Here is a 144,179-nt window from a genome sequence, read left to right as displayed (position 1 = left end):
AAAACAAACAAACAAAAATGCCCCCAAACCAAAATGTCTTAACCTACAGATAGGCATGAGCTTAATCATGAGACCTTGAGCAATCTCATAAAGGAGTTAGATATGAGGGCACCAAGAGAGCTGAAGCTGCATTTTGGAAGCTGCATCTCCTGAAGGTCAGAATGCCCTTTTATGGCCTACTGTTCTTGAGGCTGCAGATTGCTGGCTCCTGCTGTAACTGCCATGGCAGGAATGAAGGTATTATGTAGAGAGATGTTTGCGGCTCTCCCCTTTGTCTATCAGACTATTGAAACAACAGATCCCAAAGAATGAAAATTTCCCCAAGAATCTCATGCTGGAAGGGAAATACTGGAACCCTAGTGCCAGCCTGGGGAGGTCCTTGTCTACTAGGAAGAGGCTTTATATAGTTCTGACAATATGTATATTTCCTGGCTTTCGGAAAGCCACCTGTCCTATAAAATTATAAGGCTGCTGTAGAACAAGCAGAGAAAAATTAAGAGTCTTTTTCTCCCATGTTTGGCCAAGTTGTAAATAAATCCATTTTTTTTTATCAGTTTGCTTCCTAATTTATCCCCGACACACTGTAATAATCTTTATTTTAAACTTAGTATTAGCTTACAAAATAACAGATTTACTTATGGCATTTTCATACATAGTTTTAGTTGATTCTCCCCTTCTCCCCACTTCTCTCCTTCATCGATTTCCCCTGCCCCACTATACCCTTCCATTCCCAGTGTTTTTTTTTTTTTTTTTTCCGAGACAGGGTTTCTCTTGTAGCTTTGTGCCTTTCCTGGATCTTGCTCTGTAGACCAGGCTGGCCTCGAACTCACAAAGATCCACCTGCCTCTGCCTCCCGAGTGCTGGGATTAAAGGCGTGCGCCACCACTGCCCAGCCATTCCCAGTGTTTAAGAAGTGGTATATCTGTGCATCTAAGTGCCCACCCCCAATAACACCTCTCTATCAAAAACCATGGTGCCAGGGCATTTCCCCACACATATTCACTAATGAAGGGTCAGTATCCTCAAAAGCCCTTGGTTTCTGGCTGGTGAGATGATGGCTCAGTGGGTAAAGGAATTTGCTATCAATTCTGACAACTTTTGTTTGGTTCCTGGGACCCATATAGATGAGAGAAAGAACAGTGTTCTCTGGCTTCCACAGATGGACCTTGGTGAGGGAGCCCAGTAACATGCATAACATGCATACACACACACACACACACACACACACACACACACACACACACACACACACACACACAGTGAATGCTAAAAAAAAATGCCTTGGTTTTATTGTAATATTATTGACATTGTGACTTTAACCCCCTCTTGTGGCTTTTTCTAGAAGATCATAGGAAGTAATACCCTTAAAAGGCAATCCAGTCAGCTATGATTTGGGAGGAAAGGGTCACCTTATTTTCATGAATATGCCACACACATCATAAATATTCATAAGGACACTCTTGTACTCCACAATGAACTGTTCTATTACCCACTTTGGGACACCCAATTCCCACCTCTGGAGTTCAGACTTTGCTTTTCTAAGTAAAGTTGGGCTTAAACTATCTGTGTCTTTTGATTAATTTCTTTCCTTTGAGAAGACAAGAACTTGGAAATCCCTTAACACAAGTGGGTCTTGAACTGATAATCCTCCTGCTTTAGCCTCATGGGCTTCTAGAACTACAATCCTGTGCTACCAGGCCCCGCTGAGGCTTCTGAGAAGTTCTTTTTCCTTTCTTTTGAATTTTTGAGTCAGGATCTTTCTATATAGCCCTATCCGGCCTGGTATTTGCTATGTAGCCCAGGTGTTATCAAAGGGGTTTCAGGATAGCCCAGGGTACAATGTCCAGGTTTATTGTATCATAAGGATTGGACAAGATATGGTATAGCAATAGTGAAAGTATAGGTTAAAAAACATGGAAAAAAACCCCATAGATTTACTATAAGCAAGAGTAAGATGCTGGGCATGGTCGCTCACATGACGCTGAGGCAGGTGTATCACCAGGAGGTCTAAGACTAGCCTAGATTCCTGAGTTTCAGAATTGCCTGGGCTACTGAGTAAGAGACTGTTTCAAAACAAAGCAAAATTAAACAACAACAAACAAAAAACTCATGTAGACTATAATATATGGGGGGTGGCTTTCCACAAGCACATGGCTTGAGAGCCTTGAGTTCCTTCCCAGCGGAACCTCACAGGTAGGAATGGTGTGGATCCTTATCCTGACTAACAGATGCATGGTTACATGATTTATGGGTGATATATTTCATATTCTAAGCATATGTATGCCCAGTCATGCATCTGTGAAACGGTTAGCGGGGGTTTTCCTGACAGGTCATTTCAGGAACAGGCCTTCACAGTACTCATGCTAACTTCTGGCTTAAACTTCACTCATCTTTCTTTCTTTACCAGGAACTGTCTGACCTCAAATTACCCACAGGAAGGAGGTACTGGGTGTGGTCCTAGAATGGAGAAGTGCTTCAAGTTGCTGGGCTGTGCCCACGCTTGCCTATCTTACAGGCAAGCATTCATCTAGAGGCAGTCCTTTTGCCTCAACCTCCTGAGTGCTGGATAGGATTACAGGTATGTGCTACCATACACAGCTAGGCTTGCTTTCTTTTCTTTGTTCTTTTTTTTGTTGTTGATTTTCGAGACAGAGTTTCTCTGTGTAAGTTTTGGTACCTGTCCTGGATCTCGCTCTGTAGACCAGGTTGGCCTTGAACTCACAGAGATCCACCTGGCTCTGCCTCCCAAGTGCTGGGATTAAAGGCATGTGCCACCATCACCCGGCTAGGTTTTCTTAAAAATATCAACTTCTTCAGAGTTTGAGACCATCTTGGACTACATAGTCAGCTTCAGGCTAGCCTAGGTTACATAGCCAGAACCTGTCTAAAAAAATAATGCTGGTATAGTGGTGTATACCTGTAATTCCACACTTGGAAGGCCAAAGCAAGGAGATTGCCACAAATTCAATATCAGTTTCTACATAGTGAGTTCCAGGCTAGCTAAATCTACACAGTGGGACTCTGTCTCAACAAAGCCCCAAACAAAGCAAAGACAAATGCTGCAGAATATCACTTTAACGGTGTAAAACTGTGTTATATTTGTTTATGCTGCATTTGTTTAATTATGTAAAGATACATTGCATTTGTTTCATCTTGCCTGCCTAAGGCACCTGATTGATCTAATGAAGAGCTGAATGGACAATAGCTAGGCAGAGAAAGGGATAGGCAGGGCCAGCAGTCAGAAAGAATAAATAGGAGGAGAAATCTAGGCTTGAGAGAGAAGAAGGAAAATAGAATGAGAGAGAAAGAGAGAGAGATACCCAGGGCCAGCTAGCCAGGCAGCTGCCAGCCAGCTAGATGGAGTAGGACATACAGAATGAAAGAAGGTAAAAAGCCCAGAGGCAAAACATAAAGAGAAACATGTCAGGTTATAAGAGCTAGCAAGAAATGAACATAAGGTCAAGCATTCATAACTAATATTAAGTCTCCCTGTCATGATTTGGAAGCTGGTTGGTGGCCCAAAAGAAAAAGCCTGCTACAAAAGTCCTCAAAACAAAATGTCCCAGGCCTTAGAGCTCACCAACAATAAGATGCCTGCTGATTATAATAGCAATCCTCTGCTGAAGCCCTGGTTTTAGGACTTTTTTTTAAAAGAAGGTCTTACTATGTAACTATGGCTGTCCTGGAACTCATTATGTAGACCAGGCTGTCCTTGAACTCACAGAGATCTGCCTGACTCTGCCTCCCAAGTGCTGGGATTAAGATGTGTGACACTACACCCAGCTTAGAGAATTTCTTAAATTTTTTTTTAGATTTATTTATTGGTATGACTGTTTTGCCTGCATGTATATCTGTGCACTGAGTGCCTGCTGGTGCCTGTAGAGGTTAGAATAGGCCACTGGATCTCTTGGACCTGCAGTTACAGGTGGTTATGAGCCACCATCTGGGTGCTGAGAACGGAATCCAGGTCCTCTGAAAGAAGAATTGTACCAAGTCTTTTTCTGTCCCTGGAAGCTAGCTCCCACATAACTACATGGAGACTTCTTATTAATGATAAATGCTCAGCCTGTAGCTTAGGCTGGTTCCTAACTAGCTCTTACAACTTAAATTAACCTATTAATCTACATTCTACCACATGACTTTTACCTCTATCCCATTCTGTCTGTTCAACTTGTTTCTCGTCTGGTTGGCTTCTCTGTCTCTCTTCTTCCCAGAGTCCTCTCTATGTCTGGAAGTCCTGCTTATTCCTCCTGCCTAGCTATTGGCCATTTAGCTCTTTATTAAATCAATCAGAAGGTGCCTTGGCAAAGACACATCTTCACAGTGTACAAAAAGATTATTCCACAACAATAATAAATACTCTTAACTGCTTAGCAATCTCTCTATCCCCTTTAGAGGAGATTAAAAAAAAACCCAGATATGTGCATTTCTCCCTTTTGCTGTTCACTACTATCTTTTATCACTTGCAAAATTAGTGTGTTTAATAGGCATACAGGAGTATAAGTTTGAGGCAGATCTCAAAGAAAAGACACAAAAGGCTTTGCTCTCTCTATAGGTGTCATTTACAGGCCTAGAAATGAAGCTCAGTAGTAGAGCACTTGCCTAGCATGCACAAGACCCTGGCTGAAAGTCCATTGTAAGCACTGAAAAAAATAAAGTTTTGTGTGGTGGTTTATACATATAATTCCAGCACTTGTGATACTGAGGCAGGATAATTGCCACAGATTTGTGGCCAGGGCCATCCTGGGATACATAAGGAGTTCTAGGACAGTCTGGGCTACAGAATGAGACCCTGGCTCAAAGAAAACATGACATTTCCTACAAGGAGACAAGCTCGAAGATCTAATTTTTACTGAGCATAGTGCTGTGTGTGGTGTCGATAAATGTTCCTAGAAGACAGACCAGTTTGACTGCTCTGCAAAGGATGACAAGAACTTCAGAGATTGTGGAGAGGTTGGAATGTTGTGGGGGGCCCAGGGCCTACTCACAAGTTATCTTGGCTCCTTGAACAGCTCTTGTCCTCTTTGTGTAACCTAGTATCCTGTGGCTAGCACATGAAACCTTTGGGGAATGCATTAACTTAACATACCCCTAGCTTCTACCAACCCAAAAGCTAGAAATGTCATTAGATGTCACTTGAGGCCTCTAGCAGAGTTCTCCCCAGTTTGCTGTGACCGGTCTACCCATTGGACCCACCATTGTATTTGAAAATGTGATGATAATTTACTACATCAGACTGTGTCTCAATAACAATTATGGGTGGTGAGATGGTTTAGTAGGTAAAGGCACTTGCCACACAAGCCTGAGGACCTGAGTTTGCCACCTTGACTCATGTAAATTGGAAGGAGAGAATCACCCCCACAAAGTTGTCCTCTTGCCTCAAATGTGCTCCATGGCATGCACATGTCATACAAACACACACACACCAATAACGAATAAAATGAAATTTACAAAATTTGAAAAAGTGTCTCTGAAACAGAAAAATGAAACAACCTGGGGTCCAGGTCCCCCTTTCCCCATCAAAGAACCAGGTAACCTATCTCACAGCTAAATTAATACATATCTATTTCCTGGTCTTTGTTTCATCTTTTCTATAAAACTGTAACACTGACAGAGAGAAGACAGAGAAATTAAACATCTTTCTCTCATTTGGCCAAACTGTAAATAAACTTTTTTTAAAACCAGTTTCTTTTTCCAAATTTCTTTGGAACATACGGAAATTGAGGCAGTGAGTTTATGAGCCTCAGTGGTGCCTGGTATGTGCTATAAATGTAAAATGCATGTTCAGATTCACAAAATAAATGCTAGCTGTCTCATTAAATATTTTGAAAGGATAGATTGGATGTCCACTCCACAGGAGAGAATTCACATCTGATACTGTAAAACTTTGCTAGCCAGGCATGGTGGTGCACCCCCAGGGTAAAGGCAGATGGATCTTTGAGTTCAAGGCCATATCTACTTTCAGGCCAGGTAAAGCTTTTATTGAGACATGGACCTTGTTGTGAAGGTCTTGGATCCTCATGTGGAAGTTACTGCTGTTGTTTGGCTAAATGGACATGATGTGCCTGTCAGATTTGCCTTATTAGTAACCATATTTATGCCCATAGAGTAGTGTTGCTGTCTACTCTCATCAGCCAAACTTGTTTTTGCAGTGGTCAGCAGTGACTACAGATACTCATGACGGGTCAAAGTACTTAGAATAAATGACTATTGAGTGCTCATCCCTAAATGCGACATCTATATCACACTCTCCAAAGCTCAGGGTACATTATGAAGGGATAGACAAAAAGAATGCAAGAGTAGAAGAAATGAGGCAATGGTGTGGAACATTGACTTCCTGGCAGGACATAGCAGTTGCACTTTTGAACTCACAGCAGCTGTTATTACCTGCACAGGATCCCCACAAGACTGTGCTCATCAACACCCTGCCACAACAAGAGGAGGGGCTCATGGGGCCCACCCCTCTCTGAAGATCTGTAGGCAGATAACATTTTTTCCAGTGGTGTAAGCACTGCTAAAGTGTCCTGTGGCAACGCATTACGACAAAAGTACCTCTTACATTCCAAGAGAACTTTGGATGAACCTCACAGCCAGAGTTAATAGTAAACCTTGAGGTTACTTAAGACTTAAGACTGGCCAAGTGGTGGCAGCTCATGTCTTTAATTCCAGCACTTGGGAGGCAGAGGCAGAGAGGCAGAGAGGCAGAGAGAGGCAGAGAGAGGCAGAGAAAGGCAGAGAGGCAGAGAGGCAGAGAGGCAGATCTCAGTGAGTTTGAGGCCAGCCTGGTCTACAAAGTGAGTTCCAGAACAGCCAGGACTACTATTGCAGAGAAAACCCTCTCTTGAAAAACAAAACAAAACAAAAACAAACAAACAAACAACAAAACAACAAATAAAGAAGACTTAAGACTGATCCACTACTGTGTATTCAGCCTGTTTGCTCAACCTACCTTTAAGAGAACAATAGTTGGGTGTGGTGGTATACACCTTTGAGTCCAGCACTTGGGAGGCAGGAGCAGGTGGATCTCTGTGAGTTCAAGGCCAGCCTGGTCTACATAGAGACTTCCAAGATAGCCAGGGCTACATAGAGAGACCTTGTCTCAAAAAAAAAAAGATGTTTGCATCCAGTGCAAACATCATTCCCTTACTCTAGACTTGTGCCATGATGTCTGTGCCCCTTTAGGCTATGTTCTGCCCCCTGCCTACATTGGACCACAGTGACATCTCTGATATACAGATCAGACAACTTCATATTTGTTAGGGAGTCTAGAATCTGATTCCTACACAGACATTAGTGAGCTACAGCATTTGCTCTGCAGTCTTTCATGCTTTGTTCTTGCTTCCTGGCCTCACATGGTGACAGGGATTAGTTGCTACCTAGTAATAGCTCACCATTACCTATCATAGGCTGAAGAAACTAGAACCAGCCTCTTGCAGTCATTGGCTGTTTGTATCAACTGCCTTTTCACTTTGCATAGCAACAGGAGCTTCTTACTAGCAACAGCCTGCTACTTCCTCTCATGGGCAGTCACAGATCCTACTTCCTCCTTCCTCCTCTGGTTTTTCAAGACCAAGTTTCTCGGTATAGCCAAGGCTGTCCCCTCTGCCTCCCTAGTACTGGGATTAAAGGTGTGTGCCACCATGCCCAGCTCAGATTCCTCCTCCTCCTCCTCCTTCTCCTCCTCTTCTTCTTCTAGTTTTTTTGAGACAGAATTTCTCTGTGTAATAACTCTGGCAGTCGTGGATCTAGCTCTATAGACCAGGCTGGCCTTGAACTCTTGAACTCACAGAGATCCTCCTACATCTTCCCAAGTGCTGGGATTAAAGGCATGTGCCACAACTGTCTGGCCAAGATCTCACTTCTTATTTGTAGCTTTTGACCAGCTGACTCATCTGTTGGACAATCTCTTAGGGCTCAATATCTCTCCTTTTTTTTTTTTTTTTTTTTTTTTTTTTTTTTTTTTTTTTTTTTTTTTTTTTTTGGTTTTTCGAGACAGGGTTTCTCTGTGTAGTTTTGGTGGCTGTCTTGGATCTCACTCTGTAGACCAGGCTGGCCTCAAACTCACAGAGATCCACCTGGCTCTGCCTCCCGAGTGCTGGGTTTAAAGGCACGAGCCACCACCACTTGGCTCTCTCCTTTTAAGAAAGGATTTCATGTAGCTGGGCAAGGCTGGCCTCATGTAGTCACTGTATAATTCTGGCTAACCTTGAACTTCTTTTCATCATACCTTAGCCTCCCAAAAGCTAAGATTACAGATATGATGCAACAGGCTTAGCTAAAATGTTGCTTAAAAAATATTATGGGGCCTGGAGAGATGGCTCATTGGTTTAGAACATTGGCTGCTCTTCCAGAGGATCTGAGTTAAGATTTCTAGTTCCCACATAGCAGCTTACAACCATCTGGGGTCTGGTCACTGGGGATTTTGCACCCTCTTCTGGCCCCTGAGAGCATTGCATGCACGTGGTGCACTGTCCCGTGCAGGCAAGGCACCCATACCCGTAAAATAAAAAGAAAAGAAAAAAGTTATTGGGGTAACAAGTTCTGGAGAGATGGCTCAGAGGTTAAGAGTGGTTGCTGGTCTCTCAGAGGACCAGAGTTCAGTTCCCAGCACCCATATTAAAGTACTCACAACTGCCTGTAACTAGCTCCAGGAGATTTGATTCCCTCTTCTAGCCTCCTCACACACTCACAAGCACAAGCACGCACTAACATGAACTCTCTCTCTCTCTCCCCCCCCCCTCCCCCCCGCCAGTGAGCTGGCTCAAGAGGTAAGGGCACTTGCTACAAATCGTGATGACTTGAATTCGACAGGACCCACATAGTGGAAGAAGAGAATTGCCACAAGTTCTCTGACCATCACACATATGTCATGGCATACACACACAATGTAATAAAATATTATTTATCTTATTCCTTAATTACCTGACGAAAGAGGAAAATGAAGCAACACCACCAGTGTAACTGTACTTATTTCCATCTCAGAATTACTTTAGATTGTAGTACCAGTATTTGGGAAGTAGAGGTGGGAGTTCAAGGCCAGCCTTAGATGTATAGCAAATTAAAGGATAGCTTTGCTAAGCAAGACCTTTACCACTGACCTTCACCTTTTGGAGAGGCCCACGTGCCAAACACCTTTGCTAATAGCTAGTGAGGAGCTGAGACACCTAAAGCTATGTGCATGAAACAGCTTATTGATCCAATGAGTTTATTTGGGTTTGTTTACAGAGCATAGGTAATCCCCAAACAACTATATCATCACAAGGTCCTACCTTATCATAGGTGCTACATCATGGAGTTTCCTTTTCAGTTAACTTTTCATTTTCTATACACTTTAGCATCTCCCAAGATCATTTCTAGCTGAAGGGGAAGGAAGGAGTAATAGTTTGAATCCCAGGTGAGGGTCTTGTAAACCTTCCCTCTTCCATCTACTAGAGCAGCAGTAGTGTCGAATGACCCTTTCACAGGGGTTGCCTAAGACCATTGGAAAACACAGATATTTACATTAGGATTCATAACAGTAGCAAAATCACAGTTATGAAGAAGTAACAAAAATCATTTTATGGTTGGGGTCACCATGCATGAGGAACTGTATTTAAGGGTTGCAGCATTAGGAAGGCTGAGAACCACTGCACTAGAGAATGTCAGTAGCTCCATGACCATACTGTAGACCTGGCTACCACTATATTGTTTTCCTGATTAGTGAGTGGCCATGGCTAGCTGGTTCAGATAATCTATATTCCAAGATGACAGTGGAGTAAATGTGTATTAGGCTTTTTTTCCCCATTGCTGTGACAGGACACCACGACCAAGGCAACTTATAGAAGGAAAGGTTTATTTAGGCTTATGGTCCAGATGGCTAACAGTCCATCACCATCAAGATAGGGAAGTGTGGCAGCAGGTAGGCATAGCAGCAGAAACAGCTGAGCACTCACCTCTCAAAGTGAGCACTAGGAATGACAGGAGGCTCTGAAACTCTCCAAGCCCACTTCAGTTTTTGTCTAGATGTGGTGGTTTTGAATGAAAAATGTCCCCCATAGGCTCAGGTATTTGAACACTTGGTCCCCATTTGGTGGGCTGTTTGGCGAGGTTTAGGTTGTGCACCCTTGCTGGAAGGAGTCCATCACTGGGGTGGGCTCTAAGATTATACAGTCCTATATCAGTTTGCTTTCTCTGCTTCATGCCTGTGGTTGAGGATGTGAACTCTCTTTCTGCTTCAGCCACCATGCCCACCACTTGCTACCATGCTTCCCTGCCCCAATAGACTCATACATCTGGAACCATAAATCCAAACCAACTGTTTATTTCCATAAGTTGCTTTTGGTCATGGTGTTTTATCATAGCAACAGATGCCTTACATGAATTCTTTCTAAACACGTGGGACTTAAACTCAATCAGAAAGTTCCTGGTTGTACCCAAGACAAACACGTGTTCTTTTATTCTCATCTTAATTACTAATATTGACTTTCAGGTCGCACATTACACATAGTCCATGCCTTTACTGCATCTGTGGCACATCTTGCCCAGCATTTTGATTGTGTAGCACGCAAAGTCTGCAACCCAGTAGGGTTGTTGGGGATAATTCTCTCCCAATAGCCTGTATAGAATTTTTTTGCACAATGAAATCTATCCAGCTAGGAGGGAGTTTTTTTTTTTTAATTAGCACAAACACGTTAAGGAGGGAGTTTTGAGCTCAGTCCTAGACTGATTTCTCTTAGTCCTGCAACCAAGCATGCAGGATCTTTAGCAATCAGGTTTTACTTACTATTTAGTTCTGGTATTGTCATCAGAAACAGATGAACATATTTGTAGCTTTCCACAACTAAATTCACAAGGTATAGTGGTTTCATTGGCAACATTTTGCCAGCTACTTTTGCTTTCCTTGATAGTTTTGGCCAAGATAAACACAGGTTCTTTTATTCTCATATCAATTGCTAGTATTGACTTTCAGTCATACATTACACATAATACAGTAAGTACATCAATAAATATACATATATGTAAGTTATAGAGTGATTATACAGGTATGAAGAGACAAAGCAGCCTGAGAGTCCAAAGGTGAAAGAAGTGCAATGGAAGGCCGGGTGGTGGTGGTGGCGGTGGCTACAGCAGCGGCGGCGGTGGCGGCGGCGCACGCCTTTGATCCCAGCACTCGGGAGGCAGAGCCAGGTGGATCTCTGTGAGTTCGAGGCCAGCCTGGTCTACAGAGCGAGATCCAGGACAGGCACCAAAACAACACAGAGAAACCCTATTTCAAAAAACAAACAAACAAAAAATGCAAAGGAGTCTTTGGGATGAGACAACCAACCAGTTGCAGGTCTCTGGAGAGGCTGCTGCTGCTGCTCTTTCAGGGTCCCAGGTTGTAATGGATCTGCACAGTTGAGTTCAACTGAAGAGGAAATGGGACAGGAGTAGGAACAGATGAATAAAATGGGTGGATGGATGGATGATAGGTCTAGACAGCAGAACAGGAGCTTTTGGAAGATGGCAATTCAAGTATGTCATGTCAACAGCATGGGCCAAGTTGAGATGAAATCCCTGGGATAATTAATTGGTCTTTGACACACATACTGGGTGGTCAGTAAGGGGCTGTTACTACCACACTGCTGAATGTTCATCTCTTTTTGGAATCTTAGGTGAGTGTAAGGTAATTGACTACACAATCCAAAGCACTTCGGCAATGCAAATGTACTCGGACCTTGTTTGATGGTGGCACAGGCCTTTAATCCCAGCACTTGGGAGGCAGAAGCGAGCATATCTCTGTGAGTTCAAGGCCAGCCTGGTCTATGGAGTTACAGGACAGCCAGGGCTACACAGTGAAACTGTGTCTCGAAAACAAAAACAACAAAACAAAACAAAACAAAACAAACGAACAACAAAATCCAACCAAACGACACAACAAAAGAGTCCCACTGGGTGTTTACTTCTAATATAAGAGTGGCCCTATTCTGTATGGTCAGAGCACAGACTCACATTCTTTTTTTGTTTGTTTATTTCTTTGTGTTTTCAGTTATCTTTGTACTCAGTTTGTAGCCCAGGCTGGCATCCTCCGGCCTCTGCCTCCCGAGCGCAGCGATTAAAGGCGTATGCCACCACTGCCTGACTTTCAGGCTCATATATATTCTTATGAGAAATGAAAAAAATGAAACAAAACAAAATAAAATGACAAAAACAAAACCACTATTTAAAGTGATATACTTGATGAGAGAAGTGTAATTTTTAAGAAAAGGATACAATGTTGAACACAGTTTTTTAAATTCACTTCTCCTCTTCCCTTTCCTCCCCTCAACCCCTCCCTCAAATCCCACCCTGTACCCCCTCATCCCTCTTAGCTTGATGGCCTCTTTTTTTGACACACACACACACACACACACACACACACACACACACACACACACACGTATGTATGTATATATATGGTGGCTGTTTGAAAAAAAAATGACTCCCAAAGGGAGCAATACTATTAGGTGTGGCCTTACTGGAGGAAGTGTGTCACTGTGGGGGTGGGCTTTGAGGCCTCTTTTGCTCAAGCTTCCCTCAGTGTGACTGTCAGTCAACTCCAGCACCATGTCTGCCTGCACGCCACCATGCTCCCCACCATGATGATAATGGACTGAATCTCTGAAACTGTAAGTGAGCACCCCAATTAAATGTTTTCTTGATGAGTTGCCATGATCATGGTGTCTTTTCACAGCAATAAAAACTCAAACTAAGACATATATGTGTGTGTGTGTGTGTGTGTGTGTGTGTGTGTGTGTGTGTGTGTGTAATATATATACATGGACTAAATGGACTAAACCTCTAAAACTGTAAGGCAGTCCCAATTAAATTCTTTCCTTTATAAATGTTGTTCTGGCCATAGTGTCTTTTCACAGCAATAGAACACTGACTAAGACAAGTCCAGAATTCACAGTCCCTAGAGCTGACAGTTCCTTGCTGGGAAGAGTAAACCTGAGACAAATGAGATGCATATGGTTGACTACTGAAGCCTCTAACATTTTAAAGGTGAAATTCCCCTTGAGAGAAAATATAGCACATTTCGAGACAAGGGTTCATTGTGTAGCCCTGGCTGTCTTGGAACTGACTATGTAGATCAGGCTGGCATTGAACTCAAAGAAATCCACCTGCCTCTGTCTCCTGAGTGCTGAGATTAAAGATGTGCGGCCACTATGCCTGGCCCTCTAATATGATTTCAATAGGCCCATGCAACCCTACAGTCCCGATTCATCAAATAAATTTATAGAGTGACACTGTACTGGCTAGTTTCATGTCAACTTGACACAAGCTGATGTGATCTGAGAGGAGGGAACCTCAATTGTGAAAATGCTCCCATACGATCAGGCTCTGGGTAAGCCTGTAGAGCATTTTCTTAATTAGTGATAGATGGGGAAGGATCCAGCCTATTATGGGTGGTGCCATTCCTGGGCTGGTGGTTCTGAGTTCTATAAGAAAGCAGACTGAGCAAGCCCTGAGGAACAAGTACTCTTCTATGGCCTCTGCATCAGCTCCTACCTGCAGGTTTCTGCCCTGTTTGAGTTCCTGTCCTGACTTCCTTCAGTGATGGACTATGTGTGGAAGTGTAAGCCAAATAAACCCTTTCCTCCACAACTGCTTTTTTTTTTTTTGGAGGCAGGGTTTCTCTGTGTACCTTTGCACCTTTCCTGGAACTCACTCTGTAGCCCAGGCAGGCCTCAAACTCACAGAGATCTGCCTGGCTCTGCCTCCCGAGTGCTGGGATCAAAGGCGTGTGCCACCACTGCCCAGCCCCAACTGCTTTTGGTCATGGTGTTTCATCATAGCAATAGAAACCCTAAGTAGGACTCTTATTGACATTATACTATTAGAAACAAGTTATGTGCCACATGGGTGGAGATACTAGACAGATGGTGCAATTCATCTATCCATGCAGGTTCACATCAACATTCGTTCTTAAAATAGACTCAGAAACTGCTTGTAAAATGGAGTTTTTCAGGGCAAAGCACTGTTGCTGGAGAGCTTCTCTCCAGGTTCCCCAAGCCCCGCAGTCCCACAATCCACTTATAAAATAATCACTCAGACGCTTATATCACTTATAAACTGTATGGCCGTGGCAGGCTTCTTGTTAACTGTTCTTTTATCTTAAATTAACCCATTTCTATAAATCTATACCTTGCCACGTGGCTGGTGGCTTACCAGGGTCTTCACATGCTGCTTGTCCTGGCGGTGGCTGCAGTATCTCCCTCTCCTTCTTCCTGTTTCCCCAATTCTCCTCTCTCTTTGTCCCGCCTATACTTCCTGCCTGGTCACTGGCCATCAGTGTTTTATTTATATAGAGTGGTATCCACAGCACTTCCCCTTTTCTTTTTTTTTTTTAAAGGAAGGTTTTAACTTTAACATGGTAATATTACATATAATAAAACAATTATTGAGCAAGAATTACAGTTACAATATTAAAGAAGATGTCCTATCTATCTTATATTTGTGAGTTTAAAGTTTTATATCTAACTTATCTTTTATCATAACTGAGGAAATTACAACTATCTAGTCTTTAACCACATCAAAGACCTGAGAAGGAACATAATGGTACCTAAGAAATGGTAGATGGATGCAAGCAACTTTTGGGAATCTTGCAAGAGTAGACCAAGACAGCTGGCAGCCTGGACAGTCACCTAATGTTTCTCAGCATTGTTGGTGCATTTAAATTGGCTACAGGCCTAGAGTATCTGACAGACCACTTTCAGAAGCAGGATTTCTGAAAGACCATCTTACCCTGTCTTGGCAGAGTACAGTGGTCGCTTTCCTTGTGTCCCGCTTGTCCAGAAAGGACAGCATTGCATTTGTACTGTCAGCCATCAAGGCAAGGGCAGTTCTTTTGCCCAGTAGGCCATTTTGTGCCAAAAAGACAAACTTCCAAATGGAAATGTCTTAGAAGCCCAACATTCTCTCGGGATCAATTGGTGCAGCCAGGAGCAATTGTGTCTCACATCAACAGAATTTTAAGTTATTTAAATGCCATATTCTCTAGGTCTATGAAGTGTTTGAAGATTACCTGTCTATCTGAAATATATCTATGTATACCTAGAAGACTTAACTAACATGGCTACAAATATGATTATCATAGATGACTAATTATTAATCTATTTTTTAATTATCCATTACAATTTTAAATGAGCTACATAAACATAATACCTCAAACAAGAATAGAAATATATATATATATATATATATATATATATATATATATAGTATAACAAAATTAACTTCAAGTTTGTATCAATAAACTAAAATTTATACCAATGTAAAACATTTTAAACAAGTTGTTCTTTAAAAGTAGGTTCATTAATCTACCCTTTTATCTTATCATCTCTATATCCTCCTATATATCTAATCATATCCCCTTTTTCTTTTTTAGAAAGAGATCACATTTATAATCAACCTGTTTTAAATAAAAATATTGGTTTTTCTCTGTCCCACACCAGAGGGCTCTTCTGATTTGGGACACAAGAATCTCTTAACCATTTTTTTTAAAGCAATATGTCTGGGTTTAGAGGGGGAGTGAGCCAATTCCACCTCTAAAGACAGCTTGGTATATTTGGGAATTTGGGCGTAGCATCTCTTACTACTTCCTGCTGGAGGGGGGCGCTGTATCTTATGGGGACGCAAAGAAAATTTTAGGCCTATGGGGTAGTCCGTGAGGCTGTATTGTGTGAACCAGTTGCCTTGAAACCGATCTGGATATTGGATCATCTGGGCCATGGTGTCATCGGAGACCTTTCAGGGGGTCTTGGCTGGTGAAACCTGATGTATCTTAATCTGGAACAAATCCACAGCCTCTGGCTTTCTGTGGAAACAAAAGCATAACCTCTTTTCCAAAGCAACATATCCTTAAATCCAAATTTTGAAGTCAAGTTACCTTTAAAATATACATTTTGGCATAACTCAACAGCTTTTGCAATCAAATGTTTTCCTTTAGTTACGAATATCAAAGACAACATAATCCCGATTGTCTGTGTAATATTCATCTTTACGTGGCTTTTTACATTAATTTTTTTGTCTCTTTCAAGCCTACGTATATTTTACACACATTGTAAACGATGTTGTCTGAATCAGTCTTTTTGTGAGCCTATTGCTTTAAACTGCATCCTTCTGAGCCTGAAACAGCGCTGTGGCTGCTGGCTCCGCCCACTTCAGCTTCCCAACATGGCAGTGGTACGTTTTCCGCCAGCTCTGGGAGTCATCAAGTCTCAGAAATAGTGGGTCTAAGCTTTTATCAAAGCAGCATGTAGCCCAGAAACCTTTTTTAAAAAAAATACTAGTAAAGACTAAATCTACTACACAGTATAATGTGCCTCTGGCAGACCCCTCATTCCCGCCATACTGCCGGTCAAACGCACATGCCAGGAACCCGCCAGTGTTCAAACCCGCGTTTTGCGGCGTCTAGCTGCTCATAGGAGACAAGAAGCAGGAACCTGGTTTTGGCTCTGTTTAGAATTGGTTATTAAATATTCTCAGGTTTAAGGTGGAAACTCGAGCCGTTGGGCGCCATTTGTTGCTGGAGAGCTTCTCTCCAGGTTCCCCAAGCCCCGCAGTCCCACAATCCACTTATAAAATAATCACTCAGACGCTTGTATTACTTATAAACTGTATGGCCATGGCAGGCTTCTTGCTAACTGTTCTTTTATCTTAAATTAACCCATTTCTATAAATCTATACCTTGCCACGTGGCTGGTGGCTTACCGGTGTCTTTACAGGTTGCCTCTCCTGGCCGTGGCTGCAGTGTCTCCCCTCCTTCTTCCTGTTTCCCCAATTCTCCTCTCTCTTTGTCCCGCCTATACTTCCTGCCTGGTCACTGGCCATCAGTGTTTTATTTATATAGAGTGGTATCCACAGCAAAGCACTATTTTCAAAAGTAGTATTTTATACAATATGGAGTAACTTAGGGCAGAGTACAGCCTGATTTCAACAGGTCTAGGCAACAGCAATGACAACAGTCTTCATCATTTTGGGGACCTCAGGAGCTTCCCTAGCCAATTCATAAAGAGATAATTTATCCCTGGGATTTTCATTTAACAATGTATGGCTTCTGAGAGTATCTTCTCCCACCCTCATAGGATACCTTCTTTTAAATGCTAACTGCTATTTTTACTGCTTTAAATACTTTCCCAAATCTGTAGACGAATTTCTAAACAATCTTATTAAATAAGAAACCAGAGCCAGATACAGAGGTAATAGCCAAAGAGATCAGAGCAATAGCCACGACTAGCCTTAGCTTACCACCAGCAGTAGCTTCCACAGAGAGAGTTTCTTCCTGTGCAACCTGTGTTGTTTTTTTTTTATTTACTTATTTATTATGTATACAGAAGAGGGCGCCAGATCTCATTACAGATGGTTGTGAGCCACTATGTGGGTGCTGGGAATTGAACTCAGGACCTCTGAAAGAACAGTCGGTGCTCTTAACCTCTGAGCCATCTCTCCAGCCCCGCAACCTGTGTTTTTAATTGCCTTCCTGTTCTGCCTTCTCCTTGGCTCTAAGCTCAGCACATGACTTCTTCGTCACTGCATACAGACCTCCAGGTCTCTATGGTTGGTACTGGGATTAAAGGCTCATGTCACCACAATTTGGCTGTGTCCTTGACAGCACAGAGACTCTGCCTGCCATGTAATCAGATTAAGGGCGTGGGCTACCACCGCCTGACTTCTGTTTATGGCTATTTGGCCTCTGATCTCCAGGCAACTTTATTTATTAACATACAAATAAAATATCACCACACAAATCTGCAAGAGACTCATAGGTTAGCATTAAAACACTTAGGTAATGAAATCTTTTTACAGGAATGAGAAGGACATCTGAGTGCCCAATGGTATCCATTTCAAAAAGTGTCAATTGGTTTCAGGAGTCAGCAGCTAAAGGTATGCTAAGAAAAATGTTAGTAAGGTCTAGTACAGCATGAAAGGATGTCTATTGTTTCCTCAAAAGAATAATGTTCAGTATTGTGCCATGGATAGCAGGAACTACCATGTCTAGCTCTCTATAAGCAGTAGTTTTGCCACAGTATAATATGGCATTATCAAAGGACAATCATTCGTAGCCTCACCTCTGACAGGTTTAGTGGGGCCAACTCAAGCTGCTCAGCCTGCCTGGGAGCCAAAGGGGAATGAGGCCATGCTTTTGCCTGCTACAACATTACTCATTCAGGTTCTAAGGGTCCACAGACATGGGGCTGGCCATTGCCTTTCCCTCAGCCACTCCTGGCTCCTGTGATAGACCCTGGCTAGGAAAGCAGTTTCCATCTTCAGCATATATTTTTTTAAATCAGGAAATAAATGTACATCATTTACTTTGGGGTCATAATTGCCCATCCTTGGGACAAGCTTAGTTTTTTTGTAGAATTATTTTATCATTAATGCCTTCTATGAATTGTTCTTTAGGCTTTAAAACAGTGAGAAATGTTTTCAAAGATGGTAGCCTGCCAAGAGTAAGGATTCCATAAACCTGCCCCATCTTGTGAAACTCGTGTACATGCCTGTTTTCTCAACACCTAGATATCAAATATTTCTGAGATTTAACTCTCTCACACATGCTATGAATTGGCCATTTGGTCAGATTGTGAGGTCAAGCTTCCACCAATAGGGTAAGAAATGGTCACTATCTGTATTCAAATAAGAAAGAAGTGACTGTCTCACCCCAATGTGCTTGTTTACCCAATTTCTCTGTCTCTCTGTACAACACTGGGAATATTCTTTTACAACAAAATCTTCTAAGAGCTAACTAGCATAGAATATTACTTTCTTTTTTTCTTTTCTTTTCTCATTTTTATTAGCATATTGTACACAATGATAGATTTCATAACAACATTTTCATTCAGGCATATCGTGTTTCACTTAACTATCTCCAGATTCATCTATTTTCCTACAAATTGTATGATTTTGTCTTATTTATAGCTGAATAAAATTACATTAGATACATATGCCACATTTTCTTTTTTTTTCCTTTTATTTTATTTTACAATACCATTCAGTTCTACATATCAGCCACGGGTTCCCCTGTTCTCCCCCCTCCTGCCCCCTCCCCTTCCCCCCAGCTCACCCCCCATTCCCACCTCATCCAGGGCAAAGCCTCCCCCAAGGACTGAGATTGACCTGGTAGACTCAGTCCAGGCAGGTCCAGTCCCCTCCTCCCAGATTGAGCCAAGCGTCCCTGCATAAGCCCCAGGTTTCAAATAGCCAACTCATGCAATGAGCCCAGGACCTGGTACCACTGCCTAGATGCCTCCCAAACAGATCAAGCCAATCAACTGTCTCACCTATTCAGAGGGCCTGATCCAGTTGGGGGCCCCTCAGCCTTTGGTTCATAGTTTATGGTTTCCACTAGTTTGGCTATTTGTCCCTGTGCTTTATCCAACCTTGGTTTCAACAATTCTCGCTCATATAAACCCTCCTCTTTCTCACTAACTAGACTCCCGGCGCTCCACCCGGGGCCTAGCCGTGGATCTCTGCATCCAGATTCCTCAGTCCTTGGATGGGATTTCTGGCATGACTGTTAGGGTGTTTGGCCATCCCATCACCAGAGTAGGTCAGTCCCGGCTGTCTCTCGACCATTGCCAGCTGTCTTTTGTGGGGGTATCTTTGTGGATTTCTGTGGGCCTCTCTAGCACTTTGTTTCTTCCTTTTCTCATGTGGTCTTCATTTACCATGGTCTCCTATTCCTTGTTCTTCCTCTCTGTTCTTGATCCAGCTGGGATCTCCCACTCCCACAGGCTCTCTTTCCGTCGACCCTCGCCCTTCATTACTCCCACTCATGTCCAGGTTGTTCATGTAGATCTCAGCCATTTCTCTGTCATTGGGCGATCCTTGACTCTCCTCCACTGCTGGTGGGAATGCAAGCTTGTACAACCACTTTGGAAATCATTATGGCGATTTCTTAGAAATTTGGGAATCAATCTCCCCCAAGATCCAGCTATACCACTCTTGGGCATATACCCAAGAAATGCTCAATCATACCACAAGAGCACTTGCTCAGCTATGTTCATATCAGCATTGTTTGTAATAGCCAGAACCTGGAAACAACCTAGATGCCCTTCAACTGAAGAATGGATAAATAAAATGTGGTACATATACACAATGGAATACTATTCAGCAGAGAAAAACAATGACATCATGAGGTTTGCAGGCAAATGGATGGATCTAGAAAAAATCATCCTGTGTGAGGTATGTACTCACTCATAGGAGGATACCAGAGGTGGAACAAGGATGACTGGACTGCTACTCACATCACCAGGGCGGCTACCTGGAAAACAGGACCCCAAGAATATTACTTTCTTAAGAACTCAACACAAGCCAGGTGGCAGCGGCACATGCCTTTAATCCCAGCACAGGAGGAAGAGGCAGGCAGATCTCTGTGGGTTTGAGGCCAGCTTGGTCTACAAAAGTGAGTTCCAGGATAGCCATGGCTGTTACACAGAGAAACACTGTCTTGAAAAACAAAACAAAACAAAACAAAACAAAACAAAACAAAACAAAACAAAACAAAACAAAACAAAACACACACACACACAAAGAAGGAACTCAACACAAATCTTGCTATATTTGCCTTTGAGAAACCAGATAGAACCCCTTTTCTTTGTTGCCTTTCCTTCATTTCTTCTAGATTCCTTTAGCACTTTACAGAACACATATATATGTCAGAGCCAATATATATGCTGGTCTAGGTCATTCAGATCTACCACATCTCCTACCTCATAAACATTATGTTCCACCAAGGGACTCAGCAAAGCCACTAAATCCCCACACCAGCCTAGAGATCCCTGCTGAAATAAACTTTTTTTTAGATCTCTAGTGAACATTGTCCTATTCGACCTGGTGAAGTGAGCATCAAACCGCCCCTGCTATGGTTAGTGTTGATTGTCTACTTGACAGTATCTGGAATCACCTAGGAGACAAAGTTTCAGGCACACTTATGAGAGATAATCATGCTTAGGCTAACTAAGATTGGGGAAGCAGACAGGTGGAGCAGTGGGCCGCAGAGACATACATGACAGACATAGCCTAAGGTATCAAAATTTATCCTAGGGGCCACTGTCCACTGTTGACTCTGTTACTTGTAAATCTGATGCTCCTATCTGGGTTAAGTAATGACCTTTAAATACTGAGAGAATTGTAATTGCTACCTGTCTGGTGGAGGAAAAACTTAAATATTGGGCATATAAAGCCCCCCACCAGCCTTTAAATCACCCCAATATCTTTTTATTTAGGAAAATCAGGTTTATAGACTGTTACAAGACCTTAAGAAATTAAACACAATTTATTTATTTATTTTTTTTTTTTTTGGTTTTTTGAGACAGGGTTTCTCTGCGTAGCTTTGCGCCTTTCCTGGAGCTCACTTGGTAGCCCAGGCTGGCCTCGAACTCACAGAGATCCGCCTGGCTCTGCCTCCTGAGTGCTGGGATTAAAGGCGTGCGCCACCACCGCCCGGCTTAAACACAATTTATTAAAGCCAAGGGGAACCCCACAGCCTGGCTTCCCATCTCCCACGGCCATCCCCAGAAACCAAAAAATAATTGTCATAGATGTACAAGATTGCTTCTTTACCATGCCTCCTCACCCTAAAGATTGTCAGCATTTCAAATACTTTTAGCTTGCCTACTCACCCTGACATGATGGAGGCCAAAGCCGACATACAGAGCAGGAAATGCGAGTTCTGTTTATCCAGGACTCATTCTTTGAACAGAGTTCCTCATTTTATCCATACAGATTAACTTTCAGAACTAACTGTCAGTTATAGCTTCCTCACAGTCCCCCAACTTAATAATTATATATATATGTTTGTATATTTATATGTATATCTTACAATAATTTTATTGCACAGACGATATTATATTTATGTCAAACTATGAAACTTATGAGTCTATAGAATGGCAAATAACTCTACAGGATATACTGGCACCTTTTCTTATGTCTGTCCAACAATTACAAATTCTTTCCCTATGGAAGCTCACCATGAGGCTTATATCCTTATGATTTCTGTTTATGAAATAAGAAGTAATACACCATTTATTTCAATGCTTTTCAATTTTAGGAATGCCTAGAACTCATATATAGACAACAGCCTTACTCATACTTCAAGAACTCTTAAGAATTGGCGCTTAGATTTTTCATATCTGCCACTACAGGCATTCCTTATTACTCCCAGGCCAAGCCACAAAGTCACACCTAAGCCTCTGTGATCTTCTCACTGGTATTTGAAAAGGTCCTAATGTTTTCATACTGTCAGGAAGCGGATATGCTTACATGTCTTCACAGGACATTGAATCCTGGATCGCCTGGTCACACCATATACTAGGCCACTGCAGGACAAAGGCACTCTAAAGCTGCCAGACTGAATACAGACTGTTATTTACCTCTAGATTCTTAAATATTGAGTGTTAAATATAAATAAATTGATACAATTCCAGATCCTTTTGATGAACTGTTCATCAATGATATAAAACTCATAGAAATATGATTAGAAATAATAATTCTCTTCTACAAAATTTACCACTGTTATATTGCTAACATATCTAAGCTTTTGTCCATTAAGAAGGTTCTTACAAGCTTCAGGAGATCAAAATTTGCCAACGCTCACAAACCAAGAAGGATTGGGAGGAATGCAACCTAACTACAGTTCTTATCTCCCACTTACAAAATTTCTTTTTCTCCTCTGGGTGGGGGAGGAGCCTTCCCTCTCCCTGGCCTGGTATCCCCTTCTCTTATCTGCTAACCATGCATTTAATATCCCATAGGTACGCCTAAGAGAAAAAGTTTCCTCTTTAAAACTCCTCATCTTTAAAACTCTTCAGCTGCATGTTCTACCATTAATACACATATTTGTTTCCAGCAGAAATTCTAACCATTTAAAGAGTTTCAGGTTGTCATCCTCTGGACCATGGACATGCTGTCTAGCTGCAGGTCTGCATCCCACCCTCCAGCCCACACCGATGTGCTGTCCAGCCCAGCCCTGCGTCACACCCTCCAGCCCACGAGACAGAAAACTCTGCTACACTGCCTGTCTCACAGAGCCTGAAACAGCCTGCGCTTCCTGGGTTTCCACTGCATCCCAGGCCTCAAGACCCCCAGCTTCGCCCCCATATCCGCAGGAAGTATCCATGAGAGATTTCTACAGCCCCCTTTGTCATGTACCCCTTTTTCTGAACTGAACTCTCCAGCCCAGGGGCTGGATTGCCCTTAAAAAAATGCTCTATTATTAATTGTATAAGTTCTGCCCATGATCCTGAAATGTATGTACTACCAGATATTCTCCTCATGTAGTTATGACAATTGTTCTGTATGTAAGTCTTGCCATGTATACCCTGACACAGGTTATTACTGTTTTCTCATAGCTAGTGGTTTAACATTGCATCGATTACAAATTTAAACTAGGTAAGCTTCAGCTGCAGCCTTAGTCCCACAGGTGCTCATGACTCAGGTAACTCTTTAACTATGCCTCCTTAAAATACAGGTTAGCCAAATTAATACCACTAACCAAAGAATAATAGATAAAGTTAATGTTCCAAACTAATCATTTCTTTTTGATAAGTCACAATCATAGTATTCAGACACTTTTGACCATATTATGCCATACTAGCTAAGGACAGATTTTTATGATTACTCATCTGCTCCCTTTTGGAGACAGAGATATTCTAACTATATACAGCTATACCTATTAGATGGTTAAACTAATCCTCAGCCTGCCATCTATATAGAGTATTGATTATAAATATATATTATAGGTACAATATTGATTAAATATCAATGTTAATTAATCATTACTTATCATTTTTCAGAAATCTCCAAACTTAACTTTATCTACATATTCACTGTCCTAGAAAAAAAATTTTTTTTTAACTAAACAAAAAAAGGGGAACTGCTGCGGGCCGCAGGAATATATCATAAGAACTCAGCTGGTTATGGCAAAGTCACTACCTGGAGGGATCAGGGAATTCCTCCAGAGGAAGCCAAATCCCAAGGAGTTTTTGGTGTTACTTGGTTTGTTATATATCAGCTGTCTTCTGTCATGAAAATCATGTGTGCCTTCATAGCTTTCCCAATTGACTTTTCCCTAAGAAGGACTAACAGTGTAGACTGAGCACTCTCTGGACATACACATTCCAGGTATTTGGAGAACAGCCTCAGGGAAAGGCTTTCTCTGGAATCAGATATCTCCCTTGGCCACTTTCAAGGACTACAGGAAACACCACCCAGGTGGGTGCCCATTGTTAGTCCCAGGTGGACTAACAATGATAACAGCCCACATGCAAGTCTCCTGATTTACGGTAAATTCCACAAGGAGACACCGCCTAGGAGAGGTGGACGTTAAGTAATAGCTTTACACAATTTAGCTCGGACCCTCCCTTTATATACCGAGACTTCCAGGAGGCAGAGAGGAAGAGAAAAGAGAATGGAAGAACTAGATGGGTAAGAACTTGAGAGGACAAACTGAGACGGGAAGAACTAGATTGAAGAACTAAAAGAGAGGACTAGAGGAACAAGATGGAAGATGAAGAAGAGATAGATGAGGAAGAACAAGATGAGGAAGAGCCAGATGAGAGAGAAGGAGACGGGAGAGGAGTTGATAGGGGAAAGAACTAGATAGATGAGAACCTAGAAGGGACAGAACTAGATGAAGGAATTAAGATAGAACCTAGAGGGGATCACAGACAAGTGTAGAGAGAAATCAGGCTAAAGATGATCTAAGTTTGAGAGCAGAATATAAGCTTATAACTGTCACAGAATAATAAAGTATATGGACTAAGGAGTTTCGTGTACATAGATTCATTTCTTTTCATCAAAGATTAATTATCAGCTGGTTGTAGATTCTTCCCGGACCCTGGGAGGGGACTGTCGAGGGGCTGGACCCCCATAGTCCCCGATAACAGAGAATAACTTTGTGGTGTTGGTTCTCTCATTCCATTAAAAATATTTGTTCTAGTTGGGTGGTGGTGGTGGTGGTGGCGGTGGTGGCGCACGCCTTTAATCCCAGAACTCTGGAGGCAGAGCCAGGCAGATCTCTGTGAGTTTGAGGCCAGCCTGGGCTACAGAGCGAGATCCAGGACAAGCAACAAAAAACTACATGGAGAAAACCTGTCTTGAAAAGCCAAGAAAAAATGCTTTATTTTATTTGTAAATGTGAGTGAGTGCATGTATGTATGTGTACTACTTGCATTGCTGGTACCCACAGTAATCAGAGGTAGGTGTCAAATCCCCTGAATCTGAAGTTACAAATGGTTGGGAGCCACCATGTAGGTCCTGGGAACCAAACCCATGTCCTTTGTATGAACAACCAGTGCTTTTAAACACTGAGCCGTCTCTCCAGCCTCCTTTCACTCCTTAAAAAAATTTTTTTTTATTCATTTTACATAACAACCACAGATCCCCCTCTCATCCCTCCTCCCACTCCCCCCCACCTCACCTGTTTCACTCCTTTTTTTTTTTATTAAAGTCAGGTTACCTGGCTTGCATAGCAAGCACCTTTACTCATTGAACCATCTTGCTGGCCTGGGGCGCTCCATTTCATAAAATAAGCAATAATGAATATAGAAGGTCAAATAGGTATAATAACATAATAACAATGGGTGATTTTAGTCCCCAACTGTCATCTTTAGATAAGTCATCCAAACTAAAAATCACCGAAGACAGCAGGGGCAGCGACGACGACGACGACGACGACGACGACGACGGTGCATGCCTTTAATCCCAGTGCTCAGGAGGCAGAGGCAGGAGGCTCTCTGTGAGTTCGAGGCCAGCCTAGTCTATAGAGTGAGTTCCAGGACAGCCAGGGCTACACAGAGAAACCCTGTCTCAGAAAAAAAAATATCACCAAAAACTCCTTAGATTGAGATACATGCAGCACATACATTTTTCTCAGCAGCTGTGGAACCTCAAAAATAGATCATAGGCTGTGTTGCAGTCAACAGAGCTGAAAGGAGTTGGAGATCTGAGGAGCCCTTTGAGATCAGACATGAAGATGGAGAGTTTGGAGTTTGCTCAGCTGGTTTTCGGTTTTGCAATACATACATGCACTCACTCACACTTACATATAAAATAAAGCATTTTTTTGTTTGTTTTTTTCGAGACAGGGTTTCTCCATGTAGTTTTTTGGTGCTTGTCCTGGATCTTCAGTATTTTCTCATTGTGCTCCCTTTCCTCTATTTTGAAACAGTAATGTATATCCTGTGCCATTATATGTTGGAAGTAAGTGATCTGTTCTTTGATTTTGATTTTATAGGGTATTACAGTTAAGAGATTGTATGATATCAGAAGAGACTTTGAAGTTTGGACTTGTAAATATGTTGAGACTGTGATAGACTATGGGGACTTTTGAAGTTGGACTGAGTGCATTTTTGTATTATGATATGGCTACAAGCCTATGGGGGCCAGGGAGTGGAATGTGGTGGGTGAATGACCCCCACAGGCTCATAGATTTGAATGCTTAGTAACCAGGGAGTGGCACTATTTGAGAAGGATTAGAAAGATTAAGAGATGTGGCCTTGGAGTAAGTATGACTTTGTGTCACTAGGGGTTGGGCTTGGAGGTTTCAAAAGTTTCACACCACGCTCAGCATTTGTCTCTGCCCTACTTCTGTGGATCAGGATGTAAAGCCCTCAACTCCAGGGCTGTGCTTGATCGCATATGACCATGCTCCCCTCTATGATGACAATGGATTGACCCTCTGAAACTGTAAGCAAACCCCAATGAAATGCTTTCTTTTATGAAAGTTGCTGTGGTCATGATGTCTCTTCACAGCAATAGAACAGCGATTAAGAGGCTGCATACCGCCTTTTTGCCAAGATGGCGCCGAAAGCGAAGAGGGAAGCTCCTGCCCCTCCCAAAGCCGAAGCTAAAGCGAAGGCCTTGAAAGCTAAGAAGGCAGTGCTGAAAGGCATCCACAGCCACAAAAAGAAGATCCGCACGTCACCCATGTTCCAGTGGCCCAAGACCCTGCGGCTCCGGAGGCAGCCTAAATACCCTCGAAAGAGCATGCCCAGGAGAAACAAGCTTGATCATTATGACATCATCCAATTCTCCCTGACCACTGAGTCAGCCATGAGGAAGATAGAATCAATGCATTCATTATGGATGTCAAGGCCAACAAGCACCAGATCAAACAGGCTGTGAAGAAACTCTATGACACTGATGTGGCCAAAGTCAACACTCTCATAAGGCCTGATGGAGAGAAGAAGGCGTATGTTCGGTTGGCTCCTGACTACGATGCTCTGGATGTTGCCAACAAAATTGGGACCATCTAAACTGAGTCCAGCTGGCTAATTCTAAATATACTTTTTCACCCTAAAAAAAGAAGAGGCTGCATACCAAGTCTTACTAAATATGAAAGAACAGAAATAGCCTCTTCTTTCTTATCATATCATAATACAATAAAAATTGAAATCAATAGCAAGAGAAAACACAAAAACAACACAAATACATGGAGACTAAGAAATACACTTTTCTTTTTTTTTTTTTTTTTTTTTTTTTTTTTTTTTTTTTGGTTTTTCGAGACAGAGTTTCTCTGTGTAGCTTTGCGCCTTTCCTGGAGCTCACTTGGTAGCCCAGGCTGGCCTCGAACTCACAGAGATCCGCCTGGCTCTGCCTCCCGAGTGCTGGGATTAAAGGCGTGCGCCACCACCGCCCGGCTAAGAAATACACTTTTCATTAACAAATTGGTCATTGAAGAAATCAGTGAGGGAAATTTCAAATTTCTATAAAGAAATTAAAATGAAAGCACAACTTACCAAAACTTTTGAGATGCAGGAAAAACAATTTTAAAGAGGAAAGGCTAAAGTATATATTTACATAAAAAAACCAGAAATATCTGAAATATTCTAATGATGTTTCTCAAGCTCCTAGAAAAGAACAATTCAAAACCAAAGTAGTAGGTAGATGTCCTGAAGTAACAAAAATCAGTGCAGAAATTAATGAAAATGAGACTAATGGGACAACATACAGAACCAGTCAAAGACTTGATTTCTTGAATAAATACAACAGATTGACAAACCCCTAGGCAAACTAACTGTATTAGGTACTTGTTGCTGTGACAAAATACTTAACAAGAAGCAATCCACGGGGAGAAGAGTTTGAGTTTGCAGTTTGTAAGGATAAAGTTCATTACAGTGAAGAAGTCATGGTGAACAGGAGTTTGAGGTGGCTGGTCACATTATGCCCACAATCAGGAAGAGGAGAGTAGTAAGTGCTGATATTAGCTCCTTAAAAAAATTTAAAACATTATTTTGTGTGTACCTATGTTTTGCCTGGACATATGTCTGTGCACCATGTGTGTACACTGCCACCGGAGGCCAGAAGAAGGTTTCGGATCTCCTGGGACTGGAGTTATAGAGGGTTGTGAGCCACATATGGGTCCTGAGGATGGAACCTGGGTCCTCTGGAGGAGCACACAGTGCATCAGTTCAGTCCTCCCTTTTCCTTTTTATTCAGTTCAGGACCCTGGCTTTGGAATAGTGCTGCCCAAAGTTAAGGTGAGTCTTTCTACCTCAATTAAGATAATTTAGATAATCCCTCATAGCCATGCCTAGAGGCTTGGGTCCTGGGTAATTCTAAATCCTGTCAAGTTGAGAATCAATATTAAACATCATAGCTCCACCCCTTGTTCACTTGACACACAAATACATCATTTAATTTTTAGATGTATTTTATCTAATGTTTATGAATATTTTGCATGTATATATGTATGTATATGCACTATATGTGTGTATTGTGTTCATGGAGGTCAAGAGTGGGCATTAGATACCCTGGAACTGAAGTTACTGATGGTTGTAAGCTACTGTGTAGGTTCTGGGAATCAAATCTGGACCCTCTGCAAGAGCAACACATGCTAACCACTGACTTATCTCTCCAGGCCCCACAAACATATCACTTTTATATTTTGGGTTGTGTGCTTAGGTTTTAATGGCTGAACCATCTCTCCAGCCCAAACACATCACTTTTTCTCTTCTTGTCCCTATAGGATCATGACCATTTCATAATGCAAAATGTATTCAATCCAAGTTCAAAAGTCATCATAGTCTTTAATACTTCCAACATATTAACATGCCAAAATCTCTTCTGAGATTCAAGGCAGTCTCTCTCTTTTTTTTTTTTTTTTTGGTTTTTCAAGACAGGGTTTCTCTGTCAAGGCATTCTCTTAACTGTGTCCTATAACACCAAAAAACAAGTTACATGGTTCCCATAAACAAAGGCAGAAAGTAAACATTCATGTTCTAAAAGGGAAGATGTTGCAGAATATTTGTATACTCTATGAAGTTGTGTTGCTGTAACTGATGTAATAAAGAGTTGAATGGCCAATAACTAGGCAGGAGGTATAGGTGGGACTTCCAAGGACAGAGAGGACTCTGGGAAGAAGAAAGGTGGAGATACTAGGAGATGAAGAGTAAGCAGGACATGCAGGAGGAGAGGTAACAGCCACAAACCACATGGCAGAATATAGTTTAATATAAATGGGTAATTTAAGTTATAAGATCAAGTTAGAAACAAGCCTAAGCTATAGACTGAACTTTCATAATTAATAAGAAGTCTTTGTGTCATTTGGGAGCTGGTAGGACAGAGAACGACTTTTTACAGGAAGAATTAGTGTGTAACAAGGGATTGCAGGACAAAACAAAGAATAAAACACAGCAGACAAACATTAAACACCGTAGATCCATGTTTAACATCTTGGAATTATGGTAGAATCATTTGGGCTCCAAAGAGCTTTAGTAGCTCCACCCCTCAAGCTTTGATGTCTGCAGCATTCATAGCCTCTCTTGTGGGCCAGTACCACTCAATGGGTCTCCTGGAACTGGAGTTACAAATGTTTGTGAGCCACTGTGTGGGTGCTGGGAACTGAACGAACATCAGTTATCTGTGAAAGCAACACATGCTCTTAATGGCTGAACCATCTCTTCAGCCCTGCCTTCTAATATATTTTAAAGGTTAACTTATAGCTATTACATTAACATATAAATCTGGGACTCAGTGGGCAAAGGCACCTACTCCCCAGTCAGACAACCTAAGCTTGAGCTCTTGGATCCACATGGTAAAAGGAGAGAACTGATTACTAAAAGTTGTCCACTGACCTTGACACACATGCCATGGCATGCACATATCCACACAAAATAAATAAGTAAAAGTGTACAAATTTTTCTTAAAGATATAACACTATTGCTTGTGCCCTCCTCCTCCAAAAGCAGGGTTATTAAGGTTTTTATCTTGTCCAATTTAAACTAAGAAAATAAAGGCCATCTAACAACTAAATTGTTGCCATCTACTCAGCCTGCTTAAAAACCTTATAATATTCAGGTTAGGGCTGTGTCTTTGAGAGCTAAAATCTCTACTTATATTCACAGTCATGTCTTTAAAAGTGTAGATTGTAGATTTAAAAAACTGCTTAAAGCCAAGAAAAGGCAGATAAACAGTCTAAAAGTGAGTAGTAATGCATCTAAGTAAAAACTATAACATCTTTAGAGTTTCTTTAATCTGTTTTTTAGGGGATGGAGAAAGGGCTCAGTGGTTAACAACATTTGCTACTCTTGCAGAAGAGGTGAGTTAGGAGTTCAGAGTTCAGGTTCACAACTACATGTTACTTCAGCCACAGGAGATATGAGGCCCTTTTCTGATCTCTTCAGGTACCTGCATGCACACACACACACACACACACACACACACACACACACACACACACTACATCTTTTTTTTTTTTTTGAGACAGGGTTTCTCTGTGAAACAATCCTGGCTAGCCTGGAACTCACTCTGTAGACCAGGCTGGCCTCGAACTCACGGAGATCCACCTGCCTCTGCCTCCCGAGTGCTGGGATTCAAGGCATGAGCCACCAATGCCCGGCACATCTTTTTTGTTTTTTGTTTTTAAGATTTTTATTTATTATGTATACAATGTTCTGCCTGCATGTATGCCTGCAGGCTGGAAGAGGACACCAGATCTCATTATGGATGGCTGTGAGCCAGGACCTCTGGAAGAGCAGCTGATGCTCTTAACCATTGAGCCATCTCTCCAGCCCCCATAAAATACATCTTTAAAAATCTATTTTAAACTTTATTTTATTGTTGTTGTATGTATACATAAATAATGTGTATGTATGTGTATGTGTGGGGTTGCATGTACCATAGTGTGCATGTGGAAGACAGAGAACGACTTCAAGGAATTGTTTCTATCCTTGCACCTTCATGTGGCTTCCAGGGATTGTGTCAAGCCTGTTGACAGTCAGCTGGGTGAGGGTGTGCGAATTGTAGAGACAATGAGGAAGACAGAAAAGAATCCAGAGGTCTGCTGGTCAGTGCCAAACAGCCCCGAGTCTATTTCACAGCCAGCTTGTATACAGTCATGAAGGACAGAGGTAGAACAATGCACACAGCACAGGCATTGAACATCTATCCCATCCCTGAGTCAAGGAGCAGACAGTTTCATTTTCTATCTCGATGTATCTCTGGCTGGTATCAGCAGCCTGTGTCTAGCGAGATAGTGTGTTCATTCCCTTGGGCTAATCAGGGACTTTCTCATAGCCCTGGAGCAAGCAAGCTTGAACTCTATTGACTCAGAATAGACTTCAGATTCAAACTGAGAAACTGGGTCAGTTGTGGGCTCCCACAGGATTGAACTCAGGTCATTACATTTTTGAAGCAAATGCCTTTACCTGGTGATCTATCTCATTGGCCCTTAAATCTGTCTTTGTATGTGGGTATATGTATATATTGTTACTTGTGCTTATGTTTTTATATTGTTTACATAGCATCAAACTGGCTTATAAGTAAATGGTCATAATACATTTAAAAAATTAGGTTAGTCCACATGCCTTTTAGTTCATAGCATAAGAAAAATTTTAAAACAGAAAGTATAAATAAATGAATAAATAAATTCTCAGTCAAGATGTTATTTGGTTAGTCATTGCTTTAACTCTGATTCCACTAGTGGTCTAAAATAGTCCATACTGCCTAGATAAACAAACTAGCTCCTAGGACATGATAGGTCTCTGTAAGTCCTGGAATCCAAAGATAAGGACAATGACTTAGCCCCATGCTTTCAGTTTTATTCAATCCATATGCTTCAAAAAAGATTTTATGTTTTATCAAGATAATTGCTTAGTTTCTACTAAGTGTGTCAGGCCTCTAATTTAAAAACATGAGTGTTGAGAGAGTCAAGATTTATTTAAAGTTCTGTCTCTGTCAAGCTTTATGTAAGTGTTATATGGCAATTAAATTTTTATTAATTAATTAATTTGTTTATTTTTTGTTTTTGTTTTTACATCCTGACTGAAGTTTCCATTCCCTCCTCTCTTTCTAGTCCCTCAACAGAGCCCCCCTTCCCCCATCCATTCATTTCTTTTCTGTTTCTCTTCAGAAAGGGGCAGACCTCCCATGGATATCAACCAACCATGACATATCAAGTTGCAGTGAGACTAGGTACCTCCTCTCCTACTAAGGAATTAAATTTATTTTTATCATTTTAAAATTGTGTGTGTGTGTGTGTGTGTGTGTGTGTGTGTGTGTGTGTGTTGGTGTGGTAGGGTGCCTGCAGGGACCATAAGGGTTGGGTTCCCATAGATCTGGAGTAACAGGCAGTTGTAAGCTACTTGGCATGGGCACTGGGAACTAAACTCAGGTCCTCTTTAAAAGCAGTAAGCACTACCAAGTCATCTCTCCAGTCCAGCTAAAATTTAAAATACAATCAATTCTTCAATACTGGTGAAACTGCTGATTTTCTGGGTGCTCAATCAGCATACTTGAAGGTCAAAAGCAATGAAGATATAGGGACTAAAAAAAACCTAGTCAATATTTTGGTCAGTTATATGCCATGGGAATGATAGAGCATCTCTAAAAGTGCTCTGGCAAGTCATCCATCCTCTTGATCAAATAATCCATGGGGCCCCAGAAGTTGCACTTTACCAGTGTACATTCTACATCCTAATGTATTCTGTAAACCATGTTTTTCAACCTATGCTGAACTTGTGACTCCATGATGTATATCCACCCCTTTGCCTTGCTAAACTCCTGAACCTGTAATATATGATTGCCCTTTTGCCTAAGGAAAATGTGTCTTTCCAGATACCTTGGTAACTGCCCTTCCACATGATGTATTTTTGCACTTATCTACCACACAGGCAGCCTTGAGCCCTGAGTCCCTCACTCTTCTGTCCAGGTGCTAACAGCCAATTATCTCGACAGCTGCTTTCTATCAACCCTGTCCCTTCCCCATAAAAGGGACCTCAAAAGCCAGTAAAGGGCTGCTCTTGGAAATTCTCTGAAGAGGCAGACTGACCAGTCTAAATACAGCTTGATTAATAGACAGCTATGGAAACGGTTTCTTCTCAGGTATAGCACTATCTACACAAGAAGGAAGCAATCCTGAAGACACAGTGGAGTGCTCCCATTCCCCCACTTCTGGCCAGGAATGGAGAGAACACCACTCAGAATGTGAGCTTTGCCTTCCTCTCAAGCCATGGTGACTTCTCTAACTTTTACCAAGACTATTTTGAAACTGTGTTATTCTGCAGCCACTCCTCTTGAAGTTCATTGTATTCTTTGCCCTCAATTTTCTCGACAGTGAGGGTAGATTCCCTTTCCTCTTTCTTTATGCTGATATTCGGGTCCTTGTAGAATGTGGTACTGAGGACGGATAGAAAGGCTGGGGAATTATAGTGACAAGGGAAGAGAAGGATTGGAGACAGAAGAACCTATGCTCCCAGGATTTTTTCTGCCTCTTCTGCTGAAAAAAGCAGGAAACTTCAACTCATGAGGCAGAGGCAAGCTAATCTGAGTTCAATGCCAGCCTGGTCTACAGAGTGAGTTCCAGGACAGCCAAGGCTGTTACACCTGTCTCGAAAAAACAAACCAAAAGAAAAAATACAAAAAAAAAAAAAGGAAACTTCATATGTCACCAATAAAGCTCAAATTGCCCATGGAGATAATAGATGTTTTCCAAAAGACATCTTGTCAAGGACAGTAAATAAACTGTTCTTAGGACAAAACAATGTATGATTTTGAATTTCTAGTATTCTCCTCTCTTTTCTAAATCTAAACAATATCCTGCCCTCATTCAACTTACAACTTGGTTTACAGAAAGAAATTCTAAAGCATTTGTGTCTGTGTGGGAGGGTAAGAATGCCAAGGCTAACTGTGTGGAATTGGTTCTCTCCTTTCATGTTGACATGGGTGCTGGAGATTGAATTTGGGTCATCAGGCTTTTGTAACCTTTGCCCAGTGAGCCATCTCACAGATGAGTCCACAAGTTCCACTTTAAAATATCTCCTCTCAAACAGGGCATGGTGGTGCAGGCCTTTAATTCCAGCACTTGGATGCATAGGAAGCCATATCTATGAGTTCAAGGCCAGCCTGGTTTACAGAGCTAACATTCCAGGACAGCCAGGGCTCCACAGAGAAACCCTGTCTCAAAAAATCTTAAAAATTAATAAAAAAAATCTCCTCTTTTGACAGATACCATGCCTAGTTTATTTTCATATAAAAATATTTTTGCTGGGGCTGGAGAGATGGCTCAGCAGTTAAGAACACTGGCTGCTCTTCCAGAGGACCTGGATTCAATTCCCAGCACACTCAGGGCAGCTCACAACCATCTGTAATTCCAGTTCCAAGGGATCTGACGCCCTCTTCTGGCTTCCATAAGCACCAGTCACATACACATGATACATAGGCATATATGCAGTGGAAAAAAAAATAACCTCTCATACATATAACAAGATAATAAAAAGAAATTAAAACGTTTTCTTTCCCTTCTTTCTTTTTTTTTTTGAGACAGGGTTTCTCCATGTTATAGCTGTGGTTGTCTTGGAACTTGCTCTGTAGACCAGGCTGGTCTCAAACTCAGAGATCCACCGTCGTCTGCCTCCCAAGTGCTGGGATTAAAGACATGTATCACCACTACCAAGCTTAACACACACACACACACACACACACACACACACACACGGCCAGGTGGTGGTGGTGGTGCACACCTTTAATCCCAGCACCCAGGAGGCAGAGGCAGGTGGATCTCAGTGAGTTCAAGGCCAGCCTGGTCTACAAAGCAAGTTACAGGACAGCCAAGACTGTTACACAGAGATACCCTGTCTTGAAAAGCCAAATTTTTTTTCTGTTTTTTTATTTGTATGGGTGTGTTGCCTGCACATATGTATGTCTGTGCACTGTGTGCATGTAGTGTCTGCAAAGGCTAGATGAAGGCATCAGATCTCTTGGGACTATAGTTATAGAGGGCTGTGAACTGCCATGTGGATGCTGGGATTCAAACCTGAGTCCTTTGCAAGAGCAGCCAATACTGCTGAGCCATCTCTCCAACCCCATTTCTTGTAATTTTTGAGATTGGGTCTTACTAAGTTGTTCAGCCTGGTCTTTAATTTATTCTGTATCCCAGGCTGATCTCGAAGTTATAATACTCTTCCCTCAGCCTCCTGAGTAGCTGGAATTACTGATGTGTGCAATTCGCGCCAGCCTTTTTTATATGGGAAAAGAAAATGGCCACAAAAACAATTTAGGGACATTCTCCTGAGTGACACCCTCATGTGTAGAATAATTACCAGTACTGTAATAAATTCACATAATAATAATAATAATAATAATAATAATCACACCTATTGTGGGGATTCAACATAACAATGAGACATGTCACACCTGATAGGAGAGGGCGTGCAGGCTCAGATGAACTCTACATCTACATGTGATGGTTCCAAGAACTAGGTCCTTTCTACTTGGGAAAAACTGTAAAATCTTTGTTTCTTTTTCTTTCATTTGAGACAGCCATGGGACATTCTTCTTGATATGCTTTCTCCCTTGAACTGGATCATAAGAATAAAAGGCCTTGTTCCTGTGAACTGTGCCTTTGTCGGATTCTTCTGATAAGAGAGCATAAGAACCCCGAGATATGGTTTGAACTTGAAACCCTGACATCTGCCAAAAGAGGCCTGTGAATATCTAATTAAAAGACTAGCATGGTCGGGCAGTGATGGCGCAGGCCTTTAATACCAGCACTTGGGAGGCAGAGACAGGCAGATCTCTGTGAGTCTGGGGCCAGCCTGGTCTACAGAGCGAGTTCCAGGACAGGCTCCAAAGCTACACAGAGAAACCCTGGGGTGGGTGGGGTAGGGGGGGGGAAAGACTAGCATGATGGCCAATATCTATAATCCCAGCATCAAAGAAAGATGTGAGGATCACAAGATCAAGGCAGGATCAGGTAATTGTCTTAAAAACCAAAAGAAGAAATTTAAGAAAGAACGTAGGAAGGAAAGAAAGAGCATGGTTTGCTGTTCATTTTCATCAAAGTATGTTTATAACTTTTTTTTTTCCTATCAGCAGTGTGCTGGAAAACACAAGTTATTTATACCAGAGGCAGTTTATCACTTTTGGCTATTACCTTTTATGGTGGTTGTGGAGATTGAGGGAGATTCAAGTCTCTTTCCTAGCGGTTCTGGCCCAATTACAGGGTACTTTATCATCTTGACTCCTTCCTCCCGTCTTCTCCAATGGTATCGTCCACTCGGACCAATACTGCCTTCCTTGCCTGACTTTACACCCTCATCCCAGTGGTACCTTTCAAGGAGGGGATTGTACCATCTTGACTCCTACCGGCTCTTGCTCAATTTGTCTCGATATTAGATTAGGATACAACTCGGTGCTCACGGATAAGGGGATTCCTTTTGCTTAGCTAAATTCTTCACATGCACAGACCTACAGAGTGCAGTTCCTAAGACGAGCTTCTTCCGGCTGCTTGCCTTCGAGAGGGACGTGAACGCCCCGTCCCCCGCCCCGCCTTCTGTGAACCTCCAGCTGTACGGAATAGGTGTCAAGATGGCGGCCCTCACAGAGAACTGTCGTGGCGCGGCCATGCTTGTCTCCTGATAACGTCACCCACAGCCTAAGTCTCTGCAGATCCCTAAATGCTCCTTGTTCAGTGTGAGTAGACTGCAATCATTCAGCCCTTATGATTGTGTGCAAAAATCAAAGGCTCTAGAAGGTGCAATAACCGGGCAAGGACAGGAAACGGAAATGCGGTTTAAGTCTCTTGGCGCGCAGCGCTAAAGTGAGTGCTAGAGGGTTTATGGCGTGCAGGTCACTCAGCTGATTTTCAAATGATGTCTTTGTTGCATTTGTATGTGTGTGTGTTGGGAGGTGAGAAACTGCCAATTTTTGATGACATTGGTGGGGAATGAAAGCGAATGGGAATCTGTGTGGATTAGGAACAAGGACCTCTGGGGTGTTCAGGTTAGCTTCAAACATCTTGTCTCGATACTGTGTTTGGATTTTTCTTCATCAGTCTCTACAGAAGCATGCTACTTTGTTGATCCTCTTTTGATGTGCTTTTGTTTTCCCTCCCTCCCTCCCTCCCTCCCTCCCTCCCTCCCTCCCTCCCTCCCTCCCTCCCTCCCTCCCTCCCTCTCTCCCTCTCTTCCTTCCTTTTTGAGACTGATTCTCAGTGCTACCATGTCTGGCAAGCCTCTATTTTCTGTTTCCCTAAATTTTGACTCTTAGCTGTACTATTTTAATCTTTTGCTAACTTATAAATTGAGTGTCAATTATTAATGTTCAGCCTTTATTTTAAAAACAGTAACAACACATACTTCTGCTTGAATCTTTTCTAGCCTACAATACCAGCAATGGGAGGCTGAGACAGGAGGATTGCTGCAAGTTTGAGGCCAACCTAAGGCTACACAGTGAGATAAAACAAAATCAATCTAGCAGTATTTTGTATACATCATCTTATCATTGAGCTTTATGGTCAATCGTATTGACTGATTCTTTTTAAAAATTTTATTACTTCTATAGAGGGGAAGCTCCTGCCAAAGGGCAGATGAGGAGGTCATAAGGCAATGTGGAGGTCAGAGGACAACTTTGTTGAATTGGTTCTCTCCTTCCACGTTTACATGGGTTTCAAGATTGACTCAGGTCGTCAGTCTTTTGTCACACCTCACCTACCCTGGTTGATTTTTTTTGATGTACTTTTGGGAGGGTTTACTATTATTATTATTGGCATGGAGTTTTGCTAGCCTATTGGTTCAAGTAATACTCCTGTATTTCAGCCTTCTATGTAGGTAGGACTCCAGACATGTGCCTTGCTAAGGTTTGACATTTTTTACAGATCGACTAATGCTGTGTCTATGTGACTATTTTGCATTTGTCAATTTTGGTCTTTTTAAATTTGTTTTTTTTTAAATAATTTATTTTTATTTCATGTTCATTCATGTTTTGCCTGCATGTATGTAAGTATGAATGTATTAGATCCCCTGAAACTGGAAATTACAGTTGTGAGCTACCATGTGGGTGCTGGAAATTGAACTCCGGTCCTCTGGAAGAGCAGCTAGTGCTCTTAACTGCTAAACCATCTCTCCCACCTTTTTTTTTTCCAAGACAGAATTTCTCTGGGTAGCCTTGGCTGTCCTGGAACTCAATCTGTAGATCAGTCTGACCTGGAGCTCACAGAGATCTGCCTGCCTCTGCCTGCCAAGTGCTGGGATTGAAGGCATGAGCTACCACTGCCAGCCTTGTTTTTTCCCAGTGTCAGAGCTTTTTAGGAGGATGCGGGGAGGGGGGAAGGGGAGATGGGGGGAAATGGGACAGAAGAGAGTGTGGCCAGGCCTGGGAAGAAACACATGAGGAGGAGAGGGGGAGGGGGAGAGAGCAGAAAGGGGCCTTGTTTGTTTTTAATTTAATTTAATAATAGAAAGGGCCTTTCTGTGTACCCCGGCCTGTTTTGTAGTGCTGGGATACAGATGTGCACACGTGCACTACTATGGTTGTTCTTTCTAGCCTTTTATATGTATGAATGTTTTGCCTGTGGATCATGTGCACCTTTAGTGCCTCAAGAGTCCAGAAGAGGGTGTCAGATCCCCTGGGACTGGAGTTACAGGCAGTTGGGAGCCACCTGTGTGTGCTCCCTGTGGAAGAGCAGCCAGTGCTCTTAACTGCTGAGCCAACTCTCCTGGCCCCAGCTCATTTTTGTTTTTAAAGAATAGACTTCTGTAATTGCATAGGTCCAGGTCCTGTAGCAAGTTTATTCTTTTTTAAGGTCTAAAAAAAGATTTATTTTATTTTTAATTTTGTATATTTGTCTGTGTAAGTGTATGCCATATGTCTGCAGGTGCTCTCAGAGACTAGCTGGATTTACAGGAACTGATTTCTGGGTTATCTAGATGAGCACTGAGTACTCTTAACAGCCATTTTAAGAGCAAGTGCTCTTAACTGCTGAGCCATTTCTCCAGCCCTGCAAATTTATTGCTATTTTATTATTTATAATAATATCATAATATTTAAGTATTATTTATTATATGTATTGCTATTTTATGAATGGATTTTAAAAATCATTTACATTTTCCCATAACTATTATTAAGAAAAAAAATGCTCTTCTAGCCAGGCGATGGTGGTGTATACCTTTAATCCCAGCACTTAGGAGGCAGAGACAGGAGGATTTCTGTGAGTTTGAAGCTAGCCTGATCTACAGAGAGAGTTCTAGGACATCCAGGGCTACATGGAGAAACCCTGTTTGGAAAAACAAAAAAACAAAATAACAACAAAAAAACATGCTCTTCTAATATTATCTTGTATCAGTTCTTTATCAGTATAAATTAGGAGTCCTAGTAGCCTTTCAGCAGAGCCTGCTAGATAATCTCAGCACTAAAAAGGCAAATGCAGGAGGATCACCACAAGTTCCAGGCCTGCTTGGTTTACATTAGTGAGTTCTAGGCCAGCCAGGGCTATGTATTAAAGACCCTGTCCAAAAGGAAGAAGAAAAAAATCATGGAGCTAGAGAGGTTCAGCCATTAAAAGCACTTGATGCTCATGCAGAGGACCTGGGTTTGGTTCCCAGCATCTACATGCAGCTCACAGGGGTTCTGATGCCCTATTCTAGCCTCTGTGGGCACTGTACACATATGTACATGCATACATGTAAATAAATACTCATACACATAAACTAAAAATAAATAAAAGATCATATTGTCAAAGAAAGCTACAATTATAATTCTCAATATTTACTCTGATCATATCATAGAATTTACAAAACAATGTTGAGTTCTAGTGGACATCTCTTTTTTTTTTTTGTAGGTGGGTTTTCTCTGTCCCGCCAGTCAGTTCTGTCCTGCCAGTTGGCTCCCCAAATAACCACACAGAGACTTATTATTAATTATAAATACTTGACCAATAGGTTAGGCTTGTTACTAACTGGGTCTTTCAACTTAAATTAACCCACATTTTCTACCACATGGCAGTACCTTTTTTTTAGGACAGCATATTTATCTCCTGCTTTCTCTGCATCTGAGTTGGCGACCCACATTTCTTCTTCCTAGTGTTCTTCCAGTTTGGCTTTCCTGCCTAATCTCTATCTGCCTAGCTAGATAAAGTTAGCCCTTTATTAAACTAGTGAGAGCAATACACATTCAGAGTGTACAAAAGAATTATTCCACAGCATTTTTTATTTGTTGTTTTTTTGAGACATGGTCTCATTATACAGATCTGATTCACCTAGAATTTGCTATGTGGATCATTTGCTCTCAAACACATGGAAATCTGCCTGTCTCTGCCTCCTGAGAGCTGGGATTAAAGACACGTGTCACCAGCCAGGTGGTGACATGTGTCACCAGCCCTGTCTCAAAAAACAAAAACAAAAACAAAACAAAAACAAAAACAAAAGATATGTGCCACCATTCCTGGCCTGGTCATTAATTCGTCAACTAACTGGTTAATGAATTGCAGTGCTGGGGATAAAACCCAGGGCCGTATGTGTAAATGATAATGCTGTACTATATTGAACTACATTGCAGCTCATTAAATACACAAAATAAAAACTTCTTTAATTGTGTAAGTCCATCCACTTTAGAAGTTTATTCTTTTTTTTAAAGTGTGTGTGTGTGTGTGGGGGGGGGTGGGGGGTGGGTGTGGGTGTGGGTGTGGGTGTATTGTTAGGAATTGAATCCAGGGCCTCATGCTGACTGACCTATACCTTCAACCCTATTTACTAATTTTACTAACAGTAGCTCATCATTCTGCTTTTTGGGCAATGTTTCATAAGTAATTTTTGCTTCATATGAGTTACTTAGCTCTTACCTGATTTTAGTTGAAAATTTTAAAGATTTATTTACTTATTATGTATACAGTGTTTTGCTTGCACACCAGAAGAGGGCACCAGGTCTCATTATAGATGGTTGTGAGCCACCATGTGATTGCAAGGAATTGAACTTAGGACCTCCGGAAGAGCAGCCAGTGCTCTTAACTAATGAGCCATCTCTCCAGCCTTTTGTTTGTTTGGTTTTTTTTTAAGACAGTGTCTCACTATGTAGCTCTGGCTGCTCTGGAACTCACTATGTAGATCAAGTTGACCTTAAATTCACAGAGATCTATCTGCCTGCCTCTCCCACCCTAGTGCTGGGATTAAAGGCAGGCACTACCATGCCCGCCTTAGTTTGAACTTTTATTAGTAGTTATGGTTGCTGAATTGTATAAGATGCTTTATTTTTATTTATGTTTTTTTGAGACAGGGTTTCTCGTGTAGCTTTGTGCCTTTCCTGGAACTCACTCTGTAGACCAGGCTGGCCTCGAACTCACAGAGATCCGTCTGCCTCTGCCTCTCAAGTGCTGGGACTTAAGACGTGCGCCACCACCCCCTGGCTTCTTGCTAGATCTTATAACTTAATTTAACCTGTTTCTCTTCACCTGTATTTTGTCTCAGGGCTTTTTACCTTTCTTTCATTCTGTATGCCCTACTATGTGTCTGTCTGTCTGGCAGCTGCTTGGCTGGCTAACCCCGGCATCTCTCTCTCTTTCTCCCTCATTCTCTCTCCTTTCACTTCTCTTCCTCCTACTACTTATTTTCTCTGCTGCCAGCCCCACTTATCCCTCTACTGCCTAGCTATTGACCAATCACCTTTTTATTAGACCAATCAGGTGCCTTAGGCAGGCAGATAAAACACAACGCATCTTTACATAATTAAACAAATGCAGCATAAACAAAAGTAACACACCTTTACATAATGAAAGTAATATTCCACAACATAAACAAATGTAACACATCTTTACATAGTTAAAGTAATATTCCACATTTCCTCCTTTTGGTCTAAGTAAAAGGGAAGAGTTTTAACTTTAACATAGAGTTTAACTTTAACATTAACTATATACAATGAGAACAATTATCAAGTAAGAATTATATTTACAATATCTAGTTCATTTGCATTTGGCAAATTTAGAGAAAATACTCTGTTATCTGTCCTATCTTGGTGAGTCCTAAGTTTTGTACCTAATTTATCTTCTATCGTAACTAAGGAAAACTGTAGCTATAACTATCTAGTCTTCAACTCCATCAAAAACTCTAAAAAGGATATAATATTACCTGAGTAAACAGAAAACACAGATCAAGCAACTTCCAAAACCATAGAAATGACAGAGACATCTGGCTGCCTGGACACTCTAAGTTTCCTCTGCAACACTGAGGCACCCATCTTCAGCCTACATGCCTAGAATATCTTGTAGACTTTTCTATGAAGAAGGAATTTTGAAGGACTGTCCCTGCCTTGTCTTAGCAACTTTGGCAGTCTTTTTCCTTTGTGTCCTGCAGAATATATGACAGACTTCTCTATGAAGCAGGAATTTTGAAGGACTGTCCTGTCTTGTCTTGGCAGAGTTTGGCAGTCACTTTTCTTTGTGTCCTGCATGTCCAGTTTGGACGGTATACCATTGTAAGTTTTTTTTTTTGTTTACTCTTTGATCTTTGGGGTCTGCCATCCAGCTCCCAAATAAATACATGGAGACTTATTCTTTCTTATGAAGAATAAAAAAAATACCCTCTTAGTCAAGAGTAGTTTGCCTTATCTAGGCCCTTCAATTGGAATGATGGTCTCTTCTTTTTGGGACCCCCTATCTCAGGAAAAAAATACTGGGTTCACATGAGTAAAGTCTCTGAAAAGACACCTGAGTTGCTTCTAGCTGCAGCTGACAGCCTGGCTGGATCAGGGCAGGGGAGTGCAGCTCCTAATGGATGCACCAGAGAATAATGGGCTCAGCTCATTCTGTTGAGTGTGAATATTGTAATCCACCCACAGTAAATCTCAGTTGGTGGTGTTTAGCTCTGTGAGGTCAGTGTGTGAAATGACATGGTGTGGTGGTTTGGGTGAGAATGGCCCCCAGAGGCACATATATTTGAATGTTTGGTCCCCAATTGAGGTGTGGCCTTGCTGGAATAGGTGTGGTCTTGTTGGAGGAGGTTGTGTCACTGGGGGTGGGATTTGAGGTTTCCATACCAGGTCCAACTTCTGGTTCTGTAGGCAACTTTCAGATCAGTGGGAGCTTTCAGCTACTGCTCAAGTACTGTACCAGCCTGCTGCCATGCTCCCCACCAAGATGTTCATGGACTAGCCCTCTGAAACTATAAGCAAGCCTCAGTTAAATGCTTTACTCTATGAGTTGCTTGGGTCATGATGTGTCCTTACAGCAATAGAACAGTAACTAAGACACATGGATGGTGTTGTTTTAGGGTTTCTTTCTTCTGTCTCTGTGGACTCATTGAACTTTACAACTTACTAGAGGCTTGCAGAATCTTCTACACTCTTCAGCTCTTCAGCTTTGGAAGTAGGGGCTGAGGTCCTGGGTGAACATGTCAGCGAATGAGAAATCACCCCAGAGATTTCCTGCCTTGATTTCAGAAGAACCCAGTAGATCAGCTGAGGTAAGATGTCCCCCCCATTTTTTTTATTTTATTCTTTTTCTTCTTTTTCAATGCTGGGGGTGTAGGCAGGTTCTAGAAATGCTCTACAACCCTGCTGCATTCTTGGGCTTGTTGTTTTTTTAGCTGTTTTTTTGTTTTGTTTTGTTTTTCAAGACAGGGTTTCTCTGTGTAACAGTCCTGGCTGTCCTGAAACTTGCCCTATAGACCAGGCTGGCCTCGAACTCACAAAGATCCACCTGCTTCTGCCTTCCAAGTGCTGGTCTTAAAGGCGTGTGCCACCATCACCTGGCTTGTTTTGTTTTCAAGTAGAACTCTGTTGTAGGATATTAGTACACTATGTAAAGATGTATTGCTGTGATTGGTGTAATAAAAAGGTGAATGGCCATAGCTAGGCAGAAGGTGTACGTGGGACTTCCAGGCAGAGAGAGAACTCTGGGAAGAAGAAAGGTAGAGTTGCCAGACAGACACAGAGGAAGCAGGGTGGGAAGTATGGAGATGAGGTAATGAGCCACGAGGAAGAACGTAGATTAAAAAATATGGGTTAGGTTATAAGAACTAGTTAGGAACAGGACTAAGCCAAGGCTGAGCTTTCATAATTAATAAAAAGTCTCCATGTCATTATTTGCGGGATGGCAGTCCCAACAAAAAAGTACCACTACATTTATCACTCCAACATGGGGCATAACCACACAGAGAAGTCATGCCAGCAGGCACCACTGCAGTCGCCACCTGGGCCTCTCTGTGAGCACTCACAACAGTTGGTTGCCACTCATGGGGACTCAGGAAAGTGGGCTTAGCAACTTCCCAGAACTTTGGTGGTAAATGTGACTCCCACTTGCATGAGACTAGGCTCCCAGGGAACTGAGGGGAGTGAAGCCAGCCACCAGAGGTGCACAGTGGAAGCCCTAGCTACCACCTAAGAGTTTAAGATTTGTCTTATGTGGTCAGAAAATGTGTAAGTACTAAAGCTAGGTCCAGACACAGAAATCCTCTAAAAAGGTACAGTATACTTAAAAATGTGCTTAGGTGCTGAAGAAAGAAAAGAAAATGGGTGTAAACAGTCATAAAAAATAAATAGCTTAAAAATAAAAAAATAAAGTCTTTAAAGAGAGAGTAAAATAATATATGTTTAAAAAAAGCCACATAAGGATGGGAAATACCATAACATAGGGCATGTGGATCATATATAGTGCTTTGTTAACTTTAAATATTTTAAATGCTAATAAGCAAAAATGACAGCTACTGAGAGACATTGGATTGTGAAAAGAGCTGCTAAATTAAACCAGCCTGTATATTTTGGGGGATGTTTTAACTTTAAAATGGAAGTCAGAAAATATGTTGTGTTGGGGAAGAGGTTTTGCTTTTGTTTTCATAGGAAACAAAAAGCTATGGATTTCTTCAAAGTTAAAAAAGATCCGATTTGATTAGGAAAGACCTTCTGAGGATCTTAGCTGCAGACATAAGGAAGGAAGGCAGAAAAGACTATAGGACAGGTGACATGTATGCTGATCTCTGCATGGGAATAGCTCTGAGACTGGATGAGATGATAAATCTTGTTAGCTACAGAGTCCTCATGACTTATTACATGCCACCCTTTCAAATGGCATGGATAGAGAGCTATATTACAGTTTGGTTATGTAGTTGAAATGGACTTATGCTCAAACATAGAACAAAAAATCATCTTTAGCTGACTTCTACACACTGCTCATTCTATACTTGTGTTCATACAGATATATATGTTACCTTTAAAAGTTTGTGTATTTTCAGAAAAAGAAATGACCAGACACCAATAAAGACAAATAGCCCAGGTGATCCAGCCCCTTAGAATGCTTCTGTTGAAGTTTCCTCAAAATTCTGCATCTAGAACAACTTCAAAGCTGCTAGCTGGGAGGGTTCAGCCTCACAGACTACTCTAGCTAGGACTTCAGATAAGCCCTGTACTTTTCATTGTACAGAGACTGGACAACAAATGTTACATCTAGTTTTCCCAGGACTTGACCATTATCTCAAATTTCTCAGGTTTCCCTAAAGATGCCAATGCCCCCAGGCAACAGGAAATAATTTAAAGAACATGATGTTCACATTCCCAAGAGGTGGGATAGGTGGTTTTGGTCATTCTGTGGGTTATGGATGTTTGTCATTATTTAGGAGGGTTGGTTGCAAATTGTTACTGGTCATGGTAAGAGAGTAAACTAAGCAAGGAAGGTTAGATTCCTTTTTTTTTCTTTTTGAGACAGGGTTTCTCTGTGTAGCTTTGGAGCCTGTCCTGGAACTTACTCTGTAGATCAGGCTGGCCTCGAACTCACAGAGATCCGCCTGCCTCTGCCTCCCAAATGCTGGGATTAAAGGCATGCACCACCTCTACCCAACGGGGAGGTTAGATTCAATGATCTCTTTCAGAAAAAAATGGGGATATAGAAATTATAGAATTAAAGGTTAGATTATTGAATCTACTTTTAAACTAAAAAATTAATTAATCTGAAATATTTTATATTGGTATGGATTTTTGTGTATTTATGCAAATTTAAGGGTGTTATAACACACTCTATATATGTTTATACTCTTGTTTAAGGTATTGTACCTATACAGCTCATTTAAAAATGTGATGTAAAGTTCTAGTCTTTGGAAGCTATTTAGGATAATAAAGAAACACAGGTTAGTAGTTAGTCATCCATAACAATCAAACTTATAGTTATGTTAGGCATGCTTTCAAGGTCAAACAGATATATTTTACATAGATAGATGGTCTTCAAACCTACAGAATATAGCATTTAAGATGTTTTAATTACATAAGGCTTTTCATGACAATGAGACACTACTCCTGGCAGCACCAATTTACTTCAAAAAATGGATGATGGACATTGAAGAACTTCCATATGGAGTTTGCTTTCTTTGTGACAAAGTTAGCCACTGGGCAAGAATCTGCCCTTGCCTTGACTGCTGACAGTATGCTGTCCAAATTCAACAAGCAAGACACAAAAGAAGGCAACTGCTAAACTTTGCCAAGACAAGGTAGGACAGTTCTTCAAAATTCCTGCTTCATAGAAAAGTCTATCAGATATTCGATGTCTTTAGGTCGAAGATGGATGCCCCAGTGTTGCAGAGGAAACTTCAGTGACTGTCTAGGCAGCCAACTGTTTCTGTCATTTCTTACAATTTTTGGAAGTCATTTGTTTGCACTTCCTGTTTACTCAGGTAATATTATAAACTTCTCAGGTCTCTTATGGTGTTGAAGATGAGATAGTTATTAGTTACAGCTTTCCTTGTTAACCAAAATCAGAAAAAAAAACTCACAAGAGATGTAAAGTGTATAAGATTGAGAGATATGCCAGGCAGTGGTGGCGCACACCTTTAATCCCAGCACATGGGAGGCAGAGCCAGGCAGATCTCTATGAGTTCGAGGCCAGCCTGATCTACAGAGTGAGTTCCAGGAAAGGCGCAAAGCTACACAGAGAAACCCTGTCTCGAAAAACAAAAACAAACAATCAAAAAAAAAAAAAAAGATTTAGAGACATAAAAGCTAAAGTTGTTTAAGAAAATATTATAATGTCTAAAAGGATATTTTAAGGCTGGTAATATAAGATATGATAGAACGTGAATTATGTACAAAACTTTGGACTCACCAAGATAGGATAGATAATGAAGTATTTTCTCTGAATTTGCCAAATGCAAATGGACTGGACATTGTGAATGTAATTCTTACCTGATAATTGTTCTTACTGTATATAGTTTTTCCATGTTAGAGTTAAAATCTTTCCATTTTATTTAGACAAAAGGGGCAATGTTGTGGGATATTTGTACACTGTGTGAAAATGTGTTGTTGTTATTGGTGTAATAAAAAACTGAACAGCTAATAGCTAGGCAGGAGTTATAAGAGGGACTTCCAGGCAGAGAGAGAACTCTGGAAAGAAGAAAGGTGGTATTGCTGGCAGACACAGAGAGGAAACAGGAAGTGCAAGATGAAAGAGAGAGAACACCATGTGATAGAATGAAGATTAATATAAACGGGTTAATTTAAATTGTAAGAGTTAGTTGAGACAAGCCTAAGCTAAAGAGCTTTATTTAAGCTCATAATTAATAAATAAGTTTCTGGGTCATTATTTGTGGGCTGGTGGTCCAAAGATAGTCCAACAAAAAAGCTTGCTACAGAGCTCAGCATAGATTTATTAAAGAAAAGTGAAAAAGAACTCCCAAGGGTGAGAGGGGATACAATGGAGAATACTCTGTTTGGGGTTTTTGAGACAGGATCTTGCTATGTAGCCTTGGCTGGCCTTGAACTCATGGCATTCCTCTTGCCTCAGTCTCCAACGTGCTGGAATCACTAGTGTGTGCCACCATATCTGGGTATGTGTCTCTTTCGAAGTAATTATAGATTCAGTTGCAGTGTGTGGTTTACTCAGTTTCCCCTAGTAGTAATCCTGTGAAACCTTTGTAGATCGTTTCTTGGATTCTCACATACAGAACATTTCCATGGCCACAAGGATCTCTCCTTTTTTTTCCCATGCTGGGGGAAGGAATCTATGTGAAGTCTATGCAAATACTCTATTACTGAACTGCACCTGTGTCTCTTATTTTATCTTTAAAAGCCAAGACCACTGGGCGGTGGTGGTGCACACCTATAATCCTAGCTCTCGGGAGGCAGAGGCAGGTGGATCTCCATGACATGAGTTTGAGGCCATCCTGGTCTACAAAGTGAGTTCCAGGACATCCACAGCGGGTACACAGAGAAACTAAAAGAAAAAAGAGGATATATATATATATATATATATATATATATATATATATATATATATATATATAATAAAGTATTTATCTATTTATTTTTAAAAAAGCCAAGACTACTTCCTTTCTGTCTCTTAATCACTGACAACCATTAATGTGTTCTCTAATGCAGTACAGATGCATTATTTCAAGAATGTTATATAATCAGACCATGCACTATGTGCATTTTGGGGATTTATTCTTTTTGCTCTGAATAATTTTCTATAACTTCATACAGATTGCTGTATGTGACACATGTGACACAGTAGATTGTTCATTTTTTTTTTTTTTGGTTTTTTGAGACAGGGTTTCTCTGTGTAGCTTTGCGCTTTTCCTGGATCTCATTCTGTAGACCAGGCTGGCCTCGAATTCACAAAGATCTGCCTGGCTCTGCCTCCCAAGTGCTGGGATTAAAGGCATGCACTACCACCGCTGGGCGTTCATTCTTATTCTAAGTAATATTCCATGGTGTGGATAGAACACATTTTAGCCATTCCTTGGTTAAAGAATATCTTAGTTGTTTCTGTTGTACACTGCAAGGGAACAGTAGACTACTTGAGCTAGAGTACCGAGGAGACATAAAAGGTATATACTGGCTGGGCAGTGGTGGTGCACACCTATAATCCTAGCTCTCGGGAGGCAGAGGTAGGTGGATCTCTGTGAGTTTGAGGCCAGCCTGGGCTACAGAGTGAGTTCCAGGGAAGGTGAAAAGATACACAGAGAAAACCTGTCTCAAAAAAACCAAAAGAAAAAGAAAAAAAGAAAAAAAAGGAATATACCTGTCATTTGCAGTAAAGTGGGTGGAACTGAAGAACATTATGTTAAGTAAATAAGCCAGATGTAGGAATTCTACATAGTCTCTTACATGTGGATGTTATAAATGGTAATTGGAATGTACAATAGTGATTAATAGAGGCTGGGAAAGGTAGAGAGAAGAGTATATACAATGGAAGATAACATAGCCAGTACCCAAACACAATTAGATGGTAATCTTTCTTTAAAATTTTTTTTGCAGCTCTCAAACTTAATATTTAGCTGAGGACAACTTTGAACTTCTAATTTTCTTGCCTCTGCCTCCCGAGGATTACAGATATGTTAGGATTACAGATATGCATCACCACACCTGGTTTTATGGAGCACTGGGGATAGAACCCATGGCTTTGTGCATTTAAACAAGCCACATCCTAGACCCATAGCATACTTTTCTTGTCATACTGTAGTATATGTAGTTTGCTGAATTCACATTCTGTGTTCAAACCTTCCTGTCTTGTGATCTAACTCCATAGTCCCCAGGATATTATTATTGTTTTGAGATAGGGTCTCTATGTAGTTGAGACTGGCCTTGAACTCTTGATCCTTTTGCTTCTACCTTACAAGTGGTGGAATTATAGGTGTGGGAGACCACATTCAACATTTTCTTTGAGTCTCTGTATAGTACAGGTCAGCCTAGAATTATGTAGCTCAGGCTGGCCTCAAGCTCATATTCTTTCTTCATATATTATATATACACATATGTGATTTATCTTACACAGCTGGAGAGCAAACCTAGGACCTTCTACATTCTAGGCAAGCATCTTAGCATTGAGCTACATCCTCAGTCCTTTTCAGTTTCTCTATCTCTCTCTTTTTTTTCCAAGACAGGGTTTCTCTGTGTAGTTTTGGAGCCTGTCCTGGATCTCGCTCTGTAGACCAGGCTGGCCTCGAACTCACAGAGATCTGCCTGGCTCTGCCTCCTGAGTACTGGGATTAAAGGTGTGTGCCACCACTGCCCAGCCTCTTTTTCTTTTTTTGAATCTGAGTCTTACTATACCGCCCAAGCTGGCCTGGAACTTACTATGTATATCCCACTCTGGCCTCAAACTCACAATCCTTCTGCCTCTGCCTCTTGAGTTCTAGGATTATAGGAGTGTGCCACTATACTTGGAAGCTTACTTTATATACCTAATTTTTAGTGTGTGTTTATGTGTGTTGCCATGGTGAATATGTAGAAGTCAAGAAGACAACCTGTGAGAGTTGGTTCTCTCCTTCTTCTGTGTGGGTTCAGGGAATGAATTCATTTTATTTTGGTTTGGTGGCAAAGGATCTTACCCACTGAGCAATCTTGCCAACCTTCTTTTTTATACATACATATATACATACATACACACATACAGTGTGTGTGTGCATGTCAAATTATCACATAGTACCAAGTAAGTTTGTACAAATAAAATAATATTCCTATGACATGTAAGGTTCCAAGTTCAAGACATAGCCCTAATACATGTGTGTGTGTGTATGTGTGTGTGTTTGTGTGTGTGTGTTTTGTTTTGTTTCATTTCAGAGAAGGTTTCCTGTAGCCCAGGCTTACCTGAAACCTGCTGTGTAGCTAAGGATGGCACTGATCTTCCCATCTCCTCCTCCTCAGTACAAGGTGCTACTGTCAGTCTAATAATTAGTAAGTTAACAGGTGCCAGAGCTTTTCAGAGTTCCTCTCTATAGTACAGTATCAAGTAAGACATGGACCAAGGTATCCATCATGGCTCTTTCCATTCAGCTCCCAATGGGGCTCCATTGAGAAGATTAGTACCTATGTGTTCTCCCTAACGTGCCCCTGCTCTGATCACTGTAGACTGTCATTACAGGGATCTGTGTCATTTGAGGATGTGGCTGTGGATTTCACCCAACAAGAGTGGCACAGACTGGACTCTACCCAGAGGAACATGCACAAGGATGTGATGCTGGAGACCTACAGTCACTTGGCATCTGTGGGTGAGGATGAGTGTGTCTGGGTAACCCCTGGGAGCATATGGTTCCTGTCCTATATGCCACCACTGCAGTTTAGTGATATATTAGTTTTAGATTGAAGAGTTACAGCTGAAAAAAAAAGAGTTACAGCTGAATGATCAGTTTAGGACTCCAGGAAGAATGTGTTCTCATATCCCCAAATGTAAGGTTTAAATGGGCCCCTTCCTTGTGCAGCTCATGAAAGATGTACCTTCCTCCTCCATCAGATGCCCTAAAGCTCAAACTTCTTGGCCCATGTCCTGTGCCATTTCCCATTAACAGGCCTCTGCGTGGCCAAACCGGACATGATCTTTAAGTTGGAGAGAGGAGAAGAACTGTGGATATTAGAAGAGGAATCTTCAGGCCGTAATTACTCAGGTGAGTGAGCAAGAACCAGAAACACTGAACACATGGGAATCCAGACCCCAGGAATTTAGGTCAAAGGGCATCCTTATGTAATATTTTTCAGGAATCGTTTTAGAGCCTTGGGCTCTTTGAAATAAAGACAGAAAGTTTACATGCTTCAGTAAATTAAATTACTAAACAAAATTATCTACCCCAATATTATGCTCACATCTTAGTACTAGTGTATTTTGATATTTATAATGTTATCTGTTGTACTTACTGATCTCTGCCTCATGTTAGAAATTTATTCTTCCATTTCTTATATTCTTGGTTGTGAGCCTAGCCTTTAACGGCTGAGCCACCTCTCCAGCCCTGTCCTTCCATTTCTTAATTTGCTGTTGATGTCTTCTGATGTCAGGCATCTGTTCATATATTCAATTAATTATCTACCAAAACTTAAAGGGCTGTCAAATGTGTGCTGGTCACATTCTAGGTACTGGGATCCAGCAGTGAATAAATAATATCTCTGTTCTCTTGGAGCTTGCAATCTAGTCAGGGAAGGCATCCAGAAACAAATAAATATGTAGTGTTTTGGTGTTTTGGATGATGAAAAGAAAAGCAGTCCAAATTAAGATAGACAGCCATTAATGTGCACTTTTAGGGACTATATCCAGGGAAAGGTTTTTGGTGAGGTCAACATTAGTGTACAAATGTCAGTGAAGTGAGAGACAGAGCTATGTATTTTTGGTGTGTTCTAGGAAGAGAATTGTGAATGTTGACCCTTACTTGAGAAATGTATCCTGGGACTAGTGAAGAGGTCTGTGAATTAGCAAGGGGGCAAATTGTAGGTGGATTTCTTTTTTCTTTCCTTTTCTTTTTTCTCTTTTGTTGTTTTTCTGAGACAGGTCTCACCGTACAGCCCAAGTTGTCCTGAAACTTGTGATCCTCCTGCTTCAGTCTCCCAATTACTGAGATTACTGGTTTGAATTACTGTGTCTAGCTCCAAATTATAGCATTATAAGACTATGTTAAGTGTTTTATATTATGACAGGGGAAGCCATTTGGGGATTTTACATGAATGAATGACACACATCTTGTTTTTAAAGGACCTCTGTCTCTGCTGTCTGGCAACAGTTCAATTGGGGGTAATGCCCTTGTACTGGAGAATAACATTTTTCAGTATCAGAGTATTCGAACTTTGAATCAAAATGTTGATTATAACAGATGTGAGGAAGACTTCCATGAAGAAACAGGTTTTGTTCAACATAAAAGGACTCATACCAGAGATAAAAACTTTGAATGTCATGAATGTGGAAAAGTATACTGCAGGAAATCTAACCTTGTTGAACATCTGAGAACACATACAGGGGAGAGGCCCTATGAGTGTGGTGAATGTACAAAGACTTTCAGTGCAAGGTCATACCTCATTGCTCATCAGAAAACTCACACGGGAGAAAAGCCCTTTGAATGTCATGAATGTAGAAAATCTTTTGGCAGGAAGTCACAACTCATTCTACATTGCAGAACACACACAGGAGAGAGGCCCTATGAATGTACTGAATGTGGGAAAACCTTTTCTGAGAAGGCAACCCTCACAATCCACCAGAGAACCCACACTGGTGAGAGGCCTTATAAATGCAATGAATGTGGTAAGACATTTCGTGTCAAGATATCTCTCACCCAGCACCTGAGAACTCACACAGGGGAGAAACCCTATGAATGTGGGGACTGTGGGAAAAACTTCCGAGCAAAGAAATCCTTAAACCAACATCAAAGAATTCACACAGGTGAGAAACCCTATGAGTGTGGAGAATGTGGGAAATTCTTCCGAATGAAAATGACTCTAAATAATCATCAAAGAACTCACACAGGTGAAAAACCCTATCATTGTAATGAATGTGGGAAAGCCTTCAGGGTACACTCATCTCTGGGAATCCATCAGAGAATCCATACTGGAGAGAAGCCCTATGAATGTAATAAATGTGGAAATGCTTTCTATGTGAAAGCTCGACTCATTGAGCATCAGCGTATTCATTCAGGAGAGAAACCCTATGAATGTAGTGACTGTGGGAAGATCTTTAGCATGAAGAAATCCCTTCGTCAACACAAGAGGACTCACACTGGTGAGAAGCCTTATGAATGTAGTGAATGTGGAAATGCTTTTTATGTGAAAGTGCGCCTCATTGAGCATCAGAGAATTCACACAGGAGAGAGGCCTTTTGAATGTCAGGAATGTGGAAAGGGCTTCTGTCGGAAAGCCCACCTCACAGAACACCAGAGAACTCACTTGGGCCGATCCCTGCTTTGTGCATTGGAGAAAGCTTCTTGAAGAGTCCCTCACTCCCAACACTGGGCCAAGCCCCTAGGGGCATCTAATCAAGCAGAACATGCAAAGCACATTTGCCACTGTTTGGTACTTAGACTGGTATAAAAATGTGTCTGATCCCTTTAGAGAATAGCTTAGTATTGCTTGCTTTTTTTTTGGAGACACTTTGTAGCCCAGGCTGGCCTTGAACTTTTGCCAGTCTTCTGAGTGCTTTGACAACAGGTGGGCAAAACAGTCTGTCTGTCTTTTTTCATTTGTATTTCTCAATTTAGTGATGAAGTTGAACATATTGTGTGATGATTAGCCATTTGAATATTTTTTTTTAAATCTGTACTGATTGCTTATATCTTTTGTTCACTGTTTCCTAATGAGAACTTTATCTTACTCTCTGGTTTAAATGTTGTTGGTGGTGTTATTGTTTAACATGTAAGCATATAAAGTCCTCATTCATGTGTTAAAATATCTTCTCTCAGATTACTCAGCTGGTTTTTCAATTTTGTTAACTCTTTTCTTGCACTAAAGTTTTATGTTTAAGCTATTGTCTGTTTTAAGGTGGTAATATTTATTTATACTTCCTCAAACATTTAAAATTTGAATCTACTGTGAGATTTTTTTGATATAGTATGGAGCCTGCAATGTATAATACTATTTTGTCATGTTAATTTTTTTACAGAAATTGTGTCACATTGTAGTTAAATGCTTAGCAAGCTGGCTTGTTTTCAATTACCTTCCTAAGATCTGTCCCTGTTGGTAACTTTAAGTCTTGTGCCAGTTATTAAGCTATTCTGTTCTTACTGTGAGTCCACCCTTCTAGAGTGTGCTTTGTTACTCTGAAACATATTCTGCCTTGTCAGCTGCTACCTTTTGGAACTTGGCTAATAAGATTCTGGATACAGCCAGCCTGTGGTGGCACATGCCTTTAACCCCAGCACTCAGGAGGCAAAGGCAGGTAGATCTCTGAGTTTGAGGCCATGCTGGTCTACAAAACCTAGGACAGCCAGGGCTACATGAAGAAACCCTGTCTTGGAAAAAAAAGGAAAAAGGAAAAAAAAGATACTAGATATATACTTTGGGCTAAAGACAAAGGGACTTGATCTTTTCCCCTTTCCATGAGCTCCTTGTTCATCCAAATGTTTTCCCAGAATCACTACACAGGGACAAAGGAGTTCCTGTTGGCAGTTTCATCAGATGCTCAACTCTGAAAGAAACAGCCTTGTGGTATTGTATCTTCTTGAGATAAGCATCAGCTGAATGATGTCACCACCTTAAACCTGTGAGCCCTAGCAATGTAGGACCCCTCCTATACCCTTCTAATTATTATTATTTTTTAATTAAAGATAGGGTCTCATTTTATAGCACAGGCTGGCTTAGAACTCAGGATTATCCTGTAGCTATCTCCCTTCCAAGTCTTGGTATCACAAGCATGTTCCTTCTTCTTTTAAATAATTCTGGTTTCATCCTTTGTTACTGATAACGGATGCTAGGCAGAAAGAGAAAGAAAGTATCCTCTGCAGCATCTACTTCCAGGAACCATTTCAGACATAAGAACATGTTAGCTGCCTCTGATAAAAATGGCCTGGTCAGTGGTCAATAATTGCCTGATAGATAAGGAATTTAAAACATTTGTTCGTTTGAGACAGGGTCTCACTATGTAGCTCTGGCTGGTCTGGAACTCATGATATAGATCAAGCTGTACTTAAACTCAGAGACTATAATAGAAAAATCTCTAAGGTATTTGTCATTAATTTTCAAGCACTGGCTTTCCATGTTTATAAAAAAAATCAACTAGCACTGGCCTTTCAATGAGGGATAACAGTCCATAAGCTGCTTGTAATGAATTGCAATGTTAAAGATGAACCAGTGACAGGCAGGGGCTCTAAACTGTTCCAAAGCTAATGAAATCAAAATGTAATCAGACAGCAATAGATATTAGTTATTGCTTCTTTGGCCCAAACTAACAAAACTAGAAGGTAAACTGGCAAAATACATGTAGTTATTATTATTATTTTAGAAATATCATGAATTCTAGGTCACCCAAACCAACTCTTAGCTGACTGTAAGGTTAACTCAAGTGATATTAAGGTTAAGCATTTTCTCCATGGTTGGCCCCAAAGGGTAGAGCTCTGCCTTCATGCCCAAGGCCCATGTCACTTTGAAAAGATGACAGTTTTGTGCCCCTTCAATAAAAACTACAAAGAACAAAGTGTTGCTGGGCAGTTTGGCCCTTAAATTGGTTCCCATGTATTTAAAAAGACATTAGAGACTGGTAAAGGAAATGGATTTATTAAATGTTTGAGCAAATCCCATAGCAAGACAGACTCCTAGTTTCCTTCCACCCTTCCTGTAGTATCACTGTAGTTTTGTAGAAGAAATGAAAGAAAAGCCAGAAGCTATGCACGTGTTAACCGAGATAAGCTGTCAAAACTATAAGAAATCTCTTCCCCAAAGGCAGATTCCTTCTCTGGTGTTTGCACACCAGTGCCTTTTAGTTTTTCCCCTCTCTCAGCATGGGGTTCTTGGGGGTCCATTGTTTTAGGATCCTTGTTTTCAAAGCAGAAGGGAAGGGCACAAATCTCTAACATATTCTCTTACTGGGGTTTCAACCTAGGGTAATGTTGAACGTGACCCTGGTCGCTCTCTTTGTTCTCTGTAGTGTGTTCCCCTTGTGCTCTGTTGAAAGTATAGCTTTCTCCTTTCCCTCTTTAAGTCTCCTGTCAGCTGCTGAGATCTCCAGCTTGTTTGCTGTGTTTTTTTTCTCAGACTCCAATAAATTGTCCTTGAGCTCTTTCTGTGTCTTTTAAAATTCTTTTATTTATGAGATCACGAACCTACAAAAGGGAACACTGTACCACCCATCCCCATGACATTACTGCCCTTGCCCAGTGGCTTTCTGCAGTTGCTACTTCCCTGATATCCTAAATGTTCTCATATGTTTGTGTGGCTAACAATTTCATAGCCAGTAAATTATTTGAAGTAGGTTTTCTGTGTTAAAACAACTGATATGTTTCCTTCTTGGGCTCTAATTGATGCAGAAGGTTTTCAGCTTTATTAATTATTGGACTTTTCCTGCCTTAAGCTGTATACATTACAATGTAAAGGGCAGTATGAGAAAGTTTCCACTTTCCACAGCCATCATTACTTATTATCAGTCCTCTAAATTTTTAACAAGTTTGTTCATTTACATGTCTATGTATAAACGTGCATAGATTTTTTCAAAATAGAATGATGTAATATGGTATCTGTGTGCACAAACCATTTTTAAAATTGTGTGTGTGTGTGTGTGTGTGTGTGTGTGTGTGTGTGTGTGTGTGTGTGTGTTTATGGGTGAGTGGGTACATGTGCTATAAAACTCACATGGAGATCAGGACAACTTTGCAGAGTCTGTTTTCTTCTTCCACTTGTATGTGGATTCTGGGAATTAGACTCAGGCTTCCAGGCTTGTACAGCAAATGCTTTTACCTGCTGATCCACCTCACTGACCCATAAAACCATTTTTATGTGAACAATATTCCTTTGGTTTTACATACATAATCACCATCTTAATTCTCTTCATTATTTTCTACATTTAACCCAGGATCATTTTCCTCTTGAAAAATTATTATGCAGACTTTACTCTCATACTGTCATGAGTGCTATACCAGAAACATAGACATATTTGTCTTTCTCCCCTGCCAGAATTTGAGTAATAAACTCACAAGTTATATATATATATATATATATATATATATATATATATATATATATATATATTTGCTGAGAGTCTGAATTTTGTTTATTTATTCATTTATTCATTTATTTATTTATTTACTTATTTATTTTCTTTTGAGGCAGGGTTTCTCTGTGTAGCGTTGGATGTCCTGGAACTCATTTTGTAGACCAGACTGGCCTTGAACTCTCAGAGATCTCTGTGAGTTCCTCCAAGTGCTAGGATTAAAGGTATGTGCCACAACCACCCAGCCAAACATAACTTCTTTACTCTGATTTTAGTTACTAATGTTAACTCTTTTTTTTTTTTTCGGTTTTTCAAGACAGGGTTTCTCTGTGTAGCTTTGGAGCCTGTCCTGGAACTCGCTCTGTAGCCCAGGCTGGGCTCAAACTCACAGAGATCTGCCTGCCTCTGCCTCCAGAGTGCTGGGATTAAAAGGCTTGCACCACCACCACCACCCAGCTAATGTTAACTCTTTTTTTTTTAATTTTTTTATTTTTTTTTACTATGTATACAGTGTTCTGCCTGCAGGCCAGAAGAGGGCACCAGATCTCATTACTGATGGCTGTCAGCCACCATGTGGTTGCTGGGAACCAAACTCAGGACCTCTGGAAGAGCAGCCAGTGCTCCCAACCTCTGAGCCTTCTTTTCAGCCCCTAATGTTAACTCTTAAAGCATACAATAAATGGATGGATGGATGGATGGATGGATGATGGATGAATGGGTAGATTAGATAGATAGTGTGTAGGTTACAGAATGACTATAGATATGTTGAAAGAAAGATTGATTGATTGATGGATTTTGTGTGTGTGGTTGTAATAAGTCTCTTAACACTTGTTTTAAAGTCTCATAAGTTAGCCAAATATACATTTAAGATGGCATATTTTTGCTGCATATGGAAATTTAGTTGTCCAAAATCCTAGTGGAACAAAATTATGTCAGGTGGGCTCAATGGTCCGCATCCATAATAACTTGATGTCATAATCATGATTTCTTTCCTTTTTTGTTATGTTTTTTCAAGATAGGTTTTCTCTGTGTAACAGCTCTGGCTGTCCTAGAATTTGCTTTGTAGACCAGGTTGGCCTGGAACTCACGGAGATCCGCCTATCTCTGCCTCCCGAATGCTGGGATTACAGGCTTGGATTACAGGCTTGTACCACTACTGCCTGGCTAATCATGATTTCTGATCTTGACACAGCATTAGGTGTTGAGTAATGCAGGTTTTGCTAGGTATGGGCATAATCTTTAATTTTTTCTGCCTGTTCCTGCTCTTTTCCTCAGAGGATGTCCTGTGACTTCCTTATAATTTTATATATAGGTCTTAGTATGATAGTTCAATGAGCTATGTGTTGTTTTCACTTCTCAAATAGAGATAGTCCTATGAATTTTGGTGCTTTCTGTTTAGATACAGGAGTCCTGATTGTTCCAGTTTTATCTTTTGCTATCCTTGGTATCTGTCTGTCACATACCACTTCCAAATGTCAAGAAGTATCTAGTTCACTTTTCTTTTTATTCCAAATATTTTCATATTATCTTCTCATATTATATCCCAATCTAGATCTGGCCTTTCAGTATCCCCAAACCTTGTGAGGCTTCTTACATTCCAGCTTGCTGCTATTGAGTCCTATAGGGACAGGACTCTTTATGAGCAGTTAGTTGTGAGCCTTAGTAGCTACCTCATGGTTTAAATTTGGATTTTCTTCAAAGGAAGTAATCTGATTAATTAAAATTTGTTTTTTTTCAAGACAGGGTTTCTCTGTATAGCTTTGTGCCTTTCCTGGGACTCACTCTGTAGCCCAGGCTGGCCTAAAACACACAGAGATCTGCCTGCCTCTGCCTCCCGAGTGCTGGGATTAAAGGTGTGCGCCACTACCACCCAGCTTAAAATTTGTTTTAGATTTTATGTGTATCAGTGTTTTGCTTGCATGTGTGCCTGTGTATCACATGAGTGCATGCTACTTACAGAGGCCAGAAGAAGGCATCACATCCCTTTGGACTGGAGTTACAGACAGTTGTGAGCTACTATGTGAGTGCAAGGGATTGAACTTGGGTCCTCTGGAAGAGCAACTAGTACTCTTAAGCACTGAGACATCTCTCTACCCCTGATTTGGTCCATTTTAAAGATATATGTTCTTTTTTTTAGGTTCTAGGATTTATTCTAACTCCTGCCACAATTGGTTTGACTTTTTAAAAAATAATAAGTATCAGCCACAATCAGAAAAAACCCAGGGGAGACTAGGGTACCAGACAGTATACTACAACCCTAGTTCTGTTGTTTCCTTAACCCTCTGGGGTCTCTAACCCAAACCAATCCAACCAGTCCTGGGTACTAGCTACCCAATGTAGGAGTGGCTTCTCCTGGGAAGAGAGGGGACATGTATAGCAAGTGCCGGAAAACTTGGCTCAGGGTCAACCCCGTTCCTGTCAGCTGTACTCCAGCCCATGCCCAGGTCCTCCAGCACAGTAACAAGGCATACCACTTGCTTGGGAGGTGGGACAGTACACCTCTTCAGGATGTAAGCCAGGTAGGTGGGTGCCCTGGCATGACAGTCCCCCAGAGGGGCAACCACACTCCTCCAACCTCTGCTGACAACTGAGGGCAGAGACTACCTTCTCATCCCACCCTACTCCTAGCAAAGGGAGAGAGGCACAAGATTATGGTTTTCCTCAGAGCCCAAAACCATAAGTACAGAATCAATAACTTAAAAAGCGGCAAGGGAGGGAACAGGGCAGGCTTTAGAGGCGGGAGCGCTGAGAGGAACCAAAGCTGGTCAAGGTGAAGGGGTGGCAAGCAGCAGCTGGGAACTCAGGCTGCCCCAGCAGGGCAGGGCTGGGGGCAGGATGGGGGGAGAACAGGGGGCCACCCCAGGAAGGTGAGGCTGGGCCCCTTCCTGGGGCAGGGAATGAGGTAAGAAACATTTCAAATAAAGCAGCACCATCCCTCTCACCTGGGCTCCCTCTTCCTACCCTCCCCTTCCCATTCCTTGAAGCTGTAGAGGATAGAGGCCCTTTCCTGGCCCCCAACAACAAAAGAACAGCTCCTGCAGCCAAGGAGGCCCATGGGGACTGAGGGGAAGGGCTACCCCTGTGAGGCAGTTCTGGACGCCCACCTCAGCAGATAGCACTCTGCCTGCTGACCCTGGGGACTGAGGACATCTGATAGGACTCTGCACACAGACAGGACACACCAGCCCTGCCCCTCAGCTCCAAGCACTGGACCATTCACAGTGCTGAAAGCAGCCAGGGGAGGCCCCCTCTGGCTTTAGCTTCTGAACACCTGGGTAGCCACAATGCCCCTCGGCAGGACTCAGTCCAGTTCCTGGGGTGGGGAGCAGGCAGTGTCCTGACACAGTGCCCAGGTCAGGTCCCCAGCCTCACTGGACATCCAGTAACTCACTCAATAAACAGGAAAAACACCTCCCCATCAAACTTATGTCCAAGGCATAATATGTCCAGGTCTGTGTTCTGAATGCTGAGGGGTCATGCTTCATTGCAGAGGACCCTGACACCCCCCAGGGGCACATAACTGGATCCTTTGCCTGCCTGGCCTACCAAGCTTCCCAAGCCCAAACCCCCAGCAGCTGTCCATATGCCAAGCTATGCTGCCTGGGTGAGGGTTGGGAGAGAGGGCTCTCTCAGTGTGGTAGTTTCAATGTAATTGTCCCCCATAATCTCATAGGGAGTGGCACTAGTAGGAGGTGTGGCTTTGTTGGAGTGGGTGTGGCCTTGTTGGAGAAAGTGTGTCACTGGGGTCGAGCTTTGAGGGTTCCTATGCTCAGGATAGTGTCTCAGTCAACTTCCTGTTGCCTGCAAGATATAAGCCTCTAAGGTACTACTCCAGCACCACATCTGCCTACATGCTGCCATGCTCCTCATCATGATGATAATGGACTGAACCCCTGAACTGTAAGCAAGCCACTCAAATTAAATACTTTCCATTATAAGAGTTGCTGTGGTCATAGTGTCATTTCACAGCAATAGAAACCCTAAGACACTCAGCCAAAGACTTACTGCATTGTGAGTAGGCTCCACAGCTCTTCTGGCCCCAAGGTCTTGTAGGTGATCCAAGTTGAGTTGCTGTACTTAAAAGGATCCAAGTTGCTAAGTTCCCCTGAAGGAGAAAAAGAAGGGGAAGGGTGTTTGATGCAGAATGCAGTTTTGTGTTTTAAAGACTTGATCTTTGAAGGGAATTAGGGTTCTTGTCTGATCTTCTCTCCTTGGCTTTCTTCTCTGAGTTATAGGACTAGCCATTGTCATTGATGTTCTCATTGTCTTCTTGGTCACTCTCAGATGTGTTTATATTGTTGCTATTGGCAATCTGACGGTTGGCGTTTTGGTTGCTGTCATGACCGGTTCGTTCCCAGGCACTTCTCTAGGTGTGCGTGGGGTGGGGGCAAAGCAGGAAGCAGCAATACTGCAGCTGCAATTGGGGCAAACACACTCCTTGCTCTTTTACTGCTTGAAAACCTGTCCAAAATGTGTAAACGAGGCTGGTCCATGATCTCAAAATCCTTCATGCTCTCAGGATCCATATCATCCAGAAAGAAGTAGTCACATTTGACAACCTGGTGTGCCTCAAAGCAGAATCCTAAACAATAATCCTCAACCAGGTCTGCATATTATCTCCTGAGCCTCTAGTTTGTTGTTATCTAGGCCAGACAAAGACATTTCCTTAGTTTTCATTTGTAAACTCTTCTGGAGACTGTCTCTGACTGCTCACATCACAGCCAGCTGCAACAGAGCACAGCCCGCTGCAATAGGGCTCACTCGGAGCCGCACTGGGGCTCAGCGATGAGTCCTCTGGCTGCGGTGGTGGCTGTGGTTGCTGCTCCGGAGCCCCATGTCTGTAAGTCCATCCTCGCCTCTCCCCGGGCCCAAGGGGTGGGGGTCAGGCTACCACCCCTCACTTCCTGCCTTGCCTCCTAACTGGGCAGCCATGGCTCCTTTTCTTTCTTTCTCGTTCCATCGATGCCCCTTCTCACCTCACCCCGACCCTTATATCTATATGTTCATTAAGGCTCTTGTGTTTGCTACTCCATTCTACAGGTATACTAGCTAACAACTGAAGGTTGTTGCTGCATGAAGTTTGTCCTCAGGTTTTATAATTTTGAGCTAGTGTATTCCAAGTCCTCTCCTATGTTTTGAGGCGCTCCTTGTCCCTGGTTATAATCTGTCACTCTCTTCCTGATTATAACTGACCTTGCCACATGGATCCTACACCAAGGATCATTAAAATTTCATGGATCTTCAGGATGGGATGGTCCCAGGCAATCATAATTACATTGTTTGTGCTACCAGTCATGATAGTATCTGCAGAGTTATATCACTAAATGCTTTAATGCTGTTTGCCCGTGTGACTATCCTGAGCAATTTAATTTTTGTTTGTTTTATTGAGAAATATGGTGTCTGTGGGCCACATGGCAACCTTCAGCTTTTCTGGCTGGCTACTGGTCTCATATTTTTGACCTGTTGAGTTGCCCCACAGTGTTTGCGCCCTACATGTCATGCCACTGCTATTTGTCCACTGTGCTTTCAGTATAGCACATTGGCTCCAAGTATGCTGCTCTCCAGTTACCTAAATCCCTACCCATTAACCATAGAGACAGTGTCATTGGCTTGTTTAGGCCCCAGTAGAATCTACTTACCCACTTTAGTTTTCATTATGGTTGCTGCTGATCCTACATTAGCAAACTGTACAGTTGGGGTTCTGTGTTTAAATTATTACATTTATTTATTTGTTTATTTATTTAGTGTGCACTTATGTGCATGTGCCAGAACATTTGTGGAGGTCAAAGGACAATTTTGGGGAATCAGATCTGCCACCTAGGTCCTGGGGATTGAGCATAGGTTGTCAGGGTAAAGCATCTTCATCCACTGAGCCATCTTTTTTGCCCTGTCTTTTTTTTTTTTAATTTTTAGTTTCATATAGCCCATGCTGGGCCTGAACTTACTGTATAGTTGAGGTCCTTCTTCCTTTACTTCCTAAATTCTGGAATTACAGGTGTGTGCCACCATGCCTTGAAACTGTAGGGTGTTTTCAACATCCCAAAGCCCCCCACAATGTGTTATATTTATTTACTGTGTTGGGGAGTGTAAGCCACAACACACATGGGATGTTTGGGGACAACAAGCTTGTTCTCCCCTCCCAGGGATTGAACTCAGGCTTGGCAGGCTTGGCAACAAGCACCTTTATCTTATGAGCCATATTGTTGCTGGCTCCCCAACTTTCTTTTTTGAGATAGGGTCTCCTGTTGCCTAGGCTGGCCTCAAACTTGCTGAGGACAACCTTGAACTCCTGTTCTTCTTGCCTCTACCCCATAATTGCTGGGATTACAGGCATGTGCCACCACACCCAGTTTTCATGTGCTTCTGGAGATCAAACTCAAGCCTTTGTGCACACTCGGCTATAGCACTCTCCCAACTGAGCTTTACAAACCCCACGTTCAAAGCAGAGATTTTGACCTCTACAAGCGCCTAACTCAGTAGCAGAGTCCACATTAGCCTCACCTTGCTCATCATGAATTATAGGGTCTTTAACTCTTACAAGCCCAATTACAAATGTAGTAGTGCCCTAGCACTGAGCATGCTCTGTACTTCACAGCCTACCACTGCCTATTAGGCTCAACATGTCAGCTGCCTCATATTTCTTAGTTAAAATATCTGTCTCATGTTTCTTTCCTTCCTTCTTTTTCCTTTTCCTTCCTTCTTTCCTTCCTTCCTTCCTTCCTTCCTTCCTTCCTTCCTTCCTTCCTTCCTTCCTTCCTTCCTTCCTTCCTTCTTTCCTTTTTGGTTTTTTGAGACAGGGTTACTCTGTAGCCCTGGCTGTCTATAGACAATGTTGCCCCTGCCTCCTGAGTGCTGAAATTAAAGTGGGATTAAAGGAGTGTGCCACCATCTCCCGGTCCCCCCCCCCCCCCCCCCGCCTTTCTCTCTGAGACAGGGTTTCTCTGTGTAGCCTTGTCTGTTCTGGACCTAGCTCGGTAGACCAGGCTGGCCTTAACTCAGAGATCGGTATGCCTCTGCTTCCCAAGTACTGGGATTAAAGGCAAGCGCCACCACTGCCCAACTTTCATGTTTCTTAATAGAAACATCTTCCATTGTATATTAGTGTTTCTGCTATGTCTGCTAAACTTATATATAGGTACAGTGTTTGATCTTCATGAAAACTTAGCCCAGTGTATACCTACTCCACATTAACCTTTAATCTTTCTTTGCTAGTTAGCTATTAGCTACTACTAAATGTAGTTTGTCTTAGGACCGAGGAGATAGCTCCATTGGTTAAATGATTGCCTCAAAAGCATGAGGAGGACCTGAGTTTGATCCCTAACACTCATATAAAAGACCAGCATGGTGGTGTGTACTTGTAATATTAATGCTGGGTTTGGTCCCTAAGACCCACATGGTAGGAGAGAACCAACTCATGCAAATTGTACTCTGAGCTCCATAGATGCACCATGGCACAGGTGCACTCATTAACAAGCAACACACACACACACACACACACACACACACTAAAAATTTTTTAAATCGAGGACTGATATCACAGAGCTTTTCTCCAATGACTTATGGAAGCAAATGCACAGATCTACAGCCAAGCACCAGGCTGAGCTCCAGGAGTCCAGTTAAAGAGAGAGAAGAGAAATTCTATGAGCAAGGGCATCAGGATCATGATGGGAAAACCTGCAGAGATGACCAAACCAAACTAGTGGGAACTCATGAAAGTTGGATCAATGGCTGTGGAGCCTGCATGGAACTGGACTAGGCCCTCTTCGTGGAGAGCCAGTTGTGTAGTTTGATCTGCTTGGAGGGCCTTCTGGCAGTAGGATCAGAATCCATCCCTGGTGTGTGAGAAGGTTTTTTGGAGCCCACTACCTATGATGGGATGCCTTGCTGCAGCCTTGAGGCAGGGAGAAGGGCTTGGACTTGCCTCTACTGGATGTGCCTCCCCATGGGAGGCTCTTGCCTTCTTGTGGCGGGGAGTGGTGGGTGGGATGGGAGGGGGAGGCTGAGGGGGTAGGAGGAGGGGAGAGGGGGATCTTTGGTATGTAAAATGAATGAAAACAGTTTCTTAATAAAAAAAATTGAGGACTGACATCAGAGGTTGACCTCTGGCCTCCATACACATGCTCACCTAGACACATGCTGCACACATACACATAAAACAGTCTTTATCACACTATTAGCCCTTTTACCCATCTATCTCTGCATATGCTGATGTTTACTTGTCCCCTAGAGCAGTGTACTAACCTCAGGAACTCCAGCCTTTATTAGACCTCACCATGGTAAAAACAAAATAAAACAATAACAACAACTCGTCATTTTAAATGATGTCACATTAGCCACCTCAGCATGATGCTTTTGACTCTCATGAGTCCTCATAGAGATGTCTGCTGATGCTTGATCAGCTCCATCACTCTGTTGAACCCTCTCTAGTCACCAGAAGAGTGACTGGTCTCTATGATGATGCCTAGATTCTGATGGTCCTATACTGGGATTATGGTATTCCTGATTTTTGCTTGTCTTTGTTTGGGTGATTTTTTTTTGTTTTGTGTTTTGGTTGTCCTTTTAATGCCTGGTTGTTTTGTAGTCCTACTCCCTATCTTTCATATACAATGACTATTATGGCCTCTTTAGAAGTTTCACGATCTTAAAAAAACGTGTGTGTGTGTGTGTGTGTGTGTGTGTGTGTGTGTGTGTGTGTGTGTGTGACATGAAAGCAGGAGGGGGACTATTTGAGGGAAGAAAGGGGACCAGACAGCGCAGAGGGAAGGTGCTTTGGAGGTAACATGAACAAAATGGTATTTATGTATGAAAATTCCATAAAACCCAATATTTTATATGTTCTTTAGAGCAATGATAATAAAAAAGAATATCACTGCATCTTATTACAAATCAGAAAGACTCCAAATTAAATGGAAAATACATGTGGACACCAAAATTATTTAGAATTTTTTTTTCTTTTTTCTCTTTTTTTCTTTTTTTTCTTTTACATATTTCAAACTACATTTTACTAGAGTCAAGGGAAGACTTCAAAAAGCCACATACAGTACAATTTCAAACCAATGAACATCCTGCAAATGTTAGTGCAAAGTAATTACTCTCCAATACAAGATTGTGCTCATGTTTCCCAGGTTTGGTCAGTTTTCTTTTATAATTACAATCACAGAGGCTTAACTTATCAAACAGCAACACCTTTGTGTTCTGTGTCCTATGTACCAAGAGAATATCACAAGGTTTTGGTGAAATGCTGCTCAGTTTCATTAACAAAGAAAATTTATTTAGTTTAACAGTCATGTTCCTGGAATGGTGCACATATAAGTTTCATGAAAATGCCTTTAAGCTTATGCCTCTATCTTGTTTAGTAAAATTACTCTCATATCTTTTTTACTATGTAAACTGGAATTGTTTCATGATTTTGAAATGCAACAAATATAAATGAAAACATTTCAGGGGGTGAGGAAAAATCCACCACTAATCTTAGCTAGACAAAGTTTTTAAATCAAAAAAGCCTATTCACACAAAATTATATGTAATGACTGTAGTAATCAGTTTATTACACAGATTAATCATTCTTACGTACAAGCTCCAGAGGAGCAACTGGGTCTTTAAATATACACAAGTATTTCCATCAAATGAATTTTCACCCTTACATCGAAATAGGCCTAAAGCAGTTACAAACATAAGAAAAATAAGAGCTATTAGCTATGTATTAACTGAGAAACCACATACAAACCAAAGATTATGGAAAGGGACTAAAATGAAGAAGGCTGAAAGGGCAGGGCGATGTGAAAGTGTTGGGAACAAGGCCCACTACACTTTATGTACTAACAGCTCCAGTCCATTGAAATGTTCTTCAGTTAAACTTAGACCTTAAAATACAGCACGCAGGCAGAGTTTAATCTGTTTGGTCATAGCCTTTACCTAAGCTGTAGGTCCTTCAGGGTGAAATGAACACAGAAACAGCTTCTTCTTTACCCTACTTTGTTTGACTGTTTGAGATTAGATGGATTCCACTTAAGAACAATCTCCTACGGGTCACTGGAGTTTTTTTCCTCATATCCAAGCACACACTGTGTACCCACTACCCCTCACATCTTGCCATTATCCAAATTTAGGTCAATAAGGAAAGCTTTTAGTCTCACACCTAGGTCACGCCCGGGGAATTGGCTTCTCACACACACACTTCTCTGCTAGGAGGCAATGTTGGTACAGAAGTACAGTATTTCTAGTTTGTTGTTCCACGTATGTACAACACGCAGCACTGCTGTGTCAGGTAAACATGTGCACAGGGGAAGATGAGGCGTGGGCTCATAGAAAGCAGTCAAATGGAAATCAAAAGGACTTTCTCTTTCAGAGTTCCCCTAGCTTTATTTGTAGAGGTTACCCAATAATTTCTTTAATTACATCGCATACTTCTGAGTCCATTCCCGAGCTATTCTGTTGTACTTTTCTCTATCTGTTTTGTAGATCCGAGCAATCTCAGGCACTAAAGGATCATCTGGATTGAGATCACACAACAGAGAACAGATGGACAAAAGTACTTTTGAAATAGTTAGTGCTGGAGACCACTGTGACCGCAGAATATCAAGACAAATGCTGCCATTACTGTTAATATTTGGATGATAAATTCTTGTTGTAAATGCAACCTTAGGTGGTTTGAAGGGGTAATCTGTTGGGAAATGAATTGTCAAGAAAAACACTCCACCCTGATAGGGGCTGTCATTTGGCCCCATTATTGTAGCCTGCCAATGAAACATATCATCTCCAACAGGACCTGCTGAACACTGTGCTGGAGGATCTCGGGCCAGGTCATTCAATTCCTTGTGGATTCTCTTCAGAGCCATAGTGGGGAACGGTGGCGACGGGCCCCCGGGGCGGGGACGGGGACGGGGGAGGGAGGGACGGGGAAGGGGCGAGGGGGGGGCTGAGACCACCCGAGCGGCCGCGAGTCGGCCCCGAGAAGACCGGGAGCTCCGGAGCGCGGATCCGACGAGCTGAGGGCCGAGGCCCGCTCAGCTTCTGGGCCCTGCCGCAGCGGTCACCGCATCACCCGACGGCGGCCCTTTTATGCGCTGCTGCCACAGCCACCGCCGCCATAGCTGCCTCTTCCTCGCAGGCTCGGCGCCGCCTCCTCGGCCGCTGTGGATCCCTCCGCCAGGGAGGAAGAGCCTCCCCACGCTCCGGGCTCGCCGAGCGCCTCACGGGCCGCCGAGCCGGGGAAGGCTGCTTTCCTGCCGGGTGCAGGTGGACTAAGAGACGCGCGGGCGGGCAGGCAGGCGCCGCCGGGGTGGGGCCGCCAGAGCGCCGGGTGGGCCCAGGCCGAGGGGCAGGTCGGGAGGCTCCCGGATTGACGGGCCGGGGAGGGAGGGAGGGCCGGGCCGGGCCGGCGGCGGAGGGATACCGGCCGCCCCGGCGAGGACCTTACGTGCCGGCACCGGCGTAGCCGCGGCCGCCAAGGGGGATCTTAGAATTATTTTTAAATGTGGAAACATACATTATAAAATTGTCCCAGGGTGCAAATATGAACAAACTTGAAATAAATGATAAAAAGTTTCAACAAAGAAGGCATCAGCAAACATAAGATACAAATTTTAAGAAACAAGGGAAATTTTGGAAATGAAAAATATAATGACCTTCCAAACAAATGTAGTCAGGATACTTAAGAGCACTAAGCAAAAGGTTGATGTGGAGATCAGTGTGAAACAACATAGAACTGAATCTCAAAGGAAAACAGGGCCTGGAAAGATTGATCAGGGGTTGAAAAGACTGATTGTTCTTCCACAGGACCTGGATTCGATCCCCAGCATTCACATAGTGGCTCACACCTCTAAGTGAGGGCCACAGTAAAGAAACCACTAAAATGGCCACTTTGTAAGTGGAAAAGGAAAAGTTTATCTCAAACTTCCAAGGGTATGTGGGGTGGTATAGAGAGATGGGAGTTATGGAAAAATCATTCGGGTTATAAGAAGGATGAGTAGCCGAGGGGTGGGGCAAGTCCGTGAATTGGAGCTGCCTGGGAGATTATTAGGGTACAGGAGGAGATGTGAAGAGCCAGGATGCTGAAGCAGTCTTTGAGATGTGTGAATGTGTGTGAATAGGGACCAGAGGCTAGCTAGCACCAGCTTTGATATGCACCATAGGTACATGTCAATAGGGAGCGAGAAGCCTCATCTAAGGGAACAGAGGGAAGTGACTCTTCCTGACAGACAGAAACCTGACTCACAGGTTCCCAAGGAATGCAGAAAGTATCTGCCAGCAAGTCTATAATCAGCCTGGTGTGCGCTGAGCAGACTGTCATTTTGGACCTAGTTAGTGGACCTGTCCTTTGGGTTGCTTGGGATTTTCATTCAGATCTAACAACAACCTGTAACTCCGGTCCCAGGGGACTGGACCACCTCTGATGGCCTCAGCAAGCACCCATCAGGCACACATGTGATGCGCAGACACATATGCAGACCAAATATCCATACACATACAAAATATAAAAGGCAAGAAATAATTGATTTTAGAAAAAGAAAATCGAGGCTGGAGAGATGGCACAGTGGTTAAAAGCACATACTTAGAGGACAAGAGTTCAGATCCCTCCATGGACATATGTGATAATAATTAAAACAAATTTTAAAAAACAACACAAAACTGGATCAGGAAGTGGTGGCACACATCTTTGATCCCAACATTTAGGAGGCAGAGGCAGGCGGATCTCTGTGAATTCAAGGCCAGCCTAGTCTACAGAACTAGTTTCAGGACAGCCAGGACTGCTACACAGAGAAACCCTGTCTCAAAAAAACCAAACCAAACCAAACCAAACCAAACCAAACCAAACCAACCAACCAAACAAACAAAAACAAAAACCCCCACAAAACCAAGAACCCAAAGACTGTAAGTCATGGAACACTGAAAGATGGGCTTCCTGCCCCTTCTCTTCCCTTTCTTCATGTCCTCCACTTTCCCTTTTCTTTCACTCTCTTTCCTTCCAGTCCTGTCCTATAGCTTCCAACCCTGTCTTTCCTTCCCTTCCCTCCTTCCCTCTTTCCCCCTTTCTCCCACATTCTTCTCTTTCTCTATTCCTTTGCCTTCCTTGTCTGTCCCATTTCCTTTCTTGCACTTCACCTTTTCTGGTTCCCACATTTCTCTTCCATTCCTGTTCTTGCCTTTCATTCCATTTCCTTTACTACCTTTCCACTTCCTTGGATGCTAACCTTGCAGGGTTGGAAGCTATGGTTAAGGAAAGGGGAGCATTGGAAAGGGGGAAGGAAAGGAGAGCAGTGGAGAGGGGGCAAGAGATGGAGTGGAAAGGGAAGAATCAGGAGGATGCCAGGGAAAGAGTCAAAGGCCAAGAAAGTGCGAGGAAGCCTAGAGGGGTCACAGAGGAGGGAGTGCACCTTATGAGAAAGCCTTTTTTCTAGGCTTCCTGGCACTTTCTTTCCCCTGCCTTCCCTCCACCCTCCTCCCCTCTGTCGCTTCCCTTCATTTACTGACACTTTCAAGTTCTCTTCTACTAACTTCCTTTCCCTCTTTTCTCGGCCTTTGACTCTTTCCCTGGCATCCTCCTTTTCTTTGTCTTCCCTCCCCATCCTTTTCGTTCTCTTGTCTTCCTTTTCTTTTCTGTACATTCTTCCCACTTCTTCCTTCCCTCATCCCTTCGATGCCCTTCCCTCCCATCCACTTACTTTCTTTGCTTTTATAGCCTTCCCTTCATATTTATTTACTTCTTTTATTTATACTATTTTCCATTATTCCAGTTAACCCTCTTCACTTACCTCCACTTCTAATTCTTTGGTTTTCTTCTCTTCCTCTCTTTACCTCTCTTTTGTTTTTACTCTCCTTTCTATACCTTTTTCTTCCCTTTCCACTCCATCTCTTGCCCCCTCTCCACTGCTCTCCTTTCCTTCCCCCTTTCCAATGCTCCCCTTTCCTGGGTCTTCACTTTCTTTCTTTCCTTAACCATTCTACTTTCCTTTCCATCCCTTTCATTTGCCCACACTCTCTTCACTTACTCCATCTTCTGTTAATGTTCTTCCCTTCTCTTCTTTTCTCTGCCTCCAACTCTCCATCCTTTCCCTTCTCATCCTTTACTTCCTTTCTGTTCTTTCCCTCCACTAACTTCCTTGAACTTTGTAGTCTTTTCTTCCTTCTTATTTCCTTTCATTCTGTTTTTCCCTTCCACTCATTTGAGTTTGTTCTCTTACCTCCTGTCCTGGGTAGGTTTTTTTTTTTTTTTAAATAAGCTAGAGTCACTTTGGAAGAGGGAACCTAAATTGAGAAAATGCCTGTGGGTAAGCCTGTCTTGCATTTTCTTGATTGATGGTTGATGAGTGAGGGGCCTGTTCACTGTGGGTGGAGCCACTCCTGGGCAGATGGTCCTGGACTGTATAAGAAAGCACACCACAGTAACAAACCCAACTGCAGTTTTATTTTTCTTCAGAAGTATATTTCCTTCAAACCACATGAGACCTCTGCCACCCACCCACAAAGCAAGCCCTATATTCCTAAGCTGAGGACCCAAGGAGGCTAACTCCAGGGACCCTTCCCTAGACCAGCAGTGTATTCTGGGGGATGCTGAGCAGCTGGAGTTGGGATACCATGGCTCACCTTGAGAAATGGAGGTGGGGTTATGGTCTAGCCAGCACCCCCAATGCTCATGGGAAATATCAGCTCCACGTTGGTTGTTTTCACAAATCTTTCTCAGCTCTATTATTTTGGTGACAAAAATGAAGGAGCCTATGATGAGATCCAGCTGTAAGGCATTTTCTCAATTAGCAATCAATGAGCAAGGGCCCAGCCCATGGTGGGTGGTGCTATTCCTTAGCTAGTGGTCCTTGGTTCTATAAGAAAGCAGGCTGAGGAAGTCATAGAGAGAAAGCCAGTAAGCAGCACTCCTCCATGGCCTCTGCATCAGCTCCTGCCTCCAGGTTCCTACCCTGTTTGAGTTCCTGTCCTGACTTCCTTCAATGATGAACAGTGCTGTAGAAGTGTAAGCCAAATAAACCCTTTCCTCTCCAAGTTGCATTGGTCATTTTGTTTTATCACAGCAATAGTAACCCTAAGACAAGTCCTGAAACTTGTCACTAGGTGAGTCACTAACAGGCCCTCTTCAATATTTTAAGATTATAAACAAAGCCTACCACATCCCCTAAGATATAAGGGAACTTATCAATGCTTATTATTGCTTTTCCTCTCTACTGGATTTTGTTTTTGTTTTTGTTTTTGTTTTTTGAGATAGGGTTTCTCTGTGTAGCCTTGGAGCCTGTCCTGGATCTTGCTCTGTAGACCAGGCTGGCCTCAAACTCACAGAGATCCGCCTGGCTCTGCCTCCCAGTGCTGGGATTAAAGGCGTGCACCACCACTGCCCGACTCTCTACTGATTTTTTTCCTCTGGACTGTTGATTAATTCAGCTTTGCAGTCTCAGGAAGCTGTAATGTTACTCTTTTCAAATACTTGGTAACAGCTTTCATGCCATTGAACAGAGAATGGAAGGCAGTTTCAGGTTTAAATGTCAATTCTTACTAATGCTTTTTAGTTTTCCCATCAATAAACACTTTCCAATTAGTTGTGCCTTTGGTGAATTTCCAGTGTTCTAAAATGCTTGTTTTGAACAAATGTTTATATAGTTTATATAGTCTTAGGAGGAAAGGATTTGATGAGGTCCTAATTCCACCATTCTAGAAATTCTATTTCTGGACAAGTGACTTTTTTTGTTTTGTTTGTTTGTTTGTTTGTTTCCCAACACCCTTTATTTCCTACTCTCTACCTTCCAAACTTCCCTTACTTTAAGCCAATTCAAACCTGCTTGAACTACATTTAGGAAATAACATGCAAATAAAGGGAGATAGTTCAATTCATTTATTACCAGCATACATTACAAATGTATACTTCTATTCCATAAACAGAAAATCTTGAGAAACCAGAGATAACAAAACACCCACATTAAATTGGGGGGAAAAAGGATCTTGAAAATAATGATTTTGTTGTACAGCAGTTGAATTTACCCACCAAATGCTTAATGACACAAATGTTTCTGCAACTAAAATTAAGGAGTTACAAAAAGTTGGGAATTAATGTTAGATACTAACAATCTTCAAGCTTTGAAGATGTCATTGCATGAAGAAAATTATGGGAAACACTGTTCCCGATAATTATGTACACCCTTAGTGTAACATATGGAGATCACTGTCTCCAATATAGACACTGTGGTAGGCAAAAACTACCTTGTTCTTTATACATTATGGAAGACACTACTCCCGATAATGTGAGTTAAGTTTGTGACAAAGGTACTGGAAATTTTGCAAAATTGAGTTTGAGTTACATCTTGAATAAATTGAGCTGTAAAATTTTGCATATGTAAGTACTACCACAGCCTTTAAATGGCATTTATCTTTAACTTGGCAACAACTCACTGCACCTAGGAGAACTATCTTTTTTTCTGGACAGTTAAAAGTCTGTCTGGATTAGAAATCTCTCTTACATCCAATTCTCTTCTAGTTCTTGTCTTATAACCCACTGGCTTGTGACTTTCTCCTAAATTGGCAAGTGCTGACCATAAATGCAAAACTTCCAGTATCTGTTGGGTCTTATTAGAAGATGCTGCTTTATTAAAAGAAAACGACAGTATAACTGCCATAATTATGGAAGGCACTGCTTCCGATAATTATCTTCTATGAAAAAAACCCCACTATTTATAGTGAACGCTGTTACTGATAAATAAACAATAAATATCTCAGTGCCAAAATGATAGAAAGCTTCTCCCAAAGACTAACACTTTGGCCAAAATTTGGCAGCGTGTTCTTTAAAGTCTGACAAACTGAGTCTACAACTTGTTCTTTTTCAGAAAATGTCGGGAAAAAAACAAAACAAAACAAAACAAAGAACTAAACACTACTGGGCAGATGCCAGGAGAAAGAATGTGAAGTCTTTGGCTTCTGGTTTCCTCATCCTAAATAATGTAAGGTTAACCAGTAAGGCTTATTCTTGCAGTGGGCAGACAAACTTCTCTCATCAGCAGAAGGACCTATTTCAACCCCCTGGCAGATACACCCCATCTCTTCTGAAAGTAACTGTCTAATTTAGGAAATGGAAACCAGATAATCCTTAAGGGCACACAGCTCATCTGGAGAATCCCAGTGAGAATCAGATGAAGATGGGGACTCACACCCAGCTACCCCATTAACCCTCAGCATCCCTCTTCCTCCCACCTCAAAAAATACCAGCTGATGCCCTCAGGACTAGAGCAATGTTCTTACAATTGGTTCCGACATTTTCATGACCATAATGCAAAGAGGAAGTTATTACAAAGGACTCAAAATTCTAAAGATAATCTGAGACGCTATCATAACATGGAAAGTGTTATCCACTGGAACTTGAAGTGTAGGTCCAACCCTGCACCTAAAAGCTGCTGCCTAAAGACATTTAGTATCAAGATTTGGTAGAATTCTAACATTAGATTAGAGCTCTAATGAAAATTTAGCGCAACCAGTACAAGTCTAGAAACAGACTACCCTGCTCTTACTTATATTACATTTAAAACTCAATATCCCCAATGTCACCAGAGAGGGCATTTGCAACTCCCTGAATAGTCCAAGTAGATAGGGCCAACTGGTTTCTGAAGAGTGTTTCATTAAAAGCACTAATATTTCTCTGACAAAGCTTCAAGTTCTCCACTAAATCTGGGAGAGTGTGAGAGCCAGAGCCCCAGAAGATGTGTTGGAAAGGAAACTCTCTTGGAGAGATGTAGGGTGACAGGAAGTGATATTCCACTTTCATAATACGGTCATTGATTTTCCTCATGACAAATCTGTTTGTTTTCTCAGCATTGTGGAATTCAGTCGTTAGTCCAGATGTAGCATGGAAGAAGTCTCCATGAGTGGAATACAGCCACGTAGACTCAGACCCATCACCCTGATATCTGCTCTGAACTGGTTCAGATCCTTCACAAATGCCAGTATTTTGTTGTTATACATTTCATAGTCCAGGTTCAGTTCAGTTTCATGGGTAAGTTTAATAATGAACTGACCAGCTACTTCAGCTGCTGCAAGAAACATTTTGTTCAGCTGAGGAACTTTGTCAATCAATTGATTATAGATATCCAAAGTAGTGCCTGAATAAGGATAGTCCTCATCCTAACAAAACCAGAAAGAAACTGCTGGGATTCCAGAATATACCAGAAAAGGGAAAGCAGCATTGTCAAGGAGAGCTTTTCAACTTTGCTAATCCAGTTGCTGTCTTGATAGAGAGATTTCCCATTAATTGGATGCTTTACCCTAGCTGTCTACACCATCAGTCCCTTAGGAAAGGTCGAGTCTCCCGAATGCCTGCCTTTCTGCTTTCTTCCTTCTGGACAAGTGACTTTTAAAGAATCTTGCTATGTAGCCCAGGCTGGCCTCAAACTCATGTTCCTCCTACTTCAGTTTCTATAGTGTTAAGATTATAGGCTTGTAACACCATGTCTAACTTAGAACAAGTGATTTTTGACAAAAGTCAAAATGTGATAAATAATCTAATTTTAAATAAATATTTTAGAAACAAACCACAAACATACTTTATATCATATTAAAATATTAACTCAAAATGGTTCATAGACCTAGATAGAAAACCTAAAACTTTAAAATTCCGAAAGAGAAGACAGAAGAAAATCCTGTGACCTACAATGGAATCCTGCCTACAAGATATTCTGTTTCAATAGTGGCACAAATATTATATCACCCACTTTTTAATTGGATTTAAGGCCTACTCTGTGAGAAGGAACTCATATCTGACACCTTCAAGTGGCCAAGAACCTGAGAATAGATAGATTATGAACCTAGGGGAAATTCTACTATTCTGCTAATGGAACATAGCAACAGAATAACTCTGCTGGCATATTTCTATAGCCGTGGATCTGAGCGTCATTCAACCCTTTTCAGGGAGAATTTTTCTTGCAGTAGGTGGTATTTAACCAAGAGATCCACAACTGGACAATGTGCAGAGAGTGGGAGATTTTGGAGCACTCAGCACTAAATGGGTGTCTTTGTCAAACCCACCCACCAAGAATCAGGGATCTTTCTGCCTCCTTTTCCATGGGGTTCCCTGAACCCTCAGTGGAGAGATTTGATGGACACATCCCAATTAGGCCTGAGTGTTCCAAGGTCCCTCACTCTCTGTGTAATGTCTGGCTGTGTGTCTCTATGTTTGTTCCCATCTGCAGAAGGAGGAAACCTCTCTGATGATGGCTGAACCAGGTACTTATCTGTTAGTATAGTAGAATGTCATTAGGAGTCATTTCATCACTACTTTTTTTCTTTTTTTAGACCAATAGTATTTGGTTTTACCCTAGGTCCCTTGGCTATCTAGTCTCAGGTTCTTGGTCACCCAAGCAGTGTTGGGTAAGTCTTTGAGTAGTTGTCCAACACAAAATGGACCCTATGTTTTATTGTGTACTTTTAGTTCTTTTAGGAGGTGTATTTTTTTTTGTCTTACTGATTTTGTTTTCTTTTTTAAATTCAGAATATCTGTTTTGATTTTCATTTTTTGTGTGTTTTATTGTTTTTGATATTTTTATTTATTTTTATCATTATTATTTGCTTTTTAAAAGAGAAAGTACATGAAGTTGGTTGGGTTAGGAGTTGGAAGATATCTGGAAGGAGTTGGGGAAAAATAAAGAATATGATCAAAATACATTGTGTGAAAAATTAGTAATTTTTTTTTAAAGTTTGAAAAAAGAGAAATCATTGTGTTCTTTGTTGGACAAAGATTTCTTATACAAACCACCAAAATGCAGCCCATAAAAGAACAAACAGAAAGATTAGTAAAAGGCTGGGTGTGGTGGTGCAACCCTTTAATCTCAGGATTTGGGAGGCAGATCTCTGTGAGTTGGAGGCTTTCTTGGTCTACATAGAGAGTTACAGCATAACCATGGCTACAGAGTCAGGCCTTGCCTCAAAAAAAAAAAAAAAAAAGAAAAGAAAAGAAAAGAAAGAGAAAAAAAGAAAGAAAAAGAAAAATGAAAGAAAGAAGAGTAAAGAAGCAGGACAATAGGTTGGCTAATGGACTTCCTTTGAAAGTATATAAAGAGCCAGGCCTGGTAGTGCACACCTTTAATTCAGCACTCTGGGGGCAGAGTCAGGCCAATCTCTGAGTTTGAGCCCAGCCTGGTCTACATAGTGAGTTCCAGGACAGCCAGAGAAACACTAGGAAATCCTATCTCAAAAACAACAACAACAAGAACAACAACAAATCACCAACGAACAAAAAGTATGTAAAGAAAATTTGGTGTACAATGAGAAAAGAAGAAACAAAGTAATAACAGATAAAAGATCTGAACAATGGTTTGTCAAAGAAGTTCAGAAGAGACCATCACAATCATCAGGATAATGTAAATCTACATTATAGTATCACTGTATGTACTACAATAGCTACAATTAAAGACTGACATTAGCTAGAGCTGTAGTTAAGTGGTGAAACACATAGCATGCATGAGGCCCTGGGTTTCATCCCTAGTCATTCAAGAAAAAAAAAGACTAATAAAATCAAGCATTGGGATGGTTGTTAGTTTGCTTTCTATTGCTGTGATAAAATGCCATGACCAAAAGCAACATGGGGAGGAGAGGATTTATTTGACTTACAGACTACAGTACATCATCAGAGGAAGCCAAGGCAAGAACTCAAACCAGGAACCTGGGAACAAGAATTGAAGTAGAGGCCATGGAGAAACTCTGCTTAATGGCTTGCTCCCAATGGCTTGTTCAGCCTGCTTTCTTATACTACCCAGGACCACTTGCCAGGTGTGATATCACCTACATTGGGCTGTGCCTTTCCACATTAATTATCAATCAAGAAAATGCCCCACTTGCTTTCGTACAGGACAATCTGATGGTGGCATATGCTCAATTACGGTTTCTTCTTCTCAGACGAGTCTAACTTGTGTTGAGTTGACAAAAACCAAACAAACAACAAAAAAACCACAAACCAACAAAAACAACCCCCCCCCCAAACTAGCTAGCACAGATGTGGAAAGTGAAAGCCTTCTATACTTACAGTGGGGGATGTAAAGACAGTATAATTCTGTGAGTAACATTCATGGGTCTTGAGATTCAAATATAACTGATGTACTAATTCTAGGAGATACTATAATTATTTGAAGGATAAGAAAATAAAAACTGGGCTGGAGAGATGGCACAGTGGTTAAGAGCACTGGCTGCTCTTCCAGAGGTCCTGAGTTCAATTCCCAGCAACTACCTGGTGGCTCACAACCATCTATAATGAGATCTGGCGCCCTCTTCTGGTGTGCAGACAGAACACTGTGTACATAATAAAGAAATAAATCTTTGAAAAGAAAAGAAAGAAAGTGAGAAAGTGAGAAAGAAAGAAAGAAAATTAAAACTGCCATGCAGTGGTGGCGCACGCCTTTAATCCCAGCACTCAGGAGGCAGAGGCAGGAGGATAATGTGAGTTCAAGGCCAGTCTGGTCTCCAAACGAGTTCCAGGAAAGGCGCAAAGCTACACAGAGAAACCCTGTCTCGAAAAACCAAAAAAAAAAAAGAAAGAAAGAAAGAAAGAAAGAAAGAAAGAAAGAAAGAAAGAAAGAAAGAAAGAAAGAAAGAAAGAAAGAAAAAGACATTTGAGTGTAAAAGCTGTTGAGTTAAGCCAATATGTACCTTGACTTCAAAATTTGGATATAAGGATATGTTGCTTTAAAAAGGAGGCTCTGCTTTTGTTTCCACAGAAAGCCAGAGGCTGTAGATTTGTTCCAGATTAAGATTCATCAGGTTTGACCAGCCAAGACCCCCTAAAAGGTCTCTAATGACACCATGGCCCAGATGATCCAACATCCAAAGCAATTTCAAGGCAACTGGCTCAGACAATACACCCTCATGGACTACTCCATAATCCTAAAATTTTCTTTATGTCCCCATAAGAATACAGCACCCCCATCCAACAAAAAATAATATAAAAAACTACGCCCAAAATTCCCAAATATACCAAGTTGGCTTTAAAGATGAAATTGGCTCACTTCTTCTCTAAACCCAAACATATTTCTAAAAAAAAGTTTGAGAGATTCTTATGTCCCATATCAGAAGATCCCTCTGGTGTGGGACAGAGAAAAACCAATATTTTTATTTAAAACAGGTTAATTATAAATACAATATCTTTCTAAAAGAAGAAAGGGGGATATAATATAGATATATAGGATATAGATATGATAGGATAAAAGGATAGATTGTTAAACCTACTTTTAAAGATCAACAACTTGTTTAAAAATGTTTTACATTGCTATGGATTTTAGTTTATTGATACAAATTTAAAATTAATTTTGTTATACTGTATGTATATTTCTACTCTTGTTTGAGGTATTATGTTTATGTAACTCATTTAGATTGTAATGGATAATTAAAAAATACAAATTAATAGTCTTCTATGATAGTCAAACTTACAGTCATATTCTTTTCTTTTCTTTTCTTTCCTTTTTCCAGAGCTGAGGACCAAACCCAGGGCCTTGTGCTTGCTAGGCAAGCACTCTACCACTGAGCTAAATCCCCAACCCCAGTCTTGTTTTCTAGGTATACATAGATATATTTCAGATAGACAGGTAATCTTTAAGTACTTCAAAGACCTACAGAATATGACATTTAAAATGTTTTAAAAATTTAGACTTTCTGGACAGTGAGACATATCTGCTCCTAGCAGCACCGATTTACTTCAGAGAGGAGAATGGGTATCAAAAACACTCCATATGGAGTTTATCTTCACCTTGGCAAAAATAGCCATTTGGGCAAGAAACTGTTCTTGCCTGGACTGCTTGATCAACTGGACATGCAGGACCCATAGAAAGGTGACCACTGAACTTTGCTTGACAAAATGGTCCTTCAGGTTCCTGTTTTACAGAGGAAACTGCCATACATTCTACAGGACACAGAAAAAAGTGACTGAGAGACTCTAGGCCTGTGGGCTGAAGACAGATGCCCCAACTTTACAAAAAACTTTGGATGACTGTCCAGGCTGCCAGCTGTCTCTGTCTACCCTTGCAAGACTCCCGAAAGTTGCTTGTGTCCTTCTCCCATTTCTCAGGTAATATTATATCCTTCTGAGGTCTTTGATATAGTTAAAGATTAGATAGTTATAATTTCCTTAGTTATGATAAAAGATAAGTTAGATATGAAACCTTAGACTCACAAATATAGGATAGATAGGATATCTTCTTTAATTCTGCCAAATACAAATCGACTGGATATTATAAGTAGACTAAATATTGTAACTGTAATTCTTACTTGGTAATTGTTTTGTTATATGTAATTTTACTATGTTAAAGTTAAAATCTTCCTTTTTGAAAAAACAGAAAAGGGGAAGTGCTGTGGGATGTCCTGTATGCTGTAAATATATGTTGCTATGATTGATTGATAAATAAAACGCTGATTGGCCAGTAGCCAGGCAGGAAGTATAGGCGGGACTAGCAGAGAAGAGAATTGGGGGAACAGAAAAGTGGAGTCAAAGAGATGCTGTCAGTTGCCCTGATGAGGAGCAAAATGTAATGTACCAGTAATCCACGAGCCACGTGGCAAGATATAGATTAATAAAAATGAGTTAATTTAAGATAAAAAAGTTAGATAACATAAAGCCTGAGCCATTAGGCCAAACAGTTTAAATAATATAAGAGTCTGTGTGTTTATTTTATAAGTGGGCTGCGGGACTGCTGGGGCTTGACAGGAGCTGGAGAGAAACTCTGCAGCTACAAATTATAGTTCAGAAATAAAACATATATTTGGGTCCGAGTGTGGTGGCACATGCTTTTAATTCCTGCATGGGGGGTGTGCTGTGGCAGGTGAATCTCTGTAAAGAGTTCCAGACAGCTAGGGTTATGTAGAGAGGCCCTGTCTCAAAAAATACTTAAAAACAACTTATTAGTTATAATAACTTATTAGTTATAAAAAGTGGCAGAAGGTTAATATTCACAAATCAGTAACAGACCACTTAAAGAAGAGCAGAAGACATAAAAACTTTAAAAATATATTCAATGGCTAGTAATTATGAAAAATATCCAATCACTGGTTGTTGGGAAAATATACATCAAAGCAAACTACAGCTACTGTTGTATTTGGCCACGGGAATAAGGGAAAATGTAAAAAGAAGCAACAATATTTGTATGAGAGAGGATATTGGAATGAGCCCCTCTTTTATATGTTCCTGGTAGGAATTCCAATTTTATAAAATAAAATTGGGGAGAGGGTGGCACCTAGAGAGATGGCTCAGTGACTAAGAGCATGTATTGTTCTCCCAAAGGAACAACTTCAATTTCCAGCACTCATTTCAGGTGGCTCACAACCACCTGTAACTCTAGCTCCAGGAGGATCCCTCTGACCTCTTTAGGCACCTGCATTCACATGCACATCCACATACAGATATATCATTAAAAGTAATAGAAATAAATCTTAAAAATGAGGGGAACAGGGAGATGGCCAGTTGATAAAAGCACTTGCCAGAGAAACCTGATAATCTGAGTTTGATCCCCAGAACCCACATAAAATGCCAAATGCAGTGGTGTGCATCTGTAATCCCAGCACTCCTTTGCTGTGGATATTACTCTATGTAAATAACACACTGATGGCCAGTGACCAGGCAGGAAGTATAGGCGGGACAAAGAGAGAGGAGAATTGGGGAAACAGGAAGAAGGAGGGGAGAGACACTGCAGCCACCGCCAAAACAAGCAACAAGTGAAGACGCTGGTAAGCCACCAGCCACGTGGCAAGGTATAGATTTATAGAAATGGGTTAATTTAAGATATAAGAACAGTTAGCAAGAAGCCTGCCATGGCCATACAGTTTATAAGTGATATAAGCGTCTGAGTGATTATTTTATACGTGGATTGTGGGACTGCGGGGCTTGGGGAACTTGGAGAGAAGCCCTCCAGCAACACTCCTTTGGGGGAAATGGGAGACAGAGACAGGAATAGACAATGCAGAAACAAGAGAGATCCTGCTTCAAAAGCAAGGTGGAGAGAACACATGCCTCCAAATTGTCCTCTCTTTTCCACATCTGTGACATGGCTCATGCAACACACACACACACACACACACACACACACACACACACACACACACACATCAATAAAATTATTTTTGGAAAATGATTTGGTGGTATATGTTCAATATCAATCCCTGAATCTAAAGACTAAGCTCACCTGACAGTCTTTGGCCACAATTTAAAAACTAATAATAAAAATGTTAACAGTTTGGTAAATCAAAATTTCATTAAAAAAAAGGAAAAAATCCCCACAAAATCTCATACTTAAATAATGAGGCATTAGAGGAATCTGAGAGAATAATCACAACAGAAATCAGAAAACAATAGAAATAACTTGTAGTCAAAATCTTACATGTCAAAACTTGCAGATCTGGTGAGATGAATCTAAAGGTAAAATTATTTGCTGGGCAAACCTAACCACCTGAGTTTGATCACCAGAACCTACAATGAAAGGAGAGAACTAAGTTCCAAAAGTTTCCCCTGACCTCCACACTTGTGCTGTGGCATGCATGAAAGCATTCACACATACATCACAAACAATAACAATAACAATAACGACAACTTGCAACATAAGCCAGTTGTAGGACACATGTCTGTAATCCCAGCATTCGGCATGTTGAGACAAAGGATCCCAAATTGGAGGTCAGATTGGACTATACAGAGTTCCAAGCCATTTGGGCCAAAAAGACTGTCTCAAAAATCTACAAAAGCAAAGAGTAAAAGTAAGAACAAGACACTGCTAAGAGAGAGCACCTACCTAGCATGTTCAAGGCTATGGGTTCAATCCTTAGCACTTCTAAATACACAAATAAGAATAAAATATTAAGAAAAAACCAAAGAAATAATGAAAGGGCAGAAATTAAGGCAAGACACATAAGGACCAGCAAAGTTAAAACAAAATTTTAAATAGTATTTCAGAAACTTGTTCACTTGTTACTGACTCCTACATGATGCAGATCTGATTTCATAGACTTCAAAACACACAAAATGAACCCAAGATCACGTCACAGACAACACTCACCCAACAGTGATTCTTCATGCTCACAGATACCCAACACCCTAAAGACCTTGGGTCACTTACTCCAGGGTTCCTTCCCATCTTTCATCCCAGACACTAAATGATTGCATCATTTTCCCACAAACCCCAGTCAACTCACTGTAACCGCTGAGAAACTTTAGATCCATGTCCCAACACCTCTGTGTAAAGATCTTACATCAGTACTTAACTAGCAGTAAATCTGTTAAACTCACTCAGGTCCCTCAAGCTACTTGGAACGGCCTTTGAGTCCCTGGACTGCCTGGGTACATACGCAGTGCCAGTGAGCGCAGTGCCAGCGAGCAAGTCATCGTTTGCCAACAATAACACCAGGTGCATGTACCCTCAGTCTATGTGGGCATGCCAGTCCAAGAAGAGGCAGGCTTTCCAAGGTTCTTCGGTGACTTTCGTCAAACCAGGTGGTTGGTGCCTTGGGAGAGTCTCTACCAGAACCAACATCTTGGAAGGATGGTCATTCCGCCCCGGGGCACCTCATCTTCCCTAGTGGAGTTTTTCGGGTGCGGGAGATGGCGGGCGTTGGGAGATGGCGGGCGGCATAAGGTGGCTCAGTCAGGCCTCAGGATAGAGGCCCTAGACAGCCCTCCCCCCAGCAGTTCCAGTCCTATGCCACCCACGCCTCCCATGACACCCATAGCTCAGAGCCCACCTGGCGGCGCCACTGTCACGAACTCTGACACTGACTGGAGCCACAAATAGGTTGGGTTTTCTGCTGGAAACGACTAGCATCTGGGCAGTAACCGAACTTTTGTAGTTGCTAGGTGTGGGAGATGGGACAGGAGAAAGGAGGAGGTGTCATAGTGTCAGACTTAGGCCAGGAAACTAAAGTCCCTGGCAGCGCGTGTTTCACCTTTGTAGATGATTCTACACTGGGGACCAAAGATCTGTGGAGGAAGTCGTCATGGATTATGGGTGAATTATTTAGCAGCCGAGGGCAAAACTTGCAGACATTTTCCAAGATTTAAAAGACGATGGAATTGGTGCTTTCTGGAAGGTGGAGAGGAAAAAGCAAAAGCAGTTAAGTGCAGATGTGTCCAGTGGTCTTTGGTTCCAGAGGTGAAAAAGCTGCCCATGATGGCTATTCCTGATTTAGCCTTCTTCAGTCTACTGAGTCTCTGTTCTCAGAATTAATGTCCCAAAGAAGGAATGTAGAGGGAGTGCCAGGAATGTTACAGTTCCTAACACAATGTTTCATTTCCAAAACAAATAAAACATGAATTTTGTTCTCAGTGCTCTGGAGGCTGAGGATCACAAGTTTCAGGCCAGCCTGGATAATAGTGCAAGACCTTGTTTCAGGAAAAAAAAAAAAGGAAAAGTTAATCCTATGAGAGTTATTTTTAGCCTGGTTTGTGGACTGAAAGTTCATTTGAATTATACTGAATATGAACTTTGATGAAACTCCTTTGAGGTCTCAAGTACAGGGCCAGTTTTCAAAACTATTTCCTGTTTTATTTGAAAAGGCTGCCTTCAGTTGTTGGGTTCAACATTATGTAAATGTGTTAGTTGAGCTGTTTAACTTGAGTTTATCTTGCCAGCTTTGGGAATACACAGGTGCAGGCAGGATTACATATGGAAGCCAGCCTGGGCAACATAGCAAGACTCCATGTCAAACAGCTGAAGGCCTAGGTATGTAGCTTAGTGGTATAGTACTGCAGAGCATGTGCAAAATATTAAATTCAATCTCTAGCACCACAAAAAATGATTTCTGTTTGCTTATTAATTATGAGGTACAGATAAATATTCTTTTATTATTTTGAGACAGGGTTTTTCTGTTGTAGCCCTGGCTGTCTGGGAACTTGCTCTGTAGACCAGGCTGGCCTCAAACTGGGAGATCTACCTACCTCTGTCTCCTGAGTACTGAGATCAAAGGCATGTGCTACCCCTGTTGGGCTTCAGATATATATTCCTTATTGTTGATAAGACATATTTTCCTTGTGTCAGTCAATTTCTGATTTGGATAGTTTAAAGTTTAATTACTAAATAAATGTACCACAGAGGTGAGAGGACCAAATCAACCAGGGTTACATAGTGAGAACTTGTCTCAATCACCCCACGACCATCTTAACTCAGCATACAGTTTCAACCTTCTTTTATCCCTAGGCAAGGGAGAAACAAGAGAGACATAGAAAAAAAGAGAGAGACATAGAAAAGGACTACTAACTGGAGACTTAACAGGCATTGCTTGGGCTTCAGAGGTCTGGAATAAGACACAGGGAAATCTGTTGATTGGTATGCCATAATCCAAGGTCATGATATACCTGTAAGCCTTGAAAATATCTTAGTTATTCTAACTTTGGCATCATCAGCATAGGATAGAAACAAGAGGTAAGGGAAATTTGAGATATATTAATTTTGTACCACCAGTCCCCCCCACACACACACATATTTACTTAATGGCCAACATGTCTATATGCAAAATTGAGCAGAAAAGATCTGGTCCAAAGATTATAGTTGCAAACAAGACAGATACACTATGCATGCAGAGATGCCAGGTAGTATTAGAAAAATAATCTTGCCTCTTTTACTAGGACCCAACAACATGAGGCTTCATTCATACCGAAGTGGTGCAGGTGGCCATGATCATCATCTAGAAGTACTACTACTGTACTTGGACCTTTTCATTGGTACTGCTGGCTCCTCAGTAATGACAGGGAGACATTATTAATTATAAAAGCTTGGCCATAGCTTAGACTTGTTACTAACTAGCTCTTTTTTTTTTTTTTTTTTTTGGTTTTTCGAGACAGGGTTTCTCTGTGTAGCTTTGCGCCTTTCCTGGGACTCACTTGGTAGCCCAGGCTGGCCTCGAACTCACAGAGATCCGCCTGGCTCTGCCTCCCGAGTGCTGGGATTAAAGGCGTGCGCCACCACCGCCCGGCTACTAACTAGCTCTTACAACTTAAATTTAACCCATTTCTATTAATCTACATATTGCCACATGGCTTGTGGCTTTACCTGTCCTCCAGCATGTCTTGCTCCCTCTGCATCTCCTGGTGACACTTCCTTTCTTCTTCCCAGTGTCCTCTGTGTTTGGCTGGCCCAGCTATACCTCCTGCCTAGCTAATGGCCATTTAGCTTTTTATTAAACCAATAAGAATGTGCCTTGGCAAAGAAACATCTTCACAGTGTGCAAAAAGATAATTTCACAACATACTACTATATGTGCTTGGTTAAGGACTTCCACACCAAGATACTAAGAAGTGGGTATGCAAGGACATTGCCATTATCCCCAGCAAGAAACTTCCCCAACAAGCTAGCAGGCTATGTTATACATCTGAAGCAGATTTCTGTGAAAGAAAGCTCTATCAAGTTGCAGGAGAAGAGGAGAGATAATTATGTTCCTGAGGTCTCAGCCCTGGATTGGGAGATGTCTGAGATAGATCCTGACACCAAGGAAACACTAAAGCTTCCGGACTTCAGCAGTTTGTCCAACATGCAAGTCATTCAACCTACAGTAGGGATGAATTTCTAAACACCATGTGAAGCCATTTTAATCTTTTTGGCTGTTCTGTAATTTTTTTCAACAAACCTTGGGACACCTTTTTAAAAGAAAAATAGTCTTAATATTTTCTCAATGTTTAATTAAAACCTTTAATCTAATTAGAATTTAGTCTGGTGTATGGTGTGACATGTAACAACATCGAACTGTTTTTGCTGAAGCAAATAAAAACAATCAAGACTTAGGTAGGGAGAGACTGACTGGAAAGAAAAGCTATAAATGTAGTATCATTTATAGAATCATAATAGTTTAATTTGCTGTGGTTTAGAGAAACATTCATTTTGAAATGTGAGAGAATGATTTGAAACTTCAGAGAGCTTACAGAAAATAAATTTGCTGGTGGTGCACACTTTAGCCCCAGCACTCGGGAGGCAGAGGCAGGCAGAGCTCTGTGAGTTCAAGGCCAGCCTGGTCTACAGAGTGAGTTCCACGGCAGTCAAGGCTACACAGAGAAACCCTGTCTTGAACAACCAAATAAATAAATAATGGGAAGAAATAAAAATAAATAATAAACAAATTTGCAAGAATAAAACCCCTTTAAACTGAATATATTTTAGAGGGATAACTTCCTGTCAGAATTCACTATTCATTTCCCTTGTTTATATAGTTTCTTCCTATATATTTGGTTTATCTCTGCATGCCTCTATCTTAACTACTTTTTTTGAACCAGAGTTTCACTATGTAGTTCCGGCTGGCCACACCTGATTTCCTTCCCTACTTTCTTTCTTTTCCTTTTTTTTTTTTTTGGTTTTTTGAGACAGGGTTTCTCTGTGTAGTTTTGGTGCCTGTCCTGGATCTCCCTTTGTAGACCAGGCTGGCCTCGAACTCACAGAGATCAGCCTGGCTCTGCCTCCCAAGTACTGGGATTAAAGGTGTGTGCCACCACCACCTGGCCCTTCCTTACTTTCATAAAGCCTTTTATATTTGGTTTTGAAATGCTTGAAGATTTCTAAGATGCCATTGAACTAATACAATAACAAAAGAAGAAATAAACCTGACAGAGGCAGGCAGACCTCTGAGTTTGACTCCAGCCTGGTCTACATAGTGAGTTACAGGACAAACAGGACTATGTAGAGAGACCTTGCCTCAAAAATAAAAATAAACACAAACAATGAGGCTGGAGAGATGACTCAGTGGTTAGAAGCACTTACTGCTCTTTCAGAGGATACAGGTTCGGTTCCAGCATCCACATGGTGTCTCACAGCCACTCACAACTCTAGCTCCAAGCAATCTAATCTTTGTGGGCACCAGGAAAACATGTGGTGCACATACATTCAGACAGGCAAAATACTCATGCACATAAAAATAAAAATAAATCTTTTAAAAAAAAGAAATAATTGGGCTGGAGAGATGGCTCAGAGGTTAAGAGCACCAACTGCTCTTCCAGAGGTCCTGAGTTCAATTCCTAGCACCCACATGGTGGCTCACAACCATCTGTAATGAGATCTGGCACCCTCTTCTGTATACATAATAAATAAATAAATCTTTTAAAAAAAGAAATAATCGCCGGGCGGTGGTGGCGCACGCCTTTAATCCCAGCACTCGGGAGGCAGAGGCAGGCGAATCTCTGTGAGTTCGAGGCCAGCCTGGGCTACCAAGTGAGTTCCAGGAAAGGCGCAAAGCTACGCAGAGAAACCCTGTCTTGAAAAACCAAAAAAAAAAAAAAAAAGAAATAATCATATCAAATATCAGATAAGAGAAATTATCTATATTTGATATGATTGAACAATTAAGAAACTAAAGAAACCATGCAAAGAAGCTACCAGAATTGATAGGTAGTTTTTAAAACATTTATTTTTAATGTATGTGAGTGTCTGTGTCTGCCATATATGTGCAGGTACCCACAATGCTAGATGTCAGATCTGCTAGAGCTGAAGTTAGAGACAATTGTGAATTTTTGCCAGCAGTGCCTTGGGGGCTAAGGCATAGCCTGTGGCTTTACACATGCTAGGCAAGCACTCTACCAGCTGAGGTACACACCTAACCTGAGACAGTCTTGTATATGGCCTAGAATGGCTTTGAACTCACCACTATCCTTCTGCCTTAGCCCCTGTTTGCTGCAATTACAAGCATGACTTACCATATGTGGCTGTTGGATGCTTTTGACCTTGGATTTTTAAAAATTTTTTGAGACTGTAATTTAACTACAACTTTTCTTCCTTCCCTTTCCTTTCTCCAAACCCTCCCAAATACATCCCTGCTTGCTCTCCTTCAAATTCATGTCCTCTTTTTTGTTTATTTGGATATTTTGGGGGGAGGGACTTAGAGTTAGTCTGGGTTTTAGGGGATTACTTTTTTTGAGACAAGGTTTTATGTAGCAGGTTGGCCTCTAGCTCCCTTGGTAGTTGAAGCTGTACTTGAATTTCTGATCTTTCTGCCTTGGCCACCATGCTCAGCCGTTGGATGCTTTGGGTCTTGGATTTATTTTGGGGGTAATTATTGGGGTAGACTTTTTTTGTTTTGATTACATTGGAGTTGTGTTCGTTTTGTTTTTTTGAGATAAGGTTTCCTATAACCCAGGCTGGGTTTAGACTTGCTCTGTAGTCTAGGATGACCTTGACCTCCTGATCTCCCCTCCTTCACCTCACAAGGGCTGGATACAGGTGTGTGCCACTACACCTAGCTTTGTGCAGTACTGGGAATTGAACCCAGGGTTTTGTACATGTTAAGAAAGAAGTTTACCAACTGAAGTATATCTCCAGTTCTTGATGTAGGTATTGGGAACCTAACTCTAGTTCTCTTCAAGAGCAGCGGTGCTCTCAACCACTGAGCCATCTCTCCAGCATCTTCTATGGTTCCTAATAACTTGTTCCTCATTTTCTTCTGGGCCCTCTTTATCAGCATCTGTAATGGTCATATTTATACCAGCCTTCTGCTAATATATGAATTATCTAACATGATCTATTGGCTTTTTCTACCACATTCTTCTCTCAAAATGGCTTCAATATCCATGTTTCTACTAACGGTTTGTTTTAGGCAATCTAAAATTTTAAAAGTCATGTTTCTTAAGAAACTTCCGGCTTCTCCCTGTTCCAAGGCTGAATTTTAGGTGTCTGTCACAATAACACTCTCTTCTGGTATCTGTGTTAGTTTCCTATTTTAAAAACAAACCACTTAAAACAGAAATTTGAAAAGTGAGCCTGGAAGTGCATGTCTGTAATCCTAGCACTCAGAATGCAAAGACAGACATGAATCTCTATGAGTTCAAGGCCAGCCTGGTCTACCTAGGAAGTTCCAGGCTAGCTAGGGTTACATTGTATGACCCTGTCTAAACAATATATCATAAATTTAAGGCTGGGGATATAATGCTTGCCTAGCATTCAGGAGGCGATTCAGTTAATCCTCAGCATGGAGAAACAAACAAACACAAAATGGAAATTTACTTTTTCATAACTAGAGTCCATAAATCCAAAACCAGCACCAATCAGCCAAGATTAGAATATTGACCAGGCCATGGTCCCTAGGAGCTTTAAGGGCATTCTTGCTTTGTTTAGCTTCTGCTGGTTATTGGCTTTCTTTGGCTTGTGACCACATAACTCTAAACTTTGTGTCTGTTGTTGGGATAATCATTTTGTACACTGTGTGAAGATGTGTTTCCTGTTTAACCTCACCTGCCTAAGGCACCTTGTGATTGGTTTAATGAAAAGAGCTGAATGGCCAACAGCAAGGCAGGAGAGGATAGGCAGGACTTCTAGGGAGAGATAGGAACTCTGGGAAAGAATTTGAAGTGCAGGAATTTCACTAGCCAGACACAAAGGAAGTCAGACATAAGGTACTGAGGAGAAGTAATGAGCCACATGGCAGAATATAGATTAATATAAATGTGTTAACTTAAGTTATAAGAGCTAGCTGGGAACAAGCCTAAGCTAAGGCCAAGCTTTCATACTTAATAAGAAGTCTCTGTGTCATTATTAAGGAGTTGGCAGTTTAAAGAAAGACCCATTACACTCTGTAGTCACATTTTCTTTTCTTCCATTTGTGCCACCTATTTCTGCTTCTTTCCTGTGATGTGTATTTAAGGCCCAGCTGGATAATCCAGGATAATTTCTCCATCTCAAAATGTTTAATGCAATCACAATGGAAAAATCTTCTTTTGGTCATATGATGATATTGGCCTAGGGGTTAAGACATGGATCTCTATTGGGGTTACCAATATTGGGTTATTCAAATTACCTCAGGAGGAAAAGAATGTCTATTTCAAAATGGTGGAACAGAGGGGACAAAAAAACCTCAGAAATCAAGTTGCATAATTTTAGCACTATGCAAAAACAACAGAAGAGGGAGCTCTGACATTTGAAAATCTACCCTGAACCCCACCTTCTTCAGAAAGTTCAGGAACATTAATTTAATATAGAGAAGAGCAACATAAAAATACAGGGGCTATCCCATGCAGCTGTAAGAATGGGAGAGTAAGGGATAAGAGTCCATTATTAGAGACAATGAAGCATGCCAGGAACACTAGCTCATAAAAGATCAAACTGTAGCCAGCTCTTTGGAACAAGCTAAGAGATATTTTGAAAATTATTCAAGACAATGAAAGAAAAACTTAAGAACTACCGGAAAAACTCAGAAATAATGGTACATATTTGGAAATTAAAGAAAAAAATTAAGAAGAATAGACTAAACTTCAAATGACATGAAGTAAATAAGCATAATATGTGGTGGCTTAAGAAAAACAGAAGGTAGCACTTCAAGTAGGTGGATTGCAAGTTTGAGGCCAGCTTGGGCTGCAAGTTAGTTCAAGGCCAGCCTGAGGTATCTAATAAGACTTGAAAGGTAAAAGGAGAAGTATGTTTTCTTTCTTTCTTTCTTTCTTTCTATTTATTTATTTATTTATTTATTTATTTATTTATTTATTTGCTTTGAGACAGATTTTTTCTGTGTGACCCAGGATGTCCTGGAACTCAGAAATCCACCTGCCTCTGCATCCCAAGTGCTGGAATTAAAGGTGTGTGCCACCAAACCCCAGTGAGAAATACACTTCAAAAATGAGGAAGAAGGGGCTGGGATGATGGTTCAGTTGGTAAGTTTCCACTGTGCAAGTGTGAGGATGTGCATAGATTCTCCATACCTAAGTAAAAAGTGGTATTACCTGATGCCTATAATCCTAGAGCTGGGGAGGCATAGACAAGAGGACTCTTAAAATTTGCTAGTCTACCAGTCTTGCCAAATCAATGAGCTTTAGGTTCAGTGAGAGTTCCTATCTCAAAGAATAAGGTGGAGAGAGGCTAGAGAAATGATTCAGCACACACATGAACATGAACACATAAAAAAGAAGGGCTGGGGATACTGCCAAAGTGATTGCTTAGCATGTGTGGGGCTCTGGATTCAATCCTTATTACAGAAAAGAAAGGTTTGAGAGCAAATTACAAATATCAAAGTTAAAAATAAAAGTTACAATTCATATATCTTAGGAAACCTTGAAAAACAAACAAAGACTATGGGAAGAGAACTATACTTCTTAAAAATTTCTGAAGTTATGAACAAAAAAGGTGCTGGACATGTAGGTTCAATGGTAGAACATTTCCCTAGCATATGTGAGATGTGGGGTTCCATTCTCTGGGGTACAAAAACAAATAAGTACAACAAAAACATTTGAAATAACATGTTGAAATAGTACTCCGGACCTCCTTCTGCTTTTAGTTGAGAAAACTAACTGGGAGGAGATTTTACTCTCTATTACAAAAATGATAAAAATATGAATCAATGGTCTGTGGAACACTGGACATTGAATAGTGAAGAACGAGTGAAATGAGAGGACCCCAGAGAGTGCTGTTCCTGAGTTAAGGGAGTGCCAGGAGAGTGAGGCAGCTGGCACACACAGAGCCGGGCACCACAAAGAGCTACATGGAGAGAGAAAGCTCTGCAGCAGGTTCCCTTGAATCTTCAGCTGAGTCTTCCTCAGCTCACGAGCTCCATCTGGACAAAGAACTACCAGAAATGATCAGGCAGGGTAGTCACTTCATTAAGGATTGGAAATAGTTTCTGTTCCCTATGACTAGAATAGACAACTTTTTCTTTTCTTTTCTTTTCTTTCTTTTTCTTTTTCTTTTTCTTTTTCTTCTTCTTTTTCCTTTTCAAGACAGAGTTTCTCTGTGTAGCTTTGTGCCTTTCCTGGAACTCACTTTGGAGACCAGGCTGGTCTTGAACTCACAGAGATTTGCCTGCTTCTGCCTCCCGAGTACTGGGATTAAAGGCGTGCACCACCACTGCCTGGCGAATAGAAAGCCTTCTTAACAGGGAGTTGAGTATAGCACTTAGAATTTAGAAGGCTTTTACCTCAATACTGGGGACAAAATTAATCCCTGACCAAATGTACTTGAGTATTTTTCCCAAGTGTGGTAAAATTCACTGTGGCTCACACCCACTCAAAAATAAGCAAGCATAGAGTGGGAAATGTAGCTCAATGGTAAAGTGCTTATCTGATATGAGTGAGGCCCTGGGTTCCAGCGCGCACACACACACACACACACACACACACACACACACACACGTGCGCACACACACGCACACACTCACACGCACACGCACACACATACCAATAGCTAAGCCAGGAGTGATTGTCACACAGAAAGCAGAGGCTGAGTTTAAGGCTATGTGAGTTTGAGATCAACCTGGGCTACATAGTATTAATAATCAGGAATATTAGAACAGTCACTATATAACTCCATCCCACAAGTTCAAAAGAGATTTTGAAAGGCTCAAATAGAAAGAAAAAATGCAATGACTTGAATTGTATTAACAACAAATTCAATTTTACAGATGCAAAGCTTAGAGAACTTGACATAGTAGTAGAAACTATCCAAACTGAAATGCAGAAGGAAAAAGAACAACAAAAAATGAACTGAGTATCAGCTGTAGGATAAATTGAAGTGTGTGTTGAGGGGAGGGAGTGGTTTGCTGGAGAGGTGTATGGGACATAAGAAATATTTGAGATACCATGTACTGAGAACAAGAATATCTATCTATAGTGAACAGCAAGAAGTTCTATTCTCATCAATTGTTAGAAAATAGACCATCATCAGGTTTGACAGGAACTCTTGGTACCAGAATACACTGGAATCACAGGCTATATCAGGAAGTGAAATGTGAGCCAAGGGATTTATATCAAGCAAAACTACCTTTCAACTGTAAAGGACTTGGACAAACTGTTCTTAACATGCAAGAATTCAAGAACTATTGTTTTTATAAGTCCTTCCTGAAGAACCTATTAAAGAACAGGACATCTGGACTGATGATGGGCAATACCAGCTAAAAACAAGTTGTGTGATAATGGCTCTGATAAAATAGCTACTATATAACTGTAAAAAAAAACTGTTGGATTGTTGTGGGATATTAGTATACTGTGTGAAATGTATTGCTGAGATTGGTGTAATAACAAGCTGGGTATGGCAATATTTTATTTGTGCTGAAATGTGATTTTATTTGTATGTTAATAAATAAAGTTGCCTGGGGGTCAGAGCTAATAGCAAGCCATAGCAGAAGTCTGGCAGTGGTAGCACATGCCCTTAATCCTGATCACATGACAGGCGGATCTCTGTGTGTTCAAGGATACAGCCAGCATGGAGACACACGCCTTTAATCTCAATACCAACCATAGAGACCTAGAGGTCTGTACAGACAGGCAGTGAAGAGGAGGTCATGTGGTTGGGTTCACAACCAATGAGATGGCAGAACAGAAAGTCAATAAATAGACAGATAAACAGGAAGTAGCTCTCTTTCTGAGGAGAAGGACGGCGGCAGCAGCAGCAAGGGGTAAGAAAGGATTTTAGTATCAGCTCTTAGCTACTGCTCTGACCTCTTGGGCTTTTAACTCTGCATTTGGCTCTGTGTTTCTTATTTAATAAGACCGTTACCTCTACAGCTGGGTGGTCAATAGCTAGGCAGGAGGTATAGGCCTAAGTTGGATTTCTGGACACAGAGAGAACTCTGGGAAGGAGGCAGAGTCGCCATCCAGATGTGGAGGAACCAGCATGGATAGTACAGAGAAATGACATAACAAGCCACATGACAGAACTCAGATTAAAATAAATGGGTTAATTTAAGCTATAAGAGCTAGTGGTACAAGCCTAAGCTAAGGCTGAGCTTTCATAACTAATAGCTCTATGTGTTATTATTTGTGAACTGGCAGCCTAAAGAAAAATTCATCTATAAATGGAGCTCAACATGGGGCTTGAATTTCTACATAGGGCCTGAGAAAGCTGAAAAAAAATTTTTTTAAAAGAAAAAAAAACAAATATGAGTCTTCTAAGCAGAGCGCTAGTTAAAACTGCCTATTGCTTGGACTCAGCAAATTTCCGGAGCTGGAGTGGTAAACACAGTTCCTGCCTGGAACTGCTAACATGAGGCTAAGCCCTCAGGGAACCAAGGGAGGGCAGAGCCAGCTGTCAGAGCCACACAGTGACCACTTAGCAGTTTAAGGTTTGTCTCATAGTCAGAAAATGCTGTAGGTGCTTAGTAAAGTCAGATTCAGACTGGGAAAACCTCTGAACAAATATAGTATGTTTAAAAATGAGCGTAGATACTAAAGAAAAGAAAATGGGTATAGACAGTCATAGAAAAAAATTAATAGTTCAAAAATACTAAAGTAAAGTCTTTAAAGAAAGAATAAAGTAATATAAAAAGAATTGTTGCTGCAAGATATTTGATTACACTGTGTAAAGACATGACACTGTGGTTGGTTTAATAAAAAACTGAATGGTCAGTAGCTAAGGAGGATTTGAGGGGCAGAGAAGATGCTGGGAAGAAGAAGGGTGGAGTCAAGAGGAGACACCACGTACACAGAACAAGCAGTATGGACTTTACAAAGTAAAGGTGACCAAGCCACATAAAAGAATGTAGATTAAAAGATATGGGTTAATTTAAATTATAAGAATAGTTAGAAACAAACCTAAGTTATTGGCTGAGCTTTCATATTTAGTAAGAAGTCTCAGCCAGGAGTCAGTGGCACATGCCTTTAATCCCAGCACTCGGGAGGCAGAGCCAGGCAGATCTCTGTGAGTTTGAGGCCAGCTTGGGCTACAAGAGTGAGTTCCAGGACAGCGAGGGCTACACAGAGAAACCCTGTCTTGAAAAACAAACAAACAAACAAACAAAAGACGAGGTCTCTGTGTCATGATTTGGGAGCTGGCTGGTGGAACAAAGAAGACTCACAATAAATGGTTTCCAATGTGGGGGCACATATTTCCACATAAGACCCGAGGAAGCTTAAAAAATAAGGTTCCAAATACACAAAAATAGTGCTGAAAGAAGCTTCCTAGTCCTGCAGCCTCTCGTGTGGGCTGCAGTACAGAGACACACCTCCTGGCCACTGCCTCTGGGCTTGAGCCACCAAAACGCACTGTGAGTTAAGCTGTGAGGTGGTTTAAGATTTTGCTCATGCAGACAGAAAAGGTAACAGATGTGCAGTAAAAGCAGGTTCAGATGGAAATAAACTCTAAACAGGTTACAGTGTGTTTAAAAATGTGCATAGGCTTAAGGAAGAAAAGAAAACGGATGTAGACAGTCGTAGAAAAAAGTAAATAGTTTATAAATAATTAAAAAAATAAGCCATGTAGAGATAGGAAATATTCAAGGAGTCTGGATCCTGCATGGTATTGTGTTATCTTTGAATTTTTTAAATGCCGATGAGCTAACAGCAGCTGCTGGGATACATGGGATTGTAACAGAGACTGCTGAATTAAACCATCCTAGATACTTTAAAATGTCTTAACTTCAAAATGCAAGTCAAAAATACATTAAGTTGGGGAAGAGGTTATGCCTTTGTTTCCACAGAAAATTAAAGTCTGTGGATTCAGTCAAGGTTGATAGAGATCAGATTTGATCAGGGGAGATGTCCTGAAAATCCTGATTATAGATGTAAAGAAATAAACCTAGAAAAACTACAAGACAGGTGATGTATATTTTACCTGTTCAAACATAAAACAAAAGTACCTTTGGCTGGCTTGTGTACAATGCACAATCCTTACTAGTGTTAATGTAGATATGTATATTACCTTTGAAAGTTTATGTATTTTCAGAGCAAGGGGGCCAGACACCAATGAAAAATGGGTGGCCCAGATGTCATTTCTATAGTTTTGGAAGTTGCTTGCAATGCACTTTGTTTATTCAGGTAATATTATATCCTTCTGAGGTCTTTGATGGAGTTGAAGACTAAATAGTTATAGTTATATTTTTCCCTTAGTTATGATAGAAGGTAAATTAGGTGCAAAACTTTGGACTCACCAAGATAGGAAAAATAATGGAGCATTTTCTTTGAAATTGCCAAATACAAATAGACTGGAGACTGTAAATGTAATTCTTACCTGATAATTGTTTTTATTGTATATAGTTTTACTATGTCAGAGTTAAAACCCTTTCCTTTTTATTTAGACAAAAAGGGGGGAATGTTGCTAGATATTTGATTACACTGTGTGGAGATATGTCACTGTGATAGGCTTAATAAAAGGCTGAATGGCCAATAACTAGGCAGAATTTTCAGGGCAGAGAGGATGCTGGGAAGAAGGGTAGAGTCAAGAGGAGATGCCAGGGATCAGAAGAAGCAGCATGAACTTTCCAAAGTAAAGGTAACCAAGCCACATAAAAGAATATAGATTAGGGGCTGGAGAGATGGCTTGAAGGTTAAGAGCATTGGCTGCTCTTCCAGAGGCCCTGGGTTTAATTCCCAGCTACCACATGGTGGCTAACAACCATCTGTAATGAGATCTGGTGCTCTCTTCTGGCTTGCGGGGATACATGCAGACAGTGCACTGTATACATCATAAATAAATAAATCTTAAAAAAGAATGTAGATTAATAGAAATGGGTTAATTTAAGTTATAAGAGCTAGTTAGAAACAAGCCTAAGCTATCAGCCAAACTTTAATAATTAATAACTCTCCATGTCGTGATTTGGGAGCTGGCTGTGAGGACAAAGACTTGCAACAAAGAATAAGCCATGTCCTGAGTTCTATGAGTCCATGTGGTGAGCAATTCACTAAATGTGGGGGTGATTTAAAATCCAGTGACACAATGGATTCAAAAGACTTCTCCTACATCACTGAAATATGCTGACTGAATTACCTGGCAGGGAAAGAAATAAAGAGAGGCAGGAGATGAAAGATTCCTGGTGCCTAAATAGCTGTGGAGTTACTGATAAATCAATCAGCAGCCAAAGTGTTTTTTTTAATGTCTATTTATTTTATGTCTATGAGTGTTTTGCCTGCATATATGTGAACCACCTGTGAGCTTAATACCAGCAGAGGTCAGAAAAAGGTATTGCATCCCTTGGAACTGAAGTTACATATGGTTGTGAACCACCATGTGGGTATTGGGAACTGAACCCAGGTCCTCAGCAAAAGAAGCAAGTATTCTTAGCTGCTGAGCTACCTATTTCTCCAGCCCCACAAGCTGCTGTGGAATAATCTTCTTGTACACTGTAAAGATTTGTTTGAATTGGTTTAATAAAATGCTGATTGGCCTGTAGCAGGAATTTAGGTAGGACAATCAAACTGAGGACTCAGATGAAGAGGGTTGGAGTCAGGTGGGCCGCCCAAGAAGCAAGATACTAGAAGACCAGTAAAGCCATGACTTTACAAGGCAATACATAGATTAATAGAAATGGGTTAATTTAAATGTAAGAGCTAGTTAATAGTAAGCCTGAGCTAATGGCCAACCATTCTGTAATTAATATAAGCTTTTGTGTGTTTATTTGGGACTGGGTGGTCAGGACAGAAAACTCTGCCTTCATTTACACCCATCTGTTTTTTTTTATTTTATTTTATTTTTATTTTATGTGCATTGGTGTTTTGCCATGGGTGTTGGGTCCCCTAGAACTGGAGTTACAGACAGTTGTGAGCTTCCATGTGGGTGCTGGGAACAGAACCCAGGTCCTGTGGAACAGCAGTCAGTGCTCTTAACTGCTGAGCCACCTCTCCAGCTCCCACCCATCTGCTTTTAATTTTTCTTATAAAAGTTACCAAAGATTTTTTTTTAGATAAAAGCTTTATTATGTTGCCCAGACTTTCCCAAATTCCTGGGTTAAGCTCCTCCTGCCTCAGCCTTCTGAGTAGCTGGTACTACAGGACTGGAATCACCACACCCAGCTATTATCTGTGGTATATGAAAATAATAAAACCAGTAACAGACAGTGTCTTGCTAGATCCCTTGTCCAGTTTTGTCCTTGCTGGCTCAAGGGAGGAGAAAATACAACTTAAATGATAACTATGGGTTGTAGTCTGTCTTAGTTAGGGATTTATTGCTGTAAAGAGACACCATGATCTCTACCATTCTTAGAAAGGAAAACATTTAATTGGGATGGCTTGCTTGCAGTTTTAGAGGTTAGTCCATTATTGTCATAGCGAGAAGCATGACAGCATACAGGCAGATGTGATGCTAGAGAGGAAGCTGAGAGGGGTTCATCCCAATCTGCAGGCAGCAGGAAGAGAAAGTAAGTCACTAGGTCTGGCTTGAGCTTCTGAAACCCCAAAGCCAACCCCTAGTGACACACTTCCTCCAACAATGTTGTTAGTAATGCTAACTCCCTATGGGTCTATGGTGACCATTTTTATTCAAAGCACCACATAGTCTCTCTTCCATGTGAGAGGAGAAACGGCCCTAAAGCCCTTCCCAAATCAGTTTCCATAGAGCTAAAGACAATAAACGTGTTAGTAGCTGCTCTCTTTTTGCAGTGGGTGGTGGGGAAAGAGTTTGTAAAAATTTCCAAAGGTGGGCTTTGGAAGAATCAATCAGTAATGTTTAAGTGTGTGTGTGTGTGTGTGTGTGTGTGTGTGTGTGTGTGTGTGTGTGTGTGTGTGTGTAGGGGGGCTGTTGGATGTGGTGGTGCACGCCTTTAGTCCCCTGATTCAGGAGACAGAATAGAGAGATCTCTGTGGGTTTGAAGCTAGGCTTGTCTACATAGAAACTTCCATGGCCAGCACTCAGGAGGCAGAGACAGGTGGATCTCTGTGAGTTTGATGCCAGCCTGTTCTACAGAGTGAGTTAGTTACAAGAAAGCTAGGACTATACAAAGAAACCCTGTCTCGAAAAACTGAAAAAGAAAAAGAAAAAAAAGAAAGTTCCATACCAGTGAAAGCTGCATGCAGCAGTCCCTGTAAGTGCCACAGCTGGCAGAGAACCAATCTAGGCTAGGTAAGCTCGACTAGGTTCAGCTGGATTTCACTTAGCCAGGGCTGGGTCAAAACTTCTGGAGTCTGACACCAAGTCATTTATTTTATTGCACATTTAAGCACAGTAAGACTTTGGAAAAAATTTCCATGTGAAAATTATCACAAAAAGCTTTAGGCATGGCTACATTGAAACTCCCTTGCAAAGTGCATCTCTTTAGCAAAGCTCCTGTGAACTTTTCCACTAGAATGGGTTCTATTGACAGAGAAACAGTTGCTCAGAAGTCAGGGTCTATTGAGCAAGGGTTTGTAATAAGCATAATAGCATACACTTTTGCAAAATACCTGGAACTCCCCCCCCGCCCCCCCCCCCCCCCGAGACAGGGTTTCTCTGTATAGCTTTGCGCCTTTCCTGGAACTCACTATGTGGACCAGGCTGGCTTTGAACTCACAGAGATCTGCCTGGCTCTGCCTCTCAAGTGCTGGCATTAAAGGCGTGCACCATCACTGCTGCTGCTTGGCAATGGAACCTTTTTCATGAGGATGGGTCATATTGACTAAGAAAATAACACTCAGGATTCTGGGGGATTCAATGAGATTACAGAATAGCAAAGATTACCAGGTATTAACTCATCTCTTTACAGCCTTCTGAATGAAAAACAGGTGTTGATTCTTCTGTTAAAGAAAAAAGCCAGTATGTGTTGGTTAAGTAGTGGCGCTTGTGGCTGGCCGCCACCCACGGTGGCCATGAGGGAGGGAGGGGGGGAGGGGGGAAGGGAGAGGGAGAGGGAGAGGGAGAGGGAGAGGGAGAGGGAGAGGGAGAGGGAGAGGGAGAGGGAGAGAAAGACCACTTGGAGTGGGAAGAATACGGAAGGAGAATGCAGAAAGAGAGCACAGAGAGGGCACGCCTGCTTTTAGGCAGGGACGCCATCACAGGCTGATGACATAATTAAGGACGTAATCCTTACAGTATGTTTAACAATTCCGGTTTTTCTAGTGCTTTTCTCTGAGCCCTCTACAGCTGTATAGTAAGAGTTTAATAGAACTTTCAAGAAGAAAGCGAACATTTAAAGTTTGCATTGCTCTCTTCTCCAATTGGAAGGAAAATGGAAAAACCAATTTCCCTGACTAGACCAAGGCTTGAAATGAATCCGAGGCTTAAAGGGTTAAAAAGAAAACAGTCAGGTGTAATGGTAAACATCTGTATCCTTGTAGTCAGGCAAGAGGACTGCAAGTCTGAGACCCGACTAAATTACATAATGAGTACCAGGCCAGCCTGGGCAATTTAGCAAGAGCCTGCCTGAAAACAAGCAAACAGACAAAAGACAAAAAAAGGTAAAATGAAACAAATAAACAACAACAACAAAACCAAACTAAACAGCTGTCTTTGCAACAGAACAGTCTCTCCTTACACTCAGCTTAGATTTCAAAGCTGCCACAATGCTAAGCCTGTGAATGGTAATTTTATAGTTCAGGTTGGAGGAACAAAGAAGAGAATCTTTTAAAAGGCTTTGTATCTTGTGTTACTGGATATATAATACAAACTGATGTAAAATGTTATATGCATCACTTTATCAAATACATGACGGCTTGTTCTGATAAAGCTGGAAAGGAAAAGAGCCAGTGTTAGTGGCTCAGAGAGAGCTCCCTTGCTGCCTGTGGGAGGATTGTAGTTTCAACTGAGAATTGAAAACAGAACAAATAAGTAATGATTTCCATCCATTGCAGCCTCAATAAAAAGAGAAACAAAATGAAAAGAGAGGAAAGCTCCACATTGAAATCCACTGTTAGAGTCTTCAAAAGCAGCTTTTAGTTTGCTAATGTGTTCTTGTTGCCCTGAAAAGCCTGGCCCCAGCGGCTGAAGGTTTTACAGACTCATTTACATGGTTTTGGTGGGTCTGTTTGGACTTTGAACTGACAAGATAAACAGGACTTTTAGGAAAACCTGGTCTGTTATTTGTGCCCCAAACACAGCTATCTGCCCCTCCTTATGTGTCTGCTTTGCTGCCATGGAAATTAAAGCACTGCATTTTTAAAGTCTCCGATTAACTGATCAAAGGAGCTTGGCCTTGACTCAGCTGAAACCAGAGAGTATGTTCTGAGCTGTTTCTGCCCCAGTATAGCAGGGCAGAAGTGAAAGATCATCTCAACAATAGCACTTAGCAAAGACAGACTCTGTGGGGCCATAAATGATGAAAATATGAATGCTGACAGGACTGTCTGGGTCGTAGACAAATGCTGACAGGAAAGGGCATGTCCCCAGGACAACAGCTGAAATTGCAGTGCTGAATGACTCTAGAATCTGCTAAAAGACAAATGGCATTCCTGGCCTGTGATTCCTCACACACAGGCGTTGGGGGAGGACACATCATACGGAGTGTGATCCCTGTACCCACTCCCCACACATCAGACTTGGGACCCTTCTTGGAGATGTCTCTTCAGTGTTGACTTGTGTTCTGTTTGGAGATTAGTTACAGTTCATACTAAGGGACTAGTAGCCTCTCGGCCCCTCTTTCCTGTGACATACAACCCCCCCCCCCAAGGTGTGATTATCCACAGCAAGGGGTTGTATTGTACTTTTCTTTTAGGTTTCTTCCTGGGCAAATGATCAGGACAAAATGAATGGGAAGTTAAAAAAGCTATTGTAAAACAATCCAGGACTCTTTCTGACTAATTCCTATCTTTCCCATTAAATTGCCTAAAGGTGTTTTCCTAGGAAAATATGTCTTTGCTTCCTTTCATTCAACTCTTCCAGGCCCTCTACAGTAAAAGTAAAATGATTGGGAAAGCGAGTGAGACTCACTGCTTTTGTAACAATGGAGTAAAAGGGGAAACTCTGAGGGGCTCAGCAGAGAAGAGCCAGCCAGTGATAAGCTTCATTTTTTCCAGAACTCCTCATTGAATTCTCCCTTTTTCCTGTAGAATGATGCCTGATGCCTTGTTTCCAAACTGCTGCTGAGCATTCTATACTAAAACAGCTGCCAAGCCTCCCATCACCCATGGCCTCACAGATGAGACAGGAGTGATGCTTACTCCCACACTTAGCACACAATTCATGATGCCATCTACATATGTGGGAAGGAACTTCCTTCAGATAGTTCCTCTGAAACCAATCAATAAACTGAATTACATGGATTGAAGTGGGTGGCAGGCTCCTCCAGAAACTGATAATCCATAATACCTAACCAGTGTCCATTGTGCTTCATATACCCTCTAGAATTGTGCTTGCATGTGCACCTGCCTATGCTGGTCCTGCCTCAGCACTGGAGGACATTCAGATCCACTTCAACTTACTGACTAGAGTTTGGCTGAGCCAGTATTGATGATGCTTTGGCCAGGCCAAAGAAAAATTTAAGAAAGAAGCCACCAGGTTTTCTAAGACAAAGTTTTGTGGTTAATGACATATGTTTAAACGGTTAAATCCAGGATCCCTGGAGGTCATAAGTTGTTAAAAATAAGCTTAGGGTCGCAAAGAAAGAGACCATCATTCCAACTGAAGTGTCTGGACAAGGTAAACTTTACTCTTGATCAAGAGGATGTGCTACAGCCTTGAAGCAGGGGGAGGGGCTTGGACCTGCCTCTACTAAATGTACCTCCCCATGGGAGGTCCTTACCTTCTTGTAGAAGGGAAAGGAGGGTGGGTTGGGAGGGGGAGGCTGGAGGGGCAGGAGGAGGGAAAAGGGGGATCTTTGGTATGTAAAAAATGAATAAAATTTTTTTTTTCTTAATAAAAAAAGAGGATGTGCTAGGGAAGAGCGAGTACACAGAGGCTGGATGTGCTCTTGGTTTTTATTCTAACTCAGGTGGTGGCTGTCTTTTCCCCATTGACTGGGGCCTCTTCTCAAAATCTTATTCATTTGACTAGTCTGAAAAGAACTGGAACCCAGGAAATGCAGAAATGAGAAATGGGTCACTGATACAAGGAGAAAAAGGTCAATGACCAGGCCATCAACTTCCTAGAAATAGAGAAATGGACCTTTGTGTAAACAAAGATTTTACTAAGGGAATGGGGATTAAAACATCTGCATGAAAGTGTGGTGGTGAGCCGGGTGGTGGTGGCGCACACCTTTAATCCCAGCACTCGGGAGGCAGAGCCAGGCGGATCTCTGTGAGTTCGAGGCCAGTCTGGTCTACAAAGCGAGTTCCAGGAAAGGCGTAAAGCTACACAGAGAAACCCTGTCTCGAAAACAAACAAACAAAAAAGTGTGGTGGTGGGAAATAAAAAGATTTTAATTCCTTGTACCAAACACAAGTTTTTTTTTTTTTTAAGTTTGTTCTTTTTTTTTTTTAGTATTGGATAGAAAAGACTCTTATTTTATATCTCTTTCAAAGTGAAGTCAGTACTGCATATGGCCTCATCCTGTTGCTAGGCTCCTACTGATAACTGTGCTATAAAGATGCCTTGGTCACCTGGACACAGTAGAACACACACCTGTAGTCCCAGATAGTAGGGAGGCTGCAAGAGGAGCTCTTCTGGATTTCAGAGTCAGCCTGAGCTGCACAGACTGACTTCCATGTCAAAAAATGCCTTGTCCACCATCCAAGGGACAGACTTGGGACTGCAATCCTTTGAAAGGCTGGCATTTGGCTTCCCTTCAGGGATGTTCCCTGTGACTCTTTTCTGCTAAGGATGGCACATTGTATCTAAACTACACAAATGGTAGGTTATGCTGATCACGTGCTTACAGTCTGACCACCTAGAATTCTAGTAAACACTGCTGGAGACCTGTTTCGACAGGTATGTGTGGGGTCCAGGTCCAGGTATCATCAATGCCCTGCTGTTGTGCACTTAGACTTATATTCTATGCCTGTTGTAAGAGACATTGCCCAAAGTTTCCCTTTTTAAAAATTTCCTTAGCATTGACCAATGGGAATTTTCATACTTATCTTTAAGATGGAAGAAGTGAAAATGAAGCAAGTTCTCTCTCTGCTCATGCTCAGAAAAGAAAAACTGGAATTGAAACTGTCATCGGTTTTACCCAGAATTGCATTGGCATTTTTAGCATTTCATCACAACTAAAATCTGTAGTTGTTTTTGAGTAGAGTTTGTATACTGCATTGTTTTAACATAGTGGGCCATACTGAATGTCTCCAAGATATGTTTTCCAGTTAAATCTTAAAACATTAAACATGTTTGTGGCAAGATGCACACAAGGTAAAATGTATCACCTTAACTGTTTTCAGTGTGTTCGTCATGACTGTTTTGTTGTGTTGTTTTTCACTTTGCTAACCTCAAATTCTATACCCATTAAATAACAATTACCATTTCCTTCTTGTTCCAGCTGCTGGAAATCACTTTTCTGCTTTCTGTCTTTTACAAATTTTATTACTTTGGGGACTAAATATACAAGGGGTCACATAGTATTTGTCTTCCTGTGACTGGCTTGTTTCACTTACATAATTGCTTAATGATTCATCACAATTAGAGCACTTTTCAGGTGCTGTGGAGGTAGCTTAGTTGGTAGAATGCTTGACTAATGTATACACAGTCCTAGGTCTGATCTCTAGCACCAGATAAACTGGGCATGGTGGCATACAGATGTCATCTGGGGAGGCAAGGGAATCAAGAAATTCAATGTTAGCCACTGCTACATAGTGAAATTGAGGCCAGCCTGAGACACATGAGACCCTGTCCCAAAAAAATATTTAAAAAAAAAATCCTTGTAATTGGGAAAATTTAAATATATGAAAGAAGACATTTTAGCTGGCTCCTAGGGGGCGAGTTTGGGAGAGCTAGCACCAACTCTTGCTGGCGGCCATGAAGCGGCTTAGGCTTGGGAGAGATGCAATGTTGCTGGAGAGCTTCTCTCCAGGTTCCCCAAGGCCCGCAGTCCCACAATCCACTTATAAAATAATCACTCAGACGCTTATATCACTTATAAACTGTATGGCCGTGGCAGGCTTCTTGCTAACTGTTCTTTTATCTTAAATTAACCCATTTTTATAAATCTATAACTTGCCACGTGGCTGGTGGCTTACCGGCGTCTTCACATGCTGCTTATCCTGGTGGTGGCTGCAGTGTCTCCCTCTCCTTCTTCCTGTTTCCCCAATTCTCCTTTCTCTTTGTCCCGCCTATACTTCCTGCCTGGTCACTGGCCATCAGTGTTTTATTTATATAGAGTAATATCCACAGCAATGCAACCCTCTCCTCTGGACAGCTATAGCAGGTGGGAGAGCTGAGCCTAAGAGCTGAAGAGCTGGCCCTGCACCCTTGCTGGCTGCAGCACATGGGAGAGTGGTCCCGCACCTCTCCTGGACAGCACAGTAGAGCTGGCCCTGATGGCACGGGTGAGCAAGAGCCATCCCACCCCTTGCTGACCATGCGGTGGCACGGGCATGGGAGAGCTAGCCCTGCCCTTGCTGGCTGTGGCACTCAGGTGAGCTGGCTACTCCCCTCGCAGGGCCAGTGCTGGAGAACTGGCCCTGGAGGTGTGGGTGAGGAAGAGCTTGCCCCAATGGCAAGAGTGCTGGAGAGCTAGTCCAACCCCTTGCCAACTACCACAGACAGGAGAGCTGGCCATACCCCTGGTCTGGACAAAGCTGGAGAGCTGGCCCTGGTGGCGCAGGCATAGGAGAGAAGGAAGACTGAGTAACTCAGCTACCACCAAGGCCCAGATCCAGGGCTTTGAGTTGGCCCACCCCAACATCTAACCCATCCATGGAGTGTGTGAGGGGGCTGGCCCTGCAGAATCAAAGCTGCAGGATCTCCATGACACAAGACAACAAGAGGATGTCTGAGACAAGTTCCAGTGAAGATCCAGTATTGATAGTGTGGCAGAAGCCAGAAGCCTGGAACCAGTCCAAGTAAAGCTGTTTGGGCAAAAGGGTAGACTCTGTGACACACTGAAGTTTCCACGTTGAGATTTTTTGTTTGTTTGTTGTCCTTTTGAGGGGAGGTTGCAGGGGCTGAGGGTAGATATGGAAGGACTGGGAGATGAATGGGATTGGAGTTCGTGATATGAAAGTCGTAAAGAATCAATAACTTTTAAAAACAGACAGTTTGATAAATTCCTGTGAACTAGTTCTTATTCTAATAATTATCAATTTGCTGTTTTATTTCATATATTCCATGAATCATTATGTTTTCCCCCAATATTTTACTGTGCAAAGTTTCAAACACAAAGGAAGTTTTAATATCCCTATTACCTAGATTCTATAATTAGTATTTTGTCATATATATTTTATCTGTGCAGCCTTTGCTTACACCTGTTCATCCTTCCATCTCTCTCTTCAACACTCCATAGTTTTGTTTTTTGTTTTGTTTTGTTTTTTAGTTTTTTGAGACAGGGTTTCTTTGTGTAGTTTTAGTGTCTGTCCTGGATCTTGCTCTGTAGACCAGACTGGCCTCGAACTCACAGAGATCTGCCTGGCTCTGCCTCCCAAGTGATGAGATTAAAGGTGTGCGCCACCGCTGGCCAGCAGCTGTTGAAGTAGTTTTAAGGAAAATCCCAGATGTTATTTCAGTGATAAGCAGTTTACCATATAGCCTATGTATAAAATGATGTTTAGCATAAAAACCATGATCAGGGCTGGAGAGATGGCTCAAAGGTTAAGAGCACTGACTGCTCTTCCAGAGGCCCTGAGTTCAATTCCCAGCAACCACATGGTAGCTCACAACCATCTGTAATGAGATCTGGTGCCCTCTTCTGGCCTGCAGTCATACATGCTGTATACATAATAAATTAATAAATATTTAAAAAAACAAACAAAAAAAATGATCATGCCTAAATAAAGCTAATAATTCATTGATATCATCTTATTATCCAGTATATGTTTAATGCTTTGGCAGTTTGTACTGAGTGACATTTGATCATGGATTTCCAGATATCTTGGACTTTCTGCATAGTCCTGGGTCAGATTCTAAGTGGAGGCTGTAAGACCCTAGCATCTCCAGTTCAGGCCATGAACTCTATCAGAATCGGGTCTCCTAGAAACAGTATCATCCAGAGACCTCAGTATTTTCATGGCAGCCAGTGGCAACTATAGGCAGATTGTCTTGTCCTGGCTGCCAGCTCCCAAATAATTACATGAACACTTATTAGTTATAAAAGCTCAAGCTGTTTAGCCTTGTTTCTAACTGGCTTTATAAATTAAATTAACCCATTTCTATTAATGTGCTTTCTGTGTCATGGCTTTATTACCTTTACTCTGTACTGCCCATGCTGCTTTCCTGCTTCCTCCATGCCTGGCTGGTGACTCCGTATCTCTGCCCTTCTTCTTCCCAGCATCCTTTCTGCCTCGAATATACTGCCTAGCTATTGGCCATTTAGCTTTTTATTAAACCAATCCGAGTGACAAATCTTAACAGTGTACAAAAAGATTATTCTACAACAGGCAACTATCCCCAAGACCTCCCTGAATCCAAAGAAATGTGGTGGCTCATGGGCAGTGAGGGGAAACCCAGGGACAGGAGTTCATGCTGTTCATGCTCAGAAAAAATATCCATGACCTGGCCTTGGGGCAGGTATGTGGCAGGAACTGAGATGATTCTTTTTCTGGAAGTGAGCTCTTGTAAGGAATTCAGGCGTGGTTCCCAGTGCCCTCATCAGGTGGGCTCACAACTGCCTATATTTCTGTTTCTAGGAAATCTCACTCCCTCTTCTGGCCTCTGTGGGCACTGAACACAAGTGGTACACATACAGACAAGCATATACACATAAATAAAAAATTCTAATTTAAAAATAGCGGCTGGAGAGATGGCTTAGTAATTAAGAGTATTGACTGCTTATCCAGAGAACCCACATGGTGGCTAACAACTGGCTAAAATTCCAGTTCCATGGGATCTTAAGTCTTCTCTTGGTCTCTGTGAGCACCAGAATGCACATAGCACACAGACATACATGGAGGCAAACCACCCATACACATAAAAATAAAATATTTTTAAAAATAAAATTTTAAGGCCAGGTATGATGGTGCACACTTTTAATCCGAACACTCAGGAGGCAGAGGCAGGTGTATCTCTGAGTTCAAGGCTAGCCCAGTCAACAGAGCTAGTTCCAGGACAGCCAGAGCTGCCTACTCAGGGAAACCCTGAAAAAATATTAGAAAAAAATATTTAAATTAAAAAGTAACCTATTAGCCAAGTAGTGGTGTGCATGCCTTTAATTCCTCCTCTGGCTTCTGCAGGCACTAAGTAAGCACATAGCACTTATACATATATTCAGGTAAAATACACACATTAAGTAATAATAACCTGGGGGTGGTGGCACATGCCTTTAATCCGAGCACAGAGGTCTCACAGAGATCTGCCTGCCTCCCAAGTGCTGGGATTAAAGGCGTGTGCCACCACCGCCTGGTGCAAATATCCCTTTAAGACCCTGTTTTCATAGTTTTCTGTGCTTGCTTTTTTTAATGTCATACTTCGTGAACACTTTTAACTTTTTTTCAATACACTGTACAATGCATATAAAATAAATTACTCTGTGGATAGAAGTGAAATGATATGCCAATTTCAAAATTAACTTAGTGGAGAAATCCTCAGCTTGCTTACAGAAGAATAGAAAATTCATACGCTATCCAATTCGTAGTCAGTAGCCACAAGAACTAAGGTATATGATACATGATGAATGTCAAAATTTTATTATGAAAAAAGAATGTGCCTGGTGGTGGTGGTGGTGGTGGCGGCGGCGGCGGCGGCAGCGGCGGCACACACCTTAATCCCATCACTCGGGAGGCAGAGCCAGGCAGATCTCTGTGAGTTCGAGGCCAGTCTGGTCTACAGAGCAAGATCCAGGACAGGCACCAAAACTATACAGAGAAACTCTGTCTCGAAAAAATGAAAAATAAAAAATAAAAAATTTTAAAAAATTAAAAAAAGACTGTACAAAGATCTCATTAGTATTTTTATATTAAAATACAATATGTGGTGATACACTCCTATATCCCCAGTACTTGGCAGGCTGAGGCAGGAAGATTGCAAGTTTGAGACCAGTCTGGTCTACACAGTCCTGCCTCTCAAAATTTTAAAATATTGTTAAAATGTCGAGCTGATATGATTTAAAATATATTGGGTTAACCATAATACATGATTAATTTAATTTGTTTCTTGTCATTTTACTTTTTGTAGTGGATATATGAAAAATTTAACTACATGGCTCATGATAAATTTCTATTGGACACTGCTAGACTTGGCAGTGAAGCTTGAAGTAGGCTTAGCTTAACTACAGTTTATAGAACTCTTAATCCACTTATAAAATCCAAAGGTCAGGGGCTGGAGAGATGGCTCAGCACTTGAGAATACTTGCTGCTCAGTCATGAGAACTAGAGTTTAGTTAGATCCCACCACCCACTTTGGACAGCTCACAAAGCCCTAAACTCCAACTCCAAGGGATCAGATGCCGTCTTCTGCACACTTTCCCACACATATGCACCTGCACTCCCACAGACACATACACACAGAGACACATGGACACATAAATACAACAAAATGGTTTAAAAACTACAAATGTAAGCTCACCCATGCCCAGGTCATTGGGGCCAACTCTACTGCTACAGTGTCCAGCAAGAGGCAGGGCCAGCTTTCCAGGGCCAGTGAAGGGCAAGGCTGGCTTAGAATGGCCTTCAAACTTCATCTCACATGGTTCCTCTGGTCCCCTGTGGTAGCACTGGCCACAGACATCAACATAGATCCCAGCTGCAGCAGGACCACAGACCCAGGCATAGTCCTTGGCAGCAGTCAGGCCTGGATGTCACCAAGGCCCCAGGTGGCAGTGCAGGCCATTTAGATTGGCATTGTGCCAGTGGCTGCCTGACCCCCAGACACCAACATGGCCCCAGGTGGTGGCCCAGACCCCAGGCATCTGCATGGCCTTTGATGGTATCAGAGGTCATGGACATCAACACAAATCCTGGCTGCTGCAGGGCCATGGACCCAGACATGGTTCTTGGCAGCAGCTCAGGCCTGGACATCATCATGACCCAGTGAGACAGCACAGGACACCCAGATCTGAGTGGCTCCAGCGGCGGCGGTGGTAGGAATCTTGGACACCAACATGGCCACAGGTGGCAGCCCAGGCCCAGGCATGGTCCCACTCCTCACTAGGGACATTTGAGAGCTGGCCCTGATGACATAGGCATAGGAGAGCTGGCTCAGCTGCTCGCCTGAAGCGGGTGTCCCCAGCAGCCACGACTGACCAGCTCAACTACCACCCAGGCCCACATCCAGGGCCTTGAGTTGGCCCACCCTAACATTTACCCCATCTGTGACCTGCTGGAGCATGTGAAGGGACTGGTCCTGCTGAATGATACCCACAGGACATCCATGACTTGGGGTGGCTTCAGGATGTCCGAGAGGAGTTTCAGTGAGGGTCCAGTGATGATGGTATGCCAGAAACCAGAGGCCTTGAACCAGACAAATGATTCATTGCAATGAACATTTGCAAGTAAAGCTGATAGGACAGAAAGGTCTACTGTGTGACACACCGTGGCTCCCAATGACATTAATAGGAATGAAGAGGTGTTGGAGACTTGGAAAGGAAAGAGGAGTGAAGGGTTTTTTTTGTTTGTATGTTTGGGTCTGGTTTTAATTTTTTTAAAATTTTCTTTTGAGGGGGCATGCTGCAAGGGTGAAGGACAGATATGGAGGGACTGGGAAATGAGTGGAATTGGGGTGCATGATATGAAATTCCCAAAGAATTTCCAATAAAGAAATGTTATAAAATATAATAAAATAAAAAGCACAAATGTCAACACATGATCAAAAACTCACCGTGTAAAACAGCATACTGATGCTGATTTGAATCCTAAAGCCTAGGGTTACAGTCCATACAGAATGGGTTCTAGGAGCCCCTATGGATTCCCAAATCCTGAGATGCTCAAATCCCTTATAAGAAATGTTGTAATACTTACTGTGGCCTACGTATATCCTCTCATATACTTTAAATAATTTTTGGATTGTATGTGATACCTGACACAATGCAAGTACTGTCCAGTAATAGGGAATGATAAGGGGGCAAAGGTTGTACATATTCAGTGCAGATATTACAATTTTTTTGCTGGGCCAGGTGGAGCATCCCAAAACTCAGATGGCAGAGGCAGGTAGATTGTTGTGAGTTCAAGGCCAGTCTGGTCTACATAGCAAGTTCCATAACAGCAGGAGGTATACAGTGAGACCGTATCTCATAAAAAAACAAAACCAAAAAATTTTCACTCCATAGTTGGTTGAATCATGGATAGGGAACCCATGGATGTAATTAAAATTAAGGACCATATTAAAAATGATAAAGAAACAGAGTGAGGAGGGTAAAACAATGACCAGATGCTAGATTCCTTCAGTTTAATATATGGGTCTCAAATTGCCATCTCTAATTTGACAATTAGGGAAATGTCATATGTTCTTGGTTCTAAAGTACATATTTCCCATTCTAATGGATTCTGGATGAGATTTTAAAGAACAACATGGGTGAGATGAGAGAGAAATCCTTCTGGATATTAGGGCAATGGAGCTGGGTGTCAGGGTGGCCTAGGACACACAGCAAAAATAACAGCCACAGATAGTTTCAGGAAGTAGAGGAGATGACAAATGCCATTTCTGGGTTCCCTTGATGCCTCCTTCTAGACATGTGTAGTGGTGGAAGGCATTAAGTCTTACTTGTGCACTGTAGCTTGGCACAAGAACAGGAAGTAATGTAGACTGCTCCACCCACACCCTTCCATGCCTGAGTCACTTCCAGATCCTGACTCATCCCCCTACTCAGTCAAGTCATAGTGACAAGTTGGAAGAGAAAAGACGTGCCAGATACAGAGAACAATAGAGGTCAGTACTTTTCTGAGAAGAGGAACAGGAATGAATCACGGTGGCTCCACTTCCCATCTCCACTCCTCCAGTATCTTGATGACAGATCCCCTCTGGCCCCAGGCCAACCAGGCTGGTAGGGGTGGAGAGAAGGACAAATTCATTCAGCAGCTTCAACAGACTTAGGCCCCAGCCCAGCTGAAACCAGAGCTGTGCATCAAGTTCCTTGCACAGAGAGAGACCACTCTTTCTGTAACTCATTCAGGCAAAAGGACCAAGACAGAGTGCTCCTCCACATTTGGATGGAAGACGCCAAAGTTTCCTCCACATGGTGATGTCTGCTGAGGTTTTTCCTTCTGCACCTTTGTGGGGAGTGTCTGGAAGCAGATTCCTCCCTTGGTTCAACCCTCACCCATATAGAATCAAGGGAAAAATTATCTTTAGGGACTACCTTGGGAGATGCCTAAAAGTTATTGGTGCTTATTTGTAGGCAGAGTTTTCTTTCTCGCCAGCTAGTTCCCAAATAACCACATGGAAACTTAATATTAATTATAAATGATCAGCCAACAGCTCAGGCTTATTACTAATTAGCTCTTACAACTTAAATTAACCATTTATATTCATCTACATTCTGTCACATGGAATTACCTCTCTTTCATCTTGCACCTCCTGTTTCCTCCCTGTGTCTCACTGGTGATTCCTCTGACTCTGCTCTTCTTCCCAGCATTCTCTCTGACCAGAAAATTCTGCCTAGTCATTGGCCAATCAGCTTTTTATTAATAATGAGAGCAATACATATTTAGAGTGTACAAAGATTGTTCCACAGCACTTATTTGGTTGGGGAGGGAGTGTTACACATACACGTGTGTGATATGATCTCACAGTGTAGCCCAGATTGGCCCTACTAACTCATCTTCCTGAGTAACTGGGACGACAGGAAGTGCCCCCATTCTTGCCTCAGTGCCCTGATGTATTGAAGACCAAATTGTACCTGGCACATATCAACTGTGTCTCTTTAAGAAAGTTCTATTTATCGCACTGAAGTCTCACTGCACAGGTGCTCCGAAGCTCCCCATTAGGAACCATGGACTTCCCTGATCACCACCAGCCAGGGGAGGAGTACTGGGGAGTGGAAAGCTGCCTCATCTGTCTGATACATTCGAGTGCTTCATGTGTGCGGAAAATTGTAGTTATTAGGAAGCTGTAAATTGGAACCTAAGTGTCTGTGCTTCTAGTGCCAGGTGTGAAAAGACTTGGTCAGTTTATTAGATAATTGAGAAATTCTTAACTATTTTCAGCAGAGAAATGTTAATAGTCGAGCAAGAGGCCTAGGACTTTCAGGTTTGGTGTGGGGGCTGAGAGGTGGACGTTCCTGGTAAAAAGAAGGAATGCTTGGGTAGAAGCAAAAAGAAAACAGATGTGTCTCCTTGACAGCCAAGGTTTCATGAGGAAACCTCATGCCTTCCTCAAGCCCTGCCCCTACCACAATCCAACATGTAGCTGGCATAGTTTTATTTGTAAACAAAGGGAGGTTCATATTTCATTTGAGTGTGAGTTTATCCACACTCTAGCAGTTTCAAAGATAGGGAAAAGTACTTTAACACCTACAAAAATGATTAATATCTGGGGAAAGTTTTTATTGTCTTCCCTTTTTATTATTGTTTGATTTTATTATTGTTTGATTCTCTGTAGCCCAGGTCAGCCTAGAACTCATTACATAGCCCAGGCTGGCCAGGAATTTGTGATTCTCCTGCCTCAGTCTCCCTAGTTACAGGATTATAGAAATAAGCTACCATGTTGATTGCCATCACTTTTTTTTGTGTAGATGGCATTTTTACACGGATATTTGTGTGTACTCTGCATTCCCCACCCCATTTGGGGGGTGGGGTTCCAGACAGGGTTTCTCTGTGATGTCCTGCCTATTCTTTAACTCACTCAGTAGACCAGGCTGGCCTTGAACTCAATAGATCCACCTGCCTCTGCCTCCGGAGTGCTAGGATTAAAGGTGTGCGCCACCATCACCCGACATTTTTCCCCTGCAGTTTTTTCTTTAATAGTATTTTAAAATAATCATCCTGTGATGTTATAAATTGTTGGTAATATTTTTAATGGTTTCATAACATTTTAGAGAGACTATCTGTGGGTTTCCTTAATTTCTTAGTCCAAAATTTTCCACACAATGCTTGAAATTCAAGTTTCTTCTTTTACAAATACAAGTATGTTTAAATATCTTTCAATTATCTATCACCAATTAATATCTGTCGTCTATCTACATTTATCAAGAGAAGACGAGGATAGAAAAGAAAACGGAGATGTTGTTAAGAGATGCGAAAAGGAACAGAAGGTTATTCCACGTAGCAAACACAGATCCTGGTCGTGGTGCTTAGGCAAGCAGAACTGTTGCCACAACTGCAGGATAAGCTGGGGAGGAAGCCCCTCCCTGGGACTGCGGACTGCTTGGCTACGCCCTCGCCGCTGCGGAGTTTGGCCTTGGCCTCGAGCGGTCTCTGGCGCCCCCTGCCGTTCACTTCGCGACCTTCCGTTTCTAGTCCCCCTCTCTTGGCCCCCTTCTCCATTTTGTGTCTCTGGGGCTTTCCCCTGGCCATTCCCTCCCCTGCCCCTTCGAGCCCTCCCGCGTGTTAATTTCAGAGTCCTCTCCCGCGGTCACTCTTGCGGAACTAGCTGGTTTCACTAGGCCCAGAAGGAATGGGCAGAATGGGAAGCCCAGAATGGCTGGCCAGCAGGGCCAAGGCTCCAGGCCCCTCTTGGTACTGCGGCAGTGGGAGTTAATCTGGAGCTGTCGCCCGGAAACCTCCGAACTGAAACCCCTGGACTAAAGCAGCTCTGCATTCTGGTTCTAAGAGGAGGTATCAAGAAGAGCAGAACATTTTGGGGTTTGATGATTGTGACATTTGCAGGGTCATGGACTCCATTTCCCTATATACAGGCAGAGGAATTGGGGCATGAGGGAAGTCGGGAACTCTCAGGTCTTTGGGCACTGCGACTTGCCACTCCTTGGTTCAGGTGTCCATAAGTGCCTAAATGGCATCTCAAGAGAGCAAGACAACTATTCGGGAGCCAGCAGAGGGGATTGTTGGTGCTAGGAAGCAGTCTCCTCCCCAAGTCCTTTTCACCAGTTAATATCCCTCCCTGTTCATTTTGCATCCCTTTACCCCATTTTCTCAAATCCAACCCAGTCTAGTCCCAGGGTCTACTCCACATGCACACATACGCTCAGACACTGCCACCAGTGCTGCACAAATCGGGTAGGAAATCATCCCAAGTGGGAACCAATTAGCATTCCATCTCATCTAGAATCATTCTTTCCCATGCTTCCATTTGCTTGGACCAGACTATCTCTGCTGCCACCATAGGAATAGTTTTCAGGCAGGAGACATGACCCTTACTAGACAAATGTGAAGACTGAAGCCAGAAAGCACCAAGCTGCTGCTCTAGAGACCCAGAGACCTAGGAAGTAGCGCCAGTTCACCTGTGGAGCTGCCTGGAGAGAAGGGAACCTGCTAACATTGGTGCTGTAGATTTCAGCCAAGACACTGTTTCACTGGAACGTTTTAGATCTCCGAACTTAGATGCCTGGCTGGAGCACACAAAAGCTTTGGATCCACACGTATTTTTCCATTTATTCTTCTACCAAGTGAGCTAACTAGGTCATTTTCACTTATCTGTCTGTACATTCACATGTGTAGAGAGAGCTCTTTGACCACTGAGATGCAAAGGGGTATATGAAGAGCTCAGCGGAGGAAGGCAGGACTACATCACATTTAGGTGCAGTTAGGAACCACAGAAGACCTGTTTTAAGTCTAGGGGTGGGAAAGGGGGTGCTACCTTTCTGGTACTTCATAAAGGGCTATGGCCAACACTCTATAGCCAAAGAGTAGTTAACACAAGGAAAGCACAAAAAAGGTTTCATCACAGTTTTACTTAATACAGTGTTACTGGGGAAATTGCGGTTCCCATTTGGATTCTTAGTCTCCTTAATAAAAAGAATTTTAAAACAGACTGAGAAGGAAGCTCAAGGACCATTTTATTAGAGTTTAAAAGAAATGCAACAAGGCAGGGGATCTGTAATTTTGCCAGCTGCCAAGTGAAAGGAGAGTCAGGGTTTGAGAAAGCTGGCATGTAAAAAGCATGGCAGGTAAAGGAATTTCAGAGAGCAAGTGAGAAAAATCCAGTGTCAGGAAAAGATGCTTAGGCTTTTGGCCAGTATCCAAAAAAGAGATAGATAGGAGGGAAAGTTACTCTTTTTAAGCTAAGGAGGCTTAGCGGTGCTTTAAGCAGAAGCTCTGTGAGCAACTACATTGGAGGGGGGGCTTCTGGGAAGTATACGTATGTCACTTCATTAAGGGAATAACTGTTCTTTCCATCTCCTTAGCATGCCCTTTTGTGAACCAGCTTTCTTGAGGCATGGTCTCCTGGCCAGGTGATTGACAAACTTAGTTGGAGTAACTCTAAGGGAGGAGACAATAGCATGTAATATTCTAATCTTTGGAGCAAATCAAAATGTCCTGTCTCTGGGTCCCAGGGTCAGAGGTGAAACTCAGATTCCATTCCTTTGGCCAGGAGAAAATAACTTCCCCTGAATGAGCCTCAGCAAAACCTTGACACTTCCATCTTTTCATATGGTATTTTAAATCCTAAAGGGAAATTATGAAGCTTCCCTTTCTAGTGTTACCAGGGAAACAGGAAGTGTGACCAAAGCAGATCATGGGAGAGGGATCCATCCTCAGAATCATCCAAAATCAAATTCTTTTTTTTTTTTTTTTTTTTTTTTTTTTTTTTTTTTTTTTTTGGTTTTCCGAGACAGGGTTTCTCTTGTGTAGCTTTGCGCCTTTCCTGGATCTCACTTGGTAGCCCAGGCTGGCCTCGAACTCACAGAGATCCGCCTGCCTCTGCCTCCCGAGTGCTGGGATTAAAGGCGTGCGCCACCACCGCCCGGCCCCAAAATCAAATTCTTATAACATCCTCCCACATCAAGAATTGAGGCCCCAGGGCTCATGTGCAGTGGCAGCAGTGTTAGCGGCGGCTGCAGCAAAGCATTTGACATGATGTCTCACACCATTTTGCTGGTACAGCCCCACCAAGAGGTCAGAAGGCAGGACTTACGCTATGAGTCTGTGAATGAGTGCACGGAAGATGTTTGTAAAATGTATGAAGAACATCTGAAGAGAATGAATCCCAACAGCCCCTCCATCACATACGATATCAGTCAGTTGTTTGACTTTATCGATGATCTGGCAGATCCCAGCTGTCTTGTTGACCGAGCTGATACACAGACGTACCAGCGTTATAACAAAGACTGGATCAAAGAGAAGATCTATGTGCTCCTTCCTCGACAGGCCCAAAAGGCTGGGAAGTAGTTGAGTTGGAAGCATTAGGGGCTGGGGGTGGGAACAGGTGCATACAGCATGCTGTAGTGAACATTTTGTATGGTAGTTATCCTGTTTCTGTTTTGTTAAACTAGAGCCAAGATTGAATTATGACATGATCGTGAGTGATCTTTTCATTCTGAAACCACCATTGCCCCTTTGTTTCTTTCCTTTCTTTTCTTTTTTTTAACTTAAACATTTTTATGATAATTCAGAGAGAAAGTGTTCTTTGCCAGTTAAGGTTGGTTCCAGTCCTGGAAACTGTTCGTATCTGCTTTACAGCAGTGAGTGCACTAACACTTTGTGGGGGGCAGGGATGGTGACGAGCTTAGTTATGTCCTCTGGGAAAGTCTTAGTAAGAAATAAAAAAATGTTCTATAAAAAAAAAAAAGAATTGAGGCCCCTTGGCAGTTTTTAAGGACCCTTGACATCAAGAATGACACAGTAAGCATCCAGACTAGGAAGTTCATGACTGTCTAGTTCAGAGGAAACAAATGATCACTGATGTCTGTCACCCTGGGGAGGCAACAGTACCAAAGACAGAAATTTAGGAAAAGATAGCCAAAATAGCCACATCAGACGTCATCTTTGTATTTGGATTCAGAAATCATTTTGGTGGTGGCAAGATGACTGGCTTTTGCATGATGTGTTTTCCTTTGTTTATGCAAAAAAGGAGCTTAAACACAGACCTGCATGACATGACCTTTATGAGAGAAAAAAAAAGACCTCAGGAAAACAGTGAAAGGAACATGAGAACAGAATGAGGAAGGCCTGCAAATGGGAACTGCAAAGGCAAAAGGCAAAAAGCCAAAGGAATATTCTGTCGTGACTTCATCAGCTGTGATGGTGCAAATTTCTAAGCAGACAAATAAATGAAAAATTTCCAAGTGAAAAAAAATTTTTTTAAGTTCAGGCCCCAACTTTGAAGGAGATGGGCTCCAACTAGGACATAGGAAGGTTTGGGCCTTGGAGGTGGAATCGAAAACAGCTGTACAGATAGAGTAAGAGTGCAGCCAAACCACGGGAGTGTAGCTCAACTATAAACAAGAGGAGGTAACATAAAGAGAGCAGTTGCATATACAAGGTCCCAAGATTAATAGTGTCACTCCTAACATTATAACATATGCAATCCATCTCTGAAAACCCAGAGAGATCAAATTCCAAAGCTGTTCACCAAAAAGGATGGGTGTCTGCACTGGAGATTGGGTCACATCAAGTACAGCTTCTAGGCAGCTATGCAAAGGAAGACACATGAGGAGAAAGCAGGCCAGAAGCCAGAGCCCCCAAACACATTTGGAATGTCTGGCCTCTGCCCAGGACAGAAGCAAGGCCATAGCTTCTGGCCAAGGACAAAGACAAGAATGTTTGCCAGGGCCCTGGCCTAAAACTGCCTGACCAGTTTTTATTTCCTGTCCTCATCAATGGCAACCTTCACATTCAGAACTCATAGTCCTCAGCATGAACTGTCTGATTTTAAAGGTTAGATCTGTATTTTATTCATCTGTATTTCAGGCAAACCAGTACTGATTCATCATGGCACAGTCAAGTATAAATCATCTCTAAAAATCTTTTAAAACAAATCTTAAAGAACAAAGCAGCGTTGGCAAGAAGCTCAGTAGGTAATGGGGTTTGTTGCCAAGCCTAGCAACCTGAGTTCAGTCCCCAGGACTCATATGGTGGAAGAAGTGAACTGGCTCTCCAAAATTATCTTCTGATCCTCCACATGCCTACCCCAACACATGTAATAGATAACTGAATGTAATTTTTAGAAACTTTGTGTTGATTCTTTGTGGATTTCACATCATGCACCCTGATCCCATTCATCTCCCTGTCCCCTCGCTTCAGCCCTATGCCTTTGCAACCTGCCCCCAAAAAACAAAATTTAAAAGTAAAACCAAAAAAACCAAAAAGCAAAACAAACAAACAAAACAAATAAAATCTCAGCATGGAAGCTGTAGTGTGGTCCAGTGAGTCACACAGTATACCCTTTAGTCCATACATCTTTACTGGCCAGTGTTTATTGGTCTGGTTCAGGGCCTCTGGTTTCTGCTACATCATCAATGCTGGGCCCTCACTGGGACTCCTCTTGGATATCCTGTTGTTGCCCTGTGTCATGGAGATCCTGCAGTTTTGGATCTACAGGTCTGGTTCCTTCACATGCTCTAGAAGTTAACAGATGAGGTGGGTGTTGGGGTGGGCTACCTTGTCCTGGTTCTGGACCTGGGTGGTCAGCCTGTCAGCTTTCCCTCATCATCACCACTAAGGGGAGGGAGCTCTCCAGGACTGCTCTGGCTAGTTCACCCAATGCAGCAGGCAGCAAGGAGCAAGAGCAAGGCCACTTCTCCGGCTCTCACACCCTTGGTCCAGCTCACCTGCACTCAAACCACCAGGGCCAGCTCTACCATTTTGCCCAGGCGAGGTGCAGGGCGCCCTCTCTGGATTGCTGCATTTGGTGAGGGGCAGGACCAGCTCTTCCATTCTCATGTCCCTGAGGTAAGCTCTCCCACCTGTTGCAGGTGGCAAGGAGTTGGAGGGAAGACATATTTCCCTTACCCTTGCCATCCCATGGCATAGGAGGTAGGTAGGGGGCTGGGGCAGCTCTCCTGCTCTCATGCCTACATGCCTGGCTCACCTGTACCCACACCGACAAGGTCAGCACTACTGTGCTGCCCTGGTGAGACGCCATGCCCACTCTTCCCTGTGCTACAGTTGATGAGGGGCAGGGCCAGTTCTCCCTAGTACCGCAGACAGTGAGGGGCAGGACCAACTCTGTGCAGCCCTATCCTCACTGCTTTCAGTGGTAACAGTAGCCATGGACATCAATACGGACTGTGGCTGCAGCAGGGCCACAGACCCAGACATGACCCCAGCAGCATTCCAGGCCTGGATGACACCATGTCCCTGGGTGTCAGCACAGGCTACTCAGATCAGCATGGTCCTGGCAAAGGCTCAACCCTCGGACACTAACCTGGCCCTAGGTGACAGCCCAGGCCCCTGGTGTCCATGTGGCCCTTAGTGGCCATATATGGCATTACTGGGCCATGGACATCAATATAGATCCTAGCTGTGCTTGGACCATGGACCTAGACAAGGTCCTTGGTAGCAGCCCATGCTCAGATGTCACCAGGTCCTGGTTGTAGTGCAGGTCACTTAGTTCGCCATGGACCCAATGGCAGTGTGGCCCTTGAACTCCACATGGCTTTGGGTGTGGGCCCAGATCCCTGGCATCTGTACTGCCTTCAATGGTGACAGGAGCCTTGGCCATCAGCGCAGGTCCTGTCTGCAGCAGGACCACGGACCCAGACGTGGCCCCAGCTGCAGCTCAGGTCTGTACAATGCCCTGGCCCCAGGTGGCAGCACATGTTACTCAGGTCTTTATGGGTCTGGCAGCAGCACAGCCCTCAGGTACCAAGAAGGCCATAGGTGGAGGCCCAGAAACTGGGCATCAGTGTGGCCTTTGGTGGCAACCCAGGCCACAGACATCATCAGCACAGACTCAGGCTGTCATAGGACCACAGACCCAGACATGTTCCTTGGCAAGAGCCTGAGCCAGGATGTCATTGTGGCCCTTGTTGGCATTGTAGATTGCCCAGCTCAGCATGGCCCAAGTGGTGGCATGGCTCCCAAATGCCAACGTGCCCCTAGGTGGCAGCCCAGAAATCCACTCAGCCTTTGATTGAGATGGTATTATGTTCCCCGAAATATTGTGCACCCTAATAAACTTATCTGGGGTCAGAGACAGAGCAGCCACAATATTAAACATAAAGGATAGGCAGTGGTAGCACACACCTTTAATCCTAGCATTCCAGAGGCAGAAATCCATCTGTTCAAGGATACAGCCAAGCATGGTGACTCACGCCTTTAATCCCAGGGAGTGAGGCAGAAAGCAGAAAGATATATAAGGCATGAGGACCAGAAACTAGAAGCATTTGGCTGGTTAAGCTTTCAGGCTTTGGAGCAGCACAGTTCAGCTGAGATTCATTCTGGACTCAGAGGCTTCCAGTCTGAGGAAACAGGACCAGCTGAGGAATTGGCAAGGTGAGGATAACTGTGGCTTGTTCTGCATCTGATCTACCAGCATTCACTCCAATAACTGGCCACAGGTTTGATAAGACCTTCTAAGATTCCTGCTACATTTGATGGAAACAGGAGCCACAGACTTTGACACAGACCTAGACATGACCTACAGGCACAGTTTGGGACCAGATGACACCATGGCCCCAGGTGGCAGTATGGGCCACCCGGGTTTGTATGGCCCTGGTGGCAGCTTGGCCCTCTAAGACAAATATGGTCTCAGGTGTTGGCCTGGACCACTGGTCTCTGCATGGCCCTCAGTGGTAACAGGAGCCATGATGACAACTCAGAGCCCAGCCACAGAAGAGCTACGGACCCAGACGTGGCCCCTGGCAGCAGTCTGGGCTGGACATCACCATGGTCTGGGGTGGCAGCACAGTAATCCTGGATTGGCATGGCCCCCATGGGGGCACATCCCTTAGACATCAATTTGGTCATAGTTAGTGGCCCAGACACCAGGTGTCCACAGGGCCCTGGGTGGTAACAGGAGCCACTGACATCAACACAGACCCTGGTTGATAAACAGAGCATCTACCTCAACCTGTTCCTCACCTCCCTCATCTCTTCAAATCTGCCTCTCTCCCCAGCACATAAATCATTCTCTGTCTCTGTGTCTCTGTCTCTCTATTTCTCTCTGTCTCTCTCTCCCATTTTGCCACCCTGCACTCACTCGCCATAATGGTGCCTGACTGCCTGGCAGGATGGGCTCATGGGTGAAATTCTTCCAGCCACCCCAGGTCTAGAGATATGGGGCAGAGCTGTACTTGTCCTCCAGAATCCACCAGGCCTAGCATGAATATAATTTTATTTTGATTTTTCGAGACAGGACTTCTCTGTGTAATCATCCTATATGTCCTGAAACTCGATTTGTAGACCAGGATGGCCTTGAACTCAAAAAGATCTGCCTGCCTCTGCCTCCCAAGTGCTGGGGTTAAAGGTGTGTGCTACCACCGCCCAGCTTGAGTGCAATTTTTAAAAGTATTTAAAATAATGAAATAGTGGTTGTAGAGAAGCCCAGAGCCCTCAACGATAGAGGAAATCAATCAAATATGCCAGAAATTAACCCTTCACAAGACAATTTGTTTTTTAGTAGTAAAGCTTGCCATTGGCCAAGAACAGAAATGATTAACTCTTTATTACACATTTTGAGATTATTACTTCCTGCACTTGAGGTTAGCACCTATACCTAAAAATACCCAAACTTGTAAGAAATCTACCATTTTGTAGGTGTCAGAGACATTCTGTCTGTAGCAGGAGAGGTTACTAAAACCTACTTGGCCATACTCTAATTATATGCCAACCACCAAATTGACAAAGCAGGCAAAATTAGATGCAGGATGGTGAGGAGGAGACACAAGGCTTCCAAACCAAACCAAAGTCCTAAAAGAAATGAAGAGAGGAAGGAAGGAAAGAAAGAAGGAAGGAAAAGAGGAAGGAAGGGAGGGAGGGAGGGAGGGAGGGAGGGAGGGAGGGAGGGAGGGAGGGAGGGAGGAAGGAAAGAAAGAATTGGGCTACAGCCTTCACTGAAATTGAACAACATACTCATCACACCATCAGGCTGTGTATGTGCTAAGGAATCGAGGAATGAATCCACACTACTAGAATATGGATGGGTTTACCACATGTTTCCACCATGGCCTCCAAACCAGTGATGACATTTGTCCTGGGACACAGATGAGGCTGGAGATTACACTCTGCAGTGATGGTGGAATGGGATGTTCTGGGCCTGGTTGTCCCAGGCCTGGGTGTACAGGGTCTAAGTATTCCAGGAATGGCTATTTCAGATCTGGCTGATGCAAGTTAAGCTCTTTCAGGACTGGGTGCTCCACATGGGAAGGCTTCCAGATGTGTTTGCCAACTCCTCTGGAGATAGTAATGCAGGCCTGGGGATTCTGGAACTGTTGAGCCCTCAAGTCACCTGGCCACTCACTTTCTTGCCATCTTTTCCATTTCCTTCTATAGTCTTGGGACCAGGTCTTAACCTGTGTGTAGCAGAGGCTCAGAATCTTGGCAAGCTCTTGCATCTGCTGGAGCCTGAAGTTCTTGTGTCTCTGAAATCCACCACTGAATGCATAAGACTGTGTCTGAGAGAGCACATTCTGTGTCTTCCACTTCTTAGCCTGGACCTTAGAAACCTGACATCTTCACTGTGCTCTCTAGAACCAGGGTATTTGATTCGGAACTGGTGAGAAAATCCAGGCTCTCTGGAACAAACACTTCCATGGAGAAAGGAGAAGAAGATGTTCCTGTTTTGGCCTCTTGGCAGATGGCATTTGTAAGGATGAGTAATTTTTTTTCCAGGACCATCACTTACAGACATTGGTGAGCCATCCCTAATATTAGCTAATTCTAAATCAAAGGGACAAGCTGGAGTCATACACAAGTTTTTCTGAAGGAAGAGAAGTAGAAAAGGGCAAAGACTAAAAATTAAAAAAAATTAAGGCTGATACCTTAAATTTTAAATGTGGAGGTGGAAGATCTTAGAGAAAAATAAACGTTTTCACAGGTAGAAATATCAAGAAGCCTGAGGGGTCTTTTCTTCCTTGGTTACTCAGTGATCATTACCATCATGAATGACAGTTAACAACTATCTGGACCAATAAGTTCATGACCAGTCATCTACTTCAGAGGAAAAAAATGCTCACTGATGTTCTTCACTTTGGAAAGGCAACAGTACAAAAGACAGAAATTTGGGAAGACTAGGCAATATGTGCAAGATCACACCAGATTGTTGTGGGATATTTGTACACTGTGTGAAGATGTGTTACTGTGATTGGTTTAATAATAAAGAGCTGAATAGCCAATAGCTGAGCAGGAGAGATAGAAGCGATTTCCAAGGAGAGAGAGGAAGAGGAGGAGGAATCTAGGCATGTGGATTACACCAGGGAGATGCCAGGAGACTCGGAAGAAGGCGGACATATGAAACCAAGCAGAGGTAACCGAGCCATGTGGCAGATGTAGATTAATAGAGACAGGTTAATTAAAGTTATAAGATCTAGTGGGACAAGCCTAAGCTAACAGCCAAGTTTTCACAATTAATAATGTATCTCTGTGTCATTATTTGTGAGCTGGCAGTCTTGATGAGAAAATATTGCTACACCAAATGTCATCTTTGTAGTTGGGAGTCAGAACACATTTTGTTAGTGGCAAGACAACTGGCTTCAGGATCATTTATGATTCTTTGGGTTATTCACAGATAATTGAGCCCAAGCATGAACTTGTGGGAGACATGGATTTCATGAGAATAAAAAGACCCCAAGAAAGTAGAGAAAGGAAGCACAAGAACAGAACAATGGAGGTCAGGGAACTAACAAAGGCCAACCATAGTGCTGGCAAAACGTGAGCTGGGGACTGGATAACAGTAAAAGAAGTAACGATTCTGCAATGACCTCATCTGATGCAATAGTACCAATTTCTAAGGAAAGGACTAATAAACTGTAAACAACTTTCATTAAAAGAACCCAGGATGAAGCACAATTACCTCCTTAGAAGGAAGCAACTGGCTCATTTAAGCCAACTAGACTTATTATCTCCTCTTGTCACCTGCCATATTTGTGTGCTCCAGTTTCTCTGCACCCTGTATTCAGTATCATCACTGTTCTTCATTTTGGACCTTCCAGCAGGAGTATTAGCTTATTGTGACTGTAGTTTGCATTTCTTTAATATCAAATGAAATCAACCATCTGTTTCATGTGCTTTTTGCCATTTGCAGGTCCTGTTTAGCAAAAGTTTTTTGTATCTTTTATGCTTCCTTTTCTCCACTGTTTTCTGCAATTGTCTCTTTACTGTTAACTTTGTTTGTTTGTTTTACTTTTATCAAATACAGTGTTGCTATGTAGCCCAGGCTCAACTGGAACTTACAGTTCCCCTGTCTTAATTACAAATGTTCACCATAACACTCGGCTACTGCCATGTTCTGAGAACTCTTACTAATTCTAGACAGCTTTTGATGTGTGGTTACAAATCCCCTACCCATAGCCCTTCCTTTCATTCTGTTAGCAGAGTCTTTTATAAAATAAGGGTTTCTAATTATCAAATTTATAAGCTGTGTTTTGGGCATCTAGTCTAAATTTTCTATCTAGCTGTATTCACAAGTCTTCCATAATTGTGACAAAATAACTTTTGACTCCTGTTTCCGGAGTTTCCATCCACAGCCACTGGTTCTTGTTGCTTTGGTCCTATGACAATGTAGTACATCATGGCAGGAGGATTTGGTGGAGGAAGACTATTGACCAAATGGTTGCTGGGAAACAAAGAGAGGAAGGAGATAGTGAGGAAGGGACTGGAATATCTCCTTCAAGGACACACTCCTCAGTGGCTTAGCTTCTTCCTAGTAGACATCACCTTTTAAATGTTGTACTATTTCTCAATAGCAACACAGGCTGGCATCAAAGATTTTAACACACTGGCTTCTGGAAGATACTTATCTTACCATAGCAATGTTCCTAATTTCCAAGGTAGCTTCCTAGTTTTTTCTCTTTTCTCAAAGTTTACTGTTTTCTGCTTTACAATAAAGTCCATGGTACCTTTGAGTCAATTTTCATATAAAGTGCTCATAGGGTCCAGGTTTGCTATTTTGTTTTCTTTGCTAATGGAAAGTCCTATGGTGTCACCATAATTCTGTGAAAAGTCTATCCTTCCATTGAATGGCTTTTGCGTTTTTGACAAAAGTCTATTAGTCATATTTGTATGGGGCAATTTTTGAGTTCTCTAGTCTTTTCCATTCATCTGTGCTCTCTTTTCTCTGGTACCACACTGTTTTGATTATTGTAGTATTAAGCCTTGTGTACAGAAATTCTTTCTTTTTATTTTTTTATGTATTTATTTATTGTGCACTGTTGTTTTGCCTGTTTAAGGGTGTCGGGTTCCCTGGAACTGTAGTTACAGACAGTCGTGAGCTGCCATGTAGGTGCTGGCAATTGAACCCAGGTCCTCTGGAAGAACAGTCAGTGCTCTTAACTGCTAGGCCATCTCTCCAGCCCCAGAAATTCTTTCTGTCTTTAGAGATTGTTTTAGCTATTCTAGAAATTGTAACTTGCTGTATAATTTATAATTTGGGGTAGGGGAGGGTTTGCTTTTCTGGACTATATACTCACTATGTAGTCCAAGCTGACCTTGAGCTCACAGTAAGCCTCCTGCTTCAGCTTTATAGCTTCTGGGATTACAGACATGTCAAAATCTGTATATATTTTAGAATGAAATTATATATACAAAAATTGTCACTGACATTTTGTTAAGAATTTCAGTAGGTAGGAGTAGGGGACTGGAGATATTGGCTCAGTAGTTAATAGCACTTGCTATACTTGCAGAGGACCTGGGTCCATTTCTCAGTACCCACATGATAGCTTACAACTGTCAGAACAGGATCAAAAGAATGACCCATAGTGAACAATGCCTTGGGGAACTGTGAGAGAGGCTCCAGGAAAAAAGGCAGTGGGCCTTTTACCTCAGGTGCATTTTGCTTCCTGGACTGTTCTTGGATGTAATTTCTTGCTTTCTGTGGCAAACCTTTGCATTCAATTTATAGGACATGTTCATTTTTGTTGGATGTGGGAACATAGCTATAGAACTCAATCTGGTGAAGGATATGCGGAATGCTGTCCTCAGTGTACCTGAATCTGGACATGGCCTTCTGCCTTGCTTTCCTGCTTTCCCAGATATAATCTATAGTAGGTGCCAGGCAATTGTGGTTAAATTGGTCTGTCCTGAGAAAGTTCTGGGAAAGGACTCTGTTAATATTTAGTATGTGCTTAGTGGCTTTTTCTTTTGGGCCACCAACCAGCTCCCAAATCGTGACACAGAGACTTAATATTAGTTTTGAATGCTCAGCCTAGCTTAGCTCTTTTCTGACTAGGTCTTTAAACTGACCTGTTTCTCTTTATCTACCTTTTGCCTCAGGGCTTACTACCTTTCTTCTATATATCTTACTTTCACTGCTTCTCTATGTCTAGTTGGCTGGCGTCTGCCTAGCTTCTTGCCCTGGGCATGTCCCTTGTTCTCTCCTCCTTTGTCTTTCATTTTTCTCCTTTTCTTTCCTTTTTGAGCCTAGATTTCTCCTCCTATTTATTCTCTTTCCCTACCAGCTCTGCTGATCCTTTCTCTGCCTAACTATTTGCTGTTCAGCTCTTTATTAGACCACTCAGGTGCCTTAGGCAGGTAAGGTGAAACAGATGCAACATATCATTACACAATTAAACACACATCCTTACATCATTAAACAAATGCAGCATAAACAAAAATAACACACTTTCACACAGTTAAAGTAATATTCTGCAGCATAAACAAATGTAACACATCTTTGCCTAGTTAAAATAGTGTTCCACAGTAATGGTGTGATTATGTTATAATCTCAAAAATAATTAAAATAATAACATTTTATTTTCCAAAAAGAAAGAATACCAAGGCCAGGCATTGTGGTACACACCTTTAATCTCAGTACTCAGGAGGCAAAGGCAGGTGGATCTCTGTGAATTCAAGGCCAGCCTAGTCTGCAAACTGAGTTCCAGGTCAGTTATAGCTACACAGTGAGACACGGTCTCAAAAAAAAAATGAAAGGAAGGAAGGAAGAAAGAAAGAAACAAACAAACAAACAAAGGAATCAACACTAGTGAAGGAAAGGCAGGAAGATCATGAAGGCCAGCCTGGGTTACATTATGTGACCCTGTCCCTCAACTCCATCATGTCATTGTATTCAACAGCTTAGTAATACTCTGTGGTGTAAATGTACCACATTTTGTTTATTCTTCTCATGAGGGACGTTTAGGTTGTTTCGAGTTTCTGATTATTATGACTAGAACAGCAATGAACATGTTTGAGCTAGTGTCCTTGTGGTAGGATGGAGCATCCTTTGGGTATATGCCCAATAGTACTATAGTAAGATCTTGAGGTAAATGGATCCCCAACGTTCTGAGAAAAGACTATATTGATTTCCATAGGGGCTGTACAAGTTTGCACTGACCCCAGCAATGGATGAGTGTTCCCCTTGCTCCACATCCTTCAGAAAATGAGCAGTCACTTGTTTTTTTGATATTAGCCATTCTGACAGGTGTAAGATGCATCCTGATGGCTAAGGATGTTGAACATTTCTTTAAGCGTTTTACACAGAGATCCACCTGCCTCTGCCTCCTGACTGCTGCTGGATTTAAAGGTGTGCACCACCTTTCTATTATTTTTTTAAAGATTTTTCTTCCTTCCTTCCTCCCTCCCTCCCTCCCTCCCTCTCTCCCTTCCTTCCTTCCTTCCTTCCTTCCTTCCTTCCTTCCTTCCTTCCTTCCTTCCTTCCTTCCTTCCTTTCCTTCCTTCCTTCCTTCCTTCCTTCCTTCCTTCCTTCCTTCCTTCTTTCTTTCTTTCTTTCTTTCTTTCTTTTCTTTCTTTCTGTTTATATGAACCGTGTTCAGGACTGATAGTTGCAGAGCTCAGTGGTGTCACATTCCCTGGACCTGGAATTAGAGGTAGTTGTGAGATACCTGATGTAGGTGCTGAGAACTGAAGCCAGGACCTCTGGAAGAACAGTAAGTTCTCTTAGCCACTGATCCATCTCTGTATTCCTTTTATTATTTCTTTCATTCTTTCTTTTTTACTTTTTTTTTTGAGGCAGAGTCTATAAGGCTGGTCTGTAATTTGCTGTGTAGACCAGGTTGGCTCAAACTCATAGACAGTCTTCTGCCTCTACCTCTTTTTTGCTGGGATTAAAGGCATGTGCCACCACTCCTGGCTTACTATTTTTTTTAGTCATGGTTTTGTTATGTTGCTCAGACTAGTCTCAAACTTCTGGTCCAAGCAACTGCAGCTACACACTCATCCCTATGTATTCTACTATATTGCTTCTTTTAATTAAAAAATATTTTATGTGTATGGTTATTTTGTCTACATGTATGTCCATGCACTAGATGTGTGAAGTGCCTGCAAAGGCCAGAAGAGGGCATCAGATCCTCTGGAAGTAGAGCTATGGGTGGTAGTGAGCCACCATGTGGGTGCTGGGAATTGAACCTGGGTCCTCCAGAAGATCAGCCATTGCTCTTAACTGCTGAGCCTTCTCTCTAGGCTCTGTATTGCTATTTTAAATGGCATGGTTGTTATCAAGCCTTCTTTTGAGACAAAGTCTCATGGAGCACAAATTGGCCTCAAACTTGTTATGTATAGCTAAGGATAACCTTGAATTCCTCATTCTCTTGCTTCCACTTCCCAAGTGATGGAGTTACAGATATGAGCCATCCTTCCCAGTTTGTGTTACCAATATAAGATAAAGGCAATCTCATCTTTTTCTGTTTTACCAATTTGGAACTTTGCATGCCCAAGTAGCATGCATTAAGATGTCATATTGTTGTGCCTTTTCTCTCTTCAAATAATGTCCTGAGACAGGCCTATTCTGGGTAATAATTAGATTAATTACTTGTTCTATAGTCTTTTGGGAGTTACCTCCCCATTTACAGAACAGAATCATTCTAAGAGTTTCGAACATTTTCTTCCATTAAAAGTTGTTACTATAGGGCTGGAGAGATGGCTCAGAGGTTAAGAGCACTGCTTGCTCTTCCAAAGGTCCTGAGTTCAATTCCCAGCAACCACATGGTGGCTCACAACCATCTGTAATGAGATCTGGTGCCCTCTTCTGGCCTGTAGTCATACATGCTGTATACAAAATAAATAAATCTTAAAAAAAAAAAGTTGTTACTAAGGATTGAAGACACATAGCTTAGTGATAGAGGGATTTGTCTAGAATTTCTGAGAGCCAAGGTTTCATTTCTCAGTATTCATACATGAAAACACCTTTCTACTATTTCATCCCTGTGTTCTTTCCCTGAGAAATGCAAATAACTTCCAAATGTTTCTAGGCTGCTAGAGCAGTTGAAGCTAGAGCAGTTGCTTGAGGAAAAAAAAAACAGGAAAATGTGGTATGTATCTTATTAGTACTCAGACCAAAATAAAATACCACCAGGATAAAAGCTTTAAATGCAAAACAAAATCCAAAATCTGAAGAAAAATGCAACTTAGATGTATGAAATTAAATTAAAAACAAGGGCAGAGCTGTGTATTGCTGTGAGATAAGCCCTCTGTATGCTGTGAATATGTTTTATTACCATTGGTTAATAAAGAAGCTGCTTTGGCCTATAGCAAGGCATGATAGAGCCAGGTGGGAAATCCAAGCAGCAATACAGGGAGAAGGGTGAAATCAGGGGCAGATGCCAGCCAGCTGCCAGAGGAACAAGATGTATTAGAACACAGGTAAATCCACAAGACATGTGGCAAAACATAGATTAATAGAAATGGGTTAATTTAAGTTGTAAGAGCTATTTAGTAATAAGCCTAAGCAATAGGTCAAACAGTTTGTAGTTAATGTTAAGCCTCTGAGTGATTATTTTAAAAGCGTCTGTGGGATCAGGTGGAACAAAAAAGCCTTTGGTTACAGTGTATGGTGGTGTAAATCTGTTCAATTTATGTATGAAGTGTTTTTCATTGTAGTTTACCAAGCATTTATACATCTGTATCTTTTCAATGTTTTTCTAAGCTCTTCTATATCTCTGTACATTTAAAGTATATTTTTAAAACGAGAATATAAATCTTAGAGGAATAAAAGCAGGGGGATCCTGAGTTTGAGGCTAGCCTAGCCTACATAGTGAGACAACCCCCATCTCAAAAAAAGAATAAAAGATTTTTTTCATAATTGACAAATTAGCAGTTATGAAAGAAACAATTGAGTCCCTTAAAATTTAATTATTTGCTGTCTTAGGGTTTCTATTGCTGCAAAAAAGTACCATGGCCAAAAAGTAAGTTGGGGCGGAAAGTGTTTATTTGGCTTACACTTCTACATTGCTGTTCATCACTGAAGGAAGTCAGGACAGGAACTCAAACAGGGCACGATCCTGGAGGCAGGAGCTGATGCAGAGGCCATGAAGGAGTGCTGCTTACTGGCTTACTTCCCATGGTTTGCTCAGCTTGCTTTCTTATAGAGCCCAGGACCACTAGTCCAATGATGGCACCACCCACCATGGGCTGAGCCCTCCCCCACTTATCACTAAATGAGAAAATGCTCATGGAGGCATTTCCTCAACTGAGGCTCCTTCCTCTCTGATGACTCTAGCTTGTGTCAAGTTGACACACAAAACCAGCCAGTATATTTGCTGTGCTTCTGAAGTTTTTGTTGTTCTTCTATTAAGATGGTTCTTTTTGTTTTTCAGTGCTTCAGACCAACCTCAGAGTCATACATATGAAGCAATTGTTCTGACAATGGGCTGTAGGTTCAGGCTCTAAGGTAATTTTTTAAATGAAAATGAGATCAGCGAGTACTTATTTTTCTACCTGTGATTTTTGTTCGCTTGGAAATAACACGACAGCATCTTTCCAAGTTAGTGCATTCCTTTTAATAAATGTGTTTAATGAGTGTGTGGAAGTCAATGCAGTGATGTCTTTAATTACTACTCTTTTTAACTAATAATATATGTGGAGAGTGAAGAATCAGCTTTACATTGACACTAATAATGTCTAAATATCTGTATCAAAGGGTTTCAGACTCATAATCCAATTATTTTTATGGCATCCTCTGCTCAAAATATGGCTGAAGACAAGGGGTTCTGAGAAGATAACTATCAGAACATGTTGTACACTACCAAGGTAGATTTGAAGTCTGATATTTAAAAAACAAAAGAAAGCAAAATTACAAGTGTTTGGAGTAGGAGACAGCTCAGTGGGTAAAGGCATCTGATGCCCAGCCTGATCATCTGGTGGAAGGGAACAGCTGACTCCTTAGGATTGCCCTCTGACCTCCACATATGTCCCATGGTATGCACATGCACATATACATATGCACAATAAATAAATGAATACATTTATTAAAATTCAAAATACAAATGTTCATTAATATTCTGAAGATAATAAAGTTAAGTGTGTTAAAAATCACCGTTTTACGTTTTGGAATGATGTTTTTTTTTTTTTAATCACCATTTTACTCATTCATTTTAAAAGACAAACTTACATTCAATACACCCCATGTGTTACTAACACAAAAGAGAGAGAGTGACTTTTCTGATTTGATTACTCAAATAAATCTAAGCTGTTTTCAATTGGCCTACAAATTCAGAAGAATACATGGTTCTTTTTCTTTGGCTCTTAGGATATTGCCCTTCATTATGGCTTATTTCTTTGCAGAAAATTCCCTAGATGGGATTTTGTGCATAGCCCAGCAGAGGGCTCCATTTCCATTTTCTGAGTGACATCTAGCATACACAAAAGCCACTGCAGACAACAATCAGCAAATCAGCAGGGAGGACTGCTGTCCTCCCACATTCCACCCACAGGGCTGGGCCTAATGGTTTCCAGTTCCAGCTGCTGAGCTTGGGACAGATGGTGTCTGCACTTCCTTTTAGTCATGGAGGCGGAGATGATGTCGTTTCTAAGAATAACTAGCGGCTCGGGAAGAGGAGTCCTATTATGTCAAAAGCATGCAAGTAATTTTTGTTGTAACTTTTATTCCTCTAAGATTCCTATTCTCATTTTAAAATATACTTAAAAGAAAGATATATTGAAATGCTTAGAAAAACATTAAAAAGATACAATGTATAAATGCTTGGTGAACGTACATTGAGAAACACTTCATAAGTAAATTAAACAGATTGCAAATTAGTTTATTACAGTTTGTTTTTATTTTTGTTTTGTTTTGTCTTGTTTTGAGATAAGGTCTCATTTTTGTATATCCCAGGCTGGCTTAGAACTCATGACCCTCCTGCCTCAACTTCCCATGTGCTGGGATAACAAGCATATACCACCAACCCAGCTTAAGCCTTTCCTCTCCTTAAGTTGATAGGCTCAGAAATGTGTGTGCATGTTTTACAGTAATACAAAGCTGACTAACACATAGATAGAGCAGCAGGGACCCAGACAGGTCTGTCCAGATTCTTCTTGGTCTCTCTCTATATATAGTCTTCCTTCCTTCCTTCCTTCCTTCCTTCCTTCCTTCCTTCCTTCCTTCCTTCCTTCCTTCCTTCCTTCCTTCCTTCCTTCCTTTATTCCTTCCTTCCTTCCTTCCGGGTGTAGGATATCACTGGAATGAGGGCCAGCTCCCACATAGAAAGACACAAGAAGGTTAGAGTACTATTTCCAGGTTTTATGCCTTGCATTGAAGGAAAAGAATTACCAGTTTTTACAACTTGCCCTAGGAAAGTAGAGCAAGAGAAGGGGCAGGGAAGAAGGCCAGAAAGGTCTTACTTCAACTGAAAGTATAGAATATGTCAATACACCATATTTTGTGGCAGTGTATTCAGAGCCTGAATCACTAAGGAATTTCTTCTTCAACAACACCCAGCAGCACAAACATTAAATAATGAAGAGATGACTCTAGTAGTGGCATGAACTTGTAATCTCTAAACTGATAGGAGGAGCCAGGAAGATTGTGAGTTCAAAGCTAGCCAGGGCTGCACAGAGAGAGGGATTTTGTGTTAGCTTGTGTCAAAAAATGGGGTGATTTATTTTACTATATTAAGAGATATTCTTCGTTAAATTATACTGTAATTAGAATTAAGAGACAAACCACAAAATTAAAGAATATAAAAATTAAATAAATAAAAATCCTCTTATTCACAATGTAAAATTGCAAAGCAGTATAAAAACAAGAGACTTAACAGGAAAGGGGTAGCATAGGCAACCCATAACTGAAGACATTTCAAAAATGACATATTGTTGTCATTTGGATAAAGTTTGTGTATATCTATCTCCCTAGGTTTCAAGTATTAAATTTTAATTTTCATCAAGAGAGTAGAAATTTAATCTAACTGCATTATTTACCATGAAGACTTTATTGTGAAAATGGATTCTTATTCTCATATAATATATCCTGTTTGATAATATAAGACAAAAACCATCACATCAAGGCTGGATCAGGCAACCCAACAAAAGGAAAAGTGTCCAAAGTGCAGGCACAAGAATAAGAGATCCACTCATTCACACATTCAGGAGCCCCATAAAAATACTCCACTAAAAGCTATAATATATATGCGAAGGACCTGGTGCAGACCTGTGTAGGCCCTGTGCTTGCTGCTTCAGTTTCTGTGAGTTCATATGAGCCTTGCTCAGTTGATTTCGAGGGCCTTGTTCTGATATCCTCCGCCCCTCTGGTTCTTCACTTCTGCCTCCTCTTCAGAGGAGTTCCCTGAGCTCGGAGGGGAGGGATTTGATGGAGATATCCCCTTTACAGCTGTGTGTTCCAAGGACTCTCTCTGCATAATGTCTGGCTGTGGTCTCTGCATCTGTTCCTATCTTCCATGAGGAAGCTTCTCTGATGATGACTGAATAATGCACTGATCTGTGAGTACAGCATAGTATCACTAGAATCATTTTATTGATACAATTTTTTTGAGCAATATTAGTTGATTTTACTATAGGTCTCTGGGCTATCTAGTCTCTAGTTCTTGGTCACCCAAGCTGTGTTGTATATGGGTTCCATCTTGTGGAATGGGCCTTAAGTCTAATGAGATATTGGTTGGCTACTCCCACAAGTTCTGTGTCATCATTGCCCTAGCATATCGTGGAGGCAGGACAGATTGTAGGTCATAGGTTTTAGTGGCTAGATTGGTGTTTACATTTCTCTTTTGGTAACCTGCAGAGTACCTTTCTGCACCAAAGAGACTAGAATGTAGGGGTAAAGGCTTCATGCAGGCACCTGCTCAACTTCTATGTGTTCAATGAGTTTGCAGAGAACAACTGTCTTGGCAACTGCCTGGGTTGTTTGGGGATTTCCCTTGACCAACAATTCAATTGAATGCAACACAGACCCAGTACTGGAAGCCTCCTTTGGTGACAAGAGATGGCCAGCTAGCACTCTGTCTCCTCCATTATTAGACTTCATTAGAAGTACATTCATATATGTTAGGAAGTTTCCGCTGCACTAAGTTTCTATAATATCCCCCAAATGTTCCTCAATTCCAGCTGTCTCTCCCCAAAATCTCACACTCAAACTCATCTTCCCTCCCCCTCCCAACCTGATCTTCCCATTCCCATCTGTCTTCTGTCCCCAGTTCACCCATAAAATCTGTTCTATTTCTCCCTCCCAGGGAGATCAGATCCATCTGTCACCCCTAGTCTCTTCCTCTATACCCAATGTCTCTGGGTCTATAGGTTTTAAGTTATCATTTATTTAATGGCTAATATCCAGACATAAGTGATTACATACCATTTTATTTTTCTGGGTCTGGGTTACATCATTCAGGATGATTTTTTTTCTAGTTCCATTTGCCTGCAAATTTTAAGATGTCATTTTTAACAGCTGAGTAATACTCCATTGTGTAAATGTACTACATTTTCTTTTTCTTTTTTTTCTTTTTTCATTTTTTAAATTTATTTATTAAATTTAATTTTACATACCAGCCACGGATTCCCTTGTTCTCCCCCCCCCCTCCACTTTCCCCCCAGCCCACCCCCCATTCCCATCTCCTCCAGGGCAAAGACTCCCCCGAGGATTGAGTTCAACCTGGTAGATTCAGTCCAGGCAGGTCCAGTCCCCTCCTCCCAGGCTGAGCCAAGTGTCCCTGTATAAGTCCCAGGTTTCAAACTGCCAGTTCATGCACTGAGGACAGGACCCGGCCCCACTGTCTGGATGCCTCCCAAGCGGATCAAGCTAATCAACTGTCTTATTTATCCCGAGGGCCTGATCTAGTTGGGGGCTCCTCAGCTATTGGTTCATAGTTCATGTGTTTCCTTTCGTTTGTATATTTGTCCCTGTGCTTTTTCCAACCTTGGTCTCAACAATTCTTGCTCATACAAACCCTCCTCTTTCTCACCAATTGGACTCCTGGAGCTCCACCTGGGGCCTGACCGTGGATCTCTGCATCCGGTTCCCTCAGTCATTGGATGGGGTTTCTAGCATGACAATTAGGATGTTTGGCCAGGTGGCCTTCGAATACTTCAGAGATCTATTCAGAGGGCCTGATCCAGTTGGGGGCCCCTCAGCCTTTGGTTCATAGTTCATGTGTTTCCATTCGTTTGGCTATTTGTCCCTGTGCTTTATCCAACCTTGGTTTCAACAATTCTCGCTCATATAAACCCTTCTCTTTCTTGCTAATTGGACTCCCGGAGCTCCACCCGGGGCCTAGCCGAGGATCTCTGCATCCAGATTCCTCAGTCCTTGGATGGGATTTCTGGCATGACTGTTAGGGTGTTTGGCCATCCCATCACCAGAGTAGGTCAGTTCCGGCTGTCTCTCGACCATTGCCAGCCGTCTATTGTGGGGGTATCTTTGTGGATTTCTGTGGGCCTCTCTAGCACTTTGTTTCTTCCTTTTCTCATGTGGTTTTCATTTACCATGGTCTCCTATTCCTTGCTCTCCCTCTCTGTTCTTGATCCAGCTGGGATCTTCTGCTCCCACAGGCTCTCTTTCCCTTGACCCTCGCCCTTCATTACTCCCACTCGTGTCTAGGTTGTTCATGTAGATCTCAGCCATTTCTCCATCATTGGGCGATCCTCGTGTCTTTCTTGGGGTCCATACTACATTTTCTTTATCCATTTTTCTTTTGAGGGACATCTAGGTTGTTTCCAGTTTCTGGCTATTATGAATAAAGCAGCAATAAATATGGTTGAGCTAGTGTTTCTGTGTTAGGATGAAGCATTGTTTGAATATATGCCCAAGAGTGGTACTTCTAGATCTTGAGGTAGATTGATTTCACAACATTTTGAAGAACCACCATATTGATTTCCATGGTGGCTGTACAAGTTTGCACTCCCACCAGCAATTGATGAGTGTTCCCCTTCTCCACATCCTCAAGAACATGAGCTGTCACTTGTTTTATTGATCTTAACAATTCTGACATATGTAAAATGGAATGTTAAAGTAGTTTTGATTTGTATTTCTGTGATGGCTAAGGATGTTGAACATTTTTGAGTGTTTTTTAGCCATTTGAGTTTCCTCTATTGGTAATTCTCTATTTAGATCTGTATCCCATTTCTTAGTTGGATTATTAGGTTTTTGATATCTAGTATCTTGAGTTCTTTATATATTTTGGATATTAGTCCTCTATTGGATGGTAAGTTGGTAAAATTCTTTTCCCATTCTGTAGTCTGATGCTTTGTCTGAATGATGCTCTCCTTTAACTTACAAAAGCTTTTTGGTTTCATGAGGTCCCATTTATTAATGGTTGATATTAGAACCTGTTCAGGAAAACTTCTTTTATGTCAGTGAGTTCAAAACTATTTCCCACTTTCTCTTCTATCAGGTTCAGTGTATCATGTTTTATGTTGAGGTTTTCAATCCATTTGGACTTGAATTTTGTGCAGGGTGATAAGTATGGATTTATTTGCATTCTTCTACATGAAGACATCCAATTTGACCAGCACCCTTTTTGAAGATGCTGGTTTTTTTCCAGTGTGTATTTCTGGCTTTTTTATTTAAAAAAATCAGGTGTCCATAGGTGTGAAGTTGATAATTGTCCTTTCAAGATCTGTGAAGAATTCTGTTGGAATTTGGATGGGGATTGCATTGAATCTGTAGATTTCCTTTAGTATGATGGTCATTTTTGCTATATTAATCTTACTGATCCATGGGCACGGGAGATCTTTCCATCTTCTGATATCTTCAGTTTCTTTATTCAAAGACTTTATTCAAACTTTTTATCATACAAGTCTTTTATTTGCTTAATTAGTTACTGTAGCCAGAAGGTTTCTCTGGTCCTGCATATATATATATATATATAACTGAGCAGCCTTTACAATCAAATGTCTTTCTGCAGTTAAAAATCCCAAAGATAATATAATCAAGACTCTCTGTGTGATTTCCATCTTTACTTGGCTTATTATATTACTTTTACTGTATCTTTAAAGACTTTATTTTTTTAAACTATTTCTTTATATAACTGCATATATTCCTTTTCCTCTTTCTTCTAAGCTTATATACATTTTTTTTTTTTGGTTTTTCGAGACAGGGTTTCTCTGTGTAGCTTTGCGCCTTTCCTGACACTCACTTGGTAGTCCAGGCTGGCCTCGAACTCACAGAGATCCGCCTACCTCTGCCTCCCAAGTGCTGGGATTAAAGGCATGCACCACCACTGCCCGGCCGCTTATATACATTTTTACATATAATATAAACTATTTAGAGGTTTACTCCATCTGAATCGGTTTATTGTGTATCTATAATCCTCCTCTGACAAGGAGAAATTTTTAAACTGCTAAACTGTGTGGCTAGGATCAACACAGTAGCCTTGGCTGCTGACTCCGCCCACCTCAGCTTTCCAACATGGTGGAAGTATGCCTACTGCTAACTCCAGGAAGTATTGTGTCTATGTCTCCAAGAAGCAGCATGTTGTCTGGAAACCTTTTTTTCCCTGTACTAGCAAAAGCTAAATCCACCATGCAGCACTGTGTGACTTGAAGACACCACTGTATACTGCTGCAGGAATCTGCCATGCTGTAGCTCAAACCTACAGGCTGCAAATCCCCCACAGTGTAGCTCATGGCTTGCCTGAGAAACACATTTAGGAAACTGTTTTTAGCTCTGTTTCAGAATCTTTTTTTTTTTTAAAGATTTATTTATTTATTATGTATACAGTGTTCTGTCTGCATGTATCCCTGTAAGCCAGAAGAGGGAGCCAGATCTCATTACAGATGGTTGTGAGCCACCATGTGGTTGCTGGGAATTGAACTCAGGACCTCTGGAAGAACAGCCAGTGCTCTTAACCTCTGAGCCATCTCTCCAGCCCCCAGAATCTTTTTAAGCATTCTGAGGTTTTTGGTGGAAATTTGAGCCAACACATTGGGTGCCAAATGTAGCTGGAAGGTTTCTCTAGTCCTGCCTGGGCCCTGTGTTTGGGACAAATCTCTCCCACCTCTATCCTGCAGTCGCTTGGTCCCAAATAAACACACAGAGGCTTATATTATTTTCAAACTATATGGCCTAATGGCTCAGGTTCTTGATAGCTAGCTTTTATATCTTAAATTAACCCATTTCTATTAATCTATAAGTTACCATGTGGCCATGGCTTACTGGTATTTTCACATCTTGCTTCTCCTGCTGGCAGCTTGTAGCATCTCCTTTCTCTCCTTTCTCCTCCTACTATCTCTCTTGGATTTCCCTCCTGGATCCATCCTGCCATGCCATAGGCCAATGTAGTTTTATTTATCAACCAATCAGAACAACACATATTCACAGCATACAGAAAGATATCTCACAGCAAGTTACCACAAGATATTTTATATTATTTGAGGCTATTGTGAAAGGTGTTGTTTCCCTGATTTCTTTCTCAGTCTATTTGTCATCTGCATATATAGGAGGGCTACTGTTTTTTGTAAGTTAATTTTGTACTCAAGTACTTTGCTGAAAAATTTTATCAGCTATAGGAGCTTTCCAATGGCATCTTTAGGGTCATTTATGTATACTATCATATCATCTGCAAGTAAAGATAATTTGACTACTTCCTTTCCAATCTGTACCTCACCTTGATTGCCTTCAGTTGTCATATTGCTCTTTCTAAGACTTCAAGGGCTATCTTGAGTAGTTATGGAGAGTGGACAACCTTGTCTTGTTCCTGTTGTTAGTAGAATTGCTTTTTGAGTTTCTCTTCTCATTTAAGTTGATGTTGGCTATAGGCTTGCTGTAAACTGCCTTTATTATGTTGAGGTATGTCCCCTGTATCCCTAATCTCTCCACAATTTTTATTACAAAGGGGGGGTTGGATTTTGTCAAAGGCTTTTTCTTCATCTAGTGAGATGAACATGTGGTTTTTGTTTTTCAGTTTGTTTATATGGTGGATTGTTTATTGATATGTCGATATGTAAATCAGTAAACAATCCACCGTATAAACAATCCCTGCATCTCTGGAATGAAGCCTACTTGATCGTGGTGGATGATCTTTTTTACGTCTTCTTGGATTCTGTTTGCAAGTATTTTATTGAGAATTTTTGCATTTATTTTTATAAGAGAAATTGGTCTGTAATTCTCTTTCTTTGTTGGGTCTTTATGTAGTTTGGGTGACTGTGGCTCATAAAATGAATTGGACAATGTCCCTTATGTTTCTATTATGTGGAATAATTTGAGGAGTATTGGCATTAACTCTTCTTTGAAAGTCTGGTAGAATTTTGGGCTAAAACCATCTGGTCCTGCGTGGTTTCTGGTTGAGAGACTTTGAATGACTGCTTCTATTTCACTAGGGATTACAAGTTTGTTTAAATTGCTTATCTAGATTTAACTTTGGTAAGTGGTACCTATTAAGAAAAGTATCCATTTCTTTTAGATTTTCCAATTGGGCAGAGTACAATTTTTTTTTTTAAGATTCATTGATTTTTATGTGCAATGGTGTTTTGCCTGCATGTATATCTGTGTGAGGGTGTCAAGTCCCCTGGAACTGGAGTTACAGACAGCTGTGAGCTGCCACGTGGGTGCTGGGAATTGAACCTGGGTCCTCTGGAAGAGCAGCCAGTGCTCTCAACCCCTGAGCTATCTCTCTAGCCCCAGGAGTATAGGTTTTAAAAGTATGCCCTTGTGGTCCTCTGAATTTCCTTAGTGTCTGTGGTTATGCCCCTCTTTTTGTTTCTGATTTTTGTCAATTTGTATATTCCCTCCCTCTATTTTATTAATTTGCATAAGGCTTTGCCAATATTACTGATTTTCTCAAAGAACCACCTCTTTACTTCATTGATTTTTTTGTATTGTTCTCTTTGTTTCTATTTTATTGATTTCAGCCCTGAGTATGATTATTTCTTACTGGGTCTCCTTCACTTCGGTATGATTACTTTTTTGTTGCTCTTGTTCTAGAGTTTCAGGTGTACTGTTAAGTTGCTAATATGAAATTTCTTCAGCTATTTCATGGAGGCATTTGGTACTATGAACTTTCCTCTTAGCACGGCTTTCATAGTGTCCCAAAGTTTGTGTATGTTGTACATTCATTTTCATTGAATTCTAGGAAGTCTTTAATTTCTCTATTTCTGCCTTGACCCACTTTTCATTCAGGAGAGTTGTTCAATTTATATGAGTTTGTAAGCTTTCTGTTGTTGCTGATATCCAGCTTTAATGCTAGGTGTTATTTCAATTTTCTTGTATCTGTTGAGCTTGCTTTGTGTCCTAGTATGTGGTCAATTTTAGAGAAAGTTCCATGAGGTGCAGAGAAGAAGGTATGTTCTTTTCTATTTGTGTGAAATGTTCTGCAAATATCTGTTAGGTCCATTTGGTTTATAATTTCTTTTTTTAAATGTGCATTAGTGTTTTGCCATGGGAAATTTCAGGTCCCCTGAAACTTGAGTTATAAACAGTTGTGAGCTGCCATGTGGGTACTGGGAATTGAACTCAGGACCTCTGAAAGAGCAGTCAGTGCTCTTAACCACTGAGGCATTTCTCCAGCCTGGTTTATAATTTCTTTTAGCTCCTTGTTTAGGTTTTGTATGGACAGCATGTCTATTGGTGAGAGTGGGACATTGAAGTCTCTCATTATCAGTTTGTGAGAGGGTCAATATATGATTTAAGTTGTAGTAGTGTTTCTTTTACAAATGTAAGTGCTCTTGTATTTGAGCATAGATGTTAAGAATTTAAATGGCATCTTGGTGGATTTTTCCTTTGATGAGTATGTAGTGTCCTTCTCTACTTCTTTTGATTAGTTTTGGTTTGAAGTTTATTTTGTTAGATATCAAAATTGCTACACCAGCTTACTTCGTATGTCCATTTGGTTGGTATATCTTTTCCCAACCCTTTACCCTGAGGTAATGTTGAGGTAATGTCTATCCTTGATGTTGATGTATTTTTCTTGGATGCAGTAGAAGGATGAATCCTGTTTTCACATCCATTCTGTTAGTATGTGTCTTTTTATTGGGGAATTGATATTGAGAGATATCAAATGAGCAATGATTATTGATCTCTGTTATTTTGGTGGTGGTGGTGCTGGTGGTGGTGGTGGTGGTGTTGCATGTGTGCGTGTGTGTGTGTGTGTGTGTGTGTGTGTGTGTGTGTGTGTGTGTGAGAGAGAGAGAGAGAGAGAGAGAGAGAGAGAGAGAGAGAGAGAGAGAGAGAGAGAGAGAAAGAGAAAACAGAGAAAGAAGACAGAGAAGAGAGGAGAGATTCTCTTCTTTTGATTTTGGTCTGAGATTATTTATTCCCCATGTTTTCATGTGTGTATCTAACCTCCTTAGGTTGGAGTTTTCCTTTTAGCACCTTCTGTACAGCTCAATTTATAGATGGATACTGTTTAAATTTGGCTTTTTCATGGAATTTCTTATTTTTTCCATGTATTGTGATTGAAAGTTTTGCTGGGTATAGTAGACTGGGCTGGCATCTGTGGTCTCTTAGAGTCTGCAGCACATCTGTCCAGGCCCTTCTGGCTTTTAGAGTCTGCACTGAGAAGTCAGATGTAATTCTGATAAGTTTGCCTTTATATGTTACCTAGTCTTTTTTTTAAGCTTTTAATTCTTTCTTTGTTCTTGTTCTGTATGTTTAGTGCTTTGTTTATTATATGCTGAAGGGATTTTTCTCCTCTGGTCTAATCTATGCTTCCTATACCTTTATAGGCATCTCCTTCTTTAGGTTAGGAAACTTTTCTTCTATGATTTTGTTTAAAATATTTTCTGGGCATTTGAACTGAGATTCTTTCCATTTTTCTATTCCTATTCATCTTAGATTTGGTCTTTTCATATTGTCCCAGATTTCCTGGATGTTTTATGTCAGGATGATTTTAGATTTAACATTTTCTTTGACCGATGTATCCATTTCTTTTTTGTATCTTCAACACCCGAGATTCTCTCTTCCATCTTGTGTATTCTGTTGGTAAAGCCTGCCTCTGTACTTCCTGTTCAAATTCCTAAATTTTTCATTCCCAGAAT

At 41.7% G+C, this 144,179-nt stretch overlaps 2 protein-coding genes and 5 pseudogenes across 4 annotated transcripts; 4 read left to right on the top strand and 3 right to left on the bottom strand.

The window, feature by feature from the left end:
- Nucleotides 1-26,799: 26,799 nt before the first annotated feature.
- On the top strand, nucleotides 26,800-27,291 carry LOC102914785 (large ribosomal subunit protein uL23 pseudogene; annotated as a pseudogene).
- A 9,270-nt stretch (nucleotides 27,292-36,561) lies between these two features.
- On the top strand, nucleotides 36,562-56,652 carry Znf157 (zinc finger protein 157). 3 transcript variants are annotated; one of them, XM_006991417.4, is made up of 5 exons: nucleotides 36,562-36,912; nucleotides 43,476-43,667; nucleotides 51,050-51,176; nucleotides 51,474-51,569; nucleotides 52,643-56,652. In XM_006991417.4, exons 2-5 carry the CDS (start codon nucleotides 43,596-43,598, stop codon nucleotides 53,863-53,865), a joined length of 1,518 nt encoding a protein of 505 aa, XP_006991479.1. In that variant the 5' UTR covers nucleotides 36,562-36,912; nucleotides 43,476-43,595; the 3' UTR covers nucleotides 53,866-56,652. The 3 variants fall into 3 exon arrangements, with proteins under 3 accessions (XP_006991479.1, XP_042124745.1, XP_042124746.1); XM_042268811.2 differs by having other exon boundaries at nucleotides 36,562-37,039; XM_042268812.2 differs by lacking the exons at nucleotides 36,562-36,912; nucleotides 43,476-43,667 and having other exon boundaries at nucleotides 48,457-51,176; nucleotides 51,419-51,569.
- Nucleotides 56,653-61,575: 4,923 nt separating this feature from the next.
- LOC102915101 (ataxin-7-like protein 3 pseudogene) lies at nucleotides 61,576-62,251 on the bottom strand (annotated as a pseudogene).
- Nucleotides 62,252-67,910: 5,659 nt separating this feature from the next.
- LOC102906754 (ubiquitin-conjugating enzyme E2 D2) lies at nucleotides 67,911-68,772 on the bottom strand. The gene has a single exon (XM_042268813.2). The coding sequence runs from the start codon at nucleotides 68,410-68,412 to the stop codon at nucleotides 67,969-67,971; it is 444 nt and encodes a 147-aa protein (XP_042124747.1). The 5' UTR covers nucleotides 68,413-68,772; the 3' UTR covers nucleotides 67,911-67,968.
- A 6,148-nt stretch (nucleotides 68,773-74,920) lies between these two features.
- LOC107402995 (transferrin receptor protein 1 pseudogene) lies at nucleotides 74,921-111,234 on the bottom strand (annotated as a pseudogene).
- Nucleotides 111,235-118,010: 6,776 nt separating this feature from the next.
- LOC102907074 (enhancer of rudimentary homolog pseudogene) lies at nucleotides 118,011-118,322 on the top strand (annotated as a pseudogene).
- A 124-nt stretch (nucleotides 118,323-118,446) lies between these two features.
- Nucleotides 118,447-119,207, top strand: LOC121825624 (small ribosomal subunit protein eS24 pseudogene; annotated as a pseudogene).
- The last annotated feature ends 24,972 nt before the right edge of the window (nucleotides 119,208-144,179 follow it).

This window comes from Peromyscus maniculatus, chromosome X (assembly GCF_049852395.1).
Source record: "Peromyscus maniculatus bairdii isolate BWxNUB_F1_BW_parent chromosome X, HU_Pman_BW_mat_3.1, whole genome shotgun sequence".
Classification (NCBI taxonomy): Eukaryota; Metazoa; Chordata; class Mammalia; order Rodentia; family Cricetidae; genus Peromyscus; species Peromyscus maniculatus.
The sequence above is the reverse complement of the archived record's forward strand: the minus strand, read 5'-3'. Positions and strand labels throughout refer to the sequence as shown.

Excerpts from the sequence above, each read along its gene's own strand:
- Znf157 (XM_006991417.4), top strand. The coding sequence starts at position 43,596 with ATGTCAGCGAATGAGAAATCACCCCAGAGATTTCCTGCCTTGATTTCA. Across the intron at positions 43,668-51,049 it reads AACCCAGTAGATCAGCTGAG|GGATCTGTGTCATTTGAGGA; the intron begins GTAAGATGTCCC and ends CTGTCATTACAG. Across the intron at positions 51,570-52,642 it reads TTCAGGCCGTAATTACTCAG|GACCTCTGTCTCTGCTGTCT; the intron begins GTGAGTGAGCAA and ends TTGTTTTTAAAG.
- LOC102906754 (XM_042268813.2), bottom strand. The coding sequence starts at position 68,412 with ATGGCTCTGAAGAGAATCCACAAGGAATTGAATGACCTGGCCCGAGAT.